The sequence below is a fragment of the Cupressus sempervirens genome, chromosome 10 (genome assembly GCF_028749045.1).
Source record: "Cupressus sempervirens isolate cs-2001-9-10 chromosome 10, ASM2874904v1, whole genome shotgun sequence".
In the NCBI taxonomy this organism is placed as follows: Eukaryota; Viridiplantae; Streptophyta; class Pinopsida; order Cupressales; family Cupressaceae; genus Cupressus; species Cupressus sempervirens.
Window position 1 is genome coordinate 348,636,000 of NC_143127.1, and position 144,179 is coordinate 348,780,178.

A 144,179-nucleotide genomic window follows, 5' to 3' on the forward strand; every position below is an offset into this window, starting at 1 on the left:
CTACATCTTCCATATCCAAAGCCTCTTTCACAGATCTAGGCTCATCAGTGTTACTAATCATAGCAAAGGCACAACTAGAATCTAACATAGAATAACCAAACCTTTCTAGCTACTTTCTTACTCTTGTGGATCTCCTCAAGAGTTGAGGTTGAGGTTGTTCTTCCTCTTCTTCTGAACTATCAGAGCTACTAGAGCTCTCCTCATCATTAGACCCAACATGGTCTTTCTCTTCATTCTTCTCAAGGGTAGGAGGCAATTGAACAATATCTTCCTTCTTTTCTTTTTCATCTATTTGTAGCACAATAGGAGAAGATGTTAGCTCTCTAAAAATAACATTTCTACCATACAAAACCTTACTAGTCACAAGTTCCCTAAGCTTGTATCCTTTCATACCAACACCATATCCGATCAAAATATATTTGATAGCTTTGTTTTCCAACTTAGATCTTTTCTCCTTTAAAACATGTGCATGAGCTTCACAACCAAAAATAAAAAGATTTTTAATTGAAGGCTTCTTACTAGATCACACCTCCATGCATGTCTCACCAACAAGAGCTAATATAGGAGATTTGTTAACCAAATAGTAAGAAGTGGCCATAGTTGCAGCCAAAACTTTTGTTCAAGACCAGCTCCACTAAGCATACTCCTAGCCTTCTCCATCAGTGTCCTATTCATTCTTTCTGCAACTCCATTTTGTTGTGGGGTATAAGGAGTTGTCTTATGCCTCTTGATACCTCATTCTTTACAAAACTATTCAAAATCTACTTAGTAAAACTCACCACTATTTTCAGTTCTCACACACTTAATCTTCTTAATAGTCTAATTCTCTGCAAGGGCTTTAAATTCCTTGAATTGACTAAAGACTTGTGTCTTAAATTTTAGGAAATATATCCATGTCCTTCTACTATAATCATCTATGAAAGATACAAAAAATATAGACTTGGAGATTGAAGGAACTTTTATAGGACCAAATACATCAAAATGAATAAGATCCAAAACATCAAAAGATTTGTGAGAACTAGAGTAGAATTGAACACGATTTTGTTTACCATAGACACAATGTTCAAAGAAGTCAAACTCTAGATTACAATCATTTAACCCCTCAACAAGGTTATTTCTTTAGGGTTTTGAGACCCTTCTCAACAATGTGGCCAAATCTCACATGCCACAACATTGTCTTTTCTGTACAAAGCTTTTCTTCCAATGTGTTTGCACCCTTAGGTACACATGTTGTACTACCATCAAAACTAATAACCATAGTCTTCTCTACTACTTGTTCAGATGGTGGGGATGAATCCATAGCTACTCTATTCTTTGAAATAGAAGAACTATTGCATTGAGAAATGAATGCATCAAGCTGAAATAGAGTACCTCTCCTATTGACATATCAGTCAAGTTTTTTATTAGTGACACACACTTATTCAGATTCTATATAGCTACTGAGCTCATTGAATAGTTTATAGTTTTTTTCATGTAATTTAGTAGCCATCGAGATTCTACAATTGCTACCAAGTCCTTTGGACTAATTGCAATGGTTACCGAGCAGATTCAGTTAGTGTGAAGTTCAATAGTTCAAACCAAGCAGTTCAGTGTATACCAACTTTATCAATGGTTACCAAGTTTGTAGTTCATGTGATGTGAAGCCTATGTTTATCAAGCATTGTAGTATCTACCAAGATAGCAGTTCAAGTGATGTAAAGCCAGTGTTAAGTGAGCTACTTCATGGTAACCAAGTCATTTAGTGTTTTCCAAGTTGTACAATATCTTTCGAGTCACCAGTGCATACCGAGTTCAAGGCTACTTGAAAGTGATCGATATGGACCAAGATTCTATGTCTACCAAGAGCATGATGATGCCAAACAATGATAGCGGATGTTGAGTATCAAAACCTCACTGAGTAAGTCTTTAGAATGTGAGTATCTTCATGTGGGCTAACTTTGTAATATTTGTGTTAACTTGTGTCATGGCCAACTTTGTCATTTTGTAAATTGGATTGGTATATATATGTGATGTATTTTATCACATCCAATGTAATATATATGAAAGTAAGAATAAGAATGTGAATGTGAAACATATGTATTATGAATGCAGCAAGATAAATAATTGTAAATGCCATATCATTACAAGGAGTTGTAGTGAAAAATCCATCATAGAAAGGTGATCAGTACACTAAGGAATCTCTATCAGAAAACTCAGTTACATATCAGAGATCTACTACTTCATCCTAATAGGTGAACTAGTCAAAATCCTCTAACAAGGTAGATCTAATAGTCTTTTCTAAATCTCTTTACTGAGTGCATACTTCATTGTATGTTTGTAAATCCTCTCACAAGGTGGACCTACCAGTCCTATTTTCTCCTAACAAGGTAGATCATTAGAGGTGATCAATGTAAGCCTTAATAAGCCAACTTTATGCTACAGTACCAAAGTTTTTGGGTATCATCCCCACCCTAGTTTTACTTTCTATTTGGAAGGTTTGTGGGTCACCAAATCTTTATGTTCAAGTTTTGTGGATGCTTTCATGTTTTCAGTTTCTCATGCATGCAATTAGATTAGATGTGATGAATTAAATGATAATTGGTTTATTGGATTAAGAATTGAAATTGTTAAAGTTTTAGTAGTTACTAATTCACCCCTCCCCTCTTAGTAACTTAGCATAGTCTTCAATATTTCCAACAATTGGTATCGGAGCTTTGTGGTTATCAAGGAGAAATTTTAATAGCTTGAGCAAAGATCAAAGATATAGAGATTTTTAGACTTAACAAAGCTATTGACAATGAAAAGTTGGATCTAGAAATGACCATTGCCCAACTCAAGAAAGCTAAGGTGCAACTTTCCCAATCCCTGAAAAGAAGAAAGGAACTTGAAAATCAAATGAATGATCATATCTACATTGAAAGAATTGAAGACTTTCACCCTTCAAGTAGTTTAGATGAAGCAAATGATGCAATCAAAGAACTCCTAGAGAAGAATGGTTCCTTGCAAGAAGAAGTAAGAAAGTTGAAAAGAGAACAAGAAATTCAGTTAGTAAGGTTATGTGAAGTCTTGGAATAGAGAAACAAGATAAAAAAGGAAATGGATGGAAGGAACAATGAGATCTAGAATCAATCCCTTAAGCATGTAGACCTTATTGATCAACTCTCCAATGCAAATGAGGAAATCATGAGCCTAAGATAGATCAATGAAAGAATGAGGAATTATCTAAATTTTGAAAGACAAATCAATAAAAGAATAAAAAATGAGCTAAGATCTAAAAAAAAAATTAGTGAAAAATTGTGAAATGACCTAAACACTAAAAAGAAAATCAATGAAAGAACGATGAAATCTCAAGCAGACATGGATCAACTGAATGAGCAAAACCTCTATAGACAAAAAGGAAAAGTAGGAATTGGATACAAAGAAGAAGGTGAATCCTCCAAACAAGGTGATCAAAGGAATCAAAGACCTACTTGAAATCACTATGGTAAGATAGGTCATACATCGAACAAATGTTGGAGTAATAGAAAATGCTACAATTACAATCAACATGGTCACAAGGCTAATGAATGTAAAGGGAAACCTAAATTTGAAGGAAACTATCATAAATGTAAGAAACATGGACACAAGGCATCAAAATGCAAAACAAAGACATTGAATCTCGTAGAACAAATTGTGAAGGAAATATTTGGTTGGGATTACAACACTTAGTGTAGATGTCATTACTATGGAGAATTTGGACACATTGGTATGAATTTTGTTAAACATCATACGAGGAAAAGAGATACCACTATAAGATGTTTCATTTGTACAAAACTTGGTGATCTTGCCAAGAATTGTATGAATATTGGTAAGATTGAATATGAGAAGAAGGTAAAGGTTGATGACATTCAAAAGTAGATGAGATAGTAATGGATTCCTAAGTCTACCGAGGATACTGGTCCAAGTAATGATGGTCAAGTCACTCAAGAATTGGGTGACTCTACCATTTCCAATTAAGTTCTTGAGGAAGAACTGGAACCAAGCTATCAAAGAAGACATTAGAATTAGTTCCAGTTGAAAGGTGGCAAAGATCCAAATCCATATGCAAGATACAGAGGGATCACTAAGTAAGATCTGCATTAGATATTACCGAGTTACCTTCTCTATCGAGTAAGGTCGAGTCATAGACTCTACCGAGCAAGGTTGGGAATAATGAATGTACTTATGGTTACCCAGTCATGAAGACTATGCCAAGTGATCAATATAGAGTAGTAGATGACAGTCTATCAAGCATTTTGTCAACTTATCTACCACTGTACTGAGCATTAATGGTGAAATTTTAACAAAAGGCATGGAAGAAAATTCATTTTTCACTATGAATTTTTTGAGTGCTATTGTGAAAAGCTATTTTTAGTGTGATCAAGCAACTTGAGAAAATTTCCTACAAATTTTTTTGAAGTTCTCTCAAGCCACTGAGTGAAAATGGCATCCAGCTGCAGCAAGGTGAAGAAAGGTTTTGACATGTTGGTTCAAGGTGTTGAATGGAAGGCATCGGATTTCATGCTCATGCATACAGTTGCTGAAACCCTAGACCCAAGTGGAGCTCAATCTCAAATCCATCCCAAGGTACTTGTTAATGACATATGAACTCATTTTAAATGTGCAATTCAAGAAATTGGTACTCTTAAGATGGATGATGCCCTAGGTCATTTGTGTGTTGATGGAACCTTGAAACTTAAGCATCAATATTTGGAAGTGAAAGGATTAACTCACATCCACCGTATGCCTCGAGAGTTTAAAATAAAATGGATTAGGTATATCATTAGCTAGGTGCATAATAGACAACTATGGTTAGAGTAGCCAATATTGGTAACCAAGAAAATGATTCATTGAATCATTGGCCTTCCCATGCTCACCAAAGCCAAAACAACCAAAACCCTAGGTCGAGCAGAATTGGAAAAGAAAACCCTAGCCAAGTGGGATGGAAGAGGCACGAAAATAAGTAGTGTCACAGATGTAGAGTTGAAGTTTGGTATTCATGTTATAGCTCATAAGATATATAGTTCAAGCCATCTTAACATCGTATCTTGTGAAGCTATGGACTTGGCATATAAAGTGGTGAAGAATAATTTATCTCATGACATTGCCAAGTTAATAATTGAGGTAATTCAATAAGTATATAGAAAGCATTAGAACATCCAAGAATAACCCATGAAAATTTGGTTCTCTATTAACATGTTTATTCTTCTATGTTCAAAAGTTCTTCCCTTCAAAAGGCACTGTAGTCTAGAGAAAAGATGTGCCTATATTATACCAAAAAATGAATATATTGTAGAAATGGGAGAGAACTATGGCAGCATTATGAAAAACTACTTCAATGTGTTTAAAGACAAAATGAAAAATGGGTTCAGGATACCTAAGAAGTTAGTTTAGGACTACAAGGATGATGTGTGCTTCATGGTTGATTGTGACAAGGTATACATCCAAGCAATTAAACCTAGAGTTGTGTGGGTCAAGCCTCTTGGCTATGAGGTAAACATTGATGAGACCAAGGATATCATTGAAGCCCTTGTCAATGAACCTGTGGATCCCAAGGACCCTTATTTTGGTACTTATGATGAGGCAAAGACAAGAATAGAGCTAGAAATTAAGCTTCCTCAAGCAGTTAATAAAGGGAAGAGGAGGATAGCCAAACTAAAATCTAGTGCACCTCTCATGTTAACCGAGTGTAAAGTTGAAGATGAAGAATAGGTAGAGGATGAAGAAGAAGTAGAAGAAGAAGAAGAACCTTTGAAGAAAAAGGGAAAGGTGATCATCACCAAGCCTACAAAGGCATCCACTATAGTCTTCACAAGGAGGTCTTGGAAGAAAGGAAGTGACATTGTACTCACCAGACCTCCACCCACCTTTCAAGAAAAGTTGAAGAAAATGGAAGAAGGAGCTAGGATAAAAAATTTCAAATCTTTGAAATATGAGACAAGGAAAAAGGTAGAGCAGAAACAATTTGAAGAACTAGTGCTGAGGAAAATGGGTAAATTGAAATACTCACTAGACTAGATCACCTCTCAAATCTCTAATGAATTGCTAGAGAAAATAAAGGCAAGATGGGATTTTGCCATGCAAATATTAAAAGACTTATATGCACAAACCTTGAGGTAGCTTTTATCGAGCATATTAGATGTTGAGGTTAAAGATTCTTTAAAGAAAAATGAAGATAAAATTACTCTAAGGTTTAATAATTGTTTAGTTTTGATTAAGGATATAGAGCATGTAGTAAAGAATGCTACAAACACTTGGAAGAACATTTATCATCTTCATAAACCAAGTGAATATCCAATTAAAGTAAAGGATGGTGATGAAGAAGAGGATAAGGAGAAAGATGAGGAAGAAAATGTTGAAGAAGTGGCTCATTTTGACAATGAAGAAGATGAAGAGGATCAAGGTGAAGAAGCTACCGAGGAAGATAAGCAAGATGATGAGGAGACTGACCCAATAAAGATAGTTGTTGCATTCATTGCCTCACTTCCTCACTCCCTAAGCAAACCTTTGAATACATCATGTATGGAGACAACTTCAGCAAGTTTGGTTGTGACTACTACAGATACATCAAATATCCAATCACTCTTTGCCCCAACACAACTTAGCATATCATTGATAGAAGTGACTTCCACTTCATCAACTGAGCTATAGGCTCCCTCTTCATCTGCTGAGTTAAGTTCTTTAGTCATCACCTCTCCAATTTTGAATTCTTTAGTTTTGAGTGTATCCATGGTAAGCTCTCTAGTTTTGTCTACTTCAGTTTTGGATTCTACAATTTTGTCTTCATCAATTTTGGATTCTTCTAGCATCTCTATAAGTATTCCATTAGTCAGTGCTATATCAATTTTCACTGCAAGTTTGAGCATGTCTATTATTGTTTCCATTCTAGGTACTAAAGCAATAAGTACAAAGATGGTTGAACCTAAGGCTCAACTATGTACAAAATTTTTGAAAGGAAAAGAGATAGAAGAAGATATAGATTTGGATGAGGAAATATAAATTCCCAAATGGGATGTCTATAATCTTTCTATAGACCAAATGCACATATTTGGTGAACTCCTTGAGAAAAAGGCCAAGAAACAAAGATTGAGAGAGGAAAGGGACAAAGAATACAAAATCATAGATGATGGCAAGAATATTTTGATTGAGGCTATTGGAATTGAGGTTAATTCTTCTCAACCTATTTTGTTTTAGCTTGGAGAGGCAGTCCAAAAGTTCAAAGAGGACACTAAAGGACAGGAGAAACTGGTTGAAAAGGTTGAAAAGAAGTTCAATAATAAGGTGTTGGAACACATTGCTTAGTAAATAGTTATTCATCAAGTTGATCTTTCAACATTTTTGGTCAATCTTGAGGCATCTTGTTCTAGTGTGTCATCACTTTTTGCAAAGCTATGTGATGTCGCTAAGTATACCAGGGAAGTTAAGGACAAACTATCCAAAATTGATACTGATCATAAGGAAAGTGCTCAGAAATTGCAACTTGACCCTAGTTCAAGCTCTTCACATTTTAAGAAGATTAGATTTTTGTCAGACTTGCAAGCAGAGTTGTTAAGAGAAGAAGCAAGGATCTACTCAACACTAGTTGATATACAAAATATGATCCTTCTAGTTGTGGATTCTATGTAGAAATACATTGCATATTCAAAGACCCTTATTCAGGATAACAACTTCTTTGTTGCTGACCACATGATTGAATTATCAGCTAAAGTACAAATTGTCATTCATACATGTAAGGTACTACCAAAAAACTGGGATAAAACCTTGGCAATTTCTCTCAAGGTATACTCTGAATTCTTATCTCATTTTGGTGTCTCTATGTAAATATGTTGAATAAATCTTTTGCATTACTGTCAAAAATTAGGAGAAGAGAAGAGTTATAGAAAAGAGATGAGATAAGAGAAGAGAAGAGTTATAGGGAGATATGTTTATAAGAGAAGAGTTACATGTAGATAATAGATCACATAGTATGGGGGAGATAGATGCTATGGTGTAGATATATTTTGGCTATATCTTACAAAGATCAATTTTGAAAAATCTCAAAAATAGACCAAGCCAGTATCACATGGTGATGAATACAAGCTATTCAGTTTTGGGCCAATAAGTGTTTTTGTCACTAATGCCAAAGGGGGAGATTGTTGACATATCAATCAAGTTTTTTATTAGTGACACACTTATTCAAAATTTTTATAGCTATCAAGCTCATTGAATAGTTTATAGTGTTTTTTATGTAATTTAGTAGCCACCCAACTTCTATAGTTGCTACCAAGTCCTTTGGACTAATTCCAGTGGTTACCAAGAAGATTCAGTTAGTGTGAATCTTTGAAAGATAGTTCTTACACATCATAGGAATTTTTCATAACCATTTTTAGTCATGATCTCCTTACACACAATTAAATATTCCAAATATAGCTCTTATGCATCATAGGAATCTATCATAATTCAAGATGCTGATACATGCAAGTGGAGTGACACATCAACATGCCAACTAGACATGTACACTCACACTTAATTACATTATTTGCAAAAAATACATTTACAAAACAAATAATAAGAATAGGAATTATCCAAGGTTGAGACACCTTGTTCCCAACAAAAATAAATTAGTATTTTTTTAATTTTTTATTGCAAAAATAAAACAAAAGTATACAAACTAAACTTTTTTTTAAAGAGCTAAAGAGAATATAACAACACATTTTAAATGACATCATAACAACTCAACTTAAAACAAACTCATTGCAAAGCATTTTAACTAATCTTTTATGATTATAATCTCATGATAAATGTTACAAAAATATAGTGAGTTCCTTTTTACCACTTCCTCTTATTTCTTTTCATTCTTCTTTACAACATAGAACTAAAAATGATGTTTCACTTTTCTCTTTAAGAAGCATTCATGAAATTTGAACTTTCCTTGAATAGGTAACACATAGACAAGAGGCTACTTTAGGTTGGGAGACTCTCCCACACTTGCTACAAGAAGGAAATTTATTACAGCATGAAGGAAACAATAACTACCCAAATCTTCACTCCCAATCTTTTAAAGGACACTTCAAGTAAATCTTACAATACAAGAGATAAAGATAATGTAATGGAGAGCTCATCTCCTAGCCCAAGCCTTTACAAGGCCACCCCTAAGCTAGGAGAACTAGATACCAACTAGGGTACATACATAGTCTACAAAACATAAGTTACAAAATAATAATATACACAAGTCAAAACATATCATTTTTCTAGGCTTGCACAATAGGCCACCCAAGGGCCCATAAAGAGAGTGAAGATGTGCCAAACCAAAGAGGAGAAGCCAAACAAATATTTAAGTATCATGTAGATTGATGAAGTCCATAAAGTCCAACCTTCCATCCAGATGAACTTGGGTAGAAATTTGCCCCAATTTATCATTATTATTTAGAGGAGAGTTAAAATCACCCATAACTAGCCACAGGATTTCAATGACATGAGAGAGAATCCATGAGAAATTGTCTCTAATATAAGAAAACTTAATAGATAAATAATATTGTTTTCAGCCAAAAGGACCTCACCTTGAATAATAAAATTATTCCAAAAGACATCCATACCTCCTAAGGCTCCTTTAGAATCATACCCAATAAGTCTTCCATTCTTAAAGGGAGATTGGACCTTAACTTTGTCTTAAATCATCTTAGTTTCTTGGATTAACAAAACATCCATTTTATGATCCTGAGTGACATTCCTCAGTACATCTTGCTTATGATGGGCATTTAATCCCCTAATATTCCAAGATATAATCTTCATTTAGAATTAGGGGAGAAGATCTCTTGGATGGTTCTCTATTTTCCATCTATAATATCTTGTTTACCAACTAATTCTTGAGCCTCCTTTTTAATCATTTTGCTAGGACCTAATTTCTTTCCTCCCACATCTAGTTTGATAATGTTCTTGGTCACTTTATTGACAAAAGAAAACATTTTTGGCGGAAATTTTCTCCTATTAATCACAAACTACCAAGGTTTCTCAAAAAATGAAAGCAAAGAGTTTAGCTTAATCGATAGTTATGACCTGTGGCACTTGAGAAATAAAAAAATATTTGGGATCTGAGAAAGGACATCAATTGAGTCAAATATCTTCCATAGTCAAATCTTGGACTCTACAAAGTCCATAACTATCTCCAAACTAGAGATAAAAGGTCCATGTAGCACCACTTAAAAGTTTTGGATGAGCCCATTAGAAGAAGGGGAACCCACCAAAACACCCTAAACCAACCCTTTGGGGCTTGAAACATCTCTCCATTCCCCACCAAATTCTTCCTTAGAATCACCATCCATGAATCCATCTTCAAGAAGAACCCCATATAATAGGTTGACATCAAAGACAACATAGAGTATAATGCTAAAGACTTTGACTATTTACAAAATCATCATGGACTAGTTTTGAGATCGATCATAGGTAGCTAATGGCCCCATAAGATAGGTAGGTAACATGGTGGTCCCATTGAATACTTGTTAAGACAACCTAGCCTAATTGGTGAGGATAAGGCCTTATGTTATATTTTAAATTTGTGACCACCACCATATAGTTCCATTTACAAAAAAAAATTGCAATTCAATAATCTCACATGTCTCAAAAAAATGAGAAAAATAAAAGTCTGAACAACTTCTATATTTATTTTACTTGTAGTTCCTCTATTTTACACTATTGATAAAACTTGAAACCTTATGGATTGCCTACTTATCCATCTTCATTTTTGTGAACAAGATCACATGATAAATTTTGGAATAAAATTATTTAATTGACTAGAGTGAGAAAATATGACAATATTTTTTAAAAAAAACAAGTATTATAAATAATAGATATAGATAACCAATAAAATAATAGAAATATGGACATCAAAGTAATCTTTATCATAGACACATTTAGTTATCTTTCTATCACACTTATAACTTTAAATAAGGTTCGTCAAATAACTTCGTCAATGTTTATCTTTATAAGATCAAGGATTAGTCTAAACATAAAATCTCAATCAAGGATTCAAACTTCTAATGTGCCAATTACTTCTTTTTACTACTCATTGTTACTCAATTTTTTCTTTAACTAAAAATTATCCCACTTCCTTACTGAATTTATTCAAGCTTAGATTAATCTTTTGAAAGATATTACAAATAAATTTGAACTCAAACAAGAGAAAAGTATAGCACAATAGCATTTATTCTTAGAAAGTTCCCACATTAAAAAAACTAAGATTTATACAAAACCTATGTATATAAGATAATAACTTTATAAAGATTCCAAATCCCATTCTCCAAAAAATATATTCATTACATTGAACCATAATAATAAAGGCACTTTCTTCAATGATTAGAGAGAAAATTATTACACAAATAATAAAATATTTTTCAATTACTTCATTTAAGTTTATATAATAAATTTATAAGATTTTCATCTCCTAAATCATAGATTATGCCTTCAATAACTACTCCTTTACATAGATTACTTGTTTTTACAACTCATAATACAAATACACACCTACGCACGGGAATAATCTTATATTTCCAACAAAAGAATATATAATTTTGTATCGTCCATTTATAAAACTGGTTGAATTAGGCATTTGATAATATTCTCTTGCATAAAAGCATCATTCTCTGTGAAAAACAACTGCATTGCCTGTGCCATGTTAAAGATAAGCTTTTTACAACTCTCTTGCATGTCATTGTTGTTTACCAATTCCCAATTAAGTTTCAATTGTGCACTTTGCATGAGAGCATAAATATGGTTCAATGCTTCATCTTCTGATATTTTTGGATAATCTTTAATGCAACATTGTATGGATGAAGTCTTTCCTTCAACTTTCTTCTCCTAAATCATTAAAAAAAAAAATTGCTATGGTTAATGGACTATATTCTACTATGTTGCATTAGATGAATAGGCTCTAAATAACTAGATATCTATCCATATTAGGAATGATGAAATAATTATTAAATATAATTATACCTCATAAGTTTTTGTATCATAGATTAAGCATCCTATCAGAGACATAAGATGGAGAAATTGTGATCTGCAACTAATTTTTGAGAGCACATTACTAGAGAATAAGTCTCCTGTGAAAAGCATTGCAGCCAAAACTATTGTGCCTAATCCCATAGAGCTTTTAGCATTGTCTATATATTCATCTAGTGAAGGTACATATCTGTCTTGCATCCATTTTTCTTCTATATCCAGCGATGCTACTTGGGCCTCCATCTATTCCATTTAAACATTATAAATTACATTTCTCTACTATTTATATAGATTGAGAAATAAAAGATGTAAGAAAGTGTGATAGAATGTTAAATATTATGATACATACCAAATCTCTTATATAGGGAAATACATCATGCCCCTGTCTCATGCTTCCTTCTTTTGTGACTTTCATTATTGTATTATATATAGTTCTGAAACAAATTTTCATTTCTTTAGGCATGGAATCCACTAGAGAGATATCCCACCTAAAAACATTTCAATAAGAAAAAATTTAGTCAAAGATTTTTTTCTCAAATATTAAGAAATAAAATTATTTGATAGAAAGATAGAATGTTTATATATATATATATATATATATATATGATTACAAACATATATTTTATAAACTTATTTATTTACATATATATTGGAATTCAATTAACTTAGAATCATAATACATCATGTCCTTTTCTCCTTGCTAAACATTTTAATTAGTGGTTAACGTTATATCATCCTTTGATCCCTAACTATAAACCCTTTGCTTTTGGGTGGGCTAGCATGTTGGTTGAAATTTATTTTTCTAGAGGCTATATGGATTTTGTGGTCATTTTGTAAGGATTGGTTGGGTTGGGTGCTCTATGCCCTAACCATCCTAGTTCAAGTTGGGAGCACTATTGTGGCTCTTTTTTTGATGATCCTCTTTAGATGGTTTTGTACTCTTTGTGTTTTTTTTTTTTTTTCTTTAAGAAGGATGATGCTAATTTTTATGGGCCTTTCCTGGTGGCTAAATATTTTAGTTGATAAGTTATGGGTTTTCCCAATCCCTTGGGTCTAGGTCTTCTATCAAGATATGTTTTGAGGGACTCAGTTGGGTTTTGGGTTCCATGTATTCTATGTCTTATGGTTTGGGGGCCTCAAAACCCCTTTGATATCTATTCTATAGAGTGAATCTATGTGTTGTTGGTGTAGGAGCACCTAGGGATTGTGACTTAATCTTATGCATTTTTGGTTTGTAAATGGTTCTAGCCAAACCACTAGATAATAAAGAATTGGTTGGAGTCCCTAGAGAGTGATTATTATGTTGACTTCATAAATTGGTAGGGATTACCTTAGTGTTTGGCTTAATTAGGTTAGAATAGGCAATAGTTGTCAAAGAGTCAAACTTGGTAAAATAGTTGAATTTGACCCCGAAAAGGTTGTAATGGTGTGAATAGAATTTAGATGGTCTTAAGGAACCAAGTTGGATCCATTAGTGGTCATAAAAAGGGGTGGAACACTTAGATTGCAAAAATTGTAAAAGTTGTCAACAATAACTTTGCAAAGTTGCATTGACAATAATTAGCAGCTTTTTCCCAACGAACCAAGAATGAGTCAGAAGTTGGTTTAAATAGTTGAGGAACATGCATCTTAGGGAGATAATACCCTTTCAAATCCACTTGAGGGTTTGGGAGACATTTTTGTATGTAGATAGACATTTGAGGTAATAAGGAATTCATAGTAAACTATTTACAATGATCTTACATGTCCAACATCCATAAGTTAATGGATTGACATGGGCATCTTGTTGGCATGGATAGTTAGATTTTTAATTTCTAGTTATAGGATGTGTAATTTTTTTTATAGGTTCTTCAATATTTATAAAAGTTAGAAAATTTTTCCTCAGTTAGCTTGTTCACTGGTCTAGTTAGAGTAGTTGGTACAAAATCTCCTCTAGCATGGATTCTACTAGGTGAACCTTCATGGCCCTTTGGAATCTATTAGAGTAATGTATATACATTATACATATGTAATTTTGTCTCATTATGTAATAGTTTTCTATTTTTCCCACCAAGCCCCAAGAAAGCCTTGGTGTGCCCAATAAGGTGTCTGGTGCAAAGGAACTTTAGGGAAACAGGGACAACTAGAGGACTCCAAGCATGAAGACAAATTACTCATAACATGGTGGAATCAACTCGGAAGTTTTAAAGCCTATCATGGCATAAAAATGCAAACTATGTAAATCCTAGGTCCTGAAGGCTCTAAAAGAGATTAAATGGTCATAAGGATGTAAAAGGGATCATATTGGGATAGGTTAGTATTTAGGAATGCTTAATAAGACTATCTAAGTCATTTAACAAGGTTGGATTAGTCTAAATGCTTTTAAAAGCCAAATTTTGTAATGTTGTAAATTCAAATTTTTGAATTACAACAGTTAGTAGGTTTTAGGAGGGAAAAGTGTTTTAGTAGTGTTTTAGACTTTTAGTCATCCCTATACCATAAAGGGTGGTTAGGAAAGTTATATGGAAGGTTATATAGTCTAGAGAATTCATTTGTATAGACAAAGAAGTGGTTGTACAGACTGCACATATAATTAAGAAGGAATGTCTCCATTTTTGCAAGTTTCATGAGTTCATTCTTTTCTTTGTGTATTGTTTGAAGATCCATTGGGCCCTAGATGAATCAAGGACATTAGTTTATGGTTTTACATTTCATTTCACACTTGGTTTGAAGCATTCCAATAGTATCTCCATTCATTTGTGCTGACTATAACAAGCATTTTTAGATTTTCTCAAGTCACTTTGACAAAGTTCTTAAAGGAATGGTCATTCCATGAATGTATGAGATGGTTTTCATGGAATGGAACTAATTCTACTTGTATCATAACCTACTAACCCAGTAACATGCAGTTGTGAAGAAAGGAGATGAGTTCTTGGTGATCACCATGTTGTTTGGAAGGATTTTACATTGAATTGCTAAGTATGCTACAACAGTAGCAATTTGACCTTAAGGAGAGGGAATTTTTATGTTGGATTCCATCTACACATGCTACTTACAAGGTGTTCCAACCTTTATATCTTGAAGAAAGCTTTGGGAGAGTAGAGATTGACAAAGCCCTAGATTTTGAGGGTTTGAAGGCATAATTTGGGGTTTTTTTGTTTGTAGAAACTATAAACTAAAATTAGTTGTAGATTCCTCTAATTGAATCCATTTTATGAGATTTTTGAGAGTTATAGAGCCTAGGAGAAAGTTTACGATAGTTTCTTTCAAAAGCCACATTTTTGCAAACCTAAATTGCTAATCAAACATTGAAGTAGGGAATATTATCCAAAGAAACCCTACTTGTCCTTTTGATATGTTGAAGTAATCAATGAAGGGTAACTAAAAAGGTAATTCGTTTTCTTAGTGTTTTTGGAATTTTGAGAGTTGTGCATTTTTTAAGCTTGCTAGAGACCTAATCAACATGGCTACTAGGCCTAGAATGTACATTTCCTAGTTTATGACCAAAGTGAGTTTGAGAAAGGGTAAAACTAGTTGAATAATCATATTATTGATTTCTTGAGGTTATTCAAACCACCTTGGATCATAGTAAAGGTCTTGGACAAAAATTTAAGTGTTAGAGGCACTAAAGGTCATTACATTGCATTATACTTGGGTATTTTCCTTACTCTTGTTGTTTGGATCTTCATCCCACCACCATCCATTGCATCAGTGTCTTAGTGATTGTAGAGAGAAAAAGGATGTGAACTTGGATGTGATAGGTCTATTTCTAGGAAAGTGATGCAAAAACATCTTGAGGGGTCAATACCTAATAAATCTTGTAGAACACTAAAAAGGTTATCAAGAAGTGAGATTATTTTGGGCACTTGTTAAGAGACTTTACAAGTTATGCTCCAAAAATCCTATTAAGAGGGCTAATTGGTATAAAAGGCTACTAGGCCTAATTAGCAAGGTTTGAAGAGATTGATAGGAACATGTGGAATTTTGTGACTGTAAGGACCCCAAAACATATCTAATGGATTTATTTGGAATCTCTACAACATACTCTAATAGCCTAAGAGTTCTTGAAAGGCATGGTGAAGTTGGATTGGATTGAACTAGTATCATAACAAAGGAAACTTGGTGTGATAGTGAGTGGGAATTGATAGTTGATAGAGAGGACCTAGTTGGGAAGGTGGTGAGGTAAGTCAGGAACACCATCTAGTGAAGGGTTAGAGAGATCCCTAGTAAGGCTAAAGAGAGTTCCTTGTGAGGTCCTAGGAGTGGGTTAGGACAAGAACCTGAAGTCTTTCCCTATCAAAGTGGTATCAAAGCCCTAAAAGACTTGGGATAAGCATTGTATATGTCTGAGTCAATGGGAGAATCCATCATGGTGACTAATGTTGAGTTAGCTAAGGAGGTCACAAGACATAAGGAGAGAAATAGACTCCTAGAGGAAGCCCTAGAGGCTATAAGGAACATATTGGAAGTTGGAAGAAGATGAGGACACGGGGAAATAAGTGGATTAGGATGATGTGATACCCAAACTATAGCCTCCACTACAAGAATAACCCTTCCTCAAAGCCATCAAGGTATTAGGTGGAAAGGCACTAGAAGGAATACCCTTGTTCAGTAGTAAAATGGATTCAGTGTTAGTGATGTAGGAGATATAAGGCATGGATAACCATTTTGAGTGTGAAGGAGTCACAGAGGTTTAAAAGGTAAATATGGCAAAGGAAAGATTAAGAGTACTAGCCCTAACTTGGTGGAAATTTCTCCAAGAAGAAAGGGAAAGAGAGGGTAAGAGGCTAGTAGCTAATTGGAAAGATATGGTGGCAAAAATTAAAGATAATTACCTACCATAAGACTATGAAATCTAGTTGCACAAGAAAAGGAAAATCTTAAGGCATAAAGGCATGGATGTAGCATCCTATACAAAGGAGTTTCAAAGATGATGTTTAAGGTCAAAGGTACAAGAAGAATAAAGAATTAGGGTAGCAATGTATTTAGGAGGTTTAAGATCGGGCATCCAAGAAGAAATCAATTTGTGGACACCTACCACCATTCACAAGTGTTTTCAGCTGGCACTCAAGGTAGAAGAAAAGATTAAGAAAAAGAAAGATCCAACCTCAAGGGTAAGAGGTAGATGAAAGGACTCAAGAGGAGGCATAGGGGTGGATATGGTGGTAGGAATATGAAGTAAAAAAATTAGGGACACCCCAAAAGAACAAGTGTTATCAGTTGGCACTCAAGGTAGAGGAAAAGAACAAGAAAATGCAAGATTCAACCTCAAGGGGAAGAGGTAGAGGAAAGGATTCAAGAGGAGGACGTAGGGGTGGATATGGTGGTAGGAGTACTAAGAAAAAAAATTAGGGAGACCCCAAAATAACTAAATAAGGTAGTGAATTAGGTGGAAGGGGAAACTGCAACAGAGGTAGAGGTTCCAACAATGGTGGAAGATGTAGGTTTGGAAACTTTGGAAAAGGTTCACTCTTTTCTAACATGAAATATTACAATTGTGGCCATTGGGTCATCCTTCTTATAGATTTCTTGATAAGGCTTCAACATCAAAAGGTGAAAAGAAGATAGGCTATGCACAAGAAGAAACTAGTAGTGTCAAGTCACCTGAGGTCGTTCCTAGCTTTGAAAGTGGAGAGAATCTGATGTTCAAGAGGGCATTGATTAGGGAACCTAGAAAAGAGGAGCCAAAGTAGAGAAGTGCATTGTTTAGAGGCAAATGCGAGATACTTGGGAAAGTGTGCAAAGTCATCATAGCCCTAGAGTTAATTGATAACATCATCTTAGAGGAGGCAATACAGAAGATAAAACTCAACAAGTTACCTCACACTCATCCTTATAGGGTCACCTAGTTAAACAAAGTTCAAAATGTGTTAGTGAATGAACAAGTATGGGTAGATTTCACAATAGGTGAATACAAAGATAAAATATTGTGTGATCTGGTGCCAATGGTGAAGCCTAAGGAGGAACAAGTTTATAAGCAAGCACCCATGCTAGGAGAAGTCAAGCAACTATTGGAGAAGTACAAGGACATCCTTTGTGATGGGACACCAGATACACTACCACCTCAAAGAGTAGTGAGCCACCAAATAGACTTCATACCAGGGGCATCTTTACCCAATTAAAGTTGCATACAAAATGACATCTGAACAACACAAGGAGATTACTAGACAAGTTCAAGAATTACTAGATCAAGGCTTGATTAGGAAAAGCATCATCCCATGTGTAGTTCTAGTTGTATTATTGTGTGGTCTCACTCTCCTTTCCTACCTCATCATCATCTTTGTCAACCTCCAAAGATAAAGAGTTATGGCCACCAAATGCATCACCTTGGTGGTGTACTCTGTAATGGAGTTAAATTTATGGTACATGGTCTCCTTATTTTTACCAAGTCATTAAAGGAGGCTTCCAACTTGCTAAACTTGTCAACAATGTTATTGGTATCATGTTTATCATTGCCTTGGGGGGTCCCCTCCATTCTCCCCCAAAATTCTCAACATCCCTCATAGGAGATGTGATATCACCACCAAAATCAAAATTTTTGGGGTTGGATTACCACTATTAAGGGTATCATATAAACATGGGAGGGGCTGGAATTATCCTTTCTCTTAGAACCATAGATAGTATACACCATTTTTATTTTCCTCCTCTTGGTAGGTTTAGTCTCTATCTTATTGGAATTTGAACTCACAATAGTGTCCTTCTTGGGTTGGGATCAAAACTTCTCCATTTTTCATCTCTTATTGGATCTCTTAGTGCTTTTCTTACTCCTACTAGTATCAATGTTTGAATCAGTTACACTAATATCCTTCAAGTCTCTAGGGGAATTCTTAGCAAGCTTAATTTTTTTCAAGATTGATTTAGGGCTTGATTTAGTGGAAATATGAGGGGTGGTAATGGCTTGAGGGTTATTAGTCAGAGATGGGTAGAGGCCTTGGTGTAATTTTTAAAGTTTAAACATGAAGGATTGGTGAAGGATATAGTAAGATTTCCCTTCCTCCCTCTTTTGTCTAACATTAAAAATATTATCTTCCATGGAATGCAAAATAAGATTCAAGAGAGAAATTAAATCATGGTTCCTAAAATGATTTAATATAGGGAAGTGCTAATAGTATAGCACCTAGAAGATGTCTTCAAGCATAATGTAGTGCATTATAACATAGCATACCACATCCCAAGGGTCAGGAATATTTTCCATAGAGAAGCTATCATGCATATGCACTAGTTCTTCCTTAAGGTGGAAGATTTTTTGTAGGATCACCTTATCGATGACTTTGGGTTTTTTTCTCCAACTCATACCTTCCAAAGCTAGACTACCCACTTTCTCTATGAGCTCTTTTTTGATTCCAAAGGGGATCCAATTAATAGTAACCCTTCTATTATCCCAAGAATCTATAAATTGCATGGAAAAATATTTATCAAACCCTTCAATGAACTCCATAAATTGAAAAAGGACTCCTTCCCTCAAATAGACCCACACCTTTTTACTATTCTTGATATCTTCTTTAATTTCATGTGGCTCATTGCAATTAGAGCTAACACCCATGTCTTTTTAACCAAGATCAATCACAAAACCCTCCTCACCCATTGACATGCCCTTTTTGGAGATAAGAACTTGAATGAAAGAAATTTTAGAGGCACTACTACTGTAAATAGTCTTTTTGGTAAGTTCACTCACCGATTTATGATTACAAAGTAGCACATTTTCCCATCACCATCTTGTCTTCACATGGATGTAGGGCATGTTTCCCATCATGCTAAAATAGGTCAATATACACCACCATTTAATTTTTCAATGAATAGGAAAGTTTTAATTATGATTAGTTGGTATACCCATCTTTCACAGTAACTTCATCTTGACAAGATCCCTATGGATCATCCTTAAATAGATATCATAAATCCAACTAATAAACATTCCATAAAGAATAATAATGTAAGTGTCACCATTTTGACTAGTTTAGTTATGGTTTTTAAACCATAAATTGATCCACCCACTAGGAGCAATAATAAGGTGCCAGATGTTGTGCCTATTCATATTGCTAAGACCTATAATTTTTATCACTATCCACATAGGCTTGGCTAGATAGTATGAGTTGGCTAACATCATTCCAACTTTACATCACATTGAAATTATGTCCTATTTTCACCAAGTCATCAGCCATGTTGTTTCCCTCATGATAGATGTGGTTCATTGTCACCTCTTGTAGTCTACACATCAATGCATGAATATCTTGAATAATCAAATTAATATTCCAATTAATACTCTCATCACCTTTCATGGCATTGATGATTAATAGGGAGTCACATTCAATAGCTAGTCTCTCAATCTTGTACTCACAAAATTCATGCCCCATAGTAGAATCATGGCCTAATCATCATTGTTTGATCTGAATCCATAGCTTCTAGCAAAGGCCACAATGAACCTTCCCTTTTCATGACATATCACTCCACCAACTCTTGTCTTTCTATCTTTTGTTGAGCCATTAAAGTTGAGTTTCAACCATAAAGAGGGTGGTGGTTTCCATAAAGTGTTGTTTTTGGATATGATTTTGGAATTATCAAATTTTTGCATGATGTTATTGAGGTGCCATCAATTTTCACACTTAATATCATATTCTTGGGGAGTTGGGGAGGCAAGTGTAGGTTTCCAATGCAAAACAACATTGCATTCCTTCAACATATTCCCATGCCAAAATGTCACCACCAAGGGGGGAGATAACTTGTCCTAGAAGATATGATTGTTTCATTCCTTCCAAATCTACTAACACACAAAAGGAGGGTGATTTTCCAGAAGGATCTTAAAATTGGGTGGGAGGAGGGACCTTTCCAATCCACAAACTAATGGAGATCATAGTTAAAGCACCACTACACCTCCCACTTGGAGAGAATCTCATTCCAAATGGAACTATCATAGGGAAAATTTATAAGGAGGTGGTATTTGGATTCCTCTGTATTTTTGCAAAGAACACATTGATTTGCCAGCTGGAAAACTCTCTTTTTAAAGATTGTTAATGTTGAGGATAGTCCCATGCAAATATGCCCACTAGAAAAAGTTTTTTTTTGGAAGAATCCATGAATGCCACACATGTTTTTCTCTTCCATAAATTTAGCAAGTATAAGCAGATCTAGCAGTAAAAGCCCCCAAGGGGACTAGGCACCAAACTAATAGATCCTCCATTGAGGTTGTGGGGATGGGAACCTTATCGATAGTTTCATGTCATTCTCTAAGAAGTTTGGTCTCTATTGGACTATGGTCAATGCATAATGTATTCTGGTGATATTTGGGAGTGATGCAATTCTTCAAATACCCTCCAAACTAATGCAAAGGTAAGGGTGGTGGATGAATTCTCCAGTTATAAACTTGCTAAGATGTAAAGCTTAACTAGTATTTCCCAAACCCAGTATAAGGAAAAATAGTACTCAAATGACTCCAAGACTTCCTAGGTGGATCAGATGATTGAATTAGGTCAATACAAAATGGAATTAAAGTTTTTCAACACAATTTTGGTTATGAAGCATCACCCAACACCTAAATCATGTAGTGCCTCTCATGTTTGCAGTTTGTACCTTATTTATTTTGATCTGAGAGATATTCGATATTCATGTTTTGTTTACATTTGAGATGACCTAAGGGTCAGATGTTATACTTTGATTTCAGTATCATAAATGTTAGACTATTATGTTTTTTAGTTGATCATATTTTCATGTTGATGCCATTTTGAGATGACAATATGTTTATGATGGATTTAATGTTATGGTTAATTTACTTCATTCTTGTTTCATTATGCTTTATGCAAAAGTGAGCGATGTAAATGGATTATTTCAGCATATTTGAATAAATGGTTAAATTAGGTTATTTGATGCATTTATTGCTTTGGCTATGTTATTAAATGCAATTGCACTTGATCATGTGTTTTAGTGTGCAGGATTTATATCCCTCGCAATGGCACATGAAGTTAGTGATTTAGTTGTTCATATTCTACCAATGTCATCCCTATATGGTCAACATATCTTATTTAAATGATAAATGAAACCTTCTAGTGATTTGATAAATCTGGACTCATTTACATTATGTGATTAGACTAGTGAATGTGCCTATGCATTTAGAGTTCCAAATTTTCACAAAGTTGTTAAGGTTTTCTGTGATTTTGGTTTAAGGGTTTACGGGCTTTATTTAATTGATTTTTAATTTCTGGTAGCTTTTCCATAGACGAGTTCTAGTTACTTGGAATAGCCTATTTTCATTTGGGTTGATTCGTGGTCTAACTAGTTTAACTGGTTATTCACCCTAATCAATCATTCACTTGAAAAGTGAATAAGTATTGAAAGAGGAAATTAATTCCTAACTTCTCACTTTTGCAAATTGGAAATTTGAGATCTTTTTCCAAAATCCTCTTCTAGAGGATTACGTTTATGTTTTTTGTGAGAGCTACAAGTGTGGGATCTTAACGAGATAGATCTTGTTGGGTCTAGCTCGGGGAGACCTTGCTTTGATGTATTTTTTTGACTTCAGGACTTTCCTAGTGTGTGACATATTCTTCCAAAATTTTGAACCTAGGGGAAGATTATTAATATAAAGATGTTATTCCAAAATGAGTCTCCCCCTAGGTACTTGGATCTAACAATTTTGCACAAGTTAGCTAAATTATTGGCTAGTCTCTGCCCCACCTTAGAAATGTGGGATTTCATAACTTTTTCTAGTTCATAAGATTTGATCTTGACTTCTCCTATGTTTTTTACTAAAGAAAATTTTGCTATATTTTCTCAATAATGTCCTTATATCTAGCCAATATTTTAAAGAGAGATAGGAAATACACCAAAATTCCCTATAGGGAAACACAGAGGAGCTAGAGTTTGTCTACATTACTAAGAATTTTTTCATGACAGATAGCGAGAGACCATGGTAGGTGACTAGTAATTCAACCTCCTTAAAAATTAGATCTTTAACCACTCTCCTCCTTAGGTCTCTATCCATATTAAAGAAGTAAACCTTGATTTTTTGGTAATTTATTTGTTGTCTTGACACCTCCTCATACTAATTTAAAAGTTTTTTCCAAGGCTTGGCTTCATGAATCAAGGAGATTCCATAAAGAAAAGTATCATCAACAAATTTCAGCAAGACCTCCAGTGGAAGGCAGGCAGTACATTTTATAGCTTTGATTTTATCATGTCACAAAAAATCCACAAAATTTTTCCCCAAAACCTCAGCAAAAATGATGAATAAGTAAAGTGATAGGGGGTCCCTTTATCAAAGTCCCTAGGGAGAGTAGAAGAATCTCCCAAGGGTGTCATTCACAAGAACAAAAATTGGATATTATTAACAAAATCCTGGATTAATCTCACAATTTTCAAACAAAAACTCCCTCCTCACCTTATCATAAGCTTTAGAAATATCAATTTTCATGACCACATCTGGATTCCCACATTTCTCCATGGAGTGAATTACCTCATGAGCAGTAATCACCACATCTAGAATTTATCTCCTAGGCACAAACCCTAAGAGGGGCCAACAAACTTGTCCAAAAGAGGTTTTATATGGTTAATAATCACCTTAGAAAGGATCTTATAGATCGTATTACATAAGTGTTATCACCAAAGTTTTCACCCTTTCCTAGAGTTTGACCTAAAGTCAACCTTGTGTAACATGGAAATAATCTCCAAGCTATGGGACTTGAACTGCGAGATCGAATCTCTAAACAAGGCCAACTTCCTTACAATCAGGGTGCACCTAACTACTCTTTGAAGGAAAAGGGAGAAGGAGATGTAGGAAAGTAAATTGTTGAAAGGGAAAAGGGGTGATACACTTGATTGAAATGGCCACGAGTTTTACCTTACATGCATAACATATTAATGGAAAGCCAAATACACAAGTCTTGACTGTATTTTACCTTCTAAGAAACCACATGTAGGTTTGAGATTGATCAAATGCTGAAGGAAAAGATGTTTTACAATACAATAGTTATCAACAAATCAAACACTTCATATAAATCTAAGGTAGTAGAAGATAAACATTCAAAGGAGGCAAGAAACTTGCACAAACTAATGAATGACAAGAAAGGGTAAGAAACTAGCTATCTCATTAATGGAAGGTAAAGAATACAATTACTAAGCACAAGGCTATTGCAAGTAGAAATTATCAGAACAAGGAAGAACCCCTAAAACATATTTAAAACTACCTTTTATAGAGCTTAGGCATAAATCTAATGTTACATTGAGTTCATACTCTAACTAGGCAGAGTTGAGATTATAGAGGAGAGAAATAACTATTGAACAAAAAAGATCATGATCAGATGCACATCCCCATACAGAAGATTTGATCTTTGCATGAAAAATCTAATTTGTCAAGGTAGAGGCAATGACCATAACCATATTTCTGGGTGGATGGATAACCCAAGGCAGTGATGGAATACCCTTCACATTTACTAGGCATGGAGAATAATCAAAAGTGGTTGCAACCAATCAAAAGATCTGATTACCATCATTGAACTATTATTTTCATGCTCGCAACTATGTCAGGTTGGATATGTCTTTGAGTCAACTACATTTAGCCATCAAAACTCACCATGTGGCTGAATATTGTTGAAGTATTTCACCATCTCACCAACATCTATCTATTTGTTGACTTAATGACTACCTATGTTGGCAAATTTGCAACCCATTATCCTCCTTAACTGTTTGGTCTTGTGAAACCATGATATCTCATTTCCTGCTTGATTATTGCTTTGCAAGTTATTTTCACTTTAGCCAACAAATTTTCATGACCCTGCAATTAATAAGAGATTGTCCCTTTCACACTATCACTGCACTTTAGACTTAATAGTCTTCTAACCATGTGACACTGTGAAAATAGTTATCCCTCCCTAGGTTGCTCCTTCATAGCATGTTTCCTGGCTAGCATAAAATGTCTGCAACTCCATGATCACTACAAACTTCACTGCATGTTAACCACCATCACATTGTCACAACTTAAATATTAACTCTAGTGTTTAACCCTATGAATGAGAGATCAAAGAAATCACTACATTGCCATCATACCCTTGGGTTAGCCTTAACCTTCTGCACCCATGCAAAACACTGAAGATTGACTACTATGGTTAAGTTGTATAGTCACAACTTGAAGCCTTGAAGCTTTTTTGAAATAGCAATATCGATTCAATAGATCTACCTTTATTTGATGACATATTTCTTACCCTTGTGACAATGTGACTGAAAGATGTTTGTTGTGTCACCACCTTAACCTTGAGTCAAGCTTAACCACCTATGACAATGCGAATGAAGGATGTTCACATCTTTTCCATTCTAACCCTAAGTTAATGCTAAACCTCAATGATTCTATGATCTTCTTGATGCTTTTATGAACTATGGCCCACCAAGACACATGGCTTCACATTGTTATGTCACTGTAATTAAAGGTTGAGCAACTCCTACTAGCAACATAATGACAGACATAGATCTTCTTTACATCTAATGGCAGCTATAAAACTAGAGAACCCTTGGCATAGTTAGCATCCTTGACCAATTAGAGACCACCACTCTATCACTTTCTCTAACATATCCTTCATTGTGTTACCCACATATTGAATCTAGCCTCACATGTCCATGTGGTAGCTTGTGGCTTGCCCACTTTGGTTAAAGCTTGAGCACTTCTGGAAAGCATGGATACACCAACCATCAATCTAACTAGATCCAATGATAGAGGAAACACATGTCTTTACATTGATCAAAAACCAAAGAGGTCCCACTAGATAGGTGTTGACTTGTCACTCATTTGTAGCCTAAACTTGAGGTTTAGCATTTAACCCTGCAACCATGTGCTCAAAAGTATTTCATAGCATCACCACTCTGACCATGGTTTGTGTCAAACCATCTATGACTATGTGAAAAGAGGAAGATCACAACCTCACCACCTGAAATGTTAACCCCGTAAATAATTGATCAAAGGGGAATCGCCACTTCACTGTCTTGACTACGATTTTCCTTGACTCATCTGCAATGATGCAAACAATTGGATTTTACTAGGCTATTGATTTTTGCATGGTCACAACTTAAACTTTTGAATCTCATCGATGGAATTAAATTGATCCAACTTATCTACTTTCATTCAATTCATAACTCCTTCAAAACTAGCCCTTGTGATGATGTAATGAAGAGACTATGACTTAGGGCCAACTGAGCCATGTGGTTCTCTATCGTTATGTTGTTATAGCTAACAACCTTGCTTCTTTTCATAATGATACAATGACAACCTTTGATCTATATTCAATCTAAAATAGAGATTGATTGCAGGCTCCGTGAGATATTTCTTCATTTGATTCAATGAGATCCCCAGAATGTTGATACCTGTCTACTCATCACAATCCTGTTGCCTAAAACCAAAGTTTAGCTTTTAACCTTGCAAACATGTGACAAAAGGCATTTCACATCATCATAACTCTAACCCAAGTTTTCTCTCAAACTCCTATGACCATGTGAATAAGACCTCCACACAACTTTTCAACTTTATTTATGGGTGCTAGCATAAATTGTAGTGAAGATGCATTGACTATGGAATCAATTGCATCACATGCTTGCAGTCTATCTAGAAATTAAGTCACAAAACTAGAGTGGCAAGGTGATGAAAGAAAGTTGCATGGTCATGACTTGAAACATTCATAAGACTATACCATTCAATATATAACTTTTAAGACTTAGGAATATAAAGGGTAAAATGAAGGTTTTTTACGTATCCCTTCTTATGCATGCATGGAAATAAAATGAAAGTCAAAGGACATGGACATGGCTACCACCTTAGATATGAGAATTTTGGAAAGGGGGAAAAAATGGCTAACATTTCTAGTGACTCAGAGGGGATGCTTCCTTGCTAAGCATGGACCAGTGGCCTTAATCAATCCATTGGGCTATAGAGTCACAAAAAATAAACCTGTTCTACAAAAAATTAGAAATATGCAACCTCTACAACTACAAAAATTCAAAACTTAGATATTTGATAGAGAAACAAATTTTTCTTGTGCACTTCTTAGAAAACAAGGAAAGCACCTAATGTACTATGTACAAAAATTTGCAGAAATGAAAAGTTAAACAAACCCATTGACTAGTTTGTTGAAGTAGCTACCCTTCCTCACCAACTAATTTCTTGTTCCATGCATTAGGGAAGTTGAGAATGATAGTAGGCACAACAAAAATCTTGCTACATGGAACACCTCCTTCCCAGTGCTAAAAACAAAGAAGTGTATCTCCAACATTGGGATGCCTTGTTCCTGAGCAAGACAGACTTGCTCCTCCTTGTGAAAATCTTCCTCATGCTTTGTAATGAGCATAACCAAAGGCAACTTGCATTGATGCAAAGCTAGATGCCTAATGGGGCATCCTCTTTATGGCTTTAGGTCTAAGCAATCAGACTTGACCTCACTATTGTGCTCTACAATATTTGTATCCTCCTAGTGTGGAAGTGGCTCCTCCTCTTCTTGTGAATAAATAATCTCCACATCTTCTTCATGTTGCTCATGAATCACTCCCTCAGGAGCTACTAGTATGGTGTGGCTCTTCACTTGTTTTTTCTACAACTCATGGTTATATGATGAAAGGGTGGGTTGTTTTATGTCCATGGATGAAAAAAAAATCTTTAGCTCATCCCAAATGGTCTCCTCATCAAAATCCTCCTACTCTGTGATGGGGACACAACCCAAGAACAGAATGGACACAACAGAAGAAGGGAAATTGTATTAAATGAAAAATAAGCTAGTACATTCAGTACAGAGAAAATAAACTTCAAAACATGCCCTAAGGGCTTACAATAGCATAAATGTGGAGATAATTTCTCCTTTCAGTACCTCCTCTCAAACTCCACTCCGAACTTCCTTTTACAATGCCAAAAATCTCCTTAAATAGACCCCAGAGGGTTAAGGACTAGGAGTACATTCTAGAAAGTGCTAGTAGGCATACACCGACCAAATAGAAGGTTCTAGAAGCTACATTAGAAGTTGATGCAAATCTAGAAGAATCTAGAAATGGTAACCGAACTTTCGGGAGGCATAACTTTTGAACTGTAGCTCCGATTGATGAACTATTTACATTTTTGAAAAGCTCTCGAAGTGTTCTATAACCCTATGGAGGAGCTTTTCTTTTCCCCCATTTTTTGGCCCTTTTCAAGGTCATTTAATGCCCCTAACCTGACTTTGAAGCATTCTTAGGAGGTCTCCAAAACCCAAAAAACTGTAATAAATTTCAAACCGTGGGGCCTTTTGACCTGATTCTTTTTTTGGAATGCTCTAAATCACAATTACATTCATCTGGCCAATTCACACCTCCTAGTTCACCAAAATGATGGCTCAATTACACACTCCTATTTTTTTGGGATTTACATGAACACTGATAGTGGAACTGTGAGAGTTGGAACCTTTATTTGGCCCAAATGGGTATCCAAAAATGAAAATACATGAAATAGAAACTAAGTCTAAGTACATTTTTTTGGGTGACATAGGATTGCCCTTATACCTCTGGATGCTCCTGCATCAGACACCCAGGGTAGATTGAAAATGACCCTGTCACTTTATGAATGGTAGAGGAAATCCCAAATGGGAAACCTTAGCTGCTGAAATCCAAGTTGAGTCCTTGATCAATCATCCTTTCCATTTGACCAAATACTCTTCATACTGCCTATTTCTGGTACTCCTACCCACACGATGATCTATAATTTCTTCTATCTCCCTCTTCTTAGAAGCAGGAATTGGACATGGCTCTAACACTAGCTCCTCATCTGTACCATCATCATGATACTCTGTTAAATCTACAATGTTGAAAATGGGAGAAATGTGAATACCATCTGGCAGCTTCACCTCATATGCATTTCCTGAGTCATGTTTCTTCAAAACTTTGCAGGGGCCAAATTTCTTCATTTTCAACTTGTTGTAAGTACTGGCTGGAAATCTTTCTTTTTGTAAGTGCACCATGACCAGATCCCCTACTTGGAATTCCTTATGTCTTCTCCTTTGATCAGCCCTAGCTTTGTATTCTTGATTCATCTTGGTAATGTGTGCTTGAACCTCCTCATGTAGACGCTTGATATGTTCAACAAATTCCTCAGCTTCAGCACTTGTCCTCTCCCCTTGTTCTATCTTCCTCAGCTCTGGTGCAGTGCTTGGGCTACTCCCATATACAATTTGGAATGGTGATTTTCCAATACTCCTATTTATAGAGTTATTATAAAAAAACTTTTCCTGTGGTAGAATCAAATCCCACCCCTTGGGCTTATCCCCAACTAAACATCTTAGCAAATTGCCCAAACTTCTGTTTACCACTTCTATTTGGCCATCAGTCTATGGGTGATGCGTGGAACTGAATTTTAGGTCTATTCTCAACTTCTTCCACAATGTCCTCTAGAAATACCCCACAAATATAGTATCTCTGTCAGAAACTATGCTACTTGGAAGACCATGTAGTCTTACCACCTCTTTGAAAAACAAGTCTGCAATATGGACAGTATCATGATTTTTGTGGCATGGAATGAAATGTGCCATTTTGGAGAACCTATCAACCATCACAAATACTCAGTCATTACCCCTTTGTGTCCTCGGTAATCCAAGAACAAAATCCATACTTATGTCCTCCCATGGCCTTGATGGAACAGGTAATGGCTAACATAGGCTAGTATTGTGACTAAACCCCTTGGCAACTTGACAAACATGGCAACTCTGTACAAACTTCTTCACATCCTGTGAAATTTGAGGTCAAAATTAATGTTCTCTAAGAATGAAAATGGTCTTATCTTGACCAAAATGTCCTACCATCCCTCCACTATGTTTCTCCTTAATCAGATTTTCCCTCATGGAACACCTTGGAATGCACAATTGACTACCCTTGAACAACATGCCATCCTGAATCAAATAGTCTAACCACTTGGTTCTATCTACAGCAACAAGTTCTTTACAAGCTTTCCATGCTTCAAAAAAATTGGGATTCTCGAGGTACAAATTCTTGAGTTCATCAAACCCAACTACTTCAACCTACATTATTGTAAGCAACAATTGTCTCCTACTTAATGCATCTGCAACCCTGTTAGATTTTCCACTTCTATGCTTCAACACAAATGTATAACTTTGCAAGAACTCTACCTACTTCATATGCCTCTGATTCAATTTACCTTGGTTATTTAGGTACTGTAATGCCTGATGATTAGTATACAAAACAAATTCTTTTGGCAATAAATAATGCCTCCATTTCTTTAAGGCATGAACTATTGCATAGAAGTCTTGATCATAAACAGAATACTTCTTCTTTGCATCATTCAATTTTTCACTAAAATATGCAATAGGCTTACCTTCTTGGCTTAATACAGCACCAATAGCGCTACCACTAGCATGACAATCCACCTAGAACACTTTTCTAAAATCTAGAAGTACCAACATAGGCTGTTCTGTCACCTTCTTCTCTAGCAATTCAAAACTTCTTGCAACTACTACAGTCCATTTGAACTCTTTTCTATCCACTCTTATTGTATCAGTTAGGGGTGCACATATGCCACTGAAATTCTTAATAAACTTCCTGTAAAAACTAACTAGACCATGAAATGATCTTACCTCAGTAGCAGACCTTGGAGTAGGCAATTCCAAGATGGCTTTTACCTTCTCTGGATCCATTTTGAGACCTTCAGGTGATATAACAAACTCCAAATAGACTAACTCCCTTTTTGCAAAGATACACTTCTTCAGATTAATTAATAGTTTCTCTTCCTTATCCTTTCAAGGAAACTACGAATATGCACTAAATGTTCTTCCAAAGTCTTGCTAAAAATTAAAATATCATCCAAATAAACAATAACAAATTTTCCCAAGCACTTCTTAAGTACCTCATTCATGAGCCGCATGAAGGTGCTTGGGGCATTTGTCAATCCAAAGGGCATGACTAACCACTCATAAAGACCCTCCTTGGTCTTGAAGGCTATTTTCCACTCATCTCCTTCTTGAATCCATATCTGATGATAACCACTCTTCAGATCTATCTTTGTGAAGTACTGAGCTCCACTCAAGCAGTCCATAAGATCATCCATCCTTGGCAAAGGAAATAGGTACTTGATGGTTATCCTATTTATAGCTCAAGAATCTGTACACATCCTCCACTCTCCATCCTTCTTTGGTGTGAGTACTACAGGTACTACACATGGACTTAGGCTCTCTCGAATCAAGCCCTTCCTCCATAGCTCCTGAACCTATCTATTTAGCTCATCTATTTCAGTAGGAGTCATCTTGTGAGCAGCCTTGTTAGGCAAACTAGCTCCTGGAATCAGATCTATCTGATGACTGATTTTCCTTACTGGTGGCAATCCATCTAGAACATTATCAGAGACAATATCTCCAAACTCCCCTAGTAAATCTGAAACTTCAAGTGGTATTTCACTACTACCTTCTTTATCTTTCCTAGGGATCAAAGCATAGCACATATGCTGATGTTTCATGCCATCTAAAAACTTCCTTTCATCAACAAGACAAATCCTAGCACTGCTACATACCTTTTCACCTTCCTTTTTCATGGGCTTTAATTTGTGGCGAACTCCATCCTTTGTCAGAGAGTATGTGTTTGCATGTCCATCATGTACTACATGTCTATCAAACTACCATGGTCTACCCAAAAATAGATGTCAAACATCCATCGAAATAACATCACAGAGAACTTCATCATGGTAACTCCCAATTTTGAATTTCACTAAACATTGTTCACTTACCAGGACCTTATGATCATCTTTTACCCAAGAAATTTGATAGGGCTGGGGATGTTTCTCCCCCTTGAGCTTTAGCTTAGAGACCATCTCTTCTGATACCAAGTTATCAGTGCTACCACCATCAATGATCACGTCACAACATTTATCCTCACACTTGCATCTGGTACAAAAAAAACTCCTTCATTGTCCTGGTTCAATCTCACCACTTAGTAGGACTCTTTCATTTACCAAGGTCTCTCCTCTTTTTGCATCCTCTAAATGTGATGATTGTGCATCCTCATCCACATGAGCAGCCCTAGCTTGGCCCTCAGCTCTCCTATTTGTCCTTCCTTTTCGTTGAGAGCATTTAAAGGCACGATGACCTTCTTCATTGCAATGGAAACAAGTACCACAAAAGCCTCCTCTTCCTTGTCCACATCCTCTACCTCTTCCTCTCCAATTTCCAAATTCTTGATCATGGGAGCGGTTGAAATCCTCATTCCTCTGGTTCTTGCTAGTACCCACATCTTCATTTTTCTTTTGGGTTTCATTGCAGCCTCCAGATGATCTACCACTTCCCCTTCCTCCTTGATCGCACCATCTTTGTCTTCCTTCAAACCTTTTATTTAGCTTCTCTTCAACTCATAGGGAAAACTAGTATGCCTCTTCAACGCTGGTCATTCTTACCAGACTTAATTCCTCCTGGATGCTAGGTCGCAACCCACTGATATAACAAGAAACCTTCTCCTTATTTGCTTCTGCATGCCTTGGTTTAGTCAAGAGTCGGTAAAACTCCTCTGTATATTCTTGGACTAATCTTCCTACTTGCTTTAACCCATGTATCTTCTTAAACAAATCAAGCTCGTAGTCCACACGAATGAACTGCTTCTTCAATTTGTCCACCATGCGATCCCATCTTGTGATCTTCTCTTTTCCTCTTCTATTTCTTTCAGATTGAACCTCTTGCCACCAAATTTTGGCATGGCCTTTTAGTTTGGCCTTTGCAAACTTAACCCTATCTGGGTCCCTGATATCCTCATACTCAAAGTATTCTTCCAGTTCATTGATCCAATCGATTAACTCATCTGGTTTCAGATTTCCTGAAAATACACCTACTTCAATTGTAGGTCTTTTCCCAAACTTAGTAATGGCCCTAAAAAGCCTTTCCTCTGCATGATTCAGAACTTCCCCATCAAATTCCCCTTCTGGTCCAATTTCATCTTCTTCGTTGTCATCTTCACTTTCATCACCTACGGCCACAGTTGCTCCTCTACGGAGCTCCTCTTGCAATGCATGTACCTGCCTTTGGAGGGCTCTAACCTCCTCAAGATTAATAGCTCTGGCCCTTTCGCCACACTCTCTTCATAGAGGCATCTTCTTAACTCAAACCCACAACCACACAGTCCTGGTGCAAACTGCCTCACAGTTGGCGCTCTGTCTACACACTTAGGAAAACCAAGCTCTAATACCACTTGATGGGGGACACAACCTAAGAATAGAATGGACACAATAGAAGAAGGGAAATTGTATTAACTAAAAAATAAGCTAGTACATTCAGTACAGAGAAAATAAACTTCAAAACATGCCCTAAGGGCTTACAATAGCATAAATGTGGAGATAATTTCTCCTTTTAGTACCTCCTCTCAAACTCCACTCCGAACTGCCTTTTACAATGCTAGAAATCTCCTTAAATAGACCCCGAAGGGTTAAGGACTAGGAGTAAATTCTAGAAAGTGCTAGTAGGCATCCACCAACCAAATAAAAGGTTCCAGAAGTTGTGTTAGAAGTCAACGCAAATCTAGAAGAATCCACAAATAGTAACCGAACTTCTAGGAGGCATAACTTTTGAACCGTAGCTCCAATTGATGAATCGTTTACATTTTTGAAAAGCTCTTGAAGTGCTCTATAGCCCTATGGAGGAGCTTTGCTCGTCCCCCTTTTTTTGGCCCTTTTCAAGGTCATTTAATGCCCCTAACCTGACTTTGAAGCATTCTTAGGAGGTCTTCAAAACTCAAAAAACTACAATAACTTTCAAACTGTGGGGCCTTTTGACCTGATTCTTTTTCTGGAATGCTCTAAATCACAATTACATTCATCTGTCCAATTCACACCTCCTAGTTCACCAAAATGATGGCTCAATTACACAATCCTATTTTTTCAAGATTTACACGAACACCAATAGTGGAATTGTGAGAGTTGGAACCTTTATTTGGCCCAAATGGGTATCCAAAAATGAAAACACATGAAATAGAAACTAAGTCTAAGTACATTTTTTTGGGTGACATAGGATTTCCCTTATACCTCTGGATGCTCCTGCATCACTCTGCTACAATAATATGCATAGGTTGAGGAACAACATCGTGCATATCAACACGTTCTTCGTTAAGGAAAAAGCTATCCTTGAGGCTCTCTTCTCCATTCTCCACATCATGGAGGACTGTCTATTACAAGAAATGATTTTTTTCCTTGCTCAACTTGTAGTAGATCATCATGCACTTACAAAGACTCAAAAGCCATGACTTGTCCTTCAAGAGAAGGAACAACATTTTCTTCTTCCTCCTCAAAAAAGGAGGGAAGCTCATCAAATAAGAGGATTGGATCCTCTTCCTTCTTTTCAATAGTTACCTTCTTTTCATTCTTAGAAAGCTATAACTCCTCCCATGGGGAAGATGAATTATTAGATAGGCACGAGGCCTCAAGTTCATAGAAATCAATCACCCCCATCCACTGTGATGTCCTCATGTCACAATAGTCTCTATAATGCCTTGAAGAAGAGAAAAACTCTTCTTCATGGATGGTTTTCTTTGTTGTGACATCCCTTACAGGCTAGGGAGAAACCTCATCCACATTGACATGTTTCACTTTGAGGGAAATGGTTTCCCCCTAATGTTTGTTTTCTTTAATCTCCTACTATAGCGCAAGTTCTTTAGTTGGTGGCTACTCATTCACTATCTCTAATGTGAACAAGGACATATCCACTTCCTCTTGAACAAAAAAGAAGGGATGGTGATCAAATTGGGGCTCACCATCATCAACATGTGGACGTGTCTAAATTGAAGATCGAGGTTCCCAATAGCTTGGGGTTGAATCTAGGGAGGACTACTTTGTCTAAAGCTAGAAAACCTCCTTTTGGGGGGCTCTTTCACTTCATCTCTCTGCATTTGGGTGATCCTAAGCTCTGCCTCCTTCAACTTCACATTTCTTAATTCTTCCTCTTACTACAAACTAAGGAGGGCTTCCTAAGCCTTATTGGAAATATCAAATGCGTCAAACTCAAAATCAGATTTTGCATGCAAAGATCAAATATTCTATATGGGGATGTGCATTTGATCATGATCTTTTCTATTCAATAGTTATTGCTCTTCTCTATAATCTCAACTCTATGTAGTTAGAGTTTGAACTCAATGTAACATCAGAGTTATGTCTGAACTCTATAATAGGAAGTTGTAAATATGTTTTAGGGGTTCTTCCCTATTCTAATAATGTCTACTTGTAGTAGCCTCATGCTCTATATTGTATTCTTTTCCTTCCATTAATGAGATAGTTGGTTTCTTACCCTTTGTTTCCATTCATTAGTCCATACAGGTTTCTTGTCCCTTTTGAATGTTTCTCTTTTGCTTCCTTAGATTTATATGTAGTGCTTGATTTGTTGATAGTTGTTGTATTGTAAAAAATCTTTTCCTTTAGTATTTGATCAATCTCAAACTTATATGTGGTTTCTTAGAAGGTAGAATATAATCAAGACTTGTGTATTTGGCTTTCCATTAATGTGTCGTGCATGTAAGGGAAGAGTCATGGCCATTTCGATTAGGTGTATCACCCTTTTTCCCTTTCAAAAATTTACTCTCTTGTATCTCCTTCTCTCTTTTCCATCAAAGAGAAGTTAGATGCATCCTAATTGTAAGGAAGCCAACTTTCTATGGAGATTCAATCTAGCAGTTCAAGTCCCACAGCTTTGAGATTGTTTCCATGTTACACAAGGTTTCCTTTAGGTCAAACTTCAGACAAGGGTACAAATTTTGGTGATAACAATAATCTAATAGGTCTAAATTCTCCAAGTCTAGTCCCTTCATCAACTATTAGGATTAGCACAATAAAAGTTTGATTGAGTTCATTTAACATCTTTTCTATTGTGACAAAATCCCTTGCAACATGGTTAGATCACAACATTTGTGACTTTATTTTGGTTGCAAAAAAATTATCTTGAACTCTTCCTACTTATTTTGTTTTGAATTGGTATGAGCTGAGATGACCCCCCTCTAGTAGGTCATGTCCCCACGATTTTCCTTGAGCTACAAATGATATTGACCTCAACTAGGAGGGCCCATGTGGAGGTTGATCCTAAGACCTTTCTATGTGGATTTGACCCTTTTGTGCTTGCTCTATTCTCTAGGGATCATTGGGGGAAAAGATTGTCCCCTATGGTCTTTGGATGGAAGGATGGAGTCCTTGGGGAGATACTAACACAAACCCTTCAGGAAGCCCCCAAGGTTCTCTGAGGAGAGGAGGGGTTAGAGATTTTTTTCATAGATAGTTTGGTTGATAGTGTTTCAGAAAGCCTAAGGTTATTCTTGGTGGGATGTTTCATGGCTTTTGACCCATCAATTGAGATGGTCTAAAAGTGGGTGAACTAGAGGTAGAAGGTGAAGGGCAATGTTATTATTTCAGCAATGCCTGGTGGACTCTTTTGCTTCAAGTTTACTATGGAAAAATGACATCCTGGCTTTGACCTGGTGAAGGAGTTGAACCAACTAGACCATATGTGGATGAGGCCATCAGGCCTTCCCTTGGAGTTCTAGGATGAAAGGATATTCAAATTGAATGGGAGTTCCTTTGTTCATTATGTTGCTACAGATTTGGTCATGTTACAAAAGTCCATACTAGTGTTTTCTAGATTCTATGTGAATGTGGTGATTGGATCTACTCTCCCTAAGTCCATTATGCTAAGCTCCAAGTTGGGTAAGAAGATCCAGCCTATGATATATGAAAATGCAGGCATTTTCTTCCAGAACTTCTTGATGTTTGGTCATGTGATTGTCAATTGTAAGAAAGGGAAAACTCTTGAGAAAGGAGAGAAGGTGTGGCAAAAAGAAGCTGTGGACTCATATAAGGATAAGGATGAAGAGAGGACTCTTGGGTCAGCGATGGTAAAATATGCTCACAAAGAGGTTATAGTGATAGCTAATGATGAGGTAGATAAGAAGGTAGGAGTACTCATGTGGAAGGGTCTTCAGAGGAGGAGTCCTCATGCCTAAATCCTTAGGAGAAGATCCTCAAAGTGGTTGGGTCTTCTAGCAAGGTGGAGGAGGGAGAGATTGTCAAGGTAGCTAGGGGGACCCCTTTCCCTTCCTACAAGGCATTGAAGATCTTCTAAGAAAACCTCTGGGGACCTTGGAGAAAGGGGAAGTCAATATTGAACCAAAGGAGGTATGTAAGGATATCAAGGAAGATAATGGGATGGATATGGTGGATAAGGAGGTGGTGCAAAATATTAACTAGGGTTTTGGTGTTGGGTCCCCCTTGAGTTCCTAGTTGGTTGGGGTTGATAGAGCATCAACCTTAGCTTCTACCTCCATCCTAGGCATGGATAAAGGGATATGGAAGACACAAAGAAGACAGACCTGAGTGTCAAAGAAACCAAATGTGGGGAAGGTGATGAAGCATAATAGGAGGAAAAAGTAGATAGAAAGGGAGGTGGCTAGTGGTCAGAAACCAACCTTGCAAGATATGACCAAAGGTAAGAAACTATAGTTCTCTCTTGGAATATGAGGGGGTTAAATAGCTCTCAAAAGCAATTTTCACTTAAATAGGTATTGTCTAATACTAGGGTAGATATCCTACTAATTTAGGAAGTTAAAATGTCCTCAGATAATATGGATAAGATTTCTGGTTACATTTGGTCAAAGGCCATTTTTTGTTATAGTGAAGTGGAAGGTGCTTTAGGAGGGGTGGAACCCTAGTGCTATTAAAGGCATATTTATTCACAGATCTAAGTGCTACCTCATTATAGACATAAGGTAGAAGACGAAGTGTGGAATAGCATTAATGTTTATGCTCCAAACTCAAGAAATAGAAGATGTCAGCTCTAGGAAGAGTTTTTAGACTTCTTAAAGCTTACTAGGAACTCCTTTTGTATGGGTTACTTCAATACTCCCTTGTACCCCTTAGAGAAGTTTAGTTTTGCAATTGATTTTATAGATAGTATGAAAAACTTGTTGGATTTTATAAATAACAATGACTTGATGTATTGGGAGTTAAGAGGGGTCAAGCTAACATGGTCGAATAATAGGAAAGGGGAGGGTTGGAAAGACTCCTTGTCTCAGTTGGTTAGAAGGGTCTAACTTCTTCTAGTCTCACGAGTCTTCCTAGGACTATCTCAAATCACACTCTGATCCTATTCAAGTGGAAGGAGAAGTCTTTGGGGGGGGTCCAAGGAATTTTAGATATGAAGTAATGTTGCAGACCCACCTAGACTTTAAAAATATTTGGAGGAGTGGTGGAATATAAAGATTGAGGGTATAGATATGTCTAGACTTATTGCAAAACTAGATAATGTCAGAAGGAATGTTCACTCTTAGCATAAGGAGACCTTTGGAGATATCTTTAGAATCAAAAAGGAGGTTGAAGGGAAATTGTAGAACCTCCAAATGATGATGGGGGATGGGTTGGCCTTAGGTGATATGATATTAGAAGAGGAAAACTATAGGGGATTGTGGAAGAATACCCTAACCAAGGAGGAAATTTACTGGAAATAGTGGTCAAGAGTCCTTTGGTAGAAGCTGGAGGACAAGAATACTATGCTCTTCAATAAGTCAATCTCTAATCATAAAAGGAGAAATAAGATTGACTCTTTAATGGATGGCTAGAACTAAAAGATGACTATGTTGAGGATATTGGTAGTTGGGCAAGTAATTTCTTTTAAAATTCCTATGAGGAGTAGCACCATGATTCCAATTGGGAGAATAGGAATTGGCTAATCTATTCCATTCCTAATGTGATATCGATGGAAGAGAATGTTGGCCTTCTTCACCTAGTAATGGAGGAGGAGGTTTGTAAAGCTATTTTTTTCATGAAGGCTTATAAAACACTAGGACCTGATGGTTTTCCCCCAACCTTCTTCCAAGACTTCTAAGAAGTGATTAAAGTGAAAGTGTATAGAGCTATTAGAGATTTATTTATAACTAGTAAGATGCTTTGAAGACTTAATAGGATTTTTATTACCTTAGCCACAAAAAATAGGGACCTGGTGGCCCTCACAAACTTTAGACATATTAGTTTGTGCAATACAACCTACAAGATCTTCTCTAAGATTTTAGTGAACCACTTTAAGTTGTTATTACACAAATTCATTAGAAAAATTTAGAATAGGTTTATCCCTCATCGTAAAATTTTGGATGCTGCTATTACTACTCATGAGTTGTTACACTCGATGGATAAGAGAGGTAATCTAGGAATGGCTTTGAAGCTAGATATTTTGAAATCCTATGATAGGGTTAGCTGGTCTTTCCTCTATGAAGTGCTGGCAAGAATTGGTTTCAACCAAGGAGTTATTAGAATCATTAGAACTATGGTTGAGACTATGAACTAGTTGATGCTAGTGAATGGTTCACCCTAGGGAAATTTTGATGTGGAGAGGGGTCTTGGACAAGGGGATCTTATTTCACCATACCTACTCATCATTGTTGTTTAAGTGTTGGGTAGAACCTTCTTGAGAAAGGTGAACATAGGGGAGATCAAAGGTATCAAACTAGCTACTTCGCTCCCAATGGAGGTTATACAATGATTCATAGATGATACCTTCCTGAGTGGGGACTCGTTAGTGTTAGAAGCAAGAGCCTTGGAACATATTTTGGAGACCTACATGGTTAATGTTGGCCAGAAAATAAACTTGGATAAACACAAAGTGTTTTTCTTCAATATAATAATTGATATCTAGAGAAGGGTGCTAAACATCTTGGGGTGTAATATGGCCCTCCTTTTGAATACCTATCTAGGTCTCCCACTTATTGTTAAAGAGGTGCCAAACCACTTCTGTAATACTATCCTTGAGAAAATGTAGAAAATTTAATTGGGTGGAAAGGTAAACTCTTGAGTAGTGTGGGGAAGCTTCAATTGCTTGTAGCCTCCCTCCAAGGTATTCATGTTTACTTTATTTCCCTCTTCAAAATCTCTTAGGCTATGATAGAGAAATTGGAAAGAATACAAAGGAACATCCTATGATCAGGGGGAGGAGAAGAACTAGTTGAACCTTGTTAGTTAGGATATTATGCATAAACCTAAAAGTAAGGGAGATCTCGATATTACAAAGATCATTGATTTGAATAAAGCTCTCCTTACTAAGGTGGGTTGGAGGTTGGAAAAAGATGAAGCTAGTTGGTGCAGGATCCTAAAAGCTAAGTACCTAGGGAATATGAAGTTTGTGTATTTTATTTGGGATAATGACCTTCCCTCAGTTTCTAGGGTGTGGATTAATATTATCAAGAATGAAGGTCTACTTTAGGAAGATTTGAGGTGGATGGTGGGTTTGGGAAGAAAAATCAAGTTCTGGGAAGATTCTTGGATAGATGGGAAACCTTTGGTTTGTATGAAGTTTGGGGTTCTCAAGAATTATTTTTAGCTGATTGTGGGAAGTAAAGTGATAGACTATGTTGTGGCTAGAAGGAGGTGGAGGAACATATAGTTACCTTAGGATAATACAAATTTAGGGAGCCTAGTGGGGTACCTTGGTGAGTTTTTGAAGGGGTATAGAATCCCAGGGGTGGCCAAGGAGGACACATTCATATAGAGGTACACCTCGTTTGGTGATTTTTTAGTCAACTCTACTTATAAGATGGTTTTTGAGAAGAAACTGTCTCCAAAATGTTGGCAAAAGATCTAGATTAATCAATTGATTCTAAAAGTTAACATCTTCTGGTGGATTACCATGCATGGAAAGATTCTTACGATTGACAACCTCAAAAAAAGAGGCTTCCAAATTACCAATAGATGCTATCTATGTAAAGTGGGGGAAGAAATTATCCCCTGCCTCTTCCTAGATTGTATCTTTACAAGAAATATATGGGGAAGGATTCTCCAGATGTTGGAGGTGGAATGGGTCTTCCATGAAGAGATGGAGCAATTTGTTGTTAATTGGTTGGACCCTTTCCACAACCCCATCCTTATCCAACTGTGTAATTCTACCCCCCCATGTTTACTGGGGTATTTGGAAGGAAATAAATAATAGGGCCTTTAGGAATGAAGAAAGGAATGGGGAGGTTTTGGTAGGATTGATTGTGAATTTGTTATTAGAGAACATGTAGAATAGTAAGTGGAGGAAATTGTCATCTCCCCCTATGCTAATTCATAGAGGATTTCCAAGAGTTGGAAACTCATGGATGGATTTGCAAAGGTTGACCAATTCTAAATAGCTCACTAGAGAAATGACTAAATGATGCCCTCCCAAAGAGAATTGGGTTAAACTAAACTTTGACGGAGTGGCAAGGGGGGATGTTTCTATAGGTGGAGGTATGATGAGAGATTGTGCTGGTAAAATGTTGTTAGCATTTTTTCATAATCTAGGTAAGGCTTCTAATAATGTGGCTAATGCTATGGCTCTCCTTTGGGACCTAAAGTTGGTCATTGGTGTTGGGTGGAAGAATGTGGAAATCGAAGGGGAGTTGATGGTACTAGATACTAAAAAGGGTCTAACAAAAGTGGGATGGGATTTTAGGGGGTGATTGAAGAAGTGTGGAATATGTTAACATCCCTTGAGTAGTATGACTTGCAACATATTTACTAGGAGGGAAATGTGGTGGCTAACGTGATGGCTATGAGGGGTCTAAAGATTCATGGCTTACAATGTTGGAGAGATGTTGAGGTGTTACCAAATTTGGTAATATCTATAATGACTAAAGACAACCCCTCATGATTGGGTTTATGTGGTGCAGAATTGTAGTGTATGGTGACAAGTCAATGATGTTGAGTTGGCATAAGGGGTCATGTCACTTCAGACAGGTGATGAGAAATTATGAAAAGATCACTCCCAATAATAAAGATGTGAGGGCCAAGAGGGAAATAAAATTGACCTATGATATGGGTGTATATTTTATGATTATTTGATTAATCAGTTTGTACCTTCTTTTAAGTAATGATTTAAATTTCAAAAGGCATTGGGTTCAGGATGATGAAAAGGCAGAGTGGGAAAATGGATGTGGTGAATGAAATATGACAAGGATGAGTAAAGACATGGAGTTTGATGAATTTAAAGGCATTTATGAGATTGTGCCTTACTTTTTGGAGTTTCATTTTGCACCTAAGTGTTACTATGGGTTCAATCTAAGTGTCTGGTCTAGGTTTCAGAAGAGAGTGAACAATGTTGGGCAAGAAGTTTCTATGAGGGATGACTTGCTTCATATTGAGCCCTTGATAGTTGAAGATAGTGCTAGAAAACCTATTACTTGGTTCATGTTAAAAGAAGAGGGTCTGGTCCCTTTTATGGAGGTGATGAATGGCTATGACAAGAGTTGTTTGCTCTAGTTTGTGAATTCTTGGGACAAAATGAAAGTGATGGTGAATGGTATCACTTTTTAGGTGACTAAGGAAGCCATTGCTATGGCTACAGGCCTTTCAATGACATGTAGGAAATGATAGAAAGTGACCACAATCTTGGACGAAGTAAGTATGAACCATTTCTTTTGAGTGAAAGAGGAGTTTGTTCATCACTGTGGTGGGTTTCTGAGGGAAAAGCTTTCAGAGCCATGGAACAAGGTCTATTTAGTGCTGATGAAATATCTAATTCTCAAAGGGAGGTATGGGTTTTTTTATTTTTATCATTTTCCCCTCCTTAACAATTTTAGGAACCATGACATCCTTTCCATTCCTTTCTTTTTTTTGCATGAGTTGGTGGATACGGTTGCGGATGTGAAGGAAAAGAAGAAGGGTGCTAACTTCACAATGTTGCACTAGGGTTTAATGGGTTTTCTCTACCAATTTCATTTGGCCCTGTTACCCCTAGAATTGTGGACGTTGATAATATCCCCTCTTTTCATGACCCCCCCCCCACCACATTCCTTTGAGAATCACTAGTCCTAGCAACCCCACCCCCCAACCCTCTCCTGGCATTTCCCTTGTTGATCCTAAAAAGATTAAAATTCCCCCTATTGTCGATAGGGAAGAGGGAAAAAATTGAGAAAGGGTTGGAGGAGGACCCAATTCATTATGAGGAGGAGGTTAGAGGTGGTAGAAGAAGGTCCTGGAAACTTTCAAAATCAGAAGCTAAGCAAAGATTGAGAACTACTATCCGGCATGGCTAAGATGATTCAGATTTTGAAGATGTGATCCCCTTCAAGAAAAGGATGAAGAAAATGGTGACAAGATGCAGAGGTGAGGAGGAGGAGGATGTGGAGATGGAGTTTGATCTTTCAGATTCCTCTGAGTTAGGTTTGGGGGATGATGGTAACAAGAGGAAAGAGTCAACTCATGTCTCAATGACCCTCACAATGAATACAGTCAATATTAATCTAGATCAATTCCCAAATACTATTGATGATAAGATTCCATCTCCCATGATGACCTACTCTCCTGCTTGGGTGAACACTAAGGAGAAGATAATTTCTAACCCCATAGTTTTGCAGGTCAACATCATGGAGGTGGATAAGTGCAAGTTGTTTTTCTCTCTGGTGGATTCGATGGAGGTTATGAATGTGGAGGTCAAGGGGCTCAAAGATCAAATGAGGGATATGGAGGAAATTTTTGGCCTTCTGTCTAAGTTCACCATTAAAGTGACTTATGTGGTGGCTAGCATTCTACAATTGCTTCAAGGTAATCAAGAGGAGGGTCTAGACCAGGAGGACTCCAAATTACTATTCGGGTTCCTAGTGAAAAACTGGGCTAATGTCCTTCTCAAGGGGAAAGGAAATGAGAAGGATAACTAGCGCATTGTCCCCTCCTCTAGTTTCTTTATGTTTTTATGGTCTCATTGTTGGGTCACTCACTTGGTTAGGTTTAAGGCAATGATGCCTTTGTTTTAAAAAAAATTATGTTTGAACTAGTTCTAGTTTTGGTACTCTACTAATATGTCAATTTTTAAAGTTTTTGTTGGATATCCCTATCGGGATCCTAGTTTGTCTAGGGTTTTTTTGGTGTGTTAAGCTTGGTTAGGGGTTACTTTTTTTATTTGTGCTCTAATGGTTATCTACTGGTAATTAGTTAGTAAGAATATTTTGTAAGGGTCAACCTCCTTGTTTTGGCATATTCCAAAAATATGGTTAGATCATATTTGACAACCTCACAAAACTCCTGGAAGAACGCTAGGGATAACCCATCAAGTCCTGATGCTTTAAATGGCCTTATAGAAAATACAATTTTACTAACTTCCTCTTCATAACTTTCACAAGAAGGTTCTTTTCCATCTAATCATCAATGAAGGGGTCCATAATCCTTAAGAGTGTTTCATTCACATTATTGCAAGGATTGTGAGGAGGTGGATTATAGATTTCCTAAAAGTAGTTTGACGTCTAGACTTTGATATCTTCCTCCTCTATTAATTCCTACCTATTTTTATCTAATAGTTTACTTATAGTATTTCTCTTCTTCCTTTTTGAGGTCATCCTATGAAAAAATGAAATGTTTTTATCCCCCTCTTCAAGCCATTGAATCCTCAACCATTGTTTCTAGAAAACTCCCTCTTTTCCTATAATCATTTTTCCATTGAGCACTACAACTTTGTTCCTCTTGTTGTGTTTCATTCAAGGGCGTACCATTAGTCATATAATTTTAAAGGATTTCCAATCTCCTTTCAATCTCCTTCTTATCTTTAAATATATTTCCAAAGGATGATTTGCTCCATCTCATAGCATCCTTTCTTATCCTTTCTAATTTCCTAGCAATATGGAACATTTTTTACTCTTGTATCGGGACATTCCACCATCAAGTAACATAGATCTTGAATTCTGGATGTGGGTGTCACATAATTTCATATTTGAAAGGTTTCCTTTTAGTCCTTTTATTCTTGTTCCAGGAAAAAAGAAGCATGGATATTTGATCAAATATTATCCAAGGGAAGGCTTTAATAGAGGTGGTGAGGAGAATGTCCCAAGCAGCTAAGATAAGAGAATAGTCTAACCTAACTTGAATAAGGTTACTCCCAAGCCTATTATTTGACCAAGTAAAGGGAACTCTTTAGAGGTCAATATCAAATAGGTCATTTCTCCCCAAGAATTCTACCAATTCATACAGGCTTTCAGAGAAGTCCTCTAATCCTCCCATCTTCTCTGAGGGATAAATAGGGGAATTAAAATCCCCCATGCATAAGATATTTTCATTCTTCATCAAATGAGCAATATTAAATGCCTCCTCCCAAACTTGGTGTCTCCCATTTCTAGAATCAGGGGCCTATAAATTTAAAAAATTGTATTTCTAAGTTTTAGAGTTAAATCTAACAACAAAAAAGTGGGGATTAAGGTTAATCTCCTCACCTATAACATTTTCTAGGTTCCAAATGGTAATGATTCCTCTAGAGGCCCCAATAGCTTCACTATAGGATAACTTGGCTCCCAACCAAAAAAACTCAACAACTTTAGATAAGGTTTCCGTTGTCATCTTCACTTCTTGTATGAGGGTAATATCAACTTTTAACTCAAAAATATATTTTTTAACTTCATACTTCTCTTTGGGGCCATTAAGTCCCCTAACATTCCAAGATATAAATTTCATTTGTGCTACTTTTGAATCTCCTCCAGGGTTTTTTTGTTTGCATTGTGCTATATCTTTCACTACTGATGGGCTTAAGGAATGACATAAGTGTATGGAATTTTATTGTTTTTATGAGATATTTCATGTTTAAATACTTTTTACTATAATTTTCTATATAAATCTATAACTACCTTGCTTTTCTATAAGTTTCATGCCACTATATGGTTTCCTAGATATAATTCTATTATTATAACTCATATAGAAGAATGGGATTATATATGTATGATTTATAGATGTGCATACCTTTTTCCTTTCTTAATTTTAATGGGTAGGTTCCTGCAACTATTCATTGTGAGCAAGGATTGATATATGCATTAAATGTCTATCATGAATTAATGAAGTAAATTTTTTCTACAAATTATCACATTTCTACTAATTTATTTCAGGAATAATTCAAAGGACAGAGTGCATATGAAGGAATTAATAGTTTAGTTATGTGATTATCTAATATTTATGGGTTGTTGAAGATCAAGTTGACCTAACTTCCATCTGCTACACAAATCCAAAAGCTATTATGTCATGTGTTTAAGACTCATTCCATTAAGATGTATACCATGACATAATAATTCATTGCATTTCTAAGTTCTCATATTTGAAGCTAGATCTTAGGAATTTAGTTTTTGTAGTTTCTTTAAATAAGTTTTTGAATTAGACCCTTAATATAGTTCAGAAAAGTTTGTAATTGCAATAGCATTTCTTTAAGATATAAACTATCATTTCTAGTTTATATTTTTCTATGAGTTAATGTCAATACAACTTGTTAATATTGTGTTTTAGTAGTTGAATTATATATATATATATATATATATATATATATATATATATATATATATATATATATATATATATATATATATATATATATATATATATATATATATATATATATATATATATATATATATATATATATATATATATATATATATATATATATATATATTTGTTCACTTATCCAAGGGATCCCACTTGGCGAGTGAACCTAGTTGGTAGAATTAGTTTTTTGTGTGATAGGATTAAGTAAGATCTATATTGTTCCTATAGCCATTGGTAACAAAACTAATAGTTATTCCTGTAGCAAAAGGAAAATAGTGTAGAGTCTTGTTTGTATTTCATTTCTATCATCTAGCTAAAGGTTTCTTACATTCACATATAGATTAAGTGTTTATGTTCTTAGTTCCATAGGATAGAAAAATGATAGTTAAAGGTGTTTAAAGAATATACTTTGCAGACATCATTTCAAGCTTGTCTCTGGTCAAGTAAGTAAATGGATAGTTTTGGATTCTATGTTGGATGTACAATCAATATGCACAAACCTTAGTTTCTAGTTCAATCATTTTACCAAGCATTTTTGGTGCCATTTCTAGGGATGATGTCAATTTAAATCTTTTATGAGGGTCATTTTTAGGAGTTTGTATGCATAATTATTTGTTCAAGTTTTATTCCAAGTTCAACTTAGTATTACTTTATCTGAATACATAGGTGAAGAGACCATATTGGGAGATTTATTACTCAAAATGACCCATTTCAAATAGAAGAAATTGTGTATCCTGAGAAAGAAGATCAACACCTTGAATAAGAACATTCCCTTGAAGAATATCTAGCTAATGTAGAAGATCAACCATTTGAAAATATTTTTCTAGCCTATCATGTAAACCTTCCTTTATCATCCTCTCATGAATCATTAGGTTTGAATAATATTTCTTCTGCCCCTATATATTAGGATAATCCTTTAGCCATTGTCATTTATTAGCAAGGACATTCACCACCCCACCTAGAATGGATCAGCCTACATTTCCATTTCCCATACCTGGCCTCCAGGATAACAATAATCTTAAAACATCCCTACTTCTACACTTCCCAAGTACTATGGCTTAATTACTAAAGACTCAAAACCTTTCTCTTTGACTTTGATGCTCTATGTAGAGGGTGTGACTACACAACATATGCTCATCAGCTGAAATTATTTCCCTCTCATCTAAAAGAGGAAACCCTAATATAGTTCATGGGTTTAGGCACTAATGCTATAGTGGACTAGGATGGAATGAAGAATTTTTTTCTTGCCAAATATAAATATTATTGTAGAGGGAGTATGGGAGGTGATGATATCTTCAAGAATGATTAGAAGGAAGATGAAACTCTTGAAGATTATATTTCAAGAGTCCTTTATAATTTTCAAAGGAATATTGAATATCAATTGAATGAGTCATATCAGAAGTACCTTTTCTTAAGGAGTGTAGAGGATACTTGTGTACAAGCCCTAGACCTCATGGTTGGAGAGATGTCACACAAAGTACATGGGAGGATATCAAGAGATACTGCTAAAATTATTCATGGGCCAATGTAAAAAAAAAGGAAGAGGAATTCATTCTAATTCCTTGAAGACCGATGGAGCTAGTACATCAAAAATGGATCTTTCAAATTTAGTATTTGATTTCAAGAAAGACATTATTGATAATGTTGCAGCCTAGTTGGATACAATGCAAGCGAGAAGGAAACATCAAGAAGTTGATGCTATGTTAGCTAAGCTTTGCTCTCATTGTTGGGAGAAGAAAAGGAATTGCAAGTGTAAGATGTTTGTTGATATGGAGACTCAATCGCAATAGATGCGAGTGGAGTTCAAACCAATTGATGACAATGGAGAGATATCATACATCACTCAAAGGATACCACAGGCTTAGAGACAAGGTATGCCTCAAGACCCTCTCCAAAATCTTGGGAAATTTAATAATCAATGACAAGATCCTAATTTTTCAAATCCAAACCATTGGGATCTTTCTTGCCCCCTCAGTCTCAACCTAACATGTCAAATAACCAATCTTGAAAAAAAAACCTCCACCTGACTAATGGAAAGAACCAAAATGACAAGCCCCTCCATAACATCAACCTTGGCAGTAGCCTAATTAGAATTTATAGCAGCAATCCAATCAGTGGAAAGCCCCACAAAATAACTAGAAACAATCATCTCAGTGGTGGCCTAATCAACAATATAATCCCTTGCAACAAGCTTTAATGCAACCTACAGCTACAACCAATAATCATCCACCCAAACCAAATCAATTACCTTCTCAGCCAACATGAAATCTAAATAATGTGACTACTCAAAATCAAGTATGTTCCTCCAATGATACTTAGCAATAAACCTATTTAATCAATGATATACACCTTAGGTATGGAACCACTCTTCTAAGTCCTAAAGGACTATTAATAAAAAATGTTACCTCTAATGATGTCTTGAATGAGGAATCCCTTCCTATTCCATCACAGCCTCCTACAAGTAAGTCACCACCATTTCCACAAAGACTTGATCAAACATCAAGTCCTTCTAAAAATCTTGTTGTATGAGAATTACTCACTCAATTGAAAAAAATGACAATCAAAATACCATTGCTAGATTCCTTCAAGGAAATCCTAGCACATACCAAAGCTATTAAGAAGCCTATATAGAACAACCTAGTAGAAACCCAAACTATCCATGTCATGGGACAACTATCTGACCTTAAGCTGAAAAAATTAATAGTCCCAAAATATTCTAATCCAAGAAGTCTAGTTGTCCCAGTCCATATCAATGGAGTACAGGTGCAAAATGCTTTGGTATAATTAGGTGCATATATTAATATTATAACTAGGGAGGTACTTCTTCACCTTAATATCATTGGTATTCAAGTAACCCCTACCATACTTTAGCTTGCTGATAGTTCCACAGTTAAGCTTGATGGCATGATAGAAGATTGTAGGTGTACTTCCAGTCCCCCAATTTTAAGCTTCCAAATCAGCCTATCAAGTAAATATTTTGTTGGTACATTTTACTAGTTATGGTGTTGTAGGACTCATTTTGTGAGAAGATAGCATTTAAAGGAAGCATTGAACCTGAATTCTAATTCTTAAATTTTAGAAATTCTAGAATTACGAGCTTTTTTGAGATTCAAAAGTGAGTTTAGATGTTTAAAGTTTTAAGGTTCAACAGTTGCAACTCCAAAAAGAAGATTCAAAGTTTCAGTTCAGGATTTGGGGTTCAATTTAAAAATAAAAGTTGTTAGCTTCAAAGCCTTGGAATCTCTTGCTGAAATTTCAAATAAAGATTCACCAAGATCCTATTCAAGGAATTAATTTGATACTCCAAGCTCTCAAACACATAATTGATTCTATAGCTCACAGCTCAAATCTTGTCATATATGGGTTTGATGGATGTTTGATTATAATGATGCTATGGATAATGTTTCTAAGATTATCATGGCAAAACTAATGCATTCCCTTTAAATGATTGCAGCAGAATGACATCTTGTGATTCCACAGTAGGAAACCCAATATAAAGAAGGATCTCGATGATGAGATGAAGACAACATCCCTATATGGGGTTTATGTTTGTCATGCTAATGTCTAAGAGATACACCTGCAGCCCAAAGGAGTTCAAAAGATATTGATGGAATGAAATCAGGCTTCAAATCCAACACATATGATGAACATACCATATGACCACTAGCATCAGGTTTTCACCTTTGAGATACTAAAGTTTCAAAGCTTTTCACATACGAACAAAATTTAATATTTGTCGAGCTCTGTTTGGAGTGTGACAACCTGAGCATGAAAAGTTGCTTTGGCAAAAAATGCCCTCCCATGTTCATTTTCTTCTGAGGAGAAGCTATTTTCTAATTCTCCGCCAAAGAGAAGGACATAGTGGAATCTTCGCCAAAGGCTTCATTTTTAAGTGCATGGCATGAAGCCAGTGAAGAATACCAATGAGGAGTTCAAGAAATATGCAATTGAAGTAGATGTTGATTTTGCTAGAAAAGTTGTATGTGCAATTGGATGATGTACCATCAAATTGGAAAGGGCTGCAACAAATGATTTAGGTTGTACTTAATAATGCTACTCAGGAAACAAACAATCTAGATCTGTGTGATCGTGCTTATATTTATTGGTGAATTTTGTTAATTGATCCAAAGGTAGCAAAAGATGTTGTCTTGGCCAAGAAACCTATTATTAGTGATGACTCTAATCAACTTGATCAATCACTCCTAGATGAGCTTCTTGCTAATTTTTCCACACTTGCTTATGTATATCACAAGCATCCTGATGCATTTGTAAGTCATGTTAAACAAGTTATTTAGTGCCCGATGATGAAGAGTTTCCCAATGGGCTTGATTTAGGCCCTTAAGAACTGTCAGCTCCTACCATAGAGTTCAATCCATTTTTTGCATCAATGTTAAGTAATGTTCCTCAAGTTCCAAAAAAATGAGTATTACCTATAACTCCTATTCTAGATCTTCTTGGTGATCTATTGGGTTTGGACAATGTCGTTGTCCCTTCAGATTAGCTAGAAGAAGCTTCTAGGCCTCTATTACCAATTTTACTTCCAACATCAGCAGGTTGAGGCCTTGAGATTAGTGGATGGTGAGATAGCTAAATATTTTATAGTTTGAAGATTGAAAATAATACTTCAGTACCATTGAATGGGTTCATGATACAATTTAATAAGAATATGTTTGGTCTTTCTTTTGCGGGTCCCCTCTAGGTACCTCTAGTGCATCTTGGTAGCTCAGCAACCATGCTTTTGCCAATGGTGTCATTTCAAAACATTTCTCCTAGTCCAACAAGCACACTCTTGCAGGTGGCAATAAAAAAAAATCAACAGCCTGTGAGGTATTTTAATGAAACGCATATCAAATGTGGCTTACAATGTAGTTAATGGGAAATGTACACCTATCAGGGATCTCTCTTCTCCTATCTAAATTACCATTGGTGATGGAGGAAATCTAGAAGGCCTCACAGCTAATTTTACAGAACCACAACCACTCTATTCAGAATTTAGAGAAGCGAGTTTTGGGCATGCAGTTCTTCAAATAAAAAAACAAGACACATGCTTACTACAATTGGCATCGTAATCAAGATGGAGAAGTTGCAACAACTAATTCCCATGTTTTTATAATAGATATTGGTATCCCCAAGAGGAGCCTACAATGGAAACATGAAGCTGAATTTCACAGACAGGTTAGGTGAAGATAGAGAGGTCATGCATTCTAAATATGTGGAGCTTAATCTAGGCCATATCTTCCCATTGTTGCAAGTGTCTATGTATTGTCACTATAATTCAATTAATGAAGCATATATTAGAGCTCCGACATATGAGAGGCATGTGTCTAAACTTGAAATATCATGAGGATCTATATTGATTGCTACGAGACAAATACCAAATTAGGCTTTCAAGTTCTCCAATATATATATATATATATATATATATGAAGAGCCATGGAACATTTTGTTAATGGATTTTGATTTTCAATGTGGAAGTGGTATTTAAACTCATCAAGAATATAATCATAATAAAGAAAAGGAAAGGAAGAGTCAGTTTTAATAACTGAAGAGGAAGACTTACCATGGGAAGAAAAGAAGATATGGGAGAGAGAAAGATAGAGGGGGTTCTTCTATTTTGGCCTATAGTCAAAGAGCTAGAGTAGAGGGGAGAGCATTCAATTTTTGCATTTTCATTCATGCATTAGAGATGGATATTTTGGTTCTTTGTATTAGATTTCGTTGTAGATTGTAAGAAAATGTAATCAAAGTATTATGTTTGTTGTGTTTAAAACAAGAAAGGTTTGGTTATGAATCAGAGAATTTAGGCATCACTTTTTCGATTACTTTCAATCAAAGTATTTTTATGGTCAGATTTGAGTACTTTCTTGCATTCTTAGTCAAATGGTGAATGGGTGATAGATTGGAGTACTTTCATCTATTCCAGTTGCAAAGATTCAGATGTTTAATCTTCATTTTAATTTCATGTCACTACATTTGCATAACTAACAACATTCTTCCGTTATCAATCTCAGGGAATCATAGGATGTGTGAGTTCCTAAAGTTAGCTAGGCTTAACATTTAAAATCTACCTGAGTTAGTCCTGCCTAGGGTTAACTTGGTTTCTCCTCTTCCATTCTCAGGTTAAGAATGCACCCAGTTAGTTTAGGAAATAAACAAATTCATTGCATATCATTCTATAAGGGAGCTGTACCTTTCAATTTAGAGGAAATCTATCAACCCCATTATAGATTATCCAACTATTGGCATCTAATTGTTCTTTCAGATTTGGGCATTTTGGGAGTTTATTCAAAAGAACAATCTGTTTACCAATAAAGATGTAATAGTTACATTGGATTCTTGGGTCTATCCAATGGATTTTTTCATTTTATCACAAAAGAAACTTTAGGAGGTTATCCTATTATCCTAGGATGACCTTGGTTAGCTATAGAAGATTCTTGTATTGCTTGTTTACTAGGAAAAATGACCATATCCAATGGATCCACTATTAAGAAGTTGGATTTATACTCTCCTACTAAACCACTCTTGCAAGAGGACCAAGCCATCTGGCCTAATTTAGGAGATGATGAACTAGAGGTAAATTCATTAAGTCATCTCATGATGATTGAAGTAAATCCCTTTATGATTCCTTAGAATGATGATGATATTCTTGCAACCATCCTATTCAATGAATATGGTGAAGATACCACTCTGTGTATTGACTAGAATTGTTCATTGCAGACAATTCTTCCTTCTAAGGATACACCCAATTTTCTGACAGCTACTAGTTACCTTCATAACTTGTTACCTCATGAAATTAAGTCTTCTAACTTTGTAGAGTTAGCTATGGTGATAAATTCACTAGAGTTGAAGTTAGTCAAGGAAAGGAGCTCAATATCAATAAGAATCTTACTCTTGACAATTTGAAAAGTACAAATTTAAGCTGCTAGAGAAAAATAAGAAATAATTTGTATTGGATTACACATAAATGAAAGGATTAGACCCAAAAATTTGCACTCATAGAATTTACATTACACCAAAATGTAAGCCTATTAGACAACCTCAACTAAGAGTTAATCATGCATTACATGATAAGGTAAAAACTGAATTATAGTAGCTTCTGAATTTTGGATTCATCTATCCTATTTATGATAGTCAGTGGGTCTTACCTTTGATAATTGTCCCTAAGAAGGGGTGTAAATGGTGAGTATGTGTGGATTACAAAGAACTTAATACAAAAACTAAAAATGATCATTTTCCATTACCTTTCATTGATCAAATTCTTGATAACTTCATTGGGAAAAAGTATTTTTCTTTCTTGGATGGATTTAGTGGGTATAACCAAATACAAATAGCACCAGAAGATCAAGACAAGACAACTTTCACTTGCCCCTAGTGAACATTTTCTTATTCAATGTTACACTTTGGATTGTGTAATGCTCCTACTACCTTTCAACGAGCAGTAATTAGTATTTTCTTTGATATGTTCGCCAATTGTATGGAAATCTATATGGATGATTTCATTATTTATGGATCTACCTTTGATGAAGCTAAATCTAGTTTAGATAGAGTGTTGAAAACATGTCAAGAACACAACCTTTCATTAAATAGTGTAAAGTGTTATATGATGATAGAGGAAGGAGTTGTATTAGGTCACTATATCTCTTCAAATGGCATTCAAGTTGATCCATAGAAAATTTAAGTAATTAGCACTCTACCCACACTAGAAAAGGAAAAGGATGTTAGAAGCTTCCTAGGTCATGCTAGTTACTACAATAGATTCATCAAAGATTTCAATCAAATAGAAACTCCACTATATGATTTGTTAAAGAAAGATTTTGAAGAATTCAACATGTGAAAAATCCTTTCAATGCCTTAAAGATGTATTAATTAAAGCACTTGTACTCAAAGGTCCTGATTGGAACATTGCATTTCATATTCATACTTGTTGGTGTAAATAAGTATTTACTTATTACAATTACTTAATTTTACTTAGGTTAATGCATTATTTAATTATTTTGCATTATTTTATTATTATTTTAGGTGAGACACTTAGGAGTTTTTGTACTCTCATTGAGTTACGCAACTCTAATTATGCACATGGTGTCTACAACACAGGAGTATGTATCATTCACTAAGTTGTCATGTTGACAACATAGTTATCCACACTCCTCATTTAGCACATGCTGTCTACACCACTGATTTGTGTGCTACACCATTGTAGGATTATCCTCACATCATCGCACTTAATCCCGTGCTCAATGGAGGATAACCCATATCTGGTGGACATGTGTCTGGTTGTATGAATTATCATGTTGCTGACTTCTATGCATTCTAGAAGCTCTCATGAGGCCTTTATATATAGGCACTCCTAGTGTACTCTCAAGTTGGCTAAGCTATCATATTGAATGAATATCATCATTCTAATCATACTTTGTCTATTTTGGTCTAATGTGTGCTTGTGTTGTGTTCTTTAGTTCTTGGGTAAATTTTGGACTAAGCCAAATTCTTACAATACTAATACTTCAAATTATGCTATAGGAGTTGTCTTCGGCCAAAATTAAGGGATTGTTGAACATTTTATTTATAACATTAGTAAAAATTTATGAGCAAAACTCAACTACACTGTAATAGAAAAGGAGTTGTTAGTTGTGATTTATGCTCTCAACAAGTTCAGGCATTATATCATTGGATATGAAATCTTTGTGCACACTTTCCATGTTGCAATCAATTACCTCATCAATAAGGTAACAACTTTAGGAAGATTAGCATACTGGTTATTGCTTATGCAGGAATTTGATATTAGAGTAATAGACAAAATAGGAAAAGCTAATGTTGTGGTAGATTTCCTTTCAAGGTTGCAGGTCCTTGATGATAGTTTTCTAGATGAACACTTGTTCTCTCTAATAATACATAATCCATGGTATGCTAATATTTCCAATTATCCTACTAGAGGGAGAACTCCATCTCATTTATCTCCTAAGGATAAACGACTCCTAGCTGAAAAAAGTTTCAATTTTTCTTGGATAGCTAGTTGTATATTTTACACTAGACCTAATCAGGTTATGCACAGATGCCTAAGAGAAGATGAAATTTATGATATCTTATGAGCCTTTCATGATGAACCATGTGGAGGACATTTTGTAGCTAAAAGAACAACATTTGAGACCCTGAAAACTAGATACTACTAGCTAAATCTACACAAGGATGCAACAACATACACAAAGAAGTGTGATAAATGCCAATGTATGGGATGACCAACAAAATTAAATTAAATGCCCCTACAACCACAAGTAGTTGTTACACCATTTGATAAATGAGGAATAAATTTCTTTGGACCAATTGATCCTCCATCAAAAGGTAAGTCTTATATTTTGGTTTACACTAATTATGTCACCAAATGGGAAGAGGCGAAACCTATGAACCATGCAAGGTATAGCAATGTTGCAGAATTTTTATATGAAGTCATCTTTACAAGATTTGGAGTCACTAGAGATTTGGTGACTAATCAAGGAGCCCAATTTACCTCCAATCTTATTTCTGCACTCATGACTCAATACACCATTCTGCATGGTAAATCCTCTCCTTACCATCCACAACCTGATGGATAGGATGAGATAACCGACGGGGAATCGAAAGCCATTTAAACAAAAGTTGTTCAAATCCACAAGAAATATTGGGAAACCAAGCTCCCAGAGGCATTATGGTCATATAGAACAACATGGAAGACAACAACAGGATTTTCTCCTTTTGAACTAATCTATGGTAAAACAACCCATGATGCCCATTGAGTTTGAACACAAAATACTCTGCACTTTCTTGGAACTCAGTATAAATATGCATGATGCTCAACAAGAATGAATCCTACAATTAAATGGACTTGACGAATTTCAAAAATCTGTATTGCACAATACAAAATTGTTTCAAATGTAGCGCAAGAAAGGGCATGATAAATTTATTAAATAGAAGCAATTCAGTGTGAGTGACTCAATACTCCTCTATGATTCAAGGTATCAACACAATTTGGGAAAATTTCAAACTAGATGGTTAGGACCATATGAAATTGAAGTAATATATGATGATGAAGTAGTACAACTGGCTACAATTGATCTTGTTTGATTCAAACTTCTGGTTAACTGTCATCGGCTAAAAATTTACAATAAATGATAGTGTCAAGAGGACTTCCTGCAATAGTTTGCTTTTGTAGATTCTCCTATAGAAATTGAACCTAAGTCTTCCACTCAACGTTCACCATTACTTTGACTTTGATAAAAGTTCATAATAAATTATCACTTTCTCCAAAATAATTTCATCTCATCTTCTTTCTTTCTCACACACCCATCTCACTTTTCCACTTCTACAAGAAAGTATACAACAATGCAATTTTTGAACGCATCGCACAGGTTCATACCATGCATTTTATTTTTCCATCCTTATTTATTTCCTTAAATTCATGAATTTATATTTCCATGTCATTATATTCTTTTCTCATTTTGCATGGTGGGACTCATGCTCTATTTTAAGTTGGGGGTATTGTGTGTGTACATTCATTTTTATTTTTCATATAAATCTCATAATTATTCGATAAGAAATATATCATACTTTGAGTAATTATTTGAAGATATGCCATATCATTCCCTTTACATTTATCAAGCCGGTGTGACACTTGCCATCTAATTGAAAGTACACACATTTCTTGCATTTATGGGAGTTTGAGTGAAAAGGTAAAATTTTAATGATGACATGAGATTATTATGTGACATGTTATTTTCCCAAAAGATTTACAACCTTTTGTTCTTCATTTTCTCTGCATGCATATACTCTACAAATCTTGAAATTGTCCCTTTATCCTGCATTTATTTTCTAAAGTGCATGGAAGTTTTCATTTTGACATTTTACTGGTATAACCATGGGGGCTAGTTTGATATGGCATGAACCCACAGTTCATGACATCATTCCCCAAGATAATGTTTGCCATTAGCTATTTGAAACTCATGGTTGGCTCAAGTATTTTCAAAAGTTGACTACTTGGGATGATGAATTTGCTTTCTAGTTTATGAATTCATTGAGTAATGGAATAGCTATGGTAGAAGGGCTCAAGGTCAAGTGTAGTTAGGAGATAATCTTAGAAGTCTCATGGTTTCCATTGGAAGGATAAATGTTTGAAGAAGATATGGACCCATGAATGGTGAGGGCCCAATTCACCTTGCACATGGATAGATTGTTGGAAGTGTATAGGAAGCAAGGGACAATAAGGCTTTCTATACAAGAACACTAAGATCAGTGTGCCTATTATATCATGAAGTAAATTACATGTGAAGGAAGGTATAAGTGGTTGCATGGTGTTCGTTAGTTTCTCAATCCATGGCAATAGACCTGTCAACCTTCCACATTTCTTGTTTAATTTACTAAAGGAATGAGTTGTATATGTGTACAAAGGTAAGCATAACTTAGTTTCCCATCATTGTTTGATTAAATTGATAATAGAGAGGGCATTATGACAAATTTCTACTATCCCTTGGGATGATTTTTTGTTGATGGATGAATTCTTTCCAACACTTGGTGGACCTAGGGCTTCAAGAGTAGGAAGAAGGGTTGCTACGACAACTGGCTCTATAACAATTGTAGAGCATAATGTGTCCGATGAACCCTCACCTAGGCAAAAAAAGAAGAAAATAGTAGAAAAATAAACATCTATCTCTAAAAATGAAAAGGGGAAGGAGAAATATGTTCAAGAAAACCCCTCTTCACCACAATTCAAGGCTAGTGTACAAACTAGGTCTTCTACACATAGGGTTGAACATGAACTAGTCTATGAATAAGAAGAACTCAAACCAAGTCACACAAAAGAGTCAGGGAATGACCATGATAATGTTGTTCCTCCCTCACCTTCTCTCAAGAAAAAGAGAGTTCAGAAGGAGACTCCTACAACTCATGTTGAAGGAGGATCTTCAAATAAAGGGAAGAAGGTGTCAAAAACCCCTTGTTGAAACACCTATGAGGAGGAGTGAGAGGATTTCTAAGAATTATGTTTCCATAGACATCCCTATAGATAACATTTCTCAAACCAATACCCCTAAAAATAATGAAGGAATTCTTGAATCTAAACAACTAGAGGAGTTAAGGAAAGATGCATGGAGTCTTCCTCAGAATCCTAACAAGTACCAAGAGGATGTTGTTTATGTAGGGGATGATAGAAGTGATAGAGACTCAAGGCATGGTGATTTTATGGTTCGAAAGAAAGGGAAGCACTCTCAAGTAGTATGTGAATCAAAGAATGATGATGTTTCTACATTTATAGATGAACCTGCAGAACCTATAATTAATGATCCTCAAGACCTAGATAAAAAATTTCCTATAGTCAATATAAATATTGTTCAGCAAGTTCTTAAGGAAATAGCTAGTGAAGGATTAGAAACTTTAGTTTAGGCTGCAAAAAAATAGAAGAATGTTCTTCTTCACAACAACTACCTCCTGAAAACCTTGAAAGAAACATTGTGGTATGGAAGGGAAAATCTACTATTAGAACTCTTGTTGAAGGAACTAATGGTAATAACAATTTTGAGCAGGTAGATGTTAATGATCAAGGATCTATGCCCCCACTTGACCTCTCTACACCATTAGCAATAGGAATGAGTTTAGAAAGAAAGCTATGTGGATAGAGGAAAAGAAGGGGATGCAATGAGTTATTAATAATCAATGGAGAGAGTTATTGGATCAGGAAGAAAATATTATGGTTTTAGAGGAAAGTCACTTAGTTGACTAGTTTGATTCTTGAGCTTATCCAATTTAGACCACCGACTCAAGTCTACACTCTATTCCTAAGGGAGCAAATGTTGAAATATCAAATGACTCATATTGTTTAAGGTCTTAATTCTTCCCTCAATACTCCTCATGAATTCTATCATTCCTTCCATAAATATCTTGCAAGCATTAAGAATTTTATGTGTGCTATACATGCACAATTTAGTTGTTCTTAATGAAAGGGAATAGAATTCTTTGATGTATGTGGGGATATCCAATTGAGAGCATTTATGTCTTGGATTCAGAATGAAATCACAAGAGAAAATTAGGATAAACCATATAGAGAAGTAGAAGAATAAAAACCATTGTATTTGAAACCTAAGGAAAAGGATCCACAGACTTATTATTATGACCTTTTGAAAGTTGCAAATTCTAAGAAAGGGGAGAAACACATAAAACCTCTAAGGGCAATTGCTTATTCAAAATTTAGTGAAACACTAGAAAATGAGTTACAAGAAGTAGAGAGATCAATCATTCAAAGATTAATAAGACTCCCCCGTGACTTGCAAGTTAAGGAGCCACACTCTCCCCATAATTTTCTTATGAAAAGTAGGCGTGCACCATGGTATGTTATGCTGGGATAAACTAGAGATGTTTTTTGGATTCCACTTAGGTTCCAACCTCCTCTATTAATGCAACCACTGTTAGGAATCAATGCGAATGTCAATAACATAACATGGTTGCTAAGGAACATGCTTGGGAGAAACTTAAAGATTCTAAGGGTTATTACTAGATTTGGTAGAATGGAGGAACCAGATCTAGTATTATAGAAGATTTCAAGCTAAAGGCCAAGGTCAGAAATTACATTTTTCCTAGAGGACCAACCAACTTTTAAGTTGGGGGGAATGATGGGTTGAAGGAATGACATAAGTCTATGGGTTTTTATGATTTTTATGAGACATTTCATGTTTAAGTTGAAAGACTTTTTACTATAATGTTCTGTATAAACCTATAACTGCCTTGCTTTTCTATAAGTTTCATGACACTATATGATTTCTTGGATACACTGTACTATGATTATAACTTATATAGAAGAATGGGATTATATATATGTATGATTTATAGATGTCATACCTTTTTCCTTTCTTACTTTTAATGGGTAGGTTCCTACAACTATGCATTGTGAGCAAGGATAGATATACACATTAATGTCTGTCATGAATTAATGAAGTAAATTTGTGCTACAAATTACTGCATGTGTACTAATCTATTGCAGGAATAAGTCAAAGGAAAGAGTGCATATGAAGGCATTAACAGAACAATTATGCGATTATTTGATATTTATGAGTTGTTGAAGATTAGGTCAACCTAACTTCCAATTGCTACAAAAATCTCGAAGCTATTATGTCATGTGTTTAAGACTCATTCTGTTGAGATGTGTAACATGATGTAATAACTCATTGCATTGCTAAGTTCTCACTGTAAAAGCTAGATCTTAGGAAGTTAGTTTTTGTTGTTGCTTTAAATAAGTTGTTGAATCAAACCTTGAATATAATTCAATGGAGTTTGTAATTGCAATAACATTTCTTTCAAATATAAACTATCATTTCTAGTTTATACTTTTCTATGAGTTAATATCAATACAAGTTGTTACTATTCTGTTTTACTAGTTGAAGTTTATATTTGTAGTTGTTCACTTATCCAAGGGGGCCTACTTGGTGAGTAAACCTAGTTGGTAGAATTAGTTTTTCTTGTGATGAGATTAATTAAGATATATGTTGTTCCCGTAACCATTGATAACATAACCAATAGTTGTTCCTACAGTAAAGGAAAATAGTATAGAGTCCTATTTGTATTTCATTTCTATCATCTAGCTAAATATTTCTTACATTTCATATAGATTAAGTGTTTCTGTTCTTAGTTCCATAGGATAGAAAAATGATAGTTAAAGGGTTTTAAAGCATATACTTTGCAGACATCATTTCAAGTTTACATTCCTAGTCAATTAAGTAAATGGATCTAATGGATAGTTTTGGATTCTATGTTGGATGTACAATCCATATGCATAAACCTTAGTTTCCAGTTGAATCATTTTACTAAGAAGCTATCTCCTTACTACAGGTGGCCTTGGCTTAGGTTTTCCCAATTTTAGCAATTGAACCAACATCCACATTTCCAACACCTCCCATTTTTTTCTTGGGAACAAGACAACTTGTATTTTTGTCAATGGTTGGGAGACCAAGGATGAAAGGGTCAATGAGTGGACCTCAACTAGACTCAAGATGTACAAGGTTAAGGTCCCACTCATATGGGGGGATCTCCTTTCCATACTTCAAGGGTTCTGGAGCGAGGGTACAAAATTGATTTGAGCCTTCTCAACCTCTTCCAAAAGTCCCATGAAGCTATTTGTTGAAACCCTCACTTGGGTGGTTCCAGTTGTTGCCTCCATTGAAGGAATCTCCCCTTCCTCAAGACATGTTTCCCCCTTCTTCAAGGAAGTGACTATCCTTAGAATGGTATCCTCAAAGGGAAAACCCTCATCTTCTTGATGGTTATTTTCCTAGGCTTCGGGAGGCATTGACAATACAGTCTCATTTTCCAACCCATCCTCCTCGTGTTGATTACTCTCTTGACTTATTGGGGGCCCAAGTGACTTTGACTCCTCAACAATCATGTCGTCTTGTACACTGAGTTTCTTGACTTTCTCTAGACTTTCAGTCTTAACTATTGTAGAGCCGACATCTTTAACTACTCCTGGGGAAGAGACTTTTTTCTTCAGCTTCTCATTTTTAAGGGAGGTTTTGTAGTCTGAAACCAAGTGCCCAAATTCTTTACACTTCTGGAAAAAGGGGGCAACATTCTCATAATGGATGGGTTGATTCCATATTGACCATTTTGATTTCAGGGGAACACAAGTTGGAAGAGTTTTGTTCACAGCAACATTCACAGAAAATCTAGCATATCCCAACCGAGATTCATTGATAGTGGTATTGTTAGATTTAATAAAATGCCCAAAACAGTCCCCTATCCATTTGAAAATATTTTCATCCCAAAATTCCAAAGGGAGCCTAGCGAGATGAACCCAGACAGGAGCTAATCTATGCAGATCCTGGATAGGATTAAAACCTGGTTTCCATTTAGAAAGTGTCAAATAGTGCTTACCATAGTTCTAGGAGCCTGCCAATATGGTGTTCCTATTCACTTCGGCTGTGAAGCTGAAAAGAAAGAGTGCACCCGACATCGCCAAGACTGCCACTAATCCCATGAGCTTCCATTTTGAGTTGCACCACTTCCTTACCATATCCACAGTTGGCCTAAAAGAAAAAAATATTCCAATAAGAGACAACAAAAGCCCAGAGGAGATGAAGTCAACTATTGAGTCCGAGAGAGATATCTCAGGGCCCTCCTTTCCTAAAGCCACTTTTGGCTGGTCCCCAAGTGACATGAGTACTGCCTTGGATCCTAATACAAACTTTCCAATCCGTCTTCGGGATTGCAACTTCCTTCAAACCCTTAGGATCAGGAGACACGTTGGGTTGGGAGGACCCAAGAAGGCTAGATCATTAGAAATGACAAGCTTCTCAGATTAGTCCCATACATTAGCAGTCATCCCATCCATGGGAGTGGCCTACGATCTAGCATATAAGACTAGGAACAAGTCTGGACATGCCTGTGCCAGGTCAGGAGGGGGAGGAGGGTGAGGACCCTCTGGGTCAGTGTGTACGATAGGCAAGAGTTGCACAAGGAACAAATGTTACTTATGGTTTTCTGATAATGTATATGTCGATCAAAATGTAAGTTCTATAGTAAGGTGGATTGCAATGTTGTTAGATGTTGAATAAATAAAATAGTTTTGTCAATCAAATTTATTTTGATATTTTGTATTGAATTTTAAATCTATCAATTTTGGAGTTGAATATATTGACCTATATCAAGAATAGTAATTAATAAGAACCCATTTTCACCTATTACATAATTTAGATGACAGTCATATCCAATACAAAAATGTTTTTTTCCATTACCTATTACATTTAGATGACATTAAATAATCTGAATTTTGTATTCTTACCTGATAACTGCCTCAGAAAATAATGCGACATCGTGAGCTGATGAGACGTATGCTTCAAAACAGTACTTCAAAATTAACACAACTATTGAAGTTTTTGTGTAAACCTCTCTACACAAAGCGAATTCTGGCTCGAACATGCTCGTTGCCACTTCAAAATATATTTCAACCAAGCGATCGGGAATAAAACTCACCCTTGCCACACCACATGATTTCCACCACCTTTCCATAACCGTAGATAAATTAGTCATCATCAATATATGAAAACAACATTGTGTAGTGCTCGTAGATTTTTACAATCTATATTATACAATCTATGATAAATATTAAAATGGTTTTATAAATTAGGGAGTGTGATTGAAAATGTAAATAGCATTCAAATAAATAATCTCATGAATTATAGAATGTAAATGTGATTGAGAACATTGATAAAAGATATTCTTCAAAAACAACATTCATTAAATAAATAATATTATTAAATTTTGTTAATCAATTGGGTACCTTTGGAGCTCAAGGATTTCTTGTTGTTGTATATGTTGAACTCTATTAAAGCCATGTTTGGCCAGTTCCGAATACTTGAGGTTGCTAACGCATGGCAACCTAACAAGAAACATAAAAAAAATTGATAATCTCATGCTGAAAATACATAGCAATGGTAAAAAACATATGAAAATATGATGAATCTTCATCCTTACAAGTACATAGACTTTCCAAGCCACACATCGTTTGGTCCATTATCTTTTCTCCAGGGAATGCAACTTGGGAGCAACGATGCACATTTAGCATATCTGTAACTCCCCTCTGTGTCTCACCCATGAAGCAAAAGAACTCTCCATTTTTGTCCTTGAATGTTTTCAGGGCATCTATAAAAACACAAGAGAGTAAACTTAGTGAAAGAAAAGGGTTTTAAAACTCAACCAACATGGGAGTCAATTTGAACCATTTTTTTAAGCTTAATTTTTTCATTAATGTGTGATGTTTAAGGGTGACCTAATTTGAAAAGTACAATTTAACAACATATTCTATGATTTGATTTATTTAAATGGCTGATTTGAAATCATACTAAATTTTCAAATAAGACCTACCTATTAATGTTATTTTATATCAGTCACTAACATGATTCGAAGTTTACAAAGTGTCATTTGAAATAAAAGTCAACCTACTAGATGTTACCTGAGGATACTTTATATCCATGGAGTCTAAGGATTCGTAGGCCCATTGCTGTATCATCAATGTCACCCACAATATTGTCTCTTGCCCATCCGATGCCCTTATCATTCCAATATCTGTGAATTGATATCATAGTGTTAATGATTATTATTAGCATTGAACTTTGCAATTTTTGAATCAAACTCATTAGCCTATAGTTTATGGATGGTAGTTCAAAAGAACTTATCTCTGATAAAAAAGAATGATATATACTATTTGTATCTAAATGATTTCATACAAGTGAATTGTTGAACCTTCTTCGAAAGTCACCCATCTTAATCTTACACCAACCCAAATACATTTAACCATAGAATTTTCTTCAAAATTAATCATACATAACTTGATTTCATATTATAAGAAAGCAATTCAGTTCTATTATGTAAGCAATGATTTCAAAAGTACACTCACTTTTAAGACCGCTGCTTATTTCCGTGCCTAATTTCATATGAACCACATAAATGAATCAAGTATTTAAAATATGTTGTTCAAACCTGACCGACTGACGTTAAATACATACTTGTAAACATAATCCAGTGTTTCTTTGATCTCTTTCTTGAAATGGCGATCGATGCCCAGTCGTTCGAGAGTGTCCATAGCCCATAGACGTTGGAATAGATCAAAGGGATAGTTGCAAGGAGCTGAATTTTATTAATCATTTCCACACATGTCAAAAAAGATTCTATTATATACCGGATGGATAGGTATTTTTAATAATACAAATATATGAAATTTCATCATCTTTAAACATTATATACTAACAAGAAATTAAGTTTCAAAAAATAAGTCAATTTAGACTATTTAACACTTTTACTTAAGCATGAAGTCTTAATATATTATGTTTAAGCCATCCCATAAAATTCAAATAATTTGAAAAGAAATATCATTACCATGATCACCAAACTTGGTAAGAACAAAGTCCAAAAAGTGTAGACATTTTTGGTCTCCCATGCGCATGAACACGATAGCTGTGGATGCAGGGGAGCCCATGAAGGACCCATTTTTGGACTGAAGTTTAATTATTTTATTCCAATCTATTATTTCCTGCAACCCCTCCAACGAGTAGAGAATTGTTGTTGGAATTGTGTAAACAACATCCAGGGGAATCCTAATAATACCCACAACCAATGAATATATAAGATATTAGAGATCAACTAAAATAATTTCAACTAAGAAGGTCATCCTTAAACATTATTGCTATTTAACATTTTTAATATAAGAATCAAGTTTTAGTGTGTGATGTTTAAGCTGTTGTATTTGCTTACTTTTTCAGCTTAGACTCCCTCTTCTCTTCAATCAGCTTAAAGAAAGGGAGATCGTAGGGGAGATCCAATCCTAGAGTTTTAGCTTCATTGAGCATTGAAACGAATACTATTTCGAATCCACTTGTCCTGTGATTGTCTGCTTCTCCCTCCATTCGCTCAGCATGCTTTTTAATAAATTCAATACCTGCGAAAAATAAGATAAGTAAGTGTAGATAAAATATGTCATTTTTGACTATTTAACGTTTTTAACAAGAATCAATATTAGTGCATGATATTTACCGATGAGATGAAAATTTCAGACAATGGAAATAATCCATTTTATTACTAAGAAACAAACCTTTCTTCACTTGAGCCTCTCCTGTATGCCAGACAGTGAGGGTGATAGCACAGGCTAGAGTGGAGAGAACACGGTCATATGTCAAGAAGTAAAATTCTTCACCCCAAGAACCATCGCTCAACTGGTTTTGCAGAATCCATTGAAGTGTTTGAGGAAATTGTGGGCCATTAGAGCCATCTACAGAAGGTATTCTTGCAACCCAAGCTGTATCATAGGCAGAAGGATTCGTTTCACCATCCCCCATTGATTCAAATATTGCCTTTATCTCCACTATCAAGGTTTCTATTCGTTTCTCTATCTCAGCTTCATTCTAAATCATGTTCCATGGAGCACAACACATCAATTTCTAGGGTATCCAGTCAAACCTCATTAACAAGTAAAGTCATTTGATATGTGATATTGTTCTAAGAATCTGAGTGTGTAGTTTTCAGTCAAATTTATTGATTCATATTTCATTAATAGTAATTCACAAGAAACCATCTTTCATGAGAATGAATGGAATGCTTAACGTTCATTACATCTAGATGATACTGGACTTCTCGTGAGGTTACCCTTCCCAATATTACTTCAGCTCAAGCAAATGGCATTGAAAGCAAAGTGGACTTAACCTATGAGAAAAATTCAAGTGTGCTTGAGTTGGAGTAATACTGACATAAATAACTTTCGACGAACTCTTAGTGCTCATTCATTCTAGAAGCAATGAGTGTTTTATTCATTCTTGTTAGAGATGAGTTCTTGTGAATCACTACTCCTGAAACATAGATAAATAAATTTGACTTAAAAAATAAACAATTGAATTCTGATAGCAATATCAAAACTACATTCAAGATATACCTTATCATAAGAAAATATTAAAGAGCTGATCATCTCTTCTGTCCAAAAGGTTGGAAGGACTTCTCGATTCAAATCTGCAAACCCAAAACTCAAAACATCAGCATTAGCATTTTTTTGGTGGGTATAACTATTCCATGGGTGTGAGTGGTTCTAATTTCCATTTTGTGTATTTTTAGAATCATGTAATGTTCATGAATCTAAGATCAAGAAGAATAGAACTGAATGTGATCTGAAGTTAGTATAAAAACCATTCATATCAAAGTATATATGATATGATTAGTTTTTGCATTATTTTACAATAATTAACATTTCGAATCACAGACAGTAATCTGATATCAAAAGCAGAGAGTGATCTGGAAAGGAAATTAATCACTCTCAAATTGATTGTACGAATGTAAATAATTGGAATCAGAACTCATACTATTTCTTACCAGTAGGAATAGCAGTTACAGTCCCTTGTGCAGAGCAAGCAACGATCTTGCCACCTGCCTGCTTACTACGCACTCCAACAAAATTAATTGGTTGTTTAATATTGAACCTCTGCGTGCTGCCAAAGCTGTCATTCAGCTTAGCAAAGGGCGCTCTGCCGCTTAAACTTCCATTGGCAAGGGAAATCATGGTAGATGAGAAAGAATATAGAGCAGCAAAATAAAGCTAGAAGCTGATCTATTTCAGTTTGAATCAACTAACTCAAAGGAGAGCATTATATAGAAGATTAACATAACCCTGACGAACCACAAATATCTATTTGTCTGTTTCAAAGTTATTATTCGTTATTAGTTTGGTATATATCTTTATCATATTTCTCTTTTTTTCTCTTCCTGTCATTGCTTTCTTTCTTGTTTCTCCCTTCATAACTATCACCCACTTTGATATTTGATTATGATTCATCTAGCCACTATCTCTCCCTGTGTTTCCCCGTCTATTTTTATCACTATCAATCTGTTTACCTCTTTAGCACTCTTCCTTCTTCATATTTTCATCTTATGCACTCTCTACCCTGCCCTCTCACTCTCTCTTTATCTTTCATTATAATTCTCTTCCCCTCTAACTCTCATTTTCTATACAAAATGGACAAATTATCTATTTAATATCAATACTTAAAAATTGTCTTTATCTCTTCATCTCTATCCCTTACTCTCCATCTTACTCTATATTTTTATATCTCTCTTTTGTATCTATACGTCTCTCTATAATTCACAGACTCTCCCTATTTACCCCCCTACCATTTCCTTTAGGGCCCATTTGGTTGCAAGTATAGGAATGAAGAATAAATATGCAATATTGGGAGTAGGAATAGTTATTTCAATAACAGCTATTTTTTGCAATGGGTATAAGCTCATTTTAGAGGTAAAATGGGAATATCTATTCCTAGTCCCAATTCCATTTGACAAACCAATCAGAGAATAGAAAACGTATTCCAAAATTCATATTCCTATTCCAACAACTAAATGGGCTTCTTATACACACATACACTCCTCTCTCTCTCTCTCTCTCTCTCACACACACACACACACACACACACACACACAAATCAATACCAAAATTTTTACCTCTCGATCTGTCTTCTCTCTTCATATTATTATTAATATTATTAATTTTATTGGATCAAACAAAACTAAAATTATATTATAAATTATTTTTAAACTATAACGGAAAATACATGCCACTATGTGACACTTTTTTTATATGTTATCTAATTTCATTTAAGTCCAACTCAAATATAAAATAAAATAATTTACTAATTTGACCATAAGCTATAAAAATGAACAACTTATGTCTAAACTACTGGAAAAATTGAAATAGGTATAATAATGTGTAATTAACAATTCTTTATGTTGGAAATGTGCTTAATTTTTTTAATAGAATAAATTTCCTCGAGTCAAGAAGAAATATTTGCAAATGATTTTATCAATTCATTTGCCCTATTGGTTGAAAATGAATCCACGGTAATTCTTTTCTTTCAACAATAATTTGTCAATAGGCAAGCTACTCAAAACTTGGATTTCTACGTATTGGTAAACACTAAATAATTAATTTTCCTAGAAATTTTTCTAAAACAAAAGAAATTAAAAGGATAGATGTATTGAAGACCTTTGATTTCGTGAAGCCAACATGCGTTAGCCATTTCTCTATACTCTTCAGTACCACCACAACTGTCATAGTACACTATGTATCAAAGATAAGTGAAACGATCTCATTCAACTCCACATGCCCTGCACTTTCCATGACAAAGGCTAAATCTGACGGTTTGTTAAATCCATTTCCAAGTGTCTGACAATGCCAAACAATCTAGCCACAATCCTCACAAGAATAAGCCTATCAACTTAATTATTATTATATTAATATTTGAGAAATATTCTTGTTTGGTGATATGGTAATTATTTATGTAAATAATAAATCAAAATTAATTTATGTCGATGTTAAGAATATATTTTTTACAAGAAATTTATTTATATGAAGTTTTATAGCGGGATGCAATTATCACTTGTATTTTTTATGTATCAACATAAAAAGCCCCATGTGCTAAATAGAAACTAACTATTATAACTAAAAACCAAAAAAGTAGCACAATGATAGGAGCTAACTCTCTTTTCTTTGGTTCCTTGAGTTCTCTAGTAGCAAGTGTAACCAGTCGTCTGCCAGAAATCCATATAGTGATCAGGTAGTCTTCATGTCCTTTTCATCTGTAGTGCCCTTCTTTCTTGTTTGTAACAAGTGAAGAGTGGTTGCAACAAAATGCTTAACCCTCATAGAAAAGTGAGAAACTCTATCAAATTTGTCCTCCATGTTCTCATTCTTCTTGATTAGGCTAGTTGGGTGGGTGCACCAAGATGGTCTACAAAAAGGAGGGTATAAATGGGCACATTTTTTCTAAAATTAGGTAAACCTGAACTTGGATGATACATTTGAGGGTCATCCACTAAAAATGAGAAGATGCATAAAACATATAAATTGTAGTACTCTAAATCTTCTTTCTAAACTACTAGAGTTTTTAGAAAATAGATAAGATTAGGTGGATCAAACCTTGCTTACACGAAAAATAGTTCCTATTTTTTTAGAAAACATAACATAGCTATTTTTGTGTGCAACACAAAAGACATAGTTATATTTAGTATTTTTTATATCCCTTTGGTAGGATGATAGTTAAGGGTCATATCTAGAAGTTGTGTGTTTTTTTTTTAATTTTGTGATGAGTATTTTTTTTGTTATGAATTATTGAATATACTACATCCTGAAATTTCCGTACCTATTCATGTGCTGAGCATAACTTGTATCAAAATAATTGAAAATGGAAAGTTTTTTTTTTAAATGTGTAGATAATCAAGTTTAGAATAGTAATATGTAATTTATTTTTAATTTGGTTAAGTATATAAAAATTTATTAAAAAAATGGTAGACATATGTCTATGAGGAATGTTAAGGCATTGGTAACAGTAATTAAATTACAATGTTAATGTTGTCCAAAAAAATGAAAAAAATTATATGGTTAGAAAGCTAATAAGACATGTAATATTATTGTGGTGATTTTAGAAATACCAACTTCACCATTAGCATACCCAATGAAGACAAAGATGAGAATTCATCTTAGAAGATGAAAAAATGACTAAAGGAAAAAATGGAGGGAAAATAGTCTCCTAAGTCTTTGGATCATTTCCCTAGGTTATCACCAAGTGATAACCCAATTGATTTTTTTGGATTCAAATAACCTGATTAGGTTATGAAAATAAAAATTGCATTTAGAACCTGATTGGGTTTTGTATTACTACTACACAAGGTTAGATTGAGAGAGAGAGAGAGAGAGAGAGAGAGAGAGAGAGAGAGAGAGAGAGAGAGAGAGACCAAACTCTCTCTCTCTCTCTCATTTTTCAACCTTTATTGGTCAAAATTTTGACCCAGTTTTTTACCAAACTTCGACCAAATTCGACCAACACATTGGTCGAACATTTTTCGATCAAAATTTTGACCAATACGTTGGTCAAAAAATGTTGAAATTGTTAGCACATTTTCTGCCATTCATTGGTCAAACTTTCGACCAATGCTTGGTAGAAATCTATAGGACATTGGTCAAAATTTTGACCAATGCTTGGTAGAAAACTACAGGGTATTGGTCAAAAAAAATTTGGTCAAAATTTCAACTAATAGGTGGTCGAAAAACGTTGGCATTGTTAGCACATTTTTTTGTCATTCATTGTTCGAACTTTCGACCAATGCTTAGTTGGTAGAAATCACCAGTTCATTGGTCAAAATTTTGACCAATGCTTGGTAGAAATCACCAGTTCATTGGTCAAAATTTTGACCAATGCTTGGTAGAAAACTACAGGGCATTGGTCAAAATTTTGACCAATGCTTGGTAGAAAACTACATGGCATTGGTCAAAATTTTGACCAATGCTTAGTCAAAAAAAATTTGCGGCTCACAGTTATTGAGGTCCACTTCAACAATGGCCCTTCCTGTGAAATTGCCGTCTAAAACCTTTCTAATGAGATAATGTGTTATGAGCTCTTCATCAGTGGGATGGAACGTGAATCCAGGAGGCACAACTGCCTCCTGGATTCACGTTCCATCCCACTGATGAAGAGCTCATAACACATTATCTCATTAGAAAGGTTTTAGACGGCAATTTCATAGGAAGGGCCATTGTTGAAGTGGACCTCAACAACTATGAGCCTTAGGGAGGGTTCAATTCCCTCCTTTATTATTCACTATGCATATAATCCCATACACCCATTTGATCTCAAATGATGATATGTACTGAGTGTTGAGTGTCTGTGTTGTGTGCTCCAAAACCATCCATTTCATGCCTTCATCTGTACACAATGTCTTTCTAGTTTCTTTCTACTCGCACGCCCATTTCATTTCATATGATCATCTGAAAATTGTGTCACTCTAAGCTCTCAATTGTTTCCTCTTGATTGATTGGACTTGATAAGTTGGCTCACCAACTTGCCCCACTAAGTCGATTGTTCAAGTATGCTCGCCAAGTTGACTCTTTGAGTTCGATCATCAAGTCACCCTGCCAAAGTGCCTCATCAAGGTCAATATTTAGGTCCGCTCATTGAGCTTTCTCACCAAGTCAGCTCGCTCATCAACTTGCCCCACCAAGTTGCCACTTTAAGCCCACTCACCATGTTTGATTGTCAGGCTGGTTCCCCAAGTCAGCTCGCCAAGCTAACAATTGAAGTACGCTCACCAAGTTGACTCTCTAAGTTTGCTCATCAAGTTTTCCCCCTAAGCCAACTCTCTAGGTCATCTCACCAAGTCACCCCCACTTGCCCCACCAACTCGCCACTTTAAGTCAACTCGCCATGTTAGCTCACCAAGTTGACTCCCCTAGTCAGCTCACCAAGCTGAAAATTCAAGTACGCTCACCAAGTTGACTCTTTATGTTTGCTCACCAAGTCCGCCCCCTAAGTCAGCTCACCAAGTCACCCCCACCCAATCACCTCAACAAGTCGACTCTTTAAGTCAGCTCACAAAGTCGACTCACCTAGTGGTTTTACCACCTTGCCTCGACAAGTTAGCTCATTATGTGTGCTTGCCAAGTTGCCCCACTAAGTTGCTTCTCTAAGCCCACTCACCATGTCAGCTCACTTGTTTAGCTCACCAAGTCGACTGTTCAAGTACGCTCGCTAGGTGGGCTCGCCAAGTCACCCCACCAAGTCATGTCAACAAGTCGATTGTTCAAGTATATGCTCGCCAAGTTGACTCTAAGTTCACTCATCAAGTCACCTCGCTAAGTCACCTCAATGAGTTGACTCCTTAAGTCTGCTCACCAAGTTAGCTCTCCAAGTCATCTCACCAAGTCGACTCACCATCTCATCTCACCAAGTGGGTCTCTCTATGTAGGCTTGCCAATTTGCCCCACCAAGTTGCCTCTTTAAGGCCACTAACAATGTCGGCTTGCTAGGTCTATTCTCAAAGTTGACTCACTGAGTCAACTGTTCAAGTATGCTAACCAAGTTGACTCTTTAAGTTCGCTCACCAAGTTCTCTTGCCATGTCATCTCACCGAGTCAGCTCACCAAGTCACCCCTCCAAGTCGCTTGAAGCAAAGAAAAATTTGGTGTCATTCAAACTTACCATATCTGAAGGGATATAGTGGTTGAAAGTGCATATTAGATTCATGGCATTCAATATGATGGCTGGAAATTGCATATCAAACCCGTGTAGGATAATATCAGTCTTTCTATTGTAGATCATACTTCATATCATACCTTAAAGTGGTCATTTACTAGTCCCAAAGTGGTCTACATAAGCCTACAAGAGCTAGCTAACATCTAGATGTGATGCATGTTGATTATATGGCATTAAAACCTATGGATTGAATTGTTACAGTTTGATTTGTGATTGATAATAGGTCTGTAATCTCTCTTTTTAATCTTAGCAGTAAACAATAAATTCATATTTTGCCATATCATTTAGTTGTACATGTTTTGATTCATTGCATAGTCATTTCCTTTAATCATTTGCAATGTGTTATCATAAACAAGCATCAAAGTGAGCTCATTCTCATGAAAAGGGAACATGAATACCAAAAATATCATTAGAACCATTTTCATTGGAGCTAATAAAACAAGCACATTAAGCTCTAAACCTTGTTTGTGTTCCTCAAGTTAAATGCTTGCAAAACCAACCTTCAATAACACCATTTTCAGGCTGCATATAAATGTCCATGGCACTGTCCTCGCTGTCCTTACTAGCATAATCATTTTTCAAGGGTGGAACTTACTTTTCATTTCATCCTTGTGTGCACCTGTTTGCAATAGGGTGAATAGTGACACAACATTCCTCAACAGAATAAAAGCCTTGGATTACACATCGACTAGATGCTAAGTTTTAACTTTTTATTCTTTGATTGAAATTTTGCTTTAGTACCATTGTGACCTTTTCACACCTTGATAACCATTGTTGCTTCATGGCACTATCCTCACTGTCCTTACCAACATAATCATTTTTCATGGGTGGAACTTTTCATTTCATCCTCGTGTGCACCTACTTGCAACAGGATGAACAGTGACACAACATTCCTAAATAGAATAAAAGCCTTTGAGTACAAATCTAGTAGATACTAAGTTTTTACTTTTTATTCTTTGATTGAAATTTTGCTTCAGTACCATTGTGACCTTTTCACACCTTCATCCCAATGCAAATGAGGACCCTCTCTTTTGACTTTCATAGTGTGTACTCTGCTAGTTTTAGTTGTAGCTTGGCAACATTTTGAAGTCTCAGGGGTTGTCAAATGGAAATCTTGAGCAAGTCAGGGCCCTAGTGGTAGGCATTTAGTCGAGATCAATTAGTTCAAATTTGATCTCAACTCAAAGGTATTCAATTGAGAATTGAGATCAATTAGTTTAAACCTGATCTCAACTCAAAGGTAATAGTTAGGGAAAGCCCATGAAGTTGGATGAGTATCGATAAGAGTCGAGTAAAAAAAATATCACTTCAGGTCTGAACAAGTTGAGTTTTTTGACAATTAGTCAAGTTTCCACATCTTCTATAGATGGAGCCAGAGAGGAGCTTGATTAATGCCCTCCTCTTGAGGCTCCAAACCCAAATTCATCACAATTTCCTCAGTCTTGATACAACAACTAGACACTTGCAAATTTTGAACAACGTTATGTGTTCGAGCATCATATTAAGTAGTAACAACAAGTTCCATAGGTGGTAAAACTTCCCATTAATATTACAAGTACCCAGAGATTATATCCATGTAAGCTTTCTATGCTTTGTCTTTGTCTGATAGAACTGCTTGAACACCTCTACGCATCTTATCTGCATTAAGTAGCAAAGGTCAAAATGTTAAATTACTTCAAAAATTGGCAAATTTAAAAGGTATACTGTATACAAAATGGGCATACCATTTCAGTTGGTAGGTTAAGATCAAATTATTTGTAACTCGGCCAAAACCCAATTGTCAAAACTGTCATAGTCAAGTCTATGCCAGGATGTGCTTGAGAATTTTCATTAAGATAATCATCAAAATGCCCTTGGTTCTCCTTTGCTAATGTTAAATCTGTGACCTACATACAAGCACACAGATTTTTACACAATTTACAATTAGATTAACTTCATTGATAAGAATCAAAGTGAGTTTTTTATTTATGTATGATGCAGCATACCATTCCCTCCATTTTAGAAGTAAACTGACCACCACACTGTTGCTTCAGCTTTGCCAATATGCTTCTTTCATGATCATCATTTGCACTTTTATCAAAAAAAAGTCTCTATGCAAGATTCTTCCTACAATTTGGAAAAATATTAATTATATATCACAACACATAACAAGAAAAAGTCCTAAATTTTAAAATAGCATTATATGGATGAAGATTGTCATTCACGTCATGAATTACAAATGTGTAAAGTTGCATAGCTGCACACAAAGACAGCCTGGAAAGACTCTCTGTGTATGGTTTGCATTAACAAATATTCACATATACATAGAGATTAATGCATACACAATAAGCTCAACTATCCCAAACTATCTATCAGAGTATGACATATGAATTCAGTGTCTTCCATCCATGAAGGACTATCAATAGAGACATGTTACTAAAAGAAAGAAAATAACACATTATTTTGAAAATATTGATTTGTTCAAAAGAGAATAGCAATATATGAACTTATAAAAGAGGCACACTCATACAACCACAAGCCAACCCACATATTGGCCACACTGTTTGACAAGAATCAATAATTAGCAAAATATTTACCAGTTCACTAACAAAAAATAGTAATATACCCATTGGAAAGTTGATTAGTTTCTACACAATATGGTGTGTAATAATGATCAATAAAATGTTTGTATTTTGAAACTTTTCCAGATTAAACTTAAAGATTTTTTTCAAATTGTTATTTGACCTACCAATTCTCTTATTTGTCAAATTGTGGACCTAAAATAAGCTAGCTTAGCTATGATACAATTACTATCATAATGAGCATAGAAGTGAAAACGAATTAGGGCCATTATTTCCTACTTGTTGAAGATTTTTCTTGTTTCTTGGCTTGTTCATAGGAAGCCTTAAAATGAATTAGGGCCATTATTAGCTATATGCATTATAAAAGTTACAAAAAAGGATAATAGTGCAGACTTTATATTACCTAAGCTTTAGCTCAGTGATGTTGCCTATCATGTTCTTTCTTTCTATCATCCCTTTCCTTGTATAGTCACTCATATTTCTTGTGATGCTCTTCAATTTTATGTGCATTTGGTTCAACCTATGTGTACATATCAAATGATTATCATCCACCATCTCTAAATGTTTGTTACTATGCATATAGATTGTTCATTACCTTAACTAAAACAATTGCAAATGCCTTGTTACCTTCTTTAAAACAATTGCAATTTCCTCATCATAATCAGGACTTGATGCTAGATGCAGATCCTTGGTAGCTTCTTCCCAGTTACCAAGCATTGATCTTTCCATTCCTCATGCTTTATGGCCTTTGGCAGAGTTTGGGTTAATCTATACTTGATAATTCCAAACAATAGTCATTTAAATTTTTTTAAAGCAATTAAAACTAGACTAGTACAAAAAGAAATTGAATCATATGTTAAGAATATGGAGTATGTAACCTGGACATAGCAAAATAGAAAATGTATCATATTCTAATAAACAAAACTCTACTGTTATAAACATTGGATTAGATTGTTTGAAGTAATAAAGGTGAACTAGCTAAATAATGGGCTAATAAAACATGCTTTATTGCTAGTGAGAAGCATTAAAAAATATATTAATGGTATGTTAGCCTGCACACCCATATTCTAGGTTAGTTCAACCATGGAGATTCCTAGGGTCATATCAAATGGGTCATACTAGACAACCCTTCTATTCTACAAACCTCAATGGGTGGTCCACATTGACTGTCCAAGCAACTGCCTCCTTAGGGAATCGGCATAGCAGATGCCTATGTACCAACTTTTGGTACCTTCTACATTAAAGAAACCTATTTTGAAGATATTGGCTAAAACCTTGGTTTGGTTTCCTTCCAGCATTTCTTCCACATCTATGGCATCTTCTGCCACTTTGGTGGTGTTGGTTTAAGTAGCCCCGTGCAAAAGCAGTGTAAAAATCACAACACACACATTCGGCACTACCCCAATTTTTGAGGTTGTTACACCAAAGAAACCAAACTGTGTCTTGTATTTCCACTAGGAATAACTATGAAAATAAGTTACTCTATGGAATTTGAAATGCTTTTAGCTTGGCAGATTACATGACCTTTTCGCAGATTGATTACCTTGACAATAAATTAGTTTTTTCAATGTTAATTATGTAAAAGTTATGAATGTTGGTTTGTCTCTAATGTCAAATGGACCTTCATTTTGGCCCATATCTTCTTGTTCTTCTACTTCTTGGTCCTGCTCCTGTAGATCCCAAGCTATTGGAGGGCAGCCTTGATTCTAGAGATATGACAAGATTAGCTGATCCATTCTTTCCCTAAATTCACTTGCCAAAATAGTTGACACACTTTGCCTACAAACAAATGATGTCAATCATGGTGCCATGAAGACTTGGTTTGCTATAAATAGCTAAAAGGGAGAAACAAAAAAAGTGCAAAGTGTAGATGAATTTACTTGGCACAATGCATCATATGCTCTACTATGAAGCAACTACAAGATGTGCAAACACATAGCTATTAGCTATTTCTATAGATATGATCATAATAAGTTTTCAAGATGTAGAACATTGTTATTATAAACTTGAAGCACTTATAAGGAAAAGGGACCGAAAGAAAAAAAGACGGTGAAGAATCATTATCAAATTGGGAAGTCATTATTCAAAATTTATGAATCAAAGGGAATCAAAATGTACAAGATATTATATAGGTGAATTCAAAATCTTTATAAGAGTCTAGCAATCATGATCATGATACATCGCAAGGATAATCTCTAATAAATGCTACCCACAGTCTGTTTCGAGCTAGAGAATTCAGGAAAGAATAGGGATTGTTTGAAATTACTTGGTGAACAATCAACAGGAGATCAATGGAAAGAAAAAACATGTTGAAAGATAGATACCCACATTCATCTCCATGTATGCACCCAAATGAACTGGTTAATGGAATTTGGTGAGGTCTCTGCATACAAGGTACATTGAACTAAAAGCTTGAGTCAATTGACTAAGCGTCGATGACTAGGAAATCATAGTTGGAAAGGTTCACCACAATATATTGCAGGTCAATAGAGAAGATCGATCTTTTTTTATCAAAGGATAAATCTGTATGAAAACCTAGAACCATAATTTTTTTCTGAGCCTCTATTAAGCATGCATATCAAACATATATTTATGCATACCAAAAATGAACAAGGTATGTTACTACCTGCAATTGACAATAATTTCTGATATGATCCTGATTGTTGATTTATTATGTGTTGACCTAGTCTTATAAGCACTGATACTTAGGAAAATACTTTCCTTGACACCTTGTCACATTGTGGTCGTCCTCAACTTATATGGATAATGTCTCTAGGAAGATAGACATCACTTGGAAAACCCTAGTCTTTAGACAAGATCATGCCTTTTCAGACTCAAATTCAATCATGCTCCTTTGTAAGTAATTGTTACCATTGATTGGTTTGGTTTACTAAATCATATCCCTTAATGATCCTTCCCTCACTTGTGTATAATAACTAACTATTGCTGCTGTAATAATGATCACTATCTAGTATGTGTTTGTTTCTATTAATAGTTGTTCTTAGTGCCATGCTGTCTGGTCCCTCATTCTCAAAAAAACATGAAGTCTTAGATAAGATGAATTTTTATGGTATTAATATCTCCCTCATGGTGGGGGAATGATAGGGGTCATGAATGTTACAGATCATCCTTACATTGTGATTCATATCTCTATTCTATTTTAGCTCTAAAAGAATTGTTGATCAAGTTCTATGTCAGAAGTCACTAATTTCTTCATGGAATACTTAGGAATATACACAGATAAACATTGTTCTTCTTCATGGGATACTCAGATATATGGAATGAGATAAGACACCATTCATCTCTCTACCATGTTCTACAAACTATTATACTCTCTTTCACTTGCATTTCTCTCTTTGTTGTCTGGAAAAATGTTGTGCATAACAGTATCTAGGTATTGAGAATGCAATTAGTGATGATTTTAATCCTTGCCAGTTCCATAATGCATGAAATCTATTGCTAAATATTTTTTATGGGGTGGAATATTGAGGGAATAAAAAGTTTCTATGAGTAGAATGGATGCTTCCCTAACATGTAGAAAACTTTGTAACAATTTAATCAGATAAAAAACTTGTCAACTATCTCAGAATTCATTCAAGTGATCTAAATGTTGAACAACTGCATTGTGAAGCTCATTGAGAATTGACCCACAAAACATGAATGTGGCTAATCATTGGATTCAAATGACCATATTGCTATATTTTTGAATAGAAAGTAAAATATACATCCTATTCAGTAATTTGTTTCTTGATATTATTTTTTCAGTCTATTACATATAAATAATTGGGATAGAAAAAGGCCTATACATTTGCCTCAATTCAAAGAATCTCACAACATAATTTCTACTTGATTGGTGGAATGTAGTCCTTACATAATTCAAGGCTCACAATCTTTCTCCAAATGTGATCTCTTCTCGGTTCACTAGAAAGTAGTTCTTGTGCAATGCAATGCAGCCCTTAGGCTACCCCAGATTGCTCTACTGCCAATGTGTATTTGCATAGATTATTTGAAATCTTTGTAACATTTTTCATTTATGTTATACTCATTTTAACTTTTACATAATGAACTTGTCTTTCTAGTTGTAGGTTGTACAATAAAAGCAAGATACAGGGCACAAGAGAATGCACTTCAATTCTCTTGTCAGAAATGTATGAAAACAAAGTCAACTATAAGAGTTTACAAGGAAAATTTATCATAAAAGATTTCAAGAGACAAGTTGGATGTGAATTCCTCCAGTCTTGTGACTTTATGATTTGTCCATTTTTTAGGTATATTATATTATTAAGTATACCTTCATACCAAAAAAGAAAAAGAAAAGGAGAATTCAAGTTCACTATCTTCCAAGAAAGGGGTTATTTCTTTTACATACCTTTGTTTGAAGGCTAGCCCAACCACCAAAGTCCATCACTCCACCATTTGAAAGAGGACCTATTGATGTCATGGGATTCCCATGCTCTACTCTATCATGGTCTCCATATCCCTAGTTAGTGACTAGGGTATAGAGTCGTACAATCTCTATTGCAAACAAAAATAGTAGGGTGTAAGATTGATCTTGTTGTAGTGATATGAAAACCAGAATAAAAAAAGGACAATTAAGTTTTTTTTAAAAATATCTAACAATAACCTTGCAGTTTCACAATAACAAAAACATCACTCTGAACTAACTAATAAGTTTGAAAAAATTCAACTCTAACCTAATTTGCAAAAAAAAATAGTAGTAATAAGATTGATCTTCTTGTAGTGATAACTGATATAAAAACCAGAACCTGAAAAAGAGAATTGAGTTTTTAAACAAATTAAATCTATCAATAACCTTGCAGTTCACAATATCAGAAACATCACTCTGAACTAGCTAATAAGTTTAAAAAAAAAAAAAACTCTAACCTAATTTTATTGCCACTTGATAATACAAACATATCATTAAATGTTAGTACTTCACTATCTTAGTCAAATGTCTCTATATGTGCTCACGTGCATATGATGATCTACTGTCATCTGCATGAAACATTAATTCATACCTATAAATTATCTTCTTGTGAAAATCATCTTTTTTACTTTTCCATATCAATTAACCACATTTTGTCTCTGCTACTACAAAATTTTTCCCAACTGTATCATCAAATTTGTATCTCAAGCTTGCAAGTAAAAATTGATTCTAGTATAATCTGAAAAATGAAGTTTATTTGATCATTATTGGTGGAGACTAACTAAACTATATTTTCAATTTGATGTAAAGATCTTGAGAAATCTTCTATTCTTATTTTGAATATGAGTTTACTTACTTCTTATATATATCTTTGTAATGATAATAATAACTCTTAATTGATGTGTGCAGACCTTCCTTCTATAGTACTAATGCAAATTTAATTTATTCAAATATATATCTGTTGTTTTAAATTCATAGACTGAGATTTATATGCAGTACAACTAAATGTTTCAACTAGTATATAGCTAGCCCCACTGAGCTGAAGCAATTGAATGTCATGAATACATTCTTGATAAGAAAATATAATTATCATAGTACATAGTACAACTATTTTTATAACACTCAAATTTATGTTTGAGATTATAATTCTCTACCTAAAATCTGAATTTTTTGACAGGAAAATCAATAAAAACTAATTAACTGAGAGTCTGAGCTGTAGATCCCTCCACGACACAAGGAATTCCAATTTATTTTTCTTCCTTCAATTGACTTTCCATTGGACCAATCTTAGATTTCTCGAAACTGTTTTTCCTTCTCCTGCAATCCAACAAAGAGTATGTATCAAATCTAGCAAATTTATAAATAATCAAGTCATCTACACAATCATGTTCATCTCATTTCAAGATCAAAAAATAAATAGTTAAATGCAGTCGAATCATGTTGTCGTTACAAACAAAAATGCATTTTGAAGGAGATTGTACTCCAAAGTTCAATCAAGGGTCAAGATAACTAATTGCCTCAGATTTCCATATTGGAAAAGATAATCCAAGTTTTGGGGCTAGATATCATTAGTGTCGAGTTTGTACAGATTGACCAAATGGATAATGGTTAGATTTTTCTACATAGAACTGAAAGATATTGTTTGAGGGTTTGATGAAAAATATTTTTTTTTAGCATGTAGATTGATGTATCTTTGAATGGAATGCAGGAGCTCGATGACAAACTATTTGCCAAAGTACAAGAGGAATGAGTTATTTTTAATTGCCTTAAATTTTCTACGTGTTGAGTTTCTCCTCAATATAGAAGTTGTTGTGAAGCTCCTCCAAGAATGAATAGGGAATGAAATTGAAGAAGTATAGGAATCTCCAAGGTAAGTTTATAAAGTTGCTATTGAATTTTAATATATCAGAATGTGCAAAGTAAAGTTCTGCAACAAAGATTTATGCATAGAGTCGTTGTCCATATTTGACAGTAAGGTAAAGATAGGATTGTGGTTATGATAAACTCATCTAATGATAATACAAGGAAAATTTGGAATGTGTTTTGTCATTAATAGGCTTGAGCTTTCAGAACTGTGCATAGAAGCTAGCATGTGGGAAGTCTCCAATTTTGACAACTTGATAGTACTAATTTCATTCAACTTCTTTGACAACATTTTTGAGCAACTGTTTTAATTGTATTTTAAAAATTTATAGTATGGAGTTTATCTATTCAAATTATTTAAATAATCTTAAGTATAGAATTATAAAGATTCTTTAGCAATTCAAAATGATAATTTTTACTTCTAAAAATCTCTACTATATTTACTTACCGTTGTTCATTTTTGGAAAATTACCTATTTAAGTTTTCACTATGATGCATGAATAAGTAGACATTTGAAGCTTTAGTTGAGTTGAAATTAAATATCAAATCCCAAATCTATATTTTGCATGAAGAGTTGTGGTGATCAAAGTAAGTCCATTGACCAACTAATCAATGTGATTTTATATTAAAAAGACTGACAACGTAAGAGGTAGTAACTAATTACAAGTATTCCAAAAATATTTGCAATAATCATGGTAGTTTATATATCCCTTAAAGGTTGAAAATATGAGAAACAAACTAAATATTGTAGCAACTAGGTTGAAGAGATAACACAGGGAATGGAAAATAAGTGAGAACTATTCACTGGTGTATTTCAGACCTGTGCACATCAAACTTGGGACTATTTTCATAAATTTGAGTTAAAACTTTATTTCAGAGCAAATAAAAATTTATTGTGTATAATTCAATGAAAAACTAGAACCTGCATCTTAGTCTTAGTTGTTGCCCTATAAATCTTTTTGCATGCATGTCATCTTTCTTTGCATCCATGTTCCCCTAGATTTCATCCTAAAAGTTTAAGCTAGGATAATATTTCCTCGCCTCTATCTCATTATCATACACATTGGTTGTGCATTGAATTCATGGTGGTATAAATAATTTAATCCATTATTGGCCTAATTACAAATATGTAATGCCCCACCCAAGTCAATGCCCGAGCTCTAATGCATTTAGAGCCTTAGAGTAATGTCTTGTCATTTTGAAGTTTTGTTTCATCAAGATAGATAAATTGATAGCTTAGACTATGGCTTTGATCTTCCTAAGCTTAGCTATAATAATCTAGTTGTAGTTTTGACTGTTATGTTTATGTTATGTTTAGGGCATAATAGGGCTCTTCTTAACTAACATCACATTGATGTTTTGAAGTCCATAGATGTCTGAGACTAGTTGGGCTCATCCAAGAGGTTTGGGTTGAGAATTTTGTCTAAATTATCACCAAAAAAGAAGAAATTTATGTATCCAAAGAGAGACTTATTATGGAGAGGCATCCTACTATTTCTTGTGAACTCCCTGTGCTACACATTGCTTGGAATTGGTGATAAAGGACATTTGGAAGCTTAGATGTATCAACAATGTCATTGAAGATGCTAAATAGGTTACCAAATTAGCCTATAATAATGCACTATTCATATGTCCTCTCCTTGATAAGAGAACAAAAGAATGGAAAGGATCTTATGCAACCAAGAGACATACTATTTGCCACCCACTTCCTCACTTTGCAAAGTATTGTTCATTCTCTCAAGGAAATGTTTTCGTTCAATGCTTAGCTGGAATATCCATATGCCAAAAAATTCTATAGGGAAAAGACTACAAGAAAAGTTTTTGATGGCTTAATTATAATGTAAACAAAGTTACTCTAGATAACTAGCAAATATTTTATTGTTTTCAAACAAATAGTTAGGCGAAGGGGTTAACAATTGTCCTATTTTCAAAAAAAAAATTCAAGTTTTAGTTGACAAATCTTTCCCAATATGCTTCATTTCATGGATAAAGATGGCATGTCGATGGGTTACCTCTAAAAAGCCATGGATGGGCCCAAGAGGTCACTTTAATTTTGGTAGATAGATCATTTGGCACATCATTGAACAAGCTAGACACAAACTCCTCTAACCAATATATGCATTATCTTAGAGGTCAAACCCAAAGTTTTACTTCTATACTCCATTTAAGGCCAATGAGAAGGTCATGACATGCATTGTTTTATATATTGATAAGGTGGTGCTAGATGATGAGATAATAGAGAAAGTTCTTGATGAGATGGAGATCTCAAGGATGAGGATACCTTTTCTCCTACAACAAAGATGAGCACCATCCATTTAGTTTTGGCTGTGGCATCTCAGTTTGCCTTGGAAAGTCTAGCAAATGGATGTAAAGAGTGTCTTCATCAATGTGTGAGAAACTATAGGACCAAATAAAATTAATTCCAATTTCTAACTTTGACCTTATAGTTTTGTGTGTTTGCTTCTAATATTATTATTATAATTACTAGTTTGGAGTGAGATTCAACATTGTTTGTCTTGTTACTTATATAAAACTACTGACAGTATGCAAGATGGTTGATGATCAGCTATCCAAATAAGTATGATTATGACCATTTCCATGGCAAACACCAAAACATGTTGTTGTGAGGGAAAATCTTAGAAGGATACAAGATACTGATATTAATAAAAAATAATTTATTAATCATATTCTAATTTACATGGTAGAATACTCATACTGGTTGAGGCAAACATGCATTCCTCGTGTATACAAGAGAGTGACCAATTTCTCTTTAAGTTAGAGTCATCCTATCTCACAGGCTCCAAGGTTGCAAACCCCATATTTGTAACCTATTTTATTCTTCTGACAGACACTTAGCTAGTGTCTACCAGGTTTCTATGAATCAAGGTATCAAGTTGTGGCTATTACATCTTGTTCTTAGAAAAAGACTTTATTCAAACACCTGATGGGGCACAAGCAATATCTTGAAGGATTGTAAGAGCTGACAAAAACTTGTGTTCAGAAGCATAATTTAGTGCACAGTCAAAATGGAGACAACAGGTTGTCGAACACAAAATGATAGTAAGCTTGGAAAAGGTAAATCAAAGTGAAATCAAAGGTCTTATACATCCTAGGGAATCTCAAAATAAAAATAGATAAGTAGAAATATCACAATAGGAAAATCAACATAAAATAGTACAAAAAAATGATGGGCTAAAGACAACCTAGAGTTAGCTGATTATAAATATCTACTTCATGTTGTTTATATGTAGAATATTTACAAAAAATTGTATATACTCAAGATAACCAGGTGTGATAAAGGACATACTCTGTGGCTTGGACATCAAGCATCTGCCCATGGCATTTTCCCAGGAGCTCCACAATAGCACCCACATATGTTTTTGGTACTTCAACAATAGCAATCTAAATTTCATTATTTCTAACATATGAGAAGTAATTTTTTATATTGCAAATGCATATAGTATATATTTTCATCATCTTTTGGTCATTTTACTCTTTATAGGATTCCACAATCATCAATAGAAATCCAGGATGATGAGGATATTATTGTACCTCATAGGGTTCAAAAAATTTATCATTAACTTTTTTATTTATAACTTTAGGTGGGCCTACCATAAACTCAAATCCTTCCCTCTGCCTACAAGATCAAAATGTCCAAATAATTGTCAAAGGTTCCTTTTCATTGTAATATGTTTAAGATAAATAGTTGCATAGTGATAAGAAACTAGCTCCATAATTATAAATGTGTTTCAGCTTGCAAAAGAACATATTATTGTAATTAACCATATCTGGCTTGGAGAAAATAAAAATCCATTTAATTATGTTTGTTTCCAACAACACATTATGAGGGAGTTATAGGGTGACTTCTAAGACGATTTTATGTTGAAAAAGTGGAGTGCTACTTTGGACTGGAACCTTTAATAACACTTGCTATTCCGATAATGATGTTAGCTTATGTGCATCAGTAGGATTTGAGACCTCCTTTGTGCTGTAAATTGAGGCATATGACCATTAGATGACTATCCTTTTTATGATATATTTGCCGGGCTTATTGCTTAGCTATTGATTTGTGTTGAATTTGTTCAGTCTTTTTGGCTAGTTGTTTTTTGAGACTTAAATAGCAGTAGAGAGTAAACATTGGGTCAGTTTTAGATAACTTGTCATCAGCTACTGCATATTTTTGTAGGTTATTTGCAAGCAGTTGCATGCTATTGTTAATTAATGTAGCCTAGCATGTTTTGTCAATAAGAATCTAGTAGTTTCAGTGTGGTGAGTTCTTTATAAACTTTTTTTTTTGTAGAACTTGCCAATGGTTGCATTCGTTAGAGAATTTACACAATATTATCAGTCCATGGAATCAAAATTTAAATATAAAGGGAAAGGCATGGTGCCTAAAGGCATTTTTGATTAATTAGTATGAGTGGTCACTCCTAGGGGATGGAGAGGACTCTCCACAAGGGACAAATTTCATAGGTAACCAACTGCTCTCTAGTAAAAGGCATGCCTACTACATAAGCTTCATTTGTCATAATAACATTCATATAATATTGGATAGCCATAATGTGTTATTTAGTAATTTGTCTCTAGGATTACTATTGGATAGGGTATTTTAATGCATCATAGAGTTGGAAATAGGTTCTAAGCTTGTCATGAACATCCTTTACTACCATCCACAGATGTATAGAGAAGAAAACGAAAACATTACAAAGTAATTGCTAGAGATGGATCACATCAGGCCAAGTTCTAGCTCTTTTGAATCATATGTGGTGCTTCTAAAAAGAAAAGATGGTATGTGAGATGTGCATAGACCACAGAACCTTGAGTGGGAGAATCATCAAGAATATGTATTTGTCTACCATCAAGAATAGGTATTTGTCTCTTACAATGAATGGCTTATCAATGAGTTGCATGGATAAATCTATTTTTTAAAGATTGATCTCAAGTTAGGATATCGTTAAATCCATGTGTGCAATGAGGATGTGCACAAGACAACATTCAGATTTTTTTTGGGGTACTACAAGTTTTGGTCATGGCTTATGGCTGATAAATGCTCTAACGACTTTCTTGTCATGTACCCATTGCCAATCAATAATCAAGTAAGATTTTTTTTTTTTAATGATATATTGATTTACACATAACATAGAAATACCATCTAAAGTATTTAAATATAGCTCTTGGAATAGTAGAGCAATAGGATATTTTTAAAGAAGTGGGCTAGTGCTAGGTTGGGGTTATAAATTTTCTCTACTTGTGCCTTGTTATTAGTGCTCAAAATAGACATCAACTATGTGAATGCTTTCTACATTGCTTTTAGTTGACTAAATATATATAATAAAATATGCAGGTTTCTATGCCAAATTAACTCCAATGTGGAAAAATATCTAGTAATTGGGATTTAAACTAAGCAAGAACCATATATTCAAGGAACCAAAAGATGATTGCAATGAGACTATTACAAGTGAAAAAACTTCAGTCTCGTTAAAGAGAATTGGGATGTGTGGGATGTGTGTTTGAAGACTTAACAAATTTGAGCTTCACTTGGTTTCAAGAATACTATAATATTCTCTACTTAACAAGGCCAACCACGTGAAGGTGGAAGCTCATCTAGCCTCACCCCCCTCCCCCTAACATCAATATAAAGTACCCATTATCATCTAATTACATACTTCATTCATTCATTCATCCATTTATGAACTATAACATTCAATCAATACAATCACATAACATTCATTAATATGATATAAAATTCATTAATACACAATACTAATCAAAACTTCATTAAAACATAACAATATCCATTAACATAAAATAAAAATTTGTATTAATATGCATCGTTCATACATAATTACTTAAAACAAAGTTCTTTCATTATCCAACAAGGTTTATCTTAGAAGATTTTTAAAACATCATTTCTTTTTTTTGTTTTTCTAAGCTCTCTTAAGAAAAGCACTCATAGGAGCATCCATATCTGCTTCATTCTCCTCCTCTTCTAGCACATGTAATGTCAAATTACGATGGCTCCTTCTCTTTGGAGGAGTAGGAGGTTGCTGCACTAAAGGGGGCTCTATTGCAAGAACAAGTGAATGTGATAAATTGGCATATTCTTTTTCTTTTTCTAACTGTTACAAGTTTGTAATTAAGTACAAGTACAACATAAAATTCATTTTTCTTACCTGACAGTGCCACATCATGTACATTAACATTTTGATCTACCACCACATCAATATGTCAAACACTTGGAACATGGTCCACTCCTTCAACATAATGTTCAACATGCTCTGAAATATTCAAAAATAGGATACATGTCAAATTCCAATTGATGATGTTAAATTGTATTCATAATTGCATAATTAATTTCCAATAGAAAATTAATACCTCCACCACTATAATGCACATCATGGCCTTCGTCAGGAGCAAGTTTTATGGTAGGATATGAAGGCTACAGTAAAATGTTATTCACATTGTTATGTAGTCAATTTACGTTTAAAACTAATACGAAAAAAGAATCTTCTCAACTATTTAATTTCATTTACTTTTCTTCTGACCAATTTACTTGTGAGATATCATTTGGTGCACTGGATTCTTGGGTAAGGCTTACAGTTTCTTCACGTAGGTGTGCAACCACAACTTTATAGCCTTCCTTCAAGGCAATTTTTCTATCTTCATCTGTGACCTCCACATTGAAATCTGTGCCCTATGTTTTTTGCTTGATAACGTCAGTTTTCCATGTATGATTTCATTAAACAAAACTATTTGCAACATTATATTAAAAATAAAATAAAAAATTCATTGCTCTATTTACAACTTGAGACTGCAAATTCATATAGCCACCAGAGCCAAGTTTGTGTTGGCCAACCTTTTCTATTCTCGCTTTTGTAGCCATGGATGTGTCCTACAATCTATGAATATTTTCAAACATCTTAGATTATATCTTTACAAATATCAATAATTAGTGCATGATTACAATGTACTTAATACTATAATGACATACCTCTTTTTTCCCTGTGTTGCTTCATTATCTCTATCTTCACATAGCCTTTTCTCCTTTGCATCTTCTATTATTTCATTCCACTCCATCGGTGGAATCATAGGAGGATGGTCGTACTTTGGGTTATCCTTAAGAGCCCTTCTATATTGATCCCTCATAGTCTTTATATGCTTTTCTGCTCTTTTCAAAAGTAGGCCAGTGTCAAAAATGTTTTTCTCAAATTTTTCCTCAATAGATGCAATCAGCTGATTTTTTAATTCCATAGCTTGTAAATTCCACCTTTTTAAAAACAAATAGATTGTTAGATCAATAATTTTAATATATTACAATAAATAGAAGAAAAGAAAAATTATGTAGCAATGATATGAAACTACGTACCTTTTATGTATGGTGGGTCCAAATAGTCTCAATGCCATATGAAAAAGATGTTCAAAGAAAGCATTATTACCTACAAAAACATAAAGGATTTATCAGTCCAAAATGAGTAATGTAAAAGTAAACTAAATTTACACTTTAAATAATATCAATTTTAAAGCACCTGGAAGCTTTCGTTCTTTTAATGGAAACATAGTTTTCTTATTCAACAACAATGTCCTTTCATATGAACCAATACTAATGACACCAACTGCTCCAGGAAATGGATCAGCTTCAGTAGTATTGTTCTCTGTTGGTCGATCAACTGAAACATCATAACAATTAAATGACAATTTTAGTACTGCTCTCCATTGGTCTACCTCCCTGCCTATGTCCATGTCTCTCTATGTATGGGTATATATATATATATATATATATATATATATATGTATGTATGTATGTATGTATGTATGTATGTATGTATCTATGTATGTATCTATGTATGTATGTGTGGTGTGTGTATGCATGTGTTTGTGTGTATGTAGGCTTATGTAGACATCATTTAAGCACTGATATGCTACTTTTTTGTTCATCAACTTGTAGAAAGACATTATAAAATAGAGCACATTAAAAAATATAGCAAAACAAGGTTTTACCAGTTCTACTGGGCATAGAAGATGAAGAATAGAATATTGTTAGAAAATACATTTGCAATTGATAATGATCAAATGGGATACTAGCGAGAAATGTCCACAAAAAAAAAGGTAAGTGTTATAATGTTGATCAAAAAAAACAAAGTGTTACTTACACGAAGGTACTATGAAACAACTCTGACCATGGTTAGCATGTGATCTTGCAACTGGCACATATGTCTATACAAGAACACATAAAATTAGAGATCATGATCCATAAGATACTATAAAATATTAATATCTATTGAACTTCTATTACTGCTTTAGTCGAATTACTGCTTACCTTCAAAGATTGGATTCTACGATCCAATTCTATTCTCAGTGCCTCTTTCTCCTCATTTCTGTCACCCTTGATGATGAGATTAACAAGTTCATCAGTGTATCTTTGCATAATTTTTTGGGTGATGAATATAGGGTTAGTTCTGAGGCCAATGTCATGTAGATATGACACCCGTATTTCAGATTGCATTTGATCAGCGATCATTGTAGCTTTTTCCTATCATTTGTGACATCAAATATTCATATACTCTCATCAAAATAACTCCAAAGCCATAAAGAAAAGAGCATAATAATATGACATTTGTTTCTATACGAACATTAAAATTTACAATAATTAATGTTTACCTCTATTGAAGGTGTCTGAGATGGTGCATCCATATCATCTTGTGAAAAAAATTAGTAAGTCTTAGAAATTAACAACGAAATTAAAGTAATAGACTTACCAAAAAAAATATTAATAATAAAGTAGATTTTATGTGTAAATCATTTTTCTTAAGTTAAAAATTTAGTGTAACTAATGTTTATATCTAAAAAAATATTTGACATGTTCTACTTAATGTTTATATGTGCACATATGGTTTGGAAAGAAATTTTTGGTCATACAAGACCCCATCATAGTTGACATTGATCCTACCTGGACATTTCATTGATCATCATGATCTTCATCCATGTCATCATCATCATCATCGTACTTATCACTTTGATCGTTGTCATCACCACCACCATCTTCATCACCATCATCATCCTCTTGATCACTATCATCATCATGACCATCATCGCCATGACCATCACCATCTTCATCACCATGATCATGATCATCATCAACATCATCATCATCGTCATCACCATTATCGTTAGCATGACCAAAATCATCACCATCTTCTTCTTCTTCATCACTGGGAAACTGTCATTCCTGATAATCATTTACTTCCTCTTGTGTTTCTTCAATATCTTCTTCTTCAATCACATTATACTTTATCGGCCTTCCTCTTGGGTCATGTCTAACAAAAAATGACCAACCTAGTTTGTGTGGAATGCCAAAGTAAAACACTTGCTCACATTGGTTTTGAAGAACATAGGGCTCATCTTCGACTGGCTCAAATGACCTTGTATTAGTCATAGTAAATCCACTACTGTGTTCAATAATAGTCCTATCAGAATCATTTCGATTCAGTCGTAACCTAAACCATTTGACAAAAAATAGAACTATTTTGAATGAATTAAAGTTTCACTCAAGTATATCATCCAAAATTCCATAGTATCAATTTTCAGATTGTTGAGGATGTATATTAGTTCTAGATGAAATATTGGTGACTGCGAAGATAGCACTTATCTCAGAATCACACATTTTCTTGGTTTCATCTAACTTTTTTCTGCAAAATTTATAGCCATGGTAGTACATAGCTTTGTGGTGTTTGACTTGCAATTATTCAAACATGTCAAGAATCTTCTCATTGATCTGTGAGTTGATATTAAACTTATGTCTCATGATTAGTAATCTTATGCATACCTTTGTATCTCTTAAGCCATATATTAGATCAAGTACCATTGGCGTAACATTGGGATCTCCATTACGATGAGCTTCTTTAACCAATGATGCAACACCATCCCATGTTAATGAGCGACCATTTTCTTGAGACTATTCAATCCATACTGTCATCCAATCAAGATTTTTTGCAATATACAAGTGTAGTGCATCCCACTCACGACCAACTATAAAGAAGACAATTACACCAGTTAGAAACAACTTATATATATATTGATGATGGATAAGAATTGTTAAATTACAAAAAAAAAACTTATAATTACCTCTCACCCTCCTCAATCTACCTTTCCCCGTGAGGTACTCCCCTTTGAATTTGTCATTACAGTTGGGATCCCAAATGCGATCTACATGGATACTTGTTGCAAACTTTGGAAGATATTCACTGATATACACCATGTTCTAGTATATAATATATCCCTCTATCATAGAACCCTCATGAGGTGCTCTTTTTCAAACCAAGCCTTTCATAAATTTAAAGTGCCTCTCAACCATCCGCATTGATCTAGCTTGTACAGGTCCACACAATTTAATCTCCTCAACTTGATGTATGAGGTAGTGTTCTTGAGCATTGAAAAACATTGGAGGTAAACACTTTTTCATTTCACACATAAGCTGTGGAATTTTTTTCTTCCAATATTTTATATCTTTTTTATCAATTTATTTAGATGATAATCATCTAAAAGAGATTCAACATGCAAAAAAACATAAAGGAGATTTCAAATAAAATTATACAATAGATTTCAGATAAAAAGCTATAGATCTAAAAAAAATACTTCTAACCTCATGTATTTTCCAAGATCATATATAACTTGTTTAATACTATTGTCAAACTATTGTGGAAGGGATAGAGGTAGGATGAACTGCAATCATTAAGAAATGATCATTTCAATATATTATTAAATAATGCAATTGGTACTACATTCAATCTTACAAATATACTGTAAATAGAAAACATGACTTACTTTCAGGAAGGTATGCCAATTATGTGTTTTCAACCTTGGCTCAAAATCACCTTTCTTTGATAGAAGAGTGCTTATATTTATAACAAATCCCGTTGAATTTTTTTATTTTTTTTATGACTTCTTTTAATGCATCACTTTGTTGCTCTGTTAATAACCAAGGAAGGGCACTTTTATTTATGTAGTCTCCATTCCCATTTGATTTAATGAAAACTTTTAGTGCATGATTGGATTCATGAATGTCAGTACAAATTTTAGCAATTTGTTCTCTATCACGCCTTCCATTCAACATTTTCCATAGTGTCTCTATTACATTCTTTCCAATATGCATAGCATCAAACAAATGCATGATTGGGAGATCTTTGTAGTATGGTAACCTACTAAATTGAATAGGATAAATTTTCATTCCTTTAGGAAGTTGTTCATTGATGCCTTGACGACCTTCATGAGCATCAATTACAACATTAGTAAATATAAGACAATATCAAAATACAAATTGTGAACTTTGGATGACAAATTGGACATTACCTTGATGATTTAGTCAATCATATTCCAACTTCCATAAATGAGGTGTCATTCTTTGTGGCCTTGATGATTTCTCATCTTTCCCATTGAAAAGATGTTTTTTGGTAATTCGATACCTATGATTATTGTCAAGAAAGTGTCTAAACTCATCAAACACCTACTTTCCTAAACTTCTCGAATGATGACATTTCATCTTTGGACCACAAACTGGACATGCAAATTTTCTCTTTGTTTGAAGACCTAATACATCATGTATAATTAGATCATGTACAATTATCATGCACAACTTAAGCAATTGATAGTAATGTGTAAGCATTATAATAGACCAAAAATATGTGATCTTAACAATATAAAATACCGCAAAAATGAGTTAGCCTAGGGCGATCATGTATTGTCCATACAAGCATTGCATGGAATTGAAATTGTCGATGTCCTATCAGTCTAGAGATGTCATACATAGTGATTGTAGAACAAGATCTAGAATGCAAAGAACATTAACAATAAGAGAAACATTCACAAACCAAAACTAAATTCACATATATGTTTAGACAAAGAAAAGAAAACAAAAAGTGCAAACCTCACAAGAGAAAAGACTCAATGCTTTCTTGATTTTGTAGATGTGTCCTTTGATGTGGATGTATGCTCAAGATTCTCAAAAGCTACTTCAATGGAGGTGGGTAATGGCAAATTGGTAGCTTTGTGAGCTCTCAATTTGGCATTATAAGGGTAAGATTGATGGCTTTGGTTCTTAAAATAGCATGGTAACTTTAGCTCAAAGATTGTTGATGAAATGGCTTGGGATGGGATTCAATTTATAGGCCATGGGGTAGAGAGATGGAGGGCTTAGATGCAAGGATGGGGAGATGGTTAAGGAGGGCTAAGATGCACTCAAAGGGGAGCACATGGATTGTGCTTGTTTAGCACCAATGGGAAGGTGACACTTGTCACAAGGAGGATGAGTATGAGAGGGTAGGGTAAAGGGTTGGTTAAAGGCATGATGAGTGGGGTTGAGTATGTAAGAGGGATGTAAAAGGAATGAGTGTGGAAGAGGGAAGAGTGTGGAAGATGGATGTAAGAGTCATGAGTGGTCTTGTAAGAGTCTTTTATGGTTTGTAAGAGCACTCATGACTTGGTGGTTGGGATTTTTGAGGGGAGACTTTGATTTCATTTAGGAAAGTCTTAAACTTGTTTAGGGAATGTGACAACATTAGGGAGTGGATTAGGCTTGGGTTTAGGATTAGATTATGAATGTTAGAGATGTGCAAGTGGATGGCATTAATGAGGGTGGGTGAGTTAGTGGCTAAGCTTGGTTAGTATGGGTGGATGGGGTGGATTAGGCTAAATGGAGGATTAGAGATAGGTTAGGGGTTTTTGAATTTGAGGATTTTATTTATAAAATAGATTTATTTAATAAATGGGGATTTTTGGAATTAGATAGGAGAAAAGGATTTAATTGATAAATAATAGATTATTTGATTTATCAATTAGGACTATAGATGATTAATTAAATTAATCAGCTAGGGGATAGAAAAGGATTAATTAAATAGGAATTTAATTAATGATGCCTTTAGAGATGGCTAAATTAGATTACCAAAGTGGTGTAATCAAATTTAGGTGTCTACAGTGATGTCATTCTATAACTCTAACAATTCGTCAATTAGGGGCTCAATATACATGTTCATATCTTTAACTTGGTATTTACCTAGCAATTGAATGAACATAAATATTATGTAATTATTATAACCATTTTCATGCACTATTTATAAATTAATTTAGATAACTATAAAATAAAAAAATACCTAGCACAATCATTGACAACATTATGTTCTCCCTCTTTATGGACATCCAAGGAGGAATGTTATTGTTAATAACAAAAATAGGCCATACTGAGTAAACAGATCTCATATCTCCATATGGATTGACACCGTCTGCCGCCAATGAAAGTTTCAGATTACGAGGTTCTTCTTTAAAGTGTGACCATGTTTCTTCTATCTCTTTAAATGCAAAACCATTGGTAGGCATTCACATAATGTCATCCTAACTTCTATTGCGTGCATGGTAATTCATAAATTTTGCCAAGCTAGCGCACCTGAATAACCGTTCAAGATGTGGAATAATGGGAATGTATCGAAGAACCTTGTGAGGCACTTTTTTTGTTATTTGATCTGACCGATATCTACTAACATGACAATCAGGGCATTCTATTGCAAATTCATGTTGTTTATGATATAGAATGTGATCATTGGGACATGCATGTATTGTCTGATACTTCATTCCAATCCGATCCATAATGTTAGATAATTCTTGGTATGAATGAGACAAAAAATTTGATGGTGTTAACAAAAACTCACTAATCAACCTACAACAACAAATATGCATTGTTAATATAATGAATAGTAATCATATGCTAACATTGAAGATGACAAAAATGACATACCTTAGCATATGTGACATTGTTACATTGGATATACTATTCATAACCTTTAAGTTCACCAACAACACTATAGCTGATAGTAGAGTTGTTTGGGAGCCTTCGTATAAGGGCTCATGTGCCTTCTCAAGTAAAGGTATATCAAGACCATCTTCATCATTATTATCAGATTCTCTAATACCATCATTGTGATCCTCTTCATCACCTGCCCCAATACCATCTTCTTTAATCATGTCCTCTGGCACATTATCATCTTCTTCCATGGGAGTGTTATCCTCAGCTTAGATATTCACACCTCCATGTTCCTCCAGTAGGAAATCCACATTCAATAATGGACAAAAATTATGGCCCCCTTCAACATGACCATATTGCCTATAATGACTCTGGGCTATTGTGATTAGAATTCTTCAATTCTTTAAGCCCTTACACTTTTTGCAAGGACAATAACATTTTTCAGGTTTTCTTCAAAATTGAGCCCATAATGTAGCCATTGTCTCATTATTTTGTTCTAGGTTCATATTGTCAGGCATGGTCTTTCTTCACAAGAAAATATACCTGCAAATAAATTAGACATGTTGTAGTTAATCTTTATATCTACACATATGGAAATTGTTTATTAATTTTTTCAAATGTAACTAAAATGATCCTATAATTTCTAGAAGGCCTAGATGTTTGCAAAATGTGGATTTATAGACAATGTATCTTAGTTATTTGCAAAATGCCTCAAAGAGATGTCACAAGTTGAAAGTTACTTAGGTGCTAATAGCAGCATGCCATGAATAATCCTAATAGCAATGACTGATCTAATTAATGCATCAACTAATGAAGATGACTAAAATATTGAAACATATTAATGCAATCTTCAATAAAGAACATGTGAGCTCAAAAGATGGGTAAATCTCAAAAACTTGTGAGCCTAAGATCAAAGTGCCATCATTTGATAAATTGTTGCATTGAAATATGATCTAGAAAGGGCATTTCCACATAGTATGTTGGCACTATTTGGCAATCATCGATCATGTGGTTATTTTCAAGCTTCTTATGCAAAAGGATTTGCTAGAAAATGGTCAGAGGTCATTCAGTGAACTAGAAATTGAAACCTTCCTAAAATCTAGTCAAAAGATTGATGTTAGATATTTTCTAGGCCAATTGAGGGATAAAAATCCCTATAATCATCTCAATCCACATATATGATGTGGCTTTGAAGTTTTGAACAGCTCAAATAGATACATATTTAATAAATAAGCTTCTCAAATATAGAGTAAAGAATTGTTTGGTCTGGCATCTCAAAATTCTCCCTTGATCCCCTAAAATTAACAACATTCTCATCTTCCAAGGAGCATATATGTTGGCAATCATATCAACCCCTAAAACATAGAAGACAATAGCATAACATTGCTAAGATACATGATAGTAAGGATAGATGGGAGAAGGGTGTGTAGAGATAGCCGGACCATTTATTAGATTGAGATACAACACCCATCCAGAAAAATGCCACACTCTTAGAGTGGTGTAGGATATTTTTGGAGTTTTTTTCTTGTATAAGATTCCCAAGCTTCACCATTCGTGGATTTTGTTATCTTTTCATTGCTAAAACTCAGTTGTTTCTAAGATTTTAATGCATTCACCTTCAAGTACACAATCAAAGTTCTTCAAAGTTGTATCATAAGTTTAGTTCCTTCTAAGGGATTCCTTCTAAATTCTTATGCATGGAGATGTGTATGTGTGTAAAAAGATAAAGATATTGTTAAGAAGTGGGGGGCATTGAGAAAGATAATGTTGATGAAAGATCAAGTAATACTACCCTTAAGGCGAAATGGGGAAATATTGAAAAGAGAATCTTCCAAGGCTCCATCTACACCTACATAATATAATGGGCAAAAGATACCATAACAACTAAGTTACATATGCACAACTTAACTACCAATCAAGGCATCTTTGATCAATGTCCTTGTTTTTGTATTCATTCTAAGTTACTCTTTGGTCCAAACTGGTTATAGGTGAGTAAATTGTTCCATTTGTACGGTTATCAAAAAGAGTTATAAAAGTGAATTAAAGATGCATTTAATATCTCTGTCAGAAGGTGTTGTGATGATTATGCAATAAAGATAACAGTGAAGCCTCACAGGTAGTGAGCTGAGTTCCCATGAAGACACTAAGAACTCACACCCATGTGACTTAAATAATCAACTCCATGTTCATGCATTGTGATCCTCGTGATTGACTTAACTACCATTTGCTACCCAATTTTTCTTATAAAATATAATTAGGGGCAACAAATGTTAATCATTAGTACAACTATACATCTAAACTTTTAGGGCTGGAACAAGGGACTAAGTAGTAGAAATGTATGTGATAGGACATAAGTCAAGATTGTTACTAATACTAAGTTGGCTGCATTTTGAACTCTTACAAATTCTGAAACGAATTCTCCCTCTTAAATTGACAACAATTTGAGTTACAGACATGCGATAATATCAAGCACACACTACAAATTTTATTTATCTTTTACAAAACTATTCTATTAACTATTACTTATGACTGAATTGCTACTTTACAGGGTACAGAATTTTGAATTCATTCCCTATATTGATTTCCATTTCTATAAATTGACACAATCAAAACAAAAATGTGTAGCTAACAATCTATGCATTGCGATTTCATAAAATATTTTGAATCTTTGAAAAGGCCTGGGTCAACATACCTATTTTAGCAAATAACCCTTCAATGTCTTTAACAGATCTCTCCAAATCAGAGAGAGGTGTGCAGGCCTGAACTTGAATTTTTGTTGTCTCCAATGATAACGTGGTAGTGTGGTATTTAATGGAAGGCATTTACAATTGATTGAATTGCCAGTGATTTGACATAAGTGGCTGAACATATTGTATTTATAAACAAATATTGTGTGTGCACGGAGTACTGTTCTAAGTAATATATGACAAGAGAGACTTAGGATTCAAGGTTACCATAGAATTGTGTTGAGGATTCGGTAATGATATTGAACTTATTATTGAAAGTTTCTTATAATGGACACTTGAACACAGCTGAAATTACTAAAACTTTCAAAGAATGAACATCAATTCTTTTAGTTTTGAGGAATTCCATGATTGGTATTTATATCCCTTGTTATAATGGTTCCACATAGTAATTCTTTAGCACTTCTTTCATTATCTTGTCAAATTATAATATTATTAATTAGATAAATATTAAATAACAATACATAAAACCATCAAAAAGCCCATCATAGAGCCTCATGGCTTTGGTGAACCATTTAAAGGGAGAAAGAACAATATGGGCATGTCAAATAGGGGTGACAGGACACATTTTTTTACTCTTTCTACTCATGTCTATTAACAAGAAAATGTCAAATACTGCACAATATGGATGAAGATTCATGCTTTAGTTGATCTCAAATACAGTTTGAGATCAATTTCTAATTTAGGATCAAAACAGCGAGATTGCAAAATCTTCAATTGAATATTGACTTAAGATTCATGAAGGTAATGTTAATGATGTCAAGTTTCCACAATAAGACCAAACTACTAAAAACCATTCAAGCAATCTTTGGTAAGTTGTTCTTTTCTCTTGGAAGCTTACCATCCCAGAAAAATCACACAGTGTTAGTAACCCTCCTTGTGAAGATCAAGCCAAATTTTTAGGTAATCCATCCAAACCAAACCAAAGTTTTGAGTAATCTCCCTATAAATCTGATTGAACATTTGAGTTGTTACATCATTTCATCTTCAATGACTTTTTAAACTGATCAAAACTGAGTAAAAAATAAAGCTGTTTGTAAAAGGGGTGTTCAAAATTAAAACATGAAACCAATATTGCATTGAAACATTTGTTGAAAAAGAAACTATAAAAGTAGTAGCCAATTTTGATCTTCATGAATAGGTTTAGTTCTCATATTATATGTGTAAATCTAATATAATGCCTGCTTCTTTATGCATTGTGTGGGTGTTCATAATGTTAGCAGAAAATATAGCAACGTGGAAAGATGCTTAATGAATAGATTCCTCTATTACCAATGTGTGTTGTCCCTGGCTTGAATTTGTTAAGGAAATTAGGATCAGACTTAATACCTTCTTAAATTATATGAATACCCTTAATGTGATGGATCCACTAACTTGTATCTTCTTGATGATGTGATTAATCAATTTTTCTTGCAGGTTTTGCATATATAGTTTGACTACTAGAATTGTAAGTATCTTCTTGAAATCACTTTCAATATTGTTTTCTACATTTTCCAATCGACAGTGATCTTGATAGTATATATAAGATGCTATGTGGGTGAAGCCATGTAGGGACATGGCCCTACATAGGGCATGTCAGAAAGATATGATTATATTCTACTAAAATTTTGCAGTAAAAGAAGTCTTTAATGTCATGGAGTTTAAAGCACATCTGCAACATGAAGATTATGGTAAAGATGATTATGAAAAATAAATATCTCCATGCATGAAATGAGTCTTATGTTGAAGGAAATATGTGGTCCATCAGATATGGATGAATGGAATCTGCTTGCCACATTCACGTGGAAGACGAGTAAAGATTCTACACAGCAATGAAGACATCAAGTATAAATATACAACATAGATATAAGATGGTATGTAATCTGAGAAATGACATGGATTGAAAAGTAGGGTCCACTATTAGAGATGAAATATGCGGTGATAAAATAAGAAAAATTGTTAAGCTAGAGATAAAATAATCATGCTATACTATGATAGCATTTTTGATATAGAACAAGTTTATTAATAAGAAAATGATGCACCAAAATATCAATTCCTTCATGTCATAACATCACTAATAGTTGTGGCATTAAAATTCTAGATCATACCTGAAGCGAAGTCACAAGAAAAATTAATAAAATGCACTAATTTATTGATGCACTATCCTCTAGCTTTGTCAATGTTAGTATTATCTCTTTCAAAGGTTTCAAAATTTTTGAATATCTTTAAGAAAAAGGACCCATGCCAGATCATGAAACTCTAAGAGTCCCCGTATAATCCCTGTCTCTTACAAGTTTAAGAAACTCAACCTGTATATAATAACTAGTAGTCTAAAAATGTCATGATTGTAAACATAGAAATAATTGACCATCCTTTTATATCAAATATACTAAAAATTATAATCAATGAGAACATCTCAATACTTTCTTTAGTTTAAATAGAAACACAAGATTTTCCTCAAAGAACTTTGAATTCCACTACTTGATATTATTAACAACCTTAATAAATATGCCTTTATTTAGCAATTCTTGCATCTCCAATACAAATTCAATTTTATCAGCATGATTGTAGTTCAAAATACCCTAAATAAAAGATCAAAAAGAATTGAGGGTAAGTATCTAAGGAAACATGATCTCTTTAAGGAAAAATTGATCTTTTTTCTCTCACATGTACATGATCAAGAGTCTTACTACTGATTCCAGAAAGAAGTTGATTATGATCTCTTTGTTTGGTAGAATCCACCATTAAATTCCCTTGTGATTCACTCTCATTATGTCTCCCTTTCCACCTAGGATGATTTTCTAGATGTAATCCTAATTTATTAGTATGACAAGTTGTGTTGGAGTTGCAAGCTTCACTACCATGAACATGTTCGATTGGAGATCTCAATTCAACATCTTAATCATGCTTATGTGAGAAATTTAATGGGAGTTCATACATCACCACGCCATTTGAAATGGTTTTAATAACTACCTACTCTTATCCACTCCTAATGTTAATAGTAGAAAATTCCTTTGAGCATGTATTATCTAGATTGGCATCATCTGTAATTAGCTTCAATGATCTACTTGTGAGAGAGATGTCTAAACATGTCAAAAAAAGTCACAGATTATGAAAATTTGAAGTAATATCTTGCTGAGGATAAATTATTTATTTCAAAAATTATTGGTGTCTCAAAACTAACAAGAGACACCCTTTGAAAATGCATCTTGCATTTTCCTGAATCCATAATGACCTTATATGAGGGAGAAATTATACTAGAATGTATAAGGCCTCTATATACACAATATTCTTGAACCGGGTCATCAAGCATTCACATGTTCAACTTCATTCGGCTAAGTTCATTCTATGAGAAGAAATACACATAAGAAAATAAATTCATTCAAAAAACTTGTGACAACTTATCATGAGAGACAAAATGGAGATGATACCTTCTATTTGGAAAATAAGTAAATATCCCCAAGGAAATACCAATTCGAACTCATGCTCAGGTTGCATGTGTCAACATTCCCCATCGACCTTAGTCGCAAGGCTAACTAACTTATCAAGAGTGTGTATCCCACAAATGAAATTGGTATAAATGTTATAACCTCTCACTACAACAAAATAAGAGATCAAATTAATTTTTTACTAACAACTTTCTTCTTTTACTCGTTTTTGACGATTGAAGGATATCCAAAACACCTACTTTTCTCCCCAATCTACAAAATTCACCTTCCCTTCTTAATAAAATACATCCCCTTGCTTTTACTTATTTGATATTAATCACATCATATTATCCATAGTCTAGCCTTTCCAAGGATGCAATCTTGCAACAACTCATTGTTTTGCAATCTTCTTGTCTTCATGTTCTGTATGGACTGATACTTCCTTGGCCAGACATTTTCAGCAGACTCTTCCTCCTTAGCACCCACTAGATCAAAACACCAAAGCTATAGAAGCCACTAACAACATGCTCTGTACACTGTAAGAAGAATGTCTTTGTATGCAACAATTTTTTTTTAATGACCTCCCTCCCTTTTTTATTAGAATGTGTCTAATAATCAAGGTAACTAAGAGATTCATGTATGCTTCTTCATCCTTGTCTGATTGATCTTCTATTTGGATAAGTTAAAATCCTTTAGAGTGTTAGTGGATAACATATGTGTTTTAACCTCTTGTGTTCGATAACTTTGATACAGTTGATGTTAAAAATAGCATTTTCCTACAAAGTTGTACCTAAATAATCTACATTGCAATAGACTCTATTGCCCAAGTAAACAAGGCACTAGTTTTCAAATTCATTGATAGATTTTCATTTGTTTTCTATATCCAAAATTAGTATTGACATTCCAATTTGACTAAGGAATTGAATGAGAGGCAAGAAAGTCAAGAAAAACTTAAAAAGGCCTTAAAAGAGAAATTAGATGAATGTCACTAATTTAACACTCACATTGGACAGATACAACTTGATTTAAATGAAACAAAGCACAATGAGCCATAACCTGAAAATGTGAATGAAGTGCTAAGGGATGATAGAGCCAAAGCAAAGAAATTCAAGCATGAATTCAAATTGAGCACTAAAAAGCTTTATGAGCAGCTAAAAAGGCAAAAACCAGTTGGAGATAAGCAAGGATTGCATTATGAACAAGGAGAATGTTCTCAGAAAAAAAATTTTAGAGCATATCAAATTGAGAAACCTAATGAGATGCCTACAAATCAGACCAACAAATAGAAATTCAATAGCAAATGTTTTACATGCAACAAGCTTGATCATAGGGTAGGCTTAATTGTACTAATTTAAGATCATAAGTAGTTAATAAAACTATAATTTGCTAAAAATGTTGAATTGCACATGGTGTAAATATGTACAATGAACTAGAAATTTAAAAAACAATTAGTGTTCCTATATAGGAAGATGAAAAATTGAATGAATGGTTCAGTGCATGTTTTTTAGCTGATCTAAAATTATGATATCACTTGAAAACTAAAATGGTTGATTTCATCAAGTGAAAAGTATACCTGAACCAAATTTATCAAATAAAATCTTATCTTCCAATAGAAGTGGCTGCATTATTCTAACAAAATAAATGAGCAGACATAATTTGTTTTCCAGTTTCAAAAAGTTTCTTTGATAAGCCTAATATATTTAATCATTAAATATTAGGTTTGAAAAAGACTATACTGATCTTTCATTCTATTTTTATTTGGTGGAATGTCTACCCCACACATATTTTATTTTTGTAGACTGGTACCTACCTCAAATCTATCCTATAATTACTTTTTAAATGAGGTTCCCAATGAAATCTTGGACAAATCTTAAAAAGTTGGACTCACTAAACTATCTGAGGTAAAATTCTAGGTAAGAAGAGACCTTAACAAATAATTGATTTTGGATTCTTTTCTATGAAATTGAGTTAAGCACTGGGCTCCACACTATAATTTATTCCAAATGGATTTTATTCTGGGAATCCACAAAACTACCCAAGTCCCATCATGATTGATGGCTAGTGCACACTGACCTAGCACTTGTGCACAAAGCATCCTCTTTTTCTCAATGCATGGGATCAAAATTGTGCATTGTCTGGCTATTATATTTGTAAATTCATCAGATGGAAGGGATGAATCAGGGGTCACATGAAGGATAAAGATAAATTCATCACTGATATTCCTTTCTTTTCCCACTTTTATATCTCCATCCACCAATGCTACCAATTTGGCCTGATGCTCCACACCATTCACATGTTATTCAACACCATTCCCCTGCCATTGGGTCTTTTACTTTTATGGAAGATTTCATAAGTTTATGTCATACTTCATTTTTCTTTTCAATATGGAATCATGAGTTTGTGCTGATACTTCTTTGATTAGAATTTAAAACTAAAAGGTACTTATTTCACTAAATTTGTTTATGATAAAATCTCAGCTTCATTTTTTATATCATATATGAAAATTGAAACTTGTTGTTTGTCATAATCAATCATCCACATTTCAATATCATATTCATTCGACTCCAAAATTTATTTGATGGTATATAAAAATTGTGAGAGAGCATTAATTTGGACTCGTGTCATGATCAATTCTGGACAAGATTCAGGCAAAAGAAAAGCAAACCATCAATTAGTTACCAAATGAGTTCATGCAAAAGTGACAGAAAACAATATTTATGTGACTTCCAGGAATATTTAGTTTTATAGTTGTTGGAATTAAAATCTATTTACACAAAGATGATTGATTCAAAAGTGGCTTGAACATCAATTGTGAATCAAACCTTAGATTCAAGCTAGACTATTCCATTACCCATTGGCCTAATGAACAAGACCTATGATTATGTTTCATGTGGAACTCACTTGGGTTTGAAACCTTGTGTGATCCATCTATCAATTACTTGTGTAATGTCAAAAGATTTGAATACAATAGAATCAAACTAAAAAAAAACAAGTTCTTGTGCAAGCTAAAACAAAACCTCTTAATAGAGCTCAACAAAAGAGTGTGAAAACAACATTAGCATCAAAAACCTGACTTAAATGTTACCAAAGCCTCTATTGTTTAATGATATTCTCCTTGACTAATTGATATGTAGATGCTCATTTTCTTAAGGAGGACTTGATTTGACAACATATACTTTTCTCAAACTTGATGGATTCTTGGAATGGATGAGGGAGTGGCTCAATTTATAGAATTTTGGAATGGAGAATGGATAGTAAAGATCTAATGATGAGATCATTGTGAAGCATGGTTGACAGGATCCCCGTAGGATGAAGGTGAAGATGAAAGGTGGAGATTAAAGGTTTTAAATTGTGAATAGCTTGGATGAGCTTACTAATCATAGTAAGTGGTTGAAACCATGAGGGAAATAAGGGATGTGTGCATCTAGATTGGCTATATTCTTGGGCTTGGTGGAGAGAATAATGGAACTATAATAACAAGTGCCTTTAGATATTTTGATTCTTGGAACATTTTAAGGGGCTTCAAGAATATTTAAATACTAATATTATTAACTATTTTAGCCATGTGTGAGGTGAAAAAAGAAATTTTTATTTATTTATTGTGACAAAGTGGAAAGATAGATTACTTAAATAATAGGAACAAAGCAACACTCTAACTATTTTAAGAAGAACGAGGGGATATATGGCACCAGATTGGATAAGCAATTTTCCCATCAATGTGAAAGTGGATGTGTATAGCTATGGCCAAATGTTGTTCGAGCTCATCAGCAGAAGGAAAAACTTCAATCCAACAGAAATCCCAAGCAAGCAATATTATCCAGACTAGCTGTTCAATGAGATGGTGGCTAGAAATTTTATGGGCATGTTAGATCCAAGGCTGGGCAATGAGGTCGATCTGGAACAAGTAGAAGTGTTGGTGAGGGTGGAATTTGTGTGCATTCAAGGGAATAGTTTATCGAGACCTCCCATGGGAGAAGTGGTGGCAATGATGCAACAAAAATACACAATACTGACTCCCAAATCCTAAAAGATCAATACTAGGTTCTATTCCAAAAACTCTATTGCCACGTGCTCAGAGTAAGTTCTTTTCCATGTTCACTTCTAGTCACTAAAAACAAAAAGACAATATATCACAGAATAATTTACCAGATTCTCTCTAGCAACCCTCAAAGTCTGGTTTGATTCGCTTTGAAGACCAGCCCTAAATGAAATTGGGCTCTGCAAAAGCCATGCAAAAATATGTTCCTGAAGGCTGGCACTCAACCGACTGGTCTATCAATGGTAAACTTAGATATGGATGCTCAAAGAGAAATCCTTTTCCTTGACCACCAGAGATGCAAGTGTGATTGGAGGTCATGAATGGAAGAGCTTTTGAAGTCGAGCATAGTAGGAAGAATGAAAGAAAGACAATATCGAGAGTTTTGAACTACTATTTCGCCCCCCCTATATTGATGCAAATGTAGGGCCCCCTTTAATATTATTTCCAGGGCTAGCAAGCATCATTAATCAAGTGGGTCGAAAATATAGAGAAAACTTGAAACGAAACTGGGCTCTCCAAAAACCATGTGAAAATGCAGAGAAAACCATGCGAAAATGCTCCAAAAATGTGAAATGAAACTGGGCACGAAAGACGTAAAAGGGAACATGTTTTTTTAACTTTGCGGATGTATAAGCCCTGTGTTGGTTGAAATTTTGACCAACATGGGTTTTATATGTAAAAAAAGAAATTTTTGCCTTTACATTTCGACCACCCTAAATTTATTTAGTTGATGGTCGAAACTTTTGGTCAAAAAATGATGTTAAATGTGGTAGTGATTTATTGCAAGTGTACTATTTAAACAACATGATGGGTGCATTTATTATAGGGTGAACCCACAATAATGGGTTCCACTTTAATGGGACGAACAAAAATGAAAAAAATTGCAAAATGGGAAATTGAGTTTACCATATGCTCGCACGAACTTTTTTTTAAATCATGTTCGCGTGAACATACGTGATAAATATGTTTGCGTGAACATATGAAACATCGACTTCCAACATTTTAAAAATGTCTTTTTACCCAATTTTTTTGGGTTGTATGTTCGCGCAAACATACAAAATTACATTTTTTTGGGCCCTTTTTTCTTTTAATTTTTTTTTTTGCTTTTTTGACAACCATAATTGTAGATAAATGATCTCCTACTATAAAATTAAAAATTTCAAAATGTCCTGCTCGGAGCAAGCTTTCTAATGACTATAATTGTAATACATATTTTAATCATTAAGGCTTTCAAATATGAGTTTAACTCATCATAGGTTCATTACCAATTGAACATCAACTGACTTCAACACCTCGAGAAGATTAGTAAATTAGGTCAATTTTTTTTTTTAAAATATGTAGGAACTAGCTTATTGAGATACCTTTCTATTCAAAAAAAAGAAAGGTTTCTAATAAATTGACTTCAAATTATCTGTGTCAAACGGAACGTATGTCTAAATTACGATTCGTGTCACTTCAAAACTTCATAAACTATACAATATTCAACCAAAATGAATCAAACCAAATGCATCCTCTAGATATTGATGTTACAAATCTAACACCAAAATAATTACTTCATTATCATTTTTAGAAAAAAAGTTGTGTGTCAAATAGACTGTCACTCTTTTAAAATATTGAATTTTATTATGTACCACTTTTTGAAGGAGACGAAAAAATTGACATAAATATTTTATTTTTTTAGATTAAAAAATATGGTTACAAAGTAGGAACAAAGTACTCAAAATCATTATTTTATGTCATCTTGAAATTATTTATAGTTTTCGAGATATAGTCACTTGAACGTGACGTTTGTTGCAAAAATATTGATTTCAATGTCAAAATTGGTCAAAAAGTGGAACCCATTATTGTGGGATCACCCTATAAGGCCTTGTGTTTAAAAGGTTTTTTTCCTCAATGTGGTGGTTTGCAAAAGGTACATAGATGCCTACATCTAGATAGCGCACATGAAATTGGTAAGACACTAGTTTCTCTTGGAAAGTAAAAATCAGTTATACATGGTGTTAAAGATGGAAAATAATTAAAGAGTTGTGAATTAGTGAAAAGTGATGTGTGTGTAGCCCTTAGTAGAGAGGAATCAAAGTAAGAAGGTGGTGCAATATTAGAAAATGCTGAAACAATTATCTAATGGTGCAATTCTATGATGGGACTAAGTAAGATAGGTAACTATATGGTTTCTAGATATTTTTGGTTGATATGTGAACCTAGCACTGAAAGTTTATAGGATTTTTGTACACTTATATGATCAAGTGAGATGCATTCATTTTGAAGTTCAAATGTAGCGTCACTAGCTATTCATACTAGAAATCTTGCATGCTTTTATTCTTTGTATATGCATCATTTATGGGATGAATGTGAATCAAAAGAGTGGGTTGACCAATGGTCTTGTAGACCTTTGCATCCAATTGATTCATATCAACTTCGTACAATAGTACAACTCAACCAGGTTGAAGCATCAATAGATTTTGAGCATGCATCTGACCTAGTTGAACTAGGTACTAAGTTATCAATTTAATACTTGGTTAAAATGGATTACTTTCAATTTTTCCCTTAACTTATCCTTCTATATAATGCAGGTCATATATATGTAGTTATTGTATATGATAATAATGATGAAGGAACATATTACTTTCTATTTCAATGTATTGAGCCCAAAAAGAAACTGATAGCTACAGTCATTGATGGTGAGGATATTAAGTACCCAATAGGATTTGTTTTTGTGATAGGCATATGGCTTAGAAGGTAGTATGTTTTTGTCCCCTACCATATTAATGAAGATCTCTTCAAGTAAATTTGTTATGTATAATGTATCAATTTTGACTTTAAATTATCTTTACAATTAAATTTAGGTACCCTATCAAGAATTCTACCACATGGTTATTTGAGGATTTTGAGACACGCAGACATATTCTTCATTACTCTAACCTTATTATTGCAACAAATATTCAATTGATATTGTATCGTGGTAGGCCTCTTAACAAGAAGTTGTGGAAAGTACATGAATCTGATCACGAGGCAATACTTGATAGAACAAGGGTTAAAGATGATCTAGAAGGTTCCCTTGATTGATTGTGTGCTATATAGCTGAATCATTTTACATGTGGTAGAATAATTTTGAAAATTTTGTATATATGTTATGCAAAATATTGCAACTTCACAATGATGTCCATATGTAGATGCCAAATTTTTTATATAAAAAAGATAAGACATGTAACATGCGCATATTTATATGCGATATTTTGTATAAAAATCTGATAAGAGATGTCACTTGTGCATATTTAGATGTCAAATTTTGTATATATAAAAGAGAAAACATGTAACATGTGCATATTTATATGCCATATTTTGTATTAAAATCCAATAAGAGATGTCACATGTGCATATTTAGATGCCAAATTTTGTATATAAAAAAGACAAAATATGTAACATGTGCATATTTATATGCAATATTTTGTATAAAAATATGATAAGAGATGTCACCTGTGCATATTTAGATGCCATATTTTGTATATAAAACTGATAAGAGATGTAAATGTTGTACATTATTGTTATAAATTTGTTATAAATTTATCTCTTGAACTCTTTTTTTTGGGTAAGATGATATCCTTAAAAAATATTCAATTATCTTCAACTTGTATGGATATAGATGGTTGTCCTCTTGCATTTTTCTCCCAAATTTTCCAAAACATCAAGAAAATAAATTATATATTTGGATACCCATTTGTCTTCTCTACAACATATGCAAAGCTTGGATAGGGTTGTTTTAGACTATGTCCTTTTTTTCACACACTGTCACCCCTTTTTAACCTTAAAATAGCCCTCTGATTGGTGCAAGACATGATGTGTCAGAATTCTTTAAAATAAATGAGGGGGGGTGTGGGGGTGAATTATTTATCCAAGGTCCAAATGTACAAATAAAAAATTTTAGTGCTTAACAAATCCATATCCATAAAACCATAACAAGCATGCATCCATTAGATCATATAATATCTTAGCTTAGTAGGTCACTATCCTAGGTCAAAATAACTTTGCAAAAATGTATGCATGAAATACCATCAACAAATTCACACAATTTGACACAAGGATTTTAAATGGAAACCCAATTTGGGAAAAACCACCAGTAATATGCTATCCAAATTCACTCTTCTAAAGTGATGCCCTATGAAAGGTCAACCATGTCAAAGGCTACAATACACACTATTAAATCTGACCTAGTTAGAGGATTTCAATCACCCTGTTAGGAGTGAACCTTGTTAGAGGACTTTAGAACATTCTATTAGAATGTCACCCAGTTAAAGGATTTACAAATGACTATTAGGTGACTATTAGGTCAACCTTAATCCAAAGGATTTATCCACACTGGTATACTTGTTAGAAAGTATCAACAAGACTTGATCTAATAAAAACATACAACTCACTTGCAAATTATAGATCTCTGGTTCAGTCCTCCATTCTACTTGGTATTCATACTCTTCAACTCTTATAGCTTGTTCACCCTTCAAGTATTCATCCTCTTAAGCCTTCTTGCTTTGTATGCCATCTGCAATCTCTTATATTCGGCTATTAGATGAAGCAATACCCTAGACTTCTTGTCTTGCTTAGGTTCTCGCACATGACAACCTTTGCTTCTAGCCAACTATCTCTACTAAAAGATAATTTAGATTTTTTTTGCTTAACCAAAATCGTCCATTTTAGGGTTAGGTAAGATTCAATGAATCTACCCACTTTTTCATTCTTGCTCCTCTACAATCTTCCTTGAATTCACCTCAAAATGTTTTACCTTGAATTATGTGTCACTAGCTCATCATATTCATCTTCCACACACTTCACATAATTCAAGAAATCAAATTAATCAGCTTAGATTCATCAAATATTTGATTTAACACTTTTTGTTGTTACTCGGCACTTACAATATTCTATTACTCAACCAACACTAGTTCACTTAGAAAACATTAAAGTTTATTGATGCTCAACACCAACTAAGCTTTACTCAACATATACTAACTTTCACTTGGCTTCCACTATTTGTCTTCTTTTCTCAACACCTATTGATTTTCACTCGACGTCTACTATTTTTTGCTCAGCTTGCATTGTTTGCTTGGTAAGGCTTGGTAGGCACTTTTCTTTACTTGGTCTTCTTCCCATCTTTTCTTGAGTAATCTTTCATTACAAACTTTAAGTAGGTAAACAATACACTATAGTATTAATGTCTTACTTGGTCTTAGTGCTACTTTTATACACCAAATGACTCAACCTTTCTTTAGGTTCTCTAGTTATCTTCTATATTCAAATCCTCTTCATCAATCAACCAAATGATAACATTCAGACCAAAATGAAATTGTCTCACTGGCAAGTAGCAAATTTGACATCATTGACAAAATAACGATTGTTCCATGATAAGTTCTACACTTCAAACAATCTCTTTGCAACAATCTCCCTCTTTGGCATTGATGACAAACCAATACCAAAAAGATAATTAATATCTTTGAAATTTCTCCTTTTATCAATATATGGCCTCCCTCTATATAAGGTAATGTAAGCTTTGTTAATCTCCTTCTATCAATATATGTTCTTCCTCTATATAGGGTAATGTAAGATTTGTTAATCTCCTTCAATGTATCTTCTCCCTCTGACTTATATCATCCTTTCTATATCTCTCTTAATCTTATAGCTTTCTCTTTAGAGTATCTCTCGCTCTTTCTTTCTTATATTTCTCTCTTTGACAAAAATGCCAAAGACCTGTCATCTTTTCGTGCAAATATAATCAATTCAGGTTCTCCCTCTATCACCTTACTATGACTGTAAATCTTTGGGTTCAACTTCTTCATTACTTTTGGTAGCTCCTAAAGTAAGATCCACTACACCAAATTTTTAAAATATGACATTCAACCTAGTTGAAGCAAGGCACTACTCATGCTTCTTAAGTAGTTTTGGATAAGGTTATCACCCCTAGTTTACCTCTAAGATATTCATGTTCATCCTTAAGTAAATCTTTTGTGAATATATCTGTTCTTTTGTATTCACATATTTCATTCTCACTCATTTGTCTTGAACTAACTCTCTCAAGAAATGATGCTTGATTTTACTGTGCTTTGTCTTTGTGTGCATCACATGGTTCTTTGATATGTTTATAACACTTGTATTATCACAATAAAGTACCACAAGTTTAGTAATTTCTTCCTTCATGCTTTTGATTAGCGATTTGATCCATACCACATTTGTACAATTTACTACAGCAGCCACATATTTAGCTTCAATAGTAGATTGAGATATACAATTTTGTTTCTTACTAGTTCAAATAACCAATCTCTTTCCTACGAAAATTCTCCACCACTTGTACTCTTTTCGTCATCAATGTTTCCAACCCAATCAACATCTGTATAGGCTCTTAACTCAAATTTATTAATTTTTTTTGTAGTATAGACCATAATCTTCTATTCCTTTCAGATATCACATAATTCTCTTAACAACCATCAAATGATTCTCCTTAGGATTTGTGAAAAAGCTTGCAGCAATCTCAACAAGTAATGCAATGTCAGGTCTACTATGTACTACATATTGCAACTTTCCAATCATAGTCCTATAGAATGTTTGATTCACTTTAACAGAATCATCAATCTTTGAAAGTTTGTGTCTTGTCACGATAGGAGTGCTAACTAGTTTTGAATCATGCATACAAAAAGTTTTCAATATTTCCTTTACATACTTAGACTAAGTGATATAAATACCATATTTCATCTGGTATACTTGCAAACCAACAAATAACTTGATTTCTCCAAACATAGAAATCTCAAATTATTTCTTCATTTCATTTGCAAATCTCTTACATAATGGATTTTGATCTCCAAATATGATATCATCAACAAAAATTTCAACTAGTAAAATACCTTTACCTCCTTCTGTCATCAAATACAGATTGTTATTATCATAATTCTTCTCAAAACCAATGTTCACAAGATAATTGTGAAGCCTTTCATACCATGCTCTTGGGGAATTCTTTAAACCATACAAAGCATTGTGTAGTCTACATACCATGTTCTTGTTGTTTGTATCAAAAAATCCTTCAGGTTGTTCTACGTAAACCTCCTCTTATAGTATACCATTTAGAAATTTTGACTTCACATCCATCTAATAAACTTTGAAACCTATGTATGCAAAGTAAGCAAATAGAGTTCTTACTCCTTCCAATCTGGCAACTAGGACAAATGTCTCTCTATAGTCAATTCCCTCTTCCTGTGCATACCCCTTGCAAAATAATCTTACTTTATTCCTTGTGACTTCGCCATTCTCATCTAACTTTTTTTTTTACACCACTTGGTTCCAACCACATTCTTGTTCTCTAGTCTAGGTACTAGAGCCCATGTTTTATTTTTCTCAATCTAGTCAATCTCTTCTTTCATGGCTTTACTCTTCTCTTCATTCTCTAATGCATCTTTGATAAAATTAAAATCATGCATGATCAAAAAACATGTACCACTTCTCAACCTATTCCTTTTCATTGGTTTGGCTTCTTTATTTCCAATAATTTGTTCAGCAGGGTGATGTCTTCTAACATACTTTAACAATCTTGGTTCTAATCTTATTTCTTCAATGAGTCTCCCAACTTTAGAATTGATGTGTACTTATCTATCAATTAAATTGAAATTCCTTTCATATACACAAATCTCATAATCAGAATGTACCTTGGCTTCTATCTGCAACTCAGTTCTAGAATAAAACTCGGCATACATTGTATGTGACCTGACACTCACTGATACTTGTTGTTTCTTTACAACTTGGTTTACAACACCTTCAATAGAATACATTTCTTCATAAAATTATACAAAATATTTGTACTCTTTAGGTTCCTTCATAGGTTCAACTTCATGTACCTTTGTATATTCATCAAACTTTACATTTGCACTTTCCACAACTTTGTTAGTGTTAGTATTTAAACACTTCTAAGCTTTACTTCTTGTGGAATAACCTAGGAATATACCTTCTTCACTTTTAGCATCAAATTTACCATTCCTTTTGTCCTTAAGAATGTAACACTTGGTTCCAAATACCTTAAAATATTTTACATTGCATAAATATCCATACCATAGTTCAAAAGGTGTTGAATTAGTACTTTTCTTGATTTGTACTCAATTCAAGGTATATACAGCTATACTTACAGATTCTATCTTGTATTTCAAAGCAACATTCTTCTCCATCATCAGTGTTCTAGTAAATTCCATTAAAGATTTTTTTTACTCGATTCAATGTATAGACAACTGTACTTATAGATTCTCTCCAGTATTTCAAAGTAGCATTCTTCTCCATCATCAGTGTTATAGCACAATCCATTACAAATATGTTCCTCCTTTCAACAATCCCATTTGTGGGGGGGTTGTATATGAAAATTTTTGTCTTTTAATTCCTCTATCATTATAAAATATCTCAAAATCATTTGATGTAAATTCTCCACCTTTGTGATATCTTAGACATTTCAAGCTTTTTCCAGTCTCCTTTTCAACTCTTGCCAAGTACCACTTAATCATTTAGAAAGCATTAGATTTTTATTTTAGAAACACAACTATCATCATCCTATAATAATCATCAAAAAAGAGGATAATTTACTTGTCATCTTTGTAGATTTGCATGTCAATTGGTCTACACAAATTAGTATGAACTAATTCTAGAATTTTTTTAGAGGAGTGAGTCTTACTTTTAAAATTATATTTTGTCATCTTTCTTAACTAACATTTTTTGCAAATCACATTATTAGGTTTCTTCAGTTTAGAAAAACCTCTAATTCTTTTCATGTTACTAATACTAACTAAGTTATCAAAGTTAACATGACATAACTTCTAGTGTCATAGCCACACATCATCAAGTTGTATAGCAAGACAAGTAGCATCATTCATGTCAAGATAAAATAGATTACCTCTAGTCTGATCTCCATTTCCAATTAGTTTTCCATCAATGTCATAGATATTTTCTTTCTTCATCTCAAATTCAACTTTGCATTCTGAACTATTCAATTGTGACACACTCAACAAGTTATAGTTAAGTCCTTCTACATTGTAAGCATTGTGACACATGATCTTTTTTGTCAGTTTGATTGATCCTTTGCCTTTTATTAGACAAGATGCATCATTACCAAATCTTACACTATTTCCATTGTTATATTCAAGGGTAATGAACTTACTTTTATCTCTAGTCATGTGATGTGAACATCCATTGTCAATGATCCATCTATCACTCTTGTTCACATAAGACACCAGTGTAGTTGCCTCAGCCTCATCAGAATCATCCTTCATAGAAACATACACAACTTCATCATTATGGTCATTAGATTCATCCTTTGTTTTCTCTTCAGCAATGTAGCAAGACTTATTTCGTTTGTCTTTATAATCTTTGTTGTTTTCATCTCTTTTACTTCTGTATTTGTCTCCACTTCTATTGTTCTTCTTCTCTAGACATCTAGCAACAATATGACCAACCTCATTACAATTGAAGCACATGATAGGTAGCTTACCTTTGTATTTCCCTTTTCCTTTGTGAAATCTCCTTGCTAGCAATGCTTGAAGCTCTCTACATCATCTTCATCTATATCACTATCACTAGAAACATGCTTGATCTTTTTCTTTTTCTCTTTAGGTTCTTTTAGTGATAGTTTAGCTTTGAAAGTAGATTCAACATTTTCAATTTTGAAATTATCAAAATTAGAGAGTTCAAAGGTAGTGATTCTACCCATTAGTTCGTAAAGGGTCAAATTACTACTAGGAACACACCTTAGTTTTGGTATGGTAGAGACTCTAATAGCATATATAGGCAACAATGTTCTTGGTACTTTGTTGATTATAGTCTCATCTTCAATAACACCATTAGCTCCTTTGATAGCATTCACAACATCTTTGATTCTTATGCACTACTGGAAAATGGTCTCACCTTCTTGCATTCTCATTTTAATTAACTTTCCTCTTAGACATTCATCTTTGGCTCTCAAAACATTTTTATTTCCTCCATAAATTGTTTGTATAGCATCCCATATCTTTGAAGTATCACATCATTTGATGTCATCAAACTCTGAATAGCATAGGGCAGAGGCAAGCTCTAATATTGTATGAATTTGTTCTTTCTTCTTTTTCAAATCATCAGTAGTAAGGGCTCTAGTAGGATCAGTATGCTTAGTAGTGATGGTAGGTTGTGCATAGTCTCCAAGACCTCCTAGATATAGCTTCATCAAAATTTTCAATGCAGGAAAGTTTTTCTTATTCGATTGGGCACCTCCTTTTTGTACATCTTGATCTTTAGCTTTTAGTACCTTCAAACTATTCCTCACAAGCACCAATGCTCTAATACCAATTATTGAGATTATTTAGAATAATTAGGGGGCATGAATCAATTATCCAAGGTCCAAATGTACAAATAAAACTTTTTAGTTCTTAACAAATCAATATCCATAAAACCATAACATGCATCCATACATTAGATTGTACACTATCTTAACTCAGTAGATCACTGTCCTAGGTCAAAATAACTTTACAAAAATGTTAACATGAAATACCATAAGCACATTTATACAATTTGACAAAAGGATTTTACATGGAAACCCAATTTAGGAAAAACCACCAATAACATGCTACCCAATTTGACTCTTCTAAAGTGATGCCCTATGAAAGGCCAACCCTGTTAAGGGTTACAATACACACTATTAATTGTGACTTGGTTATAGGATTTCAATAACCCTATTAGAAGTGAGCCTTGTTAAAGGAATTTATGACATTCCATTAGAATGTCACTTGGTTAAAGTATTTACAAATGACTATTAGGTCAACCTTAATCCAAAGGATTTATCCACAATGGTATAGTTGTTAGAAAGTAACAACGGGACTTGATTTGATAAAAACTTATGACTTACTTACATATTATAGATCTCAGATTTAGTCCACCATTCTTCTTGGCATTCATACTCTTCATCTCTAATAGCTTGTCCACCCTTCAAGCAATCATCCTCTCAATCCTTCTTGCTTTGTAAGCCAACTATTGTCTCTTCTATTTCACCACTAGATGAGGCAACACCCTAAACTTCTTGTCTTCCTAAGGTTCTCGCACATGAAAACCTTTGCTTCTAGCCAACTATCTCTATAAATAAAGAATTTAGATCTTTTTCCACTTAACCACAATCATCCACTTTAGGGTTAGGTAAGATTTAATGAATCTACCTACTTTTCCATTTTTTTGGCTTTAGAAACTTCCTCTACAATCTTCCTTGAATTCACCTCAAAATAGTTTACCTTGAATTCTATGCCACTAGCTCATCATAGTCATCTTCCACACACTTCACATAATTCAAGAAATTAAATTAGTTAGCTTAGATTCATCAAATCTTTGATTTAACACTTTTTGGTGTTGCTAGGCACTTGCAGTATTTTGTCACTCAACCAACACTAGTTCACTTAGCAAACACTAAAGTTTATTGATGCTCAACACCAACTAAACTTTATTCATCATATACTAACTTTCACTCGACTTCCATTTTTTGTCTTATTTGCTCAACATCTATTGATTTTCACTTAGCTTCTACTATTTTCTGCTTGGCTTGCACTGTTTGCTTGGCAAGGCTTGGCAAACACTTTTCTTTACTTGATCTTCTTCTAGTTTTTGCTTGAGTGTTTCATTATAGGCTTAAGTAGGTAAACAATGCACTATAGTATCAATGTCTTACTTGGTCTTAGTGCTTCTTTTATACACTAAATAACTCAACCTTACTCTAAGTTCTCTTGTTATCTTCTCTTTTCAAATCCTCTTCATTAATCAACCAAATGATAACATTCAAACCAAAAAGAAATTGTCTCACCAGTAAGCAATAGATTTGACATCATTGACAAAATAATGATTGTTCCATGATAAGCTCTACACTTAAAACAATCTCTTTACAATATGATGATGATGTCATCATGAGGTCAATAGGGTCTACAAAGAGTTAGGGTGAGGTTTTTACCATAGGTAAGGTTTATGGTTAAGTTCAAGATGATAGGAAGTTCATTTAACCAAATTGGTGAAAAGTTACAAAAAAAATTTAAAAGTTGCATTATGCAACTTTGCAACTTTCAAAAGTTTCTTGAGAAAATTTTGGAAAGAAAGTTACAAAGCATTGAAGATGAGTACTAAAGGGTGACTAACCATCTACTTTCAACTTCAGTTCCCATGTCTAGCTTCTGCATCTGGCTTTGGCTCCCACTAGGGCTTCTTCATTTGGCTTTAGCTCATGCATCTAGCTTCTATGTCCAGCTTTAGCTTTGAAATCCAGCTCCTACATCTAGCTTCAATTCTTGTGTCTAGCTTTATGGTAGCAACTCTGGCTTCTGGTCTTGATGTGGTTTCTATTGCAATTTCTGTTATTTTTTGGGCTAGGGTTTCTCCTTTTCCTAGTGGGGATATTTATTCCCTAGAAGCTATTGGTGGTTTGGCCATTTCCTATGTTGATATGGCTACCTATGAGGCTAGTCTTGATGGTCAAGCTGTGCATCTAGTGACTTGTGTTGTTGTGCTTGTAATAGTAAGTAACCCTATGATTATTGTTGACTCTAATATTATTGATGAGATTTCTACTCAAGTGGAGGACTACTCCTCTACTGCTACCATTTTCTATTTTAGGGGTTTTTGGACATCTCTGTTGGATTTGCATGCCTAGATTTCCAAATTTTGGTAGCCTTTAGTTTCAGGTATTGTCCAGATTTTCCCTATGGAAAAGGGCTTTTTCATTGTGAAATTTTCTTCTATGGAGGATCAAAATGCCATCCTCAGGCATGGTTTCTCTTGGTAGGAGAGATTCACCTTGATGGCTAAACCTTGGTATGCAAGTTTTGATCTATCTACTAAATCATTTAACAAGATTCCTTTGTGGGTAAGGCTACCTAACCTTCCCCTTCACTTATGGATCAAATCAATTCTGGAGGTCGTGTGGGATGCCCTAGGGGATTTTTGGCTCGTTTACTTTGTGTCTTGCAATGTGCTTTAGATGAAATATGCACACATCCTTATAGAGATAGATGTATCTAAGGGGCTCCTAGAAATGATTAAATTGGTCTCTCCCAACGGCTCTTGGAATTAGCTTCTTGATTATGAGGGAATCCTATTTAGATTTTGGATATGCCGAAAGACAGGCCACCTCATAGCGAGATGCTATTTTGGAAAGGTTAGATCAAATAAGTCACCTTCTTGGTGGAAGGGGGTTTGGATGATCACTACTTTGTTGAAAAAGCTCCCTATATTGGGGATGAGTTTGGTGTTTCTTCTAAGGATACTTTGGAGGTGGATTCTTTTATTGTTCTACATGTTTCCCCTATAGTGGTGGCTAATACTATTGTCTCTTCTATCCAGGCTACTAGTCTGTCTCTGGATTTTGTTGTCCTAGTTTCTGGTGTGGATTTTGCTACATCTCTATTAGTTCATCCTCTCCTTTGGCTCCTTCTATGGTGGTATCTAGTTTGTCTCTCCTGGTTTCTGGTATGGACTCAGTTGCTATCTTTGTTATTCCTTCCACTCTTGGCATATGGATGGTTGTAGCTAGTCCATATCTAGATTTTGTTGTCCCATTTTCTAGTTTTTCCAAGGCAGCTCATCCTATGGTTCCTTTTCAGGGTGTTGTTGTTCTATCTCAAGCTTTTTTTGTCACTTCCTCTTCTATGGCCTTTTCTCTGGCTTTAGGGGTTTCAGGTTTTGGCTATGATGGTACTAATTTTCAATGGAAAAAGGCTACTAGTTTGGTGGAGGATGGATGGACCATAGTAAAAGGAAAAAAATTCAAGCCCTCCAATCCCTCTTTTGATATGGCATTACAGTCCAAAAAGAAGGGGTCAAAAGGGAAAGTTTGAAGAGGCTATCCTTTTTTGGATCTCTTAGCTTTTGGTCTATTGCCCTCTATAGTGTCCCCTAGCTCCTTTGGCCTATAGTTCTTTGTAGTGTGTCTCACCACGGGGTTTCAAGAGCTTGGTCAAAACCTATTTTTGTGGCTGTAGTGTTTTGTTTTGTATGTGTTGCCACCTTGGTCACTTTTTGTTTGGTGACCTATTCCACCTTGAGTTTTAATTTTGTATAGGGTTATAGGAACCCTTCAAAACCTATTAGGGGTTTTAGGTGCCCATTCAAAACCTATTTGTGTAGTTGATGATTATTGTGTTATCTATGATGCCAACTTGGTCATTATGTCATGTTGGGTGACCTATTTCACCTTTGGATTGTAATTTTGTTTGGTTTGGGCTCCTTTGAAAATTTCATGATTTTTAAAGGGTTTTAGACTCCCTTCAAAACCTATTTTTCTTATCAAAAACCTATATAAAAAATGAGAAGAGCATTGATAGGTTGGAAAACTCATTTGGAGACCAAAATATCACCTAGTCTTTGTTTGTCTAGGTTGTTCTAGGTTGGTCAAACATAGTCAACATTTGGTTAAAGGTAGAATCAAAGTTGTATTTGATAATTTTTGGCCATCTTTAGTCTTTAGGCATTATTTGGGATCATTTCATACCTAGTTGGAGTCAAATTACATAATAGTGCAAAAAGTTATTAAAAAGTTGCAAAGTGCAAATTTTGTAAAAGTGCAATTTTTGCAATTTCTTGCAAAACTTGTCAAGAATGCACAACCAAGTGAAAAATTTGGAGTGTATATGTGTTGGAGATCACCAAATTTTTGGGTTGGAATCAAGAAGACAAGTTTTTGGAGAAATTTGTTGTGCCTTCTAAAGTGTTGATCCTTACTTTTCCAATAATTTTTTTGGTTATGTGCGATGAGCTAATTGAATCTAGTCCTTGGATTTCTTTCAAATGTTTAAGGAATTTATTTGAATTAGTATAGTATATAAGAACAATAAATTGCATTCATTTTCCTTCAATTTGTGCTTTCCTAGGAACTAGGGTTTTGAAGCTTCTAATGCATTCCTAGCAATCCATGACTACTCTATTAGCTCCAGTTGGTCTAGTTTAGGCTAGGACCAACCTCTTTTTAGAAATATATTCCCTCCAATAGTATCAACCATACTGAATGGAAGCATCATCAGGTTCTGATCTTTGATCAGGCATATCTCTAAGCTCATGTGAGGTATTGATGAGTTGTCAGGTGCTACAGGATTGCATTATCTAGACCAACAACAACCTATCTTAGTTTTCAGAGTTTCAATTTTTTTTGGATTTGGAGTCCATATCTTGCCTATTTCCAAAAGTTGCAATGTTTCTCAATTCAAATGAGAAAGCTTGTGTATATTTCAAACCATTGGTCCTAGGATCAAATTGTCTACTTTGTTAGCTCTAGTTGGTTGGGTTTAGGCTAGGACCAACCTCCTTTTAGCCACAACATCCCTTCAACAGTATCAATCACACTGAATGAAAGCATCCCTAAGGGTCTCTAAGCACTATTGGATTGCAATCTTTGACACAAATAGAAAAATCATGACATTTTTTTAATTTTCTTGTCTTATTACATCAGAATAAGTGACATAAGATTACATGTTATAATGAATTTGATAAACATGTTACATTTTTTGTATAAAATAATGAACGTTCATGTTTTTGATTAATTGTAAGAAAGTAAGTTGAAATACAAGTTTGTATGCACACACTGAACAAGTTGGATGGAAATCCAAGTTTAATGTATATCAAAATGAACAATATATTATATCATATCAATCATATAGTTACAAAAAGATTTTGTGTCATTGGTACAATGCAAAAGTTGAATACTCAATAAATTATGTCAACTGTGTACAATAGAAATGTTGAATGTGCACAATACAAATATCGAATATATACAATACAAAATTTGAATACTCGACAAACGTTGAATGTGCACAATACAAATCTCAAATATATACAATACAAAAGTTGAATATATGTCAATGTCATGTGATGACCACAACTACATATGTATATCACTATCAATATCTATGATTGTGTAGGTGTTGACAAATCAGTCAAGTTTATTATTAATGACACACACTTATTCAAATTTTGTATGGCTACCAAGTTCATTAAACAATCTACAATGTTTGTCATGTAATTCAGTAGCCACCAAGCTTTATAGTTGCTACCAAGTCTTCTGGACTAATTCCAATGGCCACCAAGCATTCCAATGGTTACCAAGGAAATTCAGTTAGTGTGAAGTGCAACAGTTCAAACTGAGTAGAATCAAGTAGTGTGAAGTCTAGTAGTTCAACCCGGGCACTCCAGTGGTTACTAAGCTTTGCAATTTCTACCAAGCTAGCAGTTCATGGAATACGAAGCTAGTGTTAACTGAGTTGTATGATGATTAGTGTTTACCGAGTGATTCAATTTATGAAAAGTGACACAGTATCTACCAAGTCACAAGTGCAGACCAAGTTTGAGACTACTTTGAGGTGATTAGTATGGATTGAGCTTCTACTTCTACTGAGTGCATGATGATGCCAAGTAATGATAGTGAGCGCCAAGTAATAGAACTGCACCAAGTTAGTCTTTAGAACTCCAGTGCCTTCATATGGGCTGACCTTGTAATATTGATGTTAACTTGTCTAATGACCAACTTCGTAATTTTTTTGATTGGATTGGTATATATGTAATGTATTGTATCCTATCCAATATGTGTAAAAAAAAAATGTAATTCATGAACATAAGTGTGCAAGAATGCAAATGAGATCAAGCAGCAGATAAAGTATATATATTGAAGGCCATATTAGAAAAGGAGTAGTAGAGACACATCCATCACAAAAGTTGATCATTACTTCAGGGAATCTCTATCATCAATTTAGTTGTAAGTTAGAGATCTATTGTTTCATCCTAACAGGTGAATCAATCTAAATCCTTTAACAAGGTAGACTTAACAGTCTCTCAAAATCTCTTTACCGAGTGCATACTTTATTGTGTGTTTTTAAATCCTTCAACAAGGTGGACCTAGAAATCCTAATTGCTCCTAACAGGGAAGATCATCAGAAGTGATCAATGTAAGCCTTGATAGGCCAACTTTATGCTACAGTATTGAAGTTTTGTGGGTTTCATCCCCACCCTAATTTTACTTTCTATTTGGAAGGTTTCTGGGTCACCAAATTATTGTGTTCAAGTGTTATGAATGTTTTATGTTCTTAGTTTCTCGTGTATCCAATTAGATCAATAAATGATAATAGGAATATTGCTATAAAGTTCTAAAATTGATAAATTTTTAGAGGTTACTAATTCACTTCTCCCCTCTAAGTAACCTAGCATAGTCTTGAATATTTTCAACAATTGGTATCAGAGCTTTGTGGTTTTCTAGATAAAGTTTAACAAGTTGAGAAAAGATCAAGAATATGGAGATATTCATACTTAATAAGGCAACTAACAATGAAAAGTTAGATCTAGAAATGGCCATTGCACAACTCAAGAAAGCTAACGAGCAATTTTCCCAATCCCTGAAAAGAAGGAACTTGCAAATCAAATGAATGATCATCAGTGCATTGAAGAAAGAATTGAAGACTTTTTACCTTCAAGCAATTCAAATGAAGAAAATCATGCAATCAAAGAACTCCTAGAAAAGAATCATTCCTTGCAAGAAAAAGTAAGAAAGCTTAAAAGAGAACAAGAAATTTAGTCAATAAGGCTATGTGAAATCTTAGAATAGGGGAAATGGATGAAAGAAGAAATGGATGGAAGAAACAATGAAATCCAAAACCAATCACTTTAGCATGCATATCTTATGGATCAAATCTCCAATGCAAATGAGTAAATCATGAGCCAAAGATAGATCAATGAAAGATTAAGAAATGATCTAAATTTGGAAAGACAAATTAATGAGAGAATAAGAAATGAGTGGAGGTCTAAAAAGAAAATTATTGAAAGATTGAAAAATGACCTAAACACTAAAAAGAAAATCAATGAAAGAATGATGAAATCCCAAGCAAACATGAATCAATTAAATGAACTAAATGAGAAAAATCTCTACAGACAAAAGGGTAAAGCTAGAATTGGATATAAAGAAGAAGGTGAATCCTCTGAACAAGGTGCTCAAAGGAATCAAAGACCTACTTGCAATCACTGTGGTAAGTTAGATCATACATCACAAAAATGTTGGAGTAATGGCAAAGCAAAATTTAATGGAAAATGCTACAATTGCAATCAACATGGTCACAGGGCTAATGAATGCAAAGAGAAACCAAAATTTGAAGGCAAGTGTCACAAATGCAAGAAACAAGGTCACAAGGCATTAGATTGTAGAATGAAGTCATTCAATCCAATAGAGAAAATTGTGAAAGCAATATTTGGTTGGGACTACAACACTTTGTGTAGATATCATTACTATGGAGAATTTGGACACATTGGCATGAATTGTGTTAAACATCACACAAGGAAAAGAGATACCACCATAAGATGTTTTACTTGTACCAAACTTGGTCATCTAGCCAAGAATTGCATGAATATAGGTAGCATTGAAGATGAAAAGAAAGAAAAACCAAATAACATTTGAAAGTAGATGAGGTAGCAATGGATTCCTAAATCTACTAAGGATGCTAGTTCAAGTAATGATCATCATGTCACTCAAGAAGTGGGTGACTCCACCATTTTCAACTAGGTTTCCAAAGGAGAACTGGAACTACGCTATCAAGATCACATTCAAACAATTCCAATTGAAATATGACAAAGATCCAAATCAGTATTCAAGATATAGAATGATCACTAAGGAAGATCTATATCAGTTATCACCAAGTTACTCTCTACCAAGTAAGGTCAGGTCATAGATTCTACCGAGCAAGGTTGGGAGTAACAAGACACACATGGTTACCGAGTCATGAAGCCTTTACAGATTAATCAATAGAATAGTGGATGACAACTTATCTTGCATACTATCAAGCATAATGTCAAACATGATGTCAACCCAGCTACCTTTGTATTGAGCATTAATGTTGAAGTTTTAACAAAAAGCATGAAATTGAATTCATTTTCACCATGAAATCTAAGTGATATTGTCAAGAAAGTGAATTCCAGTGTGATCAAGTGACTTCAAGTAAATTAGTAGCAAGGTTTTCAAGGTTTGATAATTTATCGAGTAATCATGGCATCAAGTAGTAGCATTAGCAAAGTGAGGAAAGGGTCTGAGATGTTGATTCAAGGAGTCGAGTGGAAAGCACCAAACTTCAAACTTGTGCCCCCGATCACAAAAACCCTCAACCCAAGCGGAGCTCAATCATAAATCCCACCTAAGGTACTCCTTATTAATGATATTTGAACTTATTTCAAGCATTCTATTTAAGAAGTTGGAACCCTAGAAATGGATGATGTCCTAGGTGAATTGTGTGTTAATGGAGTTCTCAAACCCAAGCATAAACATTTGGAAGACAAAGGTTTGACCCACATTCCTTACATGCCCCAAGGTTTTCAAATCAAATGGATCAGATACATTCTAAGCCAGGTGTGGTCAAATATGGCTTGAGCAACCAATTGTAATCATAAAGAAAATGATTCATCACATCACTGGCCTCCCCATGCTCACCAAAGCTAAAACCACCAAAACCCTAGGTCAGGCTAAGCTAGAAAAGAAAACCCTAGCTGAGTGGGATGGAAAAGGCATGAAAATTAGTAGTGTAACAACTTTAGAACTAAAATTTGAGATACATGTGATAGCTCACAAGATATATAGTTTGAGTTGCCTCAATAGTGTATCATGTGAAGTTGTGGACTTAGCTTACAAAGTTGTGAAGAACAATTTGCCTTATGACTTGGTAGATCTATTGTTGAAATAATTCAACAAGAACATGGAAAGTATTTAGACTTCCAAGAACAACCCCTATAAATTTGGCTCTCTGTTGACTTGTTTGTTCTTCTATGTTCAAAAGTTCTTCCCTTCCAAGGGTATGGTAGAATGGAGAAAAGATGTGCATGTACTACTATACCAGATTAATGAATACATTACAGAAATGGGAGAGAACTTTGTTAGTATTATGGACAACTACTTTGAAGTATTCAAAGAGAAAATGAATAAAAGATTCAAAATACCTAAGAAGCTGGTAGAAGATTACAAAGACGATGTTTGTTTCATGGTAGATAGTGACAGAGTCTACATTCAATCAATAAAGCCTAGAATGGTATGGGTAAAACCTCTTCCTTATGAGGTAAATATTGATGAAATAAAGGACATTATTGAAGCCTTGATTAATGAACTTGTTGATCTAAAGGCACCACACTTTAGAACATATGATGAGGCAAAGGAAAGGATAGAGCTAGAGATAAATCTCCCACAAAAAAATAACAAAGGTAAGAGGAGGATGGAAAAACTAAAATCAAGCACACCTCTTATGTTAATCGAGGGAAAAGGAGAAGATATAGATGAAGAGGCAAAGGATGAAGAGGAATTAGAAAAATAAGAAGAACCTGTGAAGAAGAAAGGCAAGGTGATTATCACCAAGTCACCTAAACCATCCACTATAGTCTTCACAAGGAGGTCTAGGAAGAAAGGAAGTGATATTGTCTTTAGCAAACCTCCTCCCACCTTCCAAGAAAAATTGAAAAAAATGGAAGAAGGTGCAGGTATAACCAACTTCAAATCCTTGAAGTATGAAACCAAGTCAGAGGTAGAGAAGAAACAAGTGGAAGAATTGGCGTTAACCAAAATGGGAAAATGGAAGTATTTACCATATCAAATAGCCTCTCAAATCTCCAATGAATTATTAGAGACAATAAAGCCAAGATGGGACTTTGCAATGCAAACAACAAAAGATATTTATGCATAAACCCTAAGGCAATTGCTACCTAGCATGACAAATGCTGAGGTAAAAGAGTCCTTAAAGAAAAATGAAGATAAAATGACTCTTAGATTTAATACTTGCTTAATTTTGATCAAGGATATAGAGCATGTGGTTAAGAATGCCACAAGCATGTGGAAGAATGTTTATCATTTTCATAAACAAAGTGACTTCCCACTAGATGTTAAGGATGATGACAATGATGATGAGGAAGAAGAAACTTACACTAAGCCCACACATTTTGACAATGAGGAATTTGAAGAAGATAAAGAGGAGGAAGCTACCGAGGAAGATAAAGAAGATGATGAGGAGACTGGCCCTATGAAGATAGCAGTCATAGTCATTGCCTCACTTCCTCACTCTCCAAGAAAACATGTTGCTACATCAAGCTCAGAGATAGCTTTAGCAAGTTTGATTGTGACAACTATAGGTACTTCAAACATCTAATCACTCTTCACCCCCACATAGCTCAACACATCATTGATAGAAGTGACTACCACTTCATCTACCAAGTTGTAGCCTCCCTCTTCTTCAACTCCCAAGTTGTAGTCATTAGAAATGAACATAGTGGCTTCTACAATTATGAGCTCTTTAGCACTAAGTACTTCAATTTTGGATTCTACAATTTTGTCCACTTCAATAATGGATACTTCAATTATGACTTCTTCAATTTTTGATTCAATAAGAATTCCTATTAGTATTCCATTAGTTAGTACTATATCAATTTTTATAACAAGTCCTAGTATATCTACAATTGTTTCCATCCTGAATACAAAGGCATTAAGTACAAGGACAATTGAACCTAAGGCTCAACCGAGTTAAGATTTTTGAGTAGAGGCAAGGAGATAGAAGAGGATATAGACCCAGATGAGGAAATAGAAATTCCCAATGGGACTTCTATAATATTACTATGGATTAAATGCATATAGTTGGTGAACTCCTCCAAAAGAAGGCAAAGTAGAAGAAATTGAGAGAAGAAAGAGATAGAGAATATAAGATTATAGATGATGCCATGAACATTTTGTCTAAGGCTATAGGTATTGAGGTTGATACTTCTCAACCTATTTTATTGCAATTAGCTAAGGTAGCCCAAAATTTTAATGAGGACACTAGTGGTTAAGATAAGTTAATTGAGAAAGTAGAAAAGAAATTTGACAATAAAGTGCTTGGGCACATTGCTCAACAAATTGCTATCCATCAAGTTGAGCTTTCCTCAATTTTGACCAATCTTGAAACCTCTTGCACTAATGTGACATCACTTTTTGTGAAGTTATGTGATGTTACTAAGTTCACAAAGGAGATAAAGACCAAACTGACAAAGATTGATGAGGATCTGAAAGCCAGTGTGCAACAATTGTATATATATTGAAGGCCATATCAAAAAAGGAGCAACAAAGACATATCCATCAGAAAAGGTGATTAGTACTTCAAGGAATCTCTATTAGTAGTTCAATTGTAAGTCAAAGATCTACTATTTCATTCTAACAAGTGAATTAGTCTAAATCATTTAACAAGGTAGACTTAATATTCTTTCTCAAAATCACTTTACCAAGTGTATAATTTATTGTGTGTTTGTAAATCCTTCAACAAGGTGGACCTAATAGTCCCAATTACTACTAATAGGGTAGATCAACAAAAGTGATCAATATAAGCCTTAACAGGCCAACTTTATGCTACAATATTGAACTTTTGTGGGTTTCATCCCCGCCCCAATTTTACTTTCTATTTGGAAGGTTTTTGGGTCACCAAATTATTGTGTTCAAGTGTTATGAATGTTTCATGTTTTCAGTTTCTCATGTATGCAATTAGATCAATAAATGATAATAGGAATATTGCTATAAAGTGATCAAATTAATAAAGTTTTAGAGGTTACTGATTCACCCCTCCCCTCTCAGTAACCTTGCATAGTCTTGAATATTTCCAATAGTAGGATCGTCAAAATTGAGCCTCTTTGATGTAGTTTGTGGCTGGCAACGTATCTATAGAAGAAAAAATAAAATATGCTATCAAATATCTTATCTATAAGTAATATGAAAATAACTAGAAATTGGGCTCTAAATTGTGGATAATTGAGTTTTTCATTACCTTGTCCATTTGTCTCACAGTTGGACTGAATGATAATAGTAATGGGCTCCTTCATTGATGGGTGGTACTCCTAACAAAATGACAAGGTAGAGTGACAATGGGAGACACAACTACCAATGAATCAATGCTCACAAGATGCACAACCACCAATGAATTAGTGCTAGTAAGAGGCACAACCTATATGGTAAGTAATAAAATGTTATAATTATAGAGTGACATTAGGAATTCCAAATAGAGTAAAAAAAAATGTGATGTAGCCTAAGCTAGATCTCTCGTGCTAGTAGGAGGTACAACCATTGATCAATCAATGTTGGTATTAGCCACAACCTATATGGCAAGTAATAAAATGTTAGCATTATAGAGTGGCATTAGGGATTCCAAATAGAATAAAAAAACAAAAAATGTACTACAACCTGAGCTAGATCTCCTGTGCTGGCAGGAGATACAACCATTGATGAATCAGTGCTGGTATGAGGCACAACCTATATGGTAAGCGATAAAATGTTAGCATGCATTATAAAGTGACATTAGGGATTCCAAATAGAGTAAAAAAACAAAAAATGTACTATAGCCTAAGCTAGATCTCTTGAGCTAGCAGGAGGTACAAACATTGATGATTTAGTGTTGGTATGAGGCACAACCTATATGGTAAGTGATAAAATGTTAGCATTATAGAGTGGCATTAGGGATTTCAAATAGAGTAGAAAAAATATATATATACTATAGCCTAAGCTGGATCTCCCATGCTAGCAAGAGGCACAATCACTAATGAATCAATGGTGGTATGAGGCACAACTTGTATGGTAAGTGATAAAATGTTAGAATTGTAGAGTAGGCATTAGGGATTTCTATCACACACATAAGAAATCCAAATTTAGATTACAAGAGAGCTTCAACTAAGACTGTACATAAATCTCTCTAGCCTCTATTGTGTTTGACCCTATCTTTGATGCTCAAGACTCCTAACAAAATGAAATGGGAAAGGATTTGCACGAAGTCTCAAAGAGTGTTGTAATAGGTAAAAGATAAATAACACATGTTAATAAGATAAATTATTGATAATTAAGATAAAACTATAAAAAATCATGTACTCATTTGTAAATGCAACTTTTTAATATGTATATAGAACACATGCATACTATAACCTAAAATTTCTAAGAAGAAAAATATGAAATTTTACCCCTTCCATTGCCTCAACATTGACAATCTCAGGTGCATTCATCAACTCTATAAAACTCAATTATTTTTACATATATTCAACAAAAAAATAAACATGTATTCATTAACATTGAGTACATATATATACATGTATTCATAATAAATTTTGAAATATAAACTTGATTTGTATTTAATACCTTTTTTTGATTCATTGTTCTCATTGATTTCCTTCCCTTTCTTCTAGACCTTGAGCTATGTGGAGTACCCTAAAGAAGAAACAAATATAACATAAGAGGAATCAATAAGACACATCATGAGTTCAACCCAAATTGTAAACTTGATAGGTGTGCAAGCTATGATACCACATAGCTCTCAAGGACAAAGTTAATGGCAAAAAGCGTCGCATCATCAATTTGAGAAATTTCAGCCCTTGAAAAGCCCTATAAAATAGTAAAGAGTATTTTTATAAATATGAGATAAGGTTGTAAATCACAAGATGGCACAATAACAACATGAAAATCATGAGAGGGCAAGAAGACACAAGAAGGACTTGAAGGATGACATTGGAAGGATAATTATAAGATAAGAAAATTTGGGGTTCAAAAAGACTACAAGGCCTAAATTGAAAACAAAGAGACTGAGAAGGAGATTCTTCAATGTAGATGGGTATATGGAGGATGAACTCATGAGGTTCATTAGATGGACTTTGAGTATGCTAGGAGAAAGATATGTGGATGGGAATTAGATGGATTTGATGAATTTGGGAGAGTTTGAATGATGGTAGGAGATGAAAAGGTATTATTGTACTTTTAAGAATATTTAAAATACTTTACCTTGGGTGTTCTTTCTCCTAGCCATGCACCTCTAGTAGAATGAGTACTATGTGGTTTTCCCATACCACTTGTTGCACCCTACATTGCATATTGTTTGAACATATCAATATAAAGTGCTCTATAAAATAAAATAAATTGTTTTCTTTTACGATATTTAGGTGATTAAATAATATCATGTCAAAACTCATAAGGTTCATTAGATGGGGTTTGGGTATTTCTAGGAGCAAGAGATGTGGATGGGAATTGGATGGATTTGATGAATGGTAGGGTTTCAATGATGGTAGGAGATGGAAGAGGATCTATAAGTGGGTCGTTAGTGTCATACCAATTAAGAAACAATATTTTAAAGTTAATGTATTATTTTACTTTTAAGAATATTTTAAAAAGTTTGCCTCGGGTGTTATTGTTCCTAGCCTCACACCTCTATCAGAATGAGTACTCTATGGTGTTCTTATACTGCTTGATGCACCTTACATTTCATATTGTTCACATATCAATCTAGAGTGATCTATAATTTTTATTTATTTTACTTTTACAATATTTAGCTGATTAAATAATATCATGTCCAAAATCAAACAAAAAAACATGTGTCTTTTGTCCACTGAAGACCATCACCATCAAATCATCTGTGAGTGTGAAATCCTCACCTCCATATGAATAACAAGTATGCCCACAATGTACACATGGATGAGATGACACTCTATCCTAAGACACCTCCATATACATCCCATCATACATGTTGATAGCTAAAACAAAATTGTTTATTGGGCCCCAAAGACTATAATGATGCATGTGATGATAATGCAGGTGGCACAAGTGAGGATTACACTAGTGGTCCAGGTGACACAAGAAAAGATGACACTAGTGGTGCAAGTGACACAAGCAAAGATGACATAGTTATGTAGGTGATGCTGATGGATCTATTGTAGGCTATGATGACTGAGGTTCCATAGGTGATGAAGATGGAGTTGTCACAAGATGTAATGATTCTAAAGGTGCATCGGATGATGGCCAAGGTGCCATAGATGAAGGAAAACCACCTAAATGTGAGCCATGCTCAATGATAACATATGTCAATGATGTAGCCACATGAAGAGTCTATAAATGAATAGACTCTTTTACACTTGATGGGAGCACAACATGAGGCATGGGTTTTCATGTTGTATAGCTCCTCTCATGTTGTGGTACCACCCTATAAGTCCCAAGTCTATCTTGCATGGAGCCTCTCTCTCTATTGTGGAACTGGTTGATGTCAAAATAAGTTGGCTTCTCACCAAGAATAAACTCATAATATAGCTTTCTGAAAAAAATAGAGGCACCTCATAATTATCACATGGTGGTAGGTAAAATACCATATACCACCTATCCCAAAAACATGATCTCATCCTAGTATGAGTATACCAATGAATAGGAAAATTTTGTTAGAAATAGGGAATATTATGAGGGGGGGTGAACCAGTATTCTAAAAACTTTTTTTGCCAACTAGATATTATTAATTACTTTGAACCATGCATAAGAAAGTAAACAAGTAATTTTGAACCGTAATATTAACCATGCATAGAGAGAACTCATAACACCATATTTTGTTAACTAGGGAAACCCTAGCCAAGGGAAAACCCTAGTGGGGATGATACCCACTAGATGATATACTGATATATATGTTCCTTATTAGAGGATGGACCCTGTTAGGAGTCAATGAGAAAATTTAGTATAGAGAGTCCCTATTAGGAGACTTTGAATCCTCGTTAGGAGATTCCAACCCTATTAGGAGTTGTAGTATAGTAGATGCAAGAAGAGGTCGCTATCCAAACATGCACTTCCAAATACAAGAAGAGCTCACTACCCAAACAAGTAATTAGTCCTCAGGTAAATAGGTGTTGCATCTTCTTTCTTGACTAATCTCTATCCTCAACTCAATCTTGGATCACAAAATTAGGTTCTCAAAAACTTTGCATATATCACTTCAAAAAAAATTTGCATATCACTTATTACAATACAATTTCACACTTTTCGCAATATGTCCTTTGCATAGATACCATGCCTTTTCACAAATTGTTGCTAGGTCAACTAAGACCATAATATACTTTTCCAACTTATTGTAAACATCTAAGATGTTGGCCCTAATTGGTTAAGTAATTACTTTGTAAACAAAATAATTCCTTTACCTTAAATTTTGTTGTTTTGTTTCACTGGTAAATTATGAATATCTCTTTTCTGTACTGCCTGCATTGATGTCCAAGCTTATACAAATCATTTTGAACATGTATACTATCTCCATTTAACTTCACTAGTCATAATATGACATTAGAACCATTTTACATATAAAACAATGTACTTTTGTAAACCAATTTCATACTTAGACAATTTTCTGAGTACCAAAAGTCAAGTATCTTTATTTTTGAGGTTTACTACTAGTATGTACATCATGTGTTGTCATTAATGACAAAAATTACATCACTACATATAAATAATCGCCAAAAATCTTCCTCTTTGGCATTGATGGCAACAACATAAGGAAAATTGGCTAAGTAACAAAAACCTTAACAAAAAAACTTACAATACTTATCATCTACATATATATATATATATATATTACAAATTATTTGTTGCTTAATTTCTCCCCTTATCATATGATTGCTACATCCATAAATTACTACACAATTTTCTTCTATAACTTCTCCCCCTTTGACATCAATGACAAAGATCAGAAAAATCCAAAAATTGTCAAAAAAGTTGTCTGACTGTTGTCAAAACACTAACTGCTGCCTTAAGTTATTAAAATCTTTATGAAATCATCAAAATTTTCCTTTAAATTGTTTGTACCTTTCTCCCATGTATCCTTTGCTACTTCGGTAGCAGTGAGCATTGCACATAAGGCATATGATGCAATCTCAACTACATTAAGGTTAGAGTAGGTGAAGTTTGCATAAGTGTCTTTAGCTTTGACACATTCTTCCAATTGTCTTTCAATGACTAATATCTTTAGAGAAATAGACTCTCTAAATTCTTATAGTCTCCTCAAAATTAGTTCTTTTTCAAGTTCCAATTTCTTGATGTCAAAGTGAATACCAACAACTTGTCCTTCCAACTCATCAACTCTACAAGAGGGTTGTTGTACCTGACTGGTTAGAGTTTCCAACTCACTTAGCTTCCCTTGAATCTTTTTATTTACATCCTTGGTCAACATATGAGATAAAGTACCTTTGATGTATAGTACCTTTCCAACTTTTTGACATCTTTAGAGTTTCTTGATACAAGTATAAAGACTCAAAAAATCATTCTAAATATTCTAAAAAAAGGTGCTAAAAAGGTTAGCATCATGTGAATTTTGAGCCTTAGACTCAGCAACATTCAAGAAATTTGTAAATTCATCATCAAACAATTTCACAACTACTTGTGCTCTCTATTTGGGATCTTCTTCAGTGTGTTTGGCTATGAGGGTGTTGTGCAATCTATCAGTCACCTTCAATTAGTTCTCTCTATAGAATTTTGACCTTTTTGTTCTTCTTAAACAATTTTTTCAAGGATGAGATCAAGTTAGATTGATCATCATCATCACCTGTAAGGTTAGCAAGAGATATAGGAGAGGATGAGCTAGATGCTTTCACCTTATCTTCCTTTTGTTTCTTCTCTACTTCTTTCTTAGATCTTCTCTCTTCTTCTTCCTTCTCTTCTCTTATTTTCTTTTCTCTTTATTCCTTTTCTCTTTCTTTCTTCTCTTCTTCCAACTTTTTCTCTTTTTCTTCTTCTTTCCTCTTTTCATCTTCTTTTTGCTTCTTTTCTTCTTCAAGAAATTTCAGCTTGGCTTCTTCAATCTTCTTTTTTTCTTCTTCTATCTATCTTTTATCGTCAATATTTTTTTTGAGTTGATCCTGAATATCTTCAGAAAGGGACTCATACTGATTGAATGAATCTTCATCAATGTAAATATTGACATTTGTCTGATCAATCTACATAGTATCACCACTTACTGATACTTCCAAGTTTTTCTCTATAGTAGTAGGTTCTACCTTTAATTCACTCATTATTTGATTGATAGCTACTACACTTTTGCTTCTAATTACATTCTTTTCTCCTCCCATGAATAGAAATGGCTTCATCTTACTTCACCAGTAAGGTGCTAGTTTCTTCATCAATTTCTTGATTTTATCATGATCATCCATCTTACACATAGTTCTCAGCATTGACTTCTGAAGTTCTATGTCTTCTTCATGAACTGGTTCCTTCTTAGCTATAATTTTGTCGTAGACTTTTTGATTCATCATGCCTTTGATGCTCTCAAGCTTCAAGTTATATAGAATCATATATCTTATAGTAGAGATATCAATTTGTTCCTTCTCAATGTCATTTTATAAATCATGAACTTGTTCATCTATAGAAAGTTCCCTTCATTAACAATAGCTATGTTAATATTCTCTATCTTAGGTTTCCATGGTTGCCTTTTTTTACCTGCTAGCTATTTAGAAACAATAACTTTCTCTGGTTTTTTGTCTTCAGGTTCCTCTTCTTCTTCTTCATCACTAGAGTTCTCAATTTTCAACAACATCTTCCTTCTCTTGTTAGGTCCAATAGCTTGCTTCTTAACTCTTTTAGACTTGTGAGTCTCTACTAACTTTTCAAACTTCCTCTTTGGTTCACTTGGTTGATCAGCTAACACAACATCATATGAAATGCTTTATTTTGTAGGCATTTCTACAATAGATACATTGGATGCTTGGCCAACTAAAATAGGTGTTACATATATTACACCTTGTTCACTAGTTTGTTTCACTCTGGAGATAGTTTTTTTGACTGCTTGTGATTCTTCTTTTGACATACCAGCCTCAAATAGTGCATTCTTCATTATAGATGCAATCTTCTTATGAGATGCCTTTTCTAATGATGTCTAGTAGGCTGACTAGTTTATTTCTTCATATGTTCCAAATCAGTATGATGCTTGATCTATATCAGATTTCAACAAAAAATTAATATAACTAATAGCTATATCATCGCTCAATTCATAACCTAGGGGCTCAATAAATATTTCTCGAGGTTCTATTGTTTCAATATAGGTTAGTTCAATATCCACCATAAAACATATATCATTCATGAATTTGTCAACAATTGTAGGGGCAATTATGTATCTTTGTTTCATTTCATTCTAAAATTTTCTCATGATCAAATTTTTGTTGTCCAAGATTTTCTCTATTGGATGCCTTTTGCATACATCTGTTATCTTGTCCATAGTGCATCTTTCACTGCTCATAATATCAGTAACTAATAAAAATGGAAATCTCTTAAGTACATGAAAAAAAATATGATTAATCAGAGACTGGAATTTGAATACACCATTCTTAGTTCTCTTAATTTTCTCCAAATTCTCAATAAGTTGTACTCTTATAATTTCAACCAAATTCACCTGTTCTTTCTCAACACATATCTTATAAGTTGCATAAATAAATCCTACTAATAACTCATCACTCTTAGAACATGCATATAGAGAATATACAATGATTCTTCTCAAGAATCTTACATCATGTTGTCTAATGGTGTTGATCACCTTTTCTTACCATTATAGACTACCTTAGGGTAATTTTCAACTTTTTTCTTAACTAGTTTCTCACCAATAGGTACACTGCCTTGTTTGTTAAGACCAATGACCTCATGAATAAGGTTGCTGAAGATGTCAACTACATTGTCTCCCATCCAAATCTTTCCATTATGAATTCTACTTAATATGATCTGTGTCCATTCTTCAATATCAAGTTCATGGTAGAAATGATATTTGACTAAGTCTAAATCTGTTAGATGCTCATATTTGGGCTTAATAGTCATGTCATGGTTGAAAAAAATTTCCATATCTCTATTCATAAACTCACTTCCAATAGTTTTAAACTTACTACACAGATAACTTCCTACATCTTCCAATAACACTATGTTGTTTGGAGTAATTGATAAGGCTGAATTAGGGTTTTCACAGGAATAACCTTTAATTTGGGTTTCTCAATATTCTCAACATTCTAAACAACTGACATAGCCCAGATTACACCAAAAAAAAATTTATCAAAGAATTTATGTGTGGAAAATGATAAAATACCTTTTTTGAAGTAGGGTTTTGCTTGAAATAAATTTTCCAAATTACTTTTGGGAACTCTTAGCTTCTAAGATGATCACAATGTAGAAATAATCAAGTTCATACTCCTTTTATTCATCTAGAACTTGCATTAATTGTGTACTTCGCTCAATCAAAAAAGTTGTTTATTTTGCTCTAAAATCAAATATATGCTCAAGATCAACTGTTTGATCTTTGAATGCTATCTGAGGTTCACTATAGCTTCCTTTAATCATGAAAATGCTCCACAAAACTTCACTTAATGAAATTTTTTGTAGAAACATAGATTTCATCTTCTATCGTAGAGTAAACTTTCTCTGTTATAACAATAGCTCTTATTTCCTTCCTAACTTGTTTCAATAAGCTCCAAATTGCAAGTGAGCTTAATTATAGTCAATACATATTATAATGCATCTTCTCTCAACCTCATTATGAGTAGCTCAATCTCTAAATGAAGTTTCCAATTTGGGTGTTGTGAACAAGCTTAATTCAACTTAGTTGAATCAAACTCGATTGTTGAATTCAGTTTTCCTATCTCAACATCATCTAACTTTTCTCCTAAAATATTTAATCCTTTAATAAATGTCACATTAAGTTATTCTTGAGGTTCACTTACTGCATTTGATTGTTCTTCATTATCTTTCTTAGTTTTACTTTCATGATTCCTTCTATCATTTTTGAAGTTCCTTCCATTGTTGCTTCTATTTCCAAAGTTTCTTCCATGATTCCTTCTATCATTTCCAAAGTTCCTTCCATTATTTCTTTTTTCCATTCTACATTACTTTGATGTATCCCTGAAGTTGTTGCATAATTGACATACTAGGGTTTTGCTTCTAGGATTCTATTGATCAATAGGTTCTTGATAGTTTTAGGTGATTTGTCCAAAGTTGTTACACTTATAACACATTATCTGATTCCTTTCTTCATAAGGTCTACTTTCTCTTGATGTCCTTTCATTAGATCTTCTTCTATCTATAGGGTTAGTGTTTCTAGACATTCTACTATTTCTTCTATCATTATCATATTTAGGTTTCCTACAATCAATTGCATTATGACCCATACCATGAGAATTATGACAATAAAAATCTGTAACATGATTAGATGACTTATTTGTACAATTTATTTTCATATGACCTATTTCATTACATTAAAAACACTTACCTCTAAATTCATACCTAGTTTTCTTAGGAGATTCCACTTGCTTAGGTTCATCCAATTTCTCAGTTTCCTTGTCTTGTATAACTTCTTTAGATTTATCAAAAGATTGACTAGATTCAATCTTATCATCAAATTTTTCTTTTTCATTCATTTCTAATATATTTCTAGGTTTCTTTACAAACATGTTAAATAAATAACCAAGACTAGTCTTATCTTAGATAGGTCTTTGTATTGACATTGAATCATCAAGCTTTTCCCTACTAGAATAAAGTTTTTCAAGCTATACTTTGCTTTGAGTCAGTTTACCTTTCACAATAGTGTTGTATTTTGTAAGTTCTTCATAATCTTCTTTTAATGCTACAAGCTCAGATGTCATCTTTTCTAAACTTGCTCTATGATCTAAATTTTTAGTCTTCAAATCAATTTCAACTTTGCTAGAATCATTCTTCAAACTAAACTTTAGATTGGTAATCTTCAATTCATGCTTCAAGATCTTGTACTCTATTTTCAATTTTGAATATTCATCATCACTGGTTTCAGATTCATTAGATTCAGGCTTGGATTTGAGATGTTCAATCTTGTCCTTCAATTTTCCAATGCATACTTTGGAGTCTTCATATCTATCTTTAAGCTTATCTCTTTCTTTAATAAGGAGATCAATTTGTTCAAGTGTCTCTTCAAGGTTCTTCATCCATTTTTCTATATCCATAGGGATCTTACTCTATCTATTAACCCTCTTCTGAGGTACTGTGCTTTGATAATTGGGAATACTAAGAGGGGGGGAGTGAATCAATATTCTACAAAAAATTTCTCCAACTAGATATTATTAATTACTTTGAACAATGCATAAGAAAGTAAACAAGTAATGCTAAATAGTAATATTAACCATGCATAGAGAGAACTCATAACACCATATTTTGTTAACTAGGGAAACCCTGACCAAGGGAAAACCCCAATGGGGATGATACCCACTAGATGATATACTGATATATATGTTCCTTGTTAGAGGATGGACCCTATTAGGAGTCAATGAGAAAATTTAGTATAGAGAGTCCTTATTATGAGACTTTGAATCCATATTAGGAGTTTTAGTATAGTAGATGCAAGAAGATCTCACTACGAAAACATGCACTTCCAATTACAAGAAGAGCTCACTACCCAAACAAGTAATTAATCCTTAGGTAAATAGGTACTATATCTTCTTTCTTTACTGATCTCTTACCTCAGCTCAATCTTAGATCACAAAATAAGGTTCTCAAAAGCTTCACACATATCACTTCACAAAAAGTTCATATATCACTTATTACAATACAGTTGCACACTTCTTTTCGCAAGATGTTCTTTGTATAAATATCATGCCTTTTCACAAATTGTTGCTAGGTTAGCTAAGACCATAATATACTTTTCTAACTTAGATTAAACATCTAGGATGTCATCCCTAATTGATAAAGTAATTATTTTGTAAATAAAATAATTCCTTTACCTTAAATTTCATTGTTCTACTTCACTGGAAAATCATGAATATCTCCTTTTCATACTATATGTATTGATGTTTGAGGTTATACACATCATCATCAACATGTATATTGTCTCCATCTAACTTTGCTAGTCATAATATGATGTTAGAAACTTTTTACATATAACACAATGTACCGTTATAAACTAATTTCATACTTAGAGAATTTGCTGAGTACCAAAAGCTAAGTATCTTTATTTCTAATGTTACTACAAGTATGTACATCATGTTTTGCCATTAATGATAATAATTAAATCACTATGTATAGCCAATTATCAATAAAAAATTAGTTGTGTACTAGGTAGTTTCCAGATATAGGATTAGTGAAAAGAGAACATATAGTACCTTTCTTTATGTCTTTATCTTTCATTCGCTGATATGATAACCCATCGGCATAAAATGTATGACACTTATCCCTTCATGTACCCAATTTCATTACCTCCCTTGACACCACATTTTCATTTTGGGTCATTTGTTCAAGTGTATTCACTAGGGTTGAGTGGTGAGAAAGTGTAGATGATCACAACCTATTGACCATTTGGGTAATGTTAGCACTATTTTGTGCAAGGTGAATTATGAGGTCCTCTTGTGTAGTAGTTAAATGATGTAACTATATGTGCAGAGGGTTTATAGGAGGTGGTGTTTGTTGAGTAAGAACATTGAGTGGAGGGTCTTGTGGTTGTGTCACAATGGGTGGAGTGTTTTGTGGTTGTGTCTTGATGGATGAAGGGTTTGATTGTGTAGGAGGTGATCTTTTGCCTCTACCTTGTTTTCTTGGATTCCTTGATGCATCTATATTAAAAAAAAATTAAAAAAATTAAAAAACTTATAAATTACAAAACCACATTACAAAGTTTGATGGAAAAATCCATAAACAACATATAGAATAAAGACCTACCTCATTTGCAGGGTGTCATGGATGAAAATGCAATAAAAAATCACATTTTCTCCCAAACCCAGTCAGGTTTTGACCTTCTCCTTAACACTCCATGTTGTTGCTTCTATTTGAGGGTATAAAAATGCCCTCAAACGTGGGCAATAGGAAAAAATATATACTTCTTAAAACTTGATCTGGTTTTAAGAAACTTAGTCAGGTTTTGTAAAACCCAACTGGGTTATTAAATAAGATAATTCAAAAAAATTGATCAATTTATTCAAATTATAATCACTAGGCTTGGATACCAAGCCCAGCCCACATTTCACTTTTAAAAAACTTGATCGGGTTATTGAGATTTTTTCTTTTTTTTGAGTGTCCACTTTTTTCTACACCAACTTGGTGCACTCAACCAACTATGGACTTCTCCAACTTGGTAATATCCAGACTCCCCTGGAAATCATCAATTTTCCCTAGTGTGCTAGTCTCCTTTTGAATGTCACTTCCCTTGGTAATAACCTCCTTCTAAACATCACCTCCCACATGAACCCCCCTTGAATCCAACTACCCATTTTGACCGACAACTTGATAGTACCCTATTCCCCCATAGCCCATCCTTCCTAGACTTCAGAGTGTTGGCCTTAGTTTTGAATGTGTCAGACACCTTAGAGGGAAGAGGGTTGTCCTATTAGCCTAGAATACCTTCTTCCTCTTTCCCTTTACTACCAATTTCTTCCTCCTCTTTTTCCTAGTAGTTCCTCACCCTAGTAGCTTTCCTTTTAGGTCTAGGGCCAGTTTCCCTACCTGAGTTATCAATGAACTTAGAATTGTTTTGTTTTTCCTTACCAAGGGTGGTCAAAGCTTTTTTCTCTCTCAATATTTTTCTTGACCTACTACTACCCTTCCCAAGAATGGTACTAGTACTTTCAATATCTAGGACTTCAATATTATCCATTTTTATCTTTTTAGCAATAGCTGAAGGCTCCCTATTAGTTTGGATTTTAGTAAATGAGGATGAATATTTAGCTAATTCAATAATTTTCAATGGGGAAGGGCTCAAGTTCAGGATTTGAGGATGAAGGTCTTTGTAGAATTTTAACAGATGGAACATTAGGGCTTAGTGGTAGACAATATAGCTTTTTCCTTCTCTCTCTTTTTACAGATATTTTGGATACATGGTCCTCTATAGAATACAATAACAAGGAAAATAGATACATTCTCTATTCTTAAAGTGGTTAAGGATAGGTAAGTGGTAGTAATAGCACACCTTAACTCTTTCCTCTATATTTATATACCTCATGATGATGTAATAGACCATATTCAATGGTTTAGGAAGATTTTCTCTAACAAATCCTCCATGCAAGTGGACATGAGTTTCATTGGGATAGAAGAACTTCTATAGGCTTGTCTCATCTACAACCCTAGGCAACTTCCTCCAGCTCTTACCCTACATATCTAGACCCATAGTATTAGCAATGAACTCCTTTGTAACTTCAAAGGAGACCCCATCAATGCTTATGCAATAGTTTTTCCATGAGTCAATAATTTTTAAGGTCACCTTTTTGCCATGTCCTTCAATGATCTCCATAGAAGGGATGAGCCCACCTTCTTTTAGGTATGTTCGTGGCCCCTTGTCATCCTTGACACTCTCTTTGATTCTTGGTGGCTCAATCTTGGCATTAGAATTTCCCATGGCTTCTTCCTCACGAAGATCCACAACCAAATCCTCCTCTCCCTCTTTCAACTCTACAACCATACCACCCACACACTATAACAAATTTCCCAAGAACACTAGAGCCAAACACTTCCTCACTTGCCTATTCAAATCACAACAATGAAATTCTATAATATTCAAGAAACACTTGTGAATCCCACTTAATTCATTAAAATCACATTTATTCTCTTGCTACTAGATCATCATTTTTTCATAGGATTCCCTTAAAGGCCATTGAAAATAGAAAAGTTGTGTCCTTTGGGACTACCAAATATCACCCTAAATCTTGCCTAGGGTATCAGACTTATTCTTCACATAAAGTTTCATAATTTTAGTTATTAATATCTCTTTTCCAACTAAATTAACCCTCTCCCAATCCACCCCTAAACTTAGCAAAATAAAAGTAAAGTCCCCCAAATCATTAAGTAAGAAAGCATTCAAATTGAAACTTTCTATCGCCAAAATTCCCATTATATAAAGTGACATTATGACAAGTCTAGCCCCATCTTTATCAATTAGTATTGTCTTCATTATTTCAAAAGGCTTTCTTTTTGAGCGAGCGATCTAATATCTATCAAAAAATCATACTTTCTTTTCCAAACTTGTTGACTAATGACTTCATTTCTATACCCCACTAGGTTGTCCACCACTTGATTTCCTTCTCTATACACATGTTGGATTTTGATTCTTTAAATCTTCTCAAAATATTTTGTTCATCTCTTATTATTAACGTGGCATGCCAACTCATCCTATTCATACTATCAACAACTTCTATAATTAATAATGAATCTCCCTCAATTATCAAATTTTGAATTATGCTATTATGGGCAATTTCTAGACCCTATAGAAGAGCAAGTTCTTCTACTTCATTTCTTGAGATTTTCCCACAATCCCCAGAGTAACCCCTCATGCACATAACTTTTTCATCCCTAAGAATACCTCCAACATCCACACTTTCACTCCTTGAGCCATCAAAGTTAAGTTTACACCAGTTTGATGGAGGAGCCTTCCATTTTGTTCCTAGTCTTTTTTGGATCTTAGAGCTATCCACTTTCTCCACTAAGTGTGAGATATCCCATATTTGCATCCAATACTTATGTAGTTGTGTGGAAGGTGGGGAGGTAGTTTCTATTTCCATATCTAATCATCCTCTTTGATTAGATCCATCATTTTAGAAAACATAGGTGGGATAACTTTCTAGATAATTTTAATAAGAGGGTGATTAGAGAAACTCTTCCAATCTAATATGAATTGATGAGAACCCTTGTTCAAAACCCAAGCAACCCCCAACTAAAGAAACAATTCTTGTCAAACCTGATTAGGATATGAGCAATGCATTAAAACATAGGAAATAGTCTCATCTTCTTCGCTACATAACACACAGTTCTTCCCCATTTGTAATCCATAGCTTTTGAGGTTGTCAATTTTGAGGATACTATCATGCATAAGTGACCACTAGAAGAAATTAACTTTGGGGAGAATTTGAGATTGTGAAACCATTTTCTATTACAAGGCTCCAACTTATCTAATTATGCTATTGTAGGCTGATTTGATACTAAGTTCTCTTCTTGGTTTCCTATCCCATATTATTTTATCTTTTTCTGGGAAGGAGGGAATCTAGATTTCCTCTAGAAGGGAGACTAACTCTGTGTACACAACCTTTTCCATCAAGTTGATATTTCTTGTGTTAAAGTGTTTCTACTCCTTGTTATGAATATACTTGGAAACCTTGAGACCAAAAGCATCCACACCTTCTTCCTTCATACCAAAAAAATTTGTGAGTCTAAAAGGGGAATCACCAATCTATCTATCCTCCCAAAATCTAACAAGATTCCCATCACCTATGTTCCACCTCAATACCTCTCTTAGGTATTTTTTTGGTTCTAATAATGTTAGTCCATATCCTTGAACCATGTAGGATGTCATCCTCATAAGGGGCTCAATTGAATGTCCTCCCTCCAAGGTATTTGGCACACATAATTCTACACCAACCTACCTATTCTTGGGATAGTCTCAAACCAATCTTCATCATTAGGGCCTTATTCAAGTCCCCTATTTGTCTTAGATTCACCCCCCTCCACCCCCCTATAACATAATGTACCGTTATAAACTAATTTCATACTTAGAGAATTTGTTGAGTACCAAAAGCTAAGTATCTTTATTTCTGATGTTTACTACAAGTATGTACATCATGTGTTGCCATTAATGATAATAATTAAATCACTATGTATAGCCAATTATCAATAAAAAATTAGTTGTGTACTAGGTAGTTTCCAGATATAGGATTAGTGAAAAGAGAACATATAGTACCTTTATTTATGTCTTTATCTTTCATTCGCTGATATGATAACCCATCGGCATAAAATGTATGACACTTATCCCTTCATGTACCCAATTTCATTACCTCCCTTGACACCGCATTTTCATTTTGGGTCATTTGTTCAAGTGTATTCAATAGGGTTGAGT

General features: G+C 34.3%; 1 pseudogene across 1 annotated transcript; it reads right to left on the reverse strand.

Annotated features, from left to right (window-relative positions):
• Nucleotides 1-11,522: 11,522 nt before the first annotated feature.
• On the reverse strand, nucleotides 11,523-67,232 carry LOC149534019 (bifunctional isopimaradiene synthase, chloroplastic-like; annotated as a pseudogene). The gene is made up of 12 exons (XR_016356686.1): nucleotides 67,046-67,232; nucleotides 66,615-66,688; nucleotides 65,781-66,090; nucleotides 65,444-65,627; nucleotides 65,069-65,286; nucleotides 64,699-64,819; nucleotides 64,146-64,258; nucleotides 63,668-63,835; nucleotides 63,474-63,572; nucleotides 62,976-63,194; nucleotides 12,320-12,458; nucleotides 11,523-12,213 (listed from the first exon to the last, which is right to left on the reverse strand). The product of XR_016356686.1 is annotated as a bifunctional isopimaradiene synthase, chloroplastic-like (transcript).
• Between the last annotated feature and the right edge of the window lie 76,947 nt (nucleotides 67,233-144,179).